The sequence below is a fragment of the Ptychodera flava genome, chromosome 2 (genome assembly GCF_041260155.1).
Source record: "Ptychodera flava strain L36383 chromosome 2, AS_Pfla_20210202, whole genome shotgun sequence".
NCBI lineage: Eukaryota > Metazoa > Hemichordata > Enteropneusta > Ptychoderidae > Ptychodera > Ptychodera flava.
Window position 1 is genome coordinate 7775787 of NC_091929.1, and position 121896 is coordinate 7897682.

The following is a 121896-nucleotide window of genomic DNA, read 5'->3' on the forward strand; positions in this document are numbered from 1 at the left end:
CAATGTAGATTATGACAGACATGTTTTTACTTTCATCTATCACCATCCTACCTTGGATACAGTGTTTACATTGGTCGTATGGGTCCCATACGACCTTTGAGCGCAGTTCCGACGACTGTATCCCTTAAATACTATTTAGTCTTCTTATTCTGGAAGCTCTTTTGTACCTCCACAAAATCCCTGAAACTTGAATGCATCGATCACTGCTGTTAAGAGTTTGCTTGTAATCTTGTTGACTTTCTTGTTTTTCTCAAATATTGTCGACTCACCTACATTATGTCATCATACAGTACGGATTCTAATTCATTTTAATCGTTGTGGATAGAGATTTTTGAAAAGTCTACATTTCCCTTTATTTGGTCACGATTGAATTATGCTCGGTAATTAAATGCAAACGGCTCATCAAATATTTAAAACTAATCCATCTTTTAGAGATTGAATCGCAGTTGTATGGGAGGGGAAGCTAAAGTGTTTAAAGCAGCGTGTTTTTGAAGAGTTTACATCATTTCCTACGTCAAGGTCATGGGACAACAAATCTCACGAGATGATGCATTTGTCGGAGACTCGTAACCGTATAAGAACACTGTGAACACGATTGGAACTCATTTGGGATAATTGGATAGTGAACTAATGTCGGTTTAATTTGCAAATGTAAGCTCATCAATGCACTTGTTTTTATGAGAAATTTGTAATGTTGCAACATTCAGGCTATAGGGCACCGAATAGGGACCCGAAATTTTGAGAAATTTGAAAAATATGAAGATTCAATTATCCCAAATTAGTTCCAATTGTGTTCAGGGTGAAGGTTTTCAAGATTTCGCATGCAAATATCAAGTGAAAAGAATAGTGGTTGATTATGCTCAGAAGCAGTGTAGTCCTTTCTGCATTTTCTTGTTGTAGGAGCCTTTCTTGTTGTTGAAACTAACTAGTAATGTTGATTAAAGTTGTTGCTGGTAGTTCAGCTTCCATTGCGAAAAAATGTACTTTGGTATTTTCCCATTTGTATTTTCCGAGAAACTCTCCCTTATAAACTTGAACGTGACTGCCCCTTCGATTCTGGTACGATAGCTCATACGTAGCTGTTTAGACGTTAGGTTTACGTCAGTTGAAATAAACGTTTCCTTCAAATACAGAGTAATAAAATGTGTCAATCAATATGTTTCCTACTTAAAATGATTTCGCCGCTGGGGGCGCGCTCTAGAAACGGGTTTATCAGATCGATGGGTATCCAAAGGTATCCTTGACATACACAGACTCTCCATATTTTTCACTATTTAATGGGAATTTCACCCTCCTACAACAAAGATATTTTGATGCCTCATTCGAAAAACACTATATAAAATACCCAGTTCGAGTAAAAAAACTAGTTTTCATAGAATGTGAACAGTATAGAAAGTATAATCAAACACATTATTTATATGATCGATATCGCCCACGTATAATGGAGTAAACATAACCATATTGAAAGCTTCCATAACATGTTTAGTGAAGCTTATTTCAACTAATGTATCCGGTGACAAGAAATCTGTCTGTGGGTTTTCATATTCAAAGTAATTCGAATAGGTAAATACGTGTCTATGAAGGAAGTGTTTGACATGAAAGAATTGCAAACGGCTTTAGTGAAAGGGTGCTACGAAATATTGCATTCCATTGAAAGTGCCAACAGAGAACCGTACGTTATTTTATCTATGCTGAATTACCAATGCGCTGGTGATATATTTGTCGATAATACGTATAAAGGTCATCAGGATTTTTTAAATAGAAAAGACACTTCCTAAAGAAGTTGAACGAGGTGACGCTGCCAAATTGTCGTCGATAGCTTCGTTCAATGTAAGGATCGATACAGTTTGTTTGGCCATGTGAAATCGACATATCTGTCGAACATATATTTGCTGTCGTAAAGTGCTTAACGGCGTTGTCGTGACCTTGTTTTAGGCAAGCAGACATGCTCTACGCAAATGTATAGATAGAATAGATAGATAGACAGACAGACAGACAGACAGACAGACAGACAGACAGACAGATAGATAGATAGATAGATAGATAGATAGATAGATAGATAGATAGATAGATAGACAGACAGACAGACAGACAGACAGATAGATAGATAGATAGATAGATAGATAGATAGATAGATAGATAGATAGATAGATAGATAGATAGGTTTTGCTATTTCATCATTTGAAGCTGTTCGTACTGTCGTGGATTTGTGGACGTTGAGGGCGATGTTTACACATAACTCGATTTGCTCGGAGTCCTCTCCATATCAGTGTTGATCAACCGACAAGACGTACATAAGCCGAAGCTTCTTATTTGAAAGAAAAATGTAACGACTGTAAAAAATAGAAAAGGTTCAAATAGAGAATGTTGATAAAAATGTGATTTTGTGATATAAAGATAATCCCTAAGGGGATGCGGTAACCAAGAAATTTAAAACAATGTCGCCTTTGTCCGTAATGCTCTGTAAGACGAGTTAGTTTTAATATTCGTCAGTACACATGATTGCACCTTGTTTGTAACTGCCTGCCATTTAGAAAATATAAATAGGCTACAGGGAAGGTATGAATTTATTGTATTAGGAATAAACAAAATATATTAAGTATCAAAAATCTCACTCAGTGAAAACGAACTGTTACAACTACCACATTTTTCTTACACCTGTTCACAACCTTTAAAAATCCCATCACTTATTTTAAAATCAGGTACTTGGGAATTTTTTAGTGTTTTTTCCGCAGTAACAGTTATTTTCTCCGTGTCTAATTCATCGGTCGATTATTTTTGTTTGAACGGGTTTTGCCCTACAGGAAAACATCATCTATGGTACAACGCAGTGATGGCCTTCGTTAATTTCTTGGATTGCAAATCAGGATACAACAACAGTCCCACCCAGGTCAGCAAATTGCACTAGCTTTCTGAATTCGTTTAGAAATTTGTGTTTATCATGTAAAATGTAATATGTAATATGAAAAATCAAAGATACACACAGAAGTACCATATATTTCACACATCTCATCTTCCTTCACTATCTATCTATCTGTCTGTCTGTCTCTCCTCTCTCTCTCTCTCTCTCCTCTCTCTCTTCTCTCTCTATCTCTCTCTCTCTCTCTCTCTCTCTCTCTCTCTCTCTCTCTCTCTCTCTCTCTCTCTCTCCAGGCGATACATACAATATTGAAGCTTCCTTCAATTCTATTAATATTTGCTTTTCTCAAAGGCATGATACCACAAACCGATCGCGTCATCGGCCAAACTGTAATTGCGTTCAAGATCTGGTGAACATGACGAACAAAGATGGTTTCCCTGGAGGTCATATCTTCACAAAAGAGCTGACGCATAGCATTACCGCCCTCTTTACAGCACTCTGCCGGGACAGAGCCGAGAGCTGAATTCTGATCACGCTGAGTGAAAATGAACAGTGTCCGTGATGAACGAATGGCATTTTACCAAACAGGCTTACTTTACTGGGGCAACCAAATCCGCATGTAGAGGTATAAATTACACCAAGCAGTCGCCATAAATAATTGAACACATGGGAACGGGAGATATTGAATGGAATGAACGGTTATATATGTTCGGATGCCTTTCAAAGGGCCTGTTTTATTTGTGGCGGTTTTAATGTACGATACACAAAGCAAACGCAACCAGGGTTTTGTGAGGTGCCCCATCCACGCACATACGTTCTCCACCCGGTGTTAAGGCCATTTGTTTGTCGACGGTCCGGTTGTCAGCGTCGAAACTGTACCTGTTCGCTGCGGCCTACTCCATTCGAAACTCGGGGTGAGTAGGTCTCTGTAGAGATCCGCATTAAAGTTAATATCAGAACTTGATTATTGGTATTGCGTTTCCATGGCGTGAATAGCTTAATGTTTGTTTGAACAGAGGTCGGTTTTAAAACGCTGTTCTACCCACAGGAATGTAAATGCGCAAACTGCTGGCACCTACTCTGTCTAAATAATGGAATATTCCAACCTATGTTTGCCTGATCACAGTAGACTAGGTATTTCTGTTTCTCATTCTCAGTAGCAAAACAGTAGACCGCAATTTGCCCGAAAGGCCGAGACAAGGTGTAACGACCCGTTCCATTGGCAACGAAATACGGAATGTTTCGACGACAGCCGTCAGGTAAGTTTGTGACCACAGATTGTTACAACGATGTATCGATTATCGAACTGATCGGTGATCAGTGCAAAGTAAACGTCCCGCATAATCGATATCTCGATATACCTTTGTTCGTCATAGGTGTTTGGAGTCTTCGGGCTACTTGTAGATTTGTCAGCAAGTATATGTGATCCGTAAGGGGAGCTACATTTTGCTTGAAGTTGGAAGCATTTCAGCGTCCCCACCTCGTAGAGTGGGGCGCCTGGCTACCACATTCCAACGACGTATGGCTGTATCCCGCTCTCACGAGTGCCATAATCGCTTGACCTTTAGCTGTAAAGCGAAGGACAACCGTTACATTACGGCTCAACAACGCCGACAATAACAACTGACTATGTAACGACAGAAAGTATGTTTCTTCTAGCTGTGTCTGTGTGTCTGTCCGTCTGCTTGCAAACCGAATATCCCAGCCTATATAGTCGTAGTAATGTCTGCTCAAGTGTTGGTACAAGACACATACTCCCCAAAACCAGATTCGTCAGTCTTTTACTTGTACACCTGGATCGTTAGCGCTATTGTGGGTCGTTGCTCGGCAAATTTAATTGTTGTTACACTTTGAGTTATTCAAGCGCGTCATGGCTGACGTGAGGTGAGCTGTTCTGCCCTGTTACAGTTAACCATTTGATATATTTCCATCTCATAAAATGTGAATTATAAACTTAGCCTCCGTTACATGCGCACTAGGGCGGACAATGTTTGAACATATACACTTAAATCGTAATTGAAGTGTATATCACGTAACTGGATTTCTTGTTTTAAAAATAGAAGGAAGGGTTGACGATTTTGAGATATGCCACATCCAAGCCCTAATCGAAATTACGAAGCTGGCAATTTAGTAACTAGCAACGACTTGACATAGACAATGGCACAAAAGCGTAGCATGGGGGGACTACTTGCCGTGTATTGGTGTTGAAATTAGAACCGACAAACACATTGATCGTGCGGTCAACATTTGACACCTGTTCAATTTGATGTTCGAAACTGGGCGTGCGCAGTACCGTCGTAATTTGTATTAAGCATCGATGATTTTACTGTTATTTCGCACATGATGAGCGTGTCACTGGCAATGCAGTCATAAACACATTAAATCCATGCGACCGGATTCTATAGTTAGGATTTTGAATAACATAGGAAATTTCATGCCATATTTCGCAAGACTCGAGCCGGACTGAGATTTAATGTTAACAAGTGTAAATGAACAAGGTGGGACTTGAATCAAATCTCTTCCCGAATGGAGACCGAAATACGACTTTAAGACTGGTGATAAACCTTTATTAAAATTTAAAGCTATAAATTATATATTTGGAATGGTCGTATTTTTAGTATGTTTAAAAATAATATTCTGTTCTACTCCTGAAATCATGTTTAAATTCCAAATGTTGAAATCGTCAACACAGCGTGTCTTTGTGTGTGATCCTATGTTGTTGTTGTCGTTGGTGAATGAATACCAGTCCGGATGTTGTACATACCAACAAGAACACGATTGGAAGTAATTTGGGATAATTGGATGTAACCTCATCTGCTTTTCTTTTTAAGTTACACTCTTGTTTTTATGAGTAATTTGTAATATCGCAACATTCAGCTATAAAGCACCTAACACTTTTTACAAATTTGAAAAATATTAAAATCCAATTATCCAAAATCAGTTCCAATCGTGTTCAAGGCTTATACGTATATATGAGTACATTAGAAGAAGGAAAGTGAGACAACGCATTTCTTTTATAGAAAATACGAAAGCCAGAGTTCCTTTGATAAAGCCAGGACCCAGACGACCCTTTGTGTTCCAGTAACTGATAGTGACAACCACAGTGATATCCAATGCCGTGCCATTTCTTTACATAACAACCAAAAATATTGAATGTTTTGCACGTTTCATGATTGAGATCTTAATTTGTTCGTCTGGGTTTTTTTCATTCCATTGTGAGGGCACGTCTTCGAGTCTGCGAACATCGAAGTAGGCAACTTGTCGTCCATTCTAAATTTCGATTCTAATAAATATTTGCTAGGAATAATCGAAATAAAATTGACGGCGCGTCGTTAACTTTAATCTCACGAGCGAACAATTGGCAATCTCGTTTGCTATGTTGTTTCGCTACAACCTGATCTTTAATTTATTCAAGGCGAAACAATCTTTCTAACGAACCGAGTTTCATTTAGATGACACAATAACATGTCCGCGATAATAGCTTGACCTCCAAAGACTGGCAGTTGGTGTATAAAAAAGAACAAACGAGAAAAGAACGATCCTTTTTTGATATACGATGAAACTTCGAGGCTTGCACACAATGACTTTAGTGACGCTATTCATTTGGGTGACAATTAATGTGCATTGTGGTCTGTCACAAGGTTTACTTAGTATCCGTGTAACAGTCAAAGGAATCTCCCAAAGCGAGAAGAGAGAATGGCGTCCATGCATAAACGTGTGAAGAGACTGTTTTCACAACAAAGGCAACTTTAATTCAAACAAACGTTCACTGAACTTAGAGACCATAATAAAATAACAACTCTCGATAATTCCCAATTCAAAATCCTCTTTTCAAAGCTAAATCAACTGGATAAGGAACAAAAAATTGAGTCATTGCATAAGAAGTTCTCCAACTAAACCCCTGACAATAAAATGGTGTAAAGGGCTTTGTTGATTAGATCTGCCTTAAATTAATTCTGCAGAGCCCGCTGACACCAGCCCATCAATAAAGCTATTTGATTATGTGCGTGATCACTTCAACGCTCGGTAACTAACCACGCTGAGAATTTGGCCGAGGAACCAAAGACGCGCGGAACAAGTTATCCTATTGGCCGTAATTCGAACCCTTAACGTAAAATAGCGTCATTAAGCCAATCACGTGTGGTCTTCAGCTTGTATGTCAAAAAGGTACAGGCGCATTGCTACGGGATAAGGCGTTCAGTTTATTCACACTGCCACAAAATAATGTAATTTCGGAATCGATTGAACATGGAACGGAAGCTGGTATGATGGCAAATAAAGCAACCACCCTGGTATTTTTATGATATTTATTTTGCCAGCGGACAACACTGGCGGACTGAGATTGCAGAAATTGACGAATCACCAACGCATTCATTCGATATTTTTGTGTACGTCATTCAAAGTCTTGTATACTTCCAAAATTTTAAGAAAGTCTGGCGCCAGTTTTAACAAACCCATCATTCGTATCAAAGAAGGGAGGCAACGTTTACGACTAGGAAATATTACTTTTCAGTGTACGAAAAAAAAGGGTGGCCGCATTATTAAAGATTCTGTTTTTTCTGAGTGCCCTTTGAAAACTACTCGTTTGTACAATAATCTGAGCAATTTAAATCTTGCTGTTGTAGCTCCCCTCCAAGTCAAGTCGATGTGAACACTGCAAATAAATATCTGTAATCATTATAGCTTGTGAGGAGGAATGGTCGCTCGAATAGGGAGAAAGGATTGAGTAAAAGCGCCAACTTTTACTGTACACTGGGAAATAGATGCAGGCCTGTTCACAAACGCGCATGCTCAGACGGATGTTTGAAAAAATCAACTTTTCCAGTCACTCATTCTCAAGGAACATACAAAACTCATTGACCGATGACTATCATGGTGTTTCTGTCATCATTTTTATATATTTTATTGTACAAAAATGGCATCTGAATGACCCGAAACAAAAACATTTTGCGGTAAACTCGTCAAGTTTGATTTTATGAGTCTACATACAGAATAATGACTTCTCGTGTCAGTAGATATCAATTATCTGTTCAGTTAAGTAATAGACTGTAAGTACAAGCTTATCATATTCATTTTATCTTTCTGGGGAACGTACCCTAACATAAATTTTCTATTGTAGTGAGATTGTAATATTTACTTTCCGGTTATTTAGGTATATTACAGCTTTTCTCAGTCTTTGTCAGTAGATACATTTCATGAAATTCGTGCGTTTCAAATGCTTGTTGTAATTCTATAACCACATCTTACTGTTCTGTTCAAATTTGATGCCTGTGTGGAAATAACACAGTTCACAAACGAACTCCATATATCTTGCAATGCTCATAAAATCTAGATAGTTTCGACGTCCCTGATATAGAACTGGTACATACCGGCGAATAAATAGGGTACCGTGTTTCCGATTATTTTTAATATTTGCCGTTAGCAAGTGATCTCGATTCAGTTTATTTCTGACTTAAACTCTATTGACGCTGTCGTCTGAATAATTCTGTTTCCACGCTCAACTGCTGGTAATATCAGAATGTCTTACACGATCTGTGACTCTGCATCAATATTGGTCGTTACCTTTCTCGACCAATCGTGAACATATTCCGTCGTGATAATTCGTGCACATTCGTGATAATTCGTGAACATTCGTGATAATTCGTGAACATTCGTGATAATTCGTGAACATTCGTGAACATTCATTTTCCTCTCCGCAAATTTTCTGATTGCGTGACACATTTTTGTTGCTTATCCTTCTATTTTCAAAAAGTAATATTACAAATACAAAATACGGCCATGTACAACAATATTGCGAAACCCTTTCTCTGCGCATTGTTTGATGGTGTCTTCAATTTCGCCATTTAGCGTGGCTTGGCTAGTGGATGTGAGCCAAAAATGCCAAATCGCAAAGTCTTTGTGACTAGTGGGTATCAATAATTGCTCAATGGGTTACATTCTTCTGTCAGAAAGTAAATGTGTACAGAAATTCTATCAACAATGATGTCATATACTTGCAGGGTAAGGGGTGTACAGCACACTATGCTATAGCTATAAACAGTGTGTAATTCAACGCTACCTTTCATTGAACCTACAAAGATGGGAGAGGTTTTTACAACACGCACAAAGCGAGTACACAAGATGACACATGATAGCTATTGGTTCAGTCGGTACCTGTCATAGAATTTAGAAAGGGTCGACGAAGGATACGAAGGAATCTTAACGGTCATTTCAAAGGAAATAAGGTTACGTCAATGGAGGTTAAAGTCATTCACAAGCACTGTTGACCATGGTATTAAACAAAGTACACAAATTATCGAACAACGCTAAAATAGCCCCTTGCTTTCAATAGCAACTGCTTCTGCTTGGACTGACCAGGGCATGCGTCTTCAAACTTCTCTTAATCTATGTTGTCCTTGCTGACGCTGCATTAATGCTTTCAACGTAGGCCAACAGTGTGTGTGGTGTGTGTGTGTGTGTGTGTATATCTATATATCTATATATATATATATATATATATATATATATATATATATATATATATATATATATATATATTAATATTAGAAATTCGATTTGAACGTATTTTGATCACATATTAGATGACATAAAACATCAAAATTATGGCGGCAAAATCTCTGCTTTAAAATGAGGCGGGCAAGAGCCATTGCGTCTTTACATACATACATACATACATACATACATACATACATACATACATACATCATACATACATACATACATACATACATACATACATACATACATACATACATACATACATACATACATACATACATGCATGCATGCATGCATGCATGCATGCATGCATGCATGTATGTATGTATATGTACGCACACACGCACGCACGCACGCCGCACACACACACACATACATACATACATACATACATACTACATACAACATACATACATACATACATACATACATACATACATACATACATACATACATACATACATACATACATACATAAATACATACATACATACATACATACATACATACATAGTTATGTGTATTGAGGGTGTTACTATAACTGTGGCACTGATATAGTATGAAATTATTGTTATTCCTTTCTTAATTTGTGTCGACTTGATATCGAATTTGACAACCTGCGATGTCAAGGATCTTCAAGTCCAATACGACTGTTCGTGTACGCGCTGGGAATTCGCGCATTTTTTGAAATGTATGCTACTCTAAACCCTGATATATACTATCTAATCACAAGCCACTTCAAACACACACAAGCCGATGTCATCATTTTAATCAACATGAAATGACAAATAAACTAAATTATTAATGTCTCTTTTTATGTTATCTAAAAACCTTGGTCTTGATTGCTATCGCTGTTGCCCAGTAATGTTAAAACTACAAACTTGTACGACAAGACAACTCTATAGATTTCGTTTGTTTAAGATTGTCATGAATGTATTCGTTGTCCTCTGTTTTATCTTTGTGACTTTGGCAAATCATAAGAATGGACATCATAATCAATCATGACCGAGGTATGAGCTGTGAGAACAATTCTTCCGTTCAGCAGTGGACAATAGCTGACCCAAATGTCCCTCCCATGAGAGTACATTTGCACACGCCTGTCGCGTTGTGGTGATAGCGTCAAGCACCGGCATATCGTCCAGACCGGTTAAGTCAAGTGGGTCGGTTTTAGCTCCAGCGCCTAGCAACGAGCGATACCTGGGTGGACGTGTTTGTAGAATCACAGTGACCACTTTTGACTGGTATTCTTGGAGACAATCACCACCCCCAGTATTTACCTTGACTCAATACGTTGAATTTGGTGAATATCTGTTGGCAGTGAAAAAGTGCAGTTAACTTAGAGGCATACAGTCGGCGACAAATACATTATTCCTTTGAACCTAATTGTACAGGATTACTCAAAGTATAAATACAGGTAGAATCACACAACCGTGACGAAAATTTTAGGGTATTGTGTTTCACTGCTTCGGTCAACACACGACAGACAATTACATGGGCTCATGTTACCGGCAGAAATGTAAAGTTGTTTCAAAAGTTTCATTCGGGTTATCTTACTGTAAATTCAACTATCCGCCTTGCCTGAACGCATGTCTGGTGGTCGCATGTGTATGAGAAGCTGAATTCTGCAAGTGTAACGTCCACACCAGTCATGCATGGAAAACAGAGTGAAATTTGACTCGATCTATAGGTCTTCAGACTTTGTTTTCCCGTGTGAATTTGGAAACTAAATGTGCTGAAGTTCTGCACACAGAGTCTTTTCCTTATGTGCAAATTTCTATCGCGTGGATTGGTAAAGTGCCTTACCCTGTTGAACCTGAAATCTGCTAAATTAAGTTACTTGCCAAACGAAGCTATCGATGATTACGCAAGTTGGACAGTTTTTTTTGTGAATGATTTAAGCTTTCGTTTACCTCAAGGATATTTCCTTGACCAGTTGTAACAAATGGCGCGTTGAGTCGTTCTTTGTCGTCTGTTGCTGAATATGACATTTTGTGCACCACATTGACTGCTGGGGCAGCAATTTGGACAAAAACTGTCTGTCATGCCAATGCAATTATTTTGTCAAAACACTGCGGTTGATTAATTCCATTTTGGTCAAACTATTTCAAGTAAATATATAAATTAATGTTTCACCCAACTTAGAAGAAACACGTGAATACATTTCTACCGTTACGGTATTTATGGTATTGTACTAGTTTTGCCGCTAGGGATAACTTGCTTTTGAAGTCATGCCACGTAGAAGAATGAAGCACAGGTATATCATACAAGCTTACAGCTTATAAGTTATTGACATCTGATAAAAAGTGAGGAGATATACAGGGAGGGGAAACAGCCCATAATGTGGATGTTCGGTCAACACGGCACACGTGCATCAATAATGAATGTTCGTTACCCGGCTTTCTAAATAATAAGTACAACTATGGTTCTTTAGACTTTTGGGGTCAGCGATGATCAATCTTTAAGTCTACTGTTTGTTTGGACATTAAACACTTTGTATTTATATAAAACAGACCGAGGGCACAAATTTATTCATTGATATTTATATATGGCATATATGGCAACAAAATCGAAAATTTTGGCATATGTACTGTCTGTAACATATTCTCGTGACGTAGCGAGTGAACAGCAAATAAGGCCAAATAAAATGTATTTTCGATAATCCAGATGTAAGCTTTATTAATATTTGTGGCAATAAAGATTGCAGTTTCCAAACCTTGCACTTTTATCGAGGTTATAAAACAAAAAGAAAAACATTGTCTTGGCGACAACCCATAGTGTAGGCATATTACCGCGAACATATAGGTTTTTAATTTGGCCCCATAACATGCATTTGTCCTTCTCTTGTGCAGTATGTATACATTTTTATTGGTTCAAAGGTTGTGTTTTACAAATACAAAACACTTGCTAATTTACATTGCCTTCGTAAATCTTTACGACACAGTCCTTATTCGAGTCCCCGACTATTATTGTGGATCTTATATAGATCTGTGACTCCTTAAACACATACGCATGACCGTCAATCCTAGTGGGCTTACGTCATAATGGAACATAATCCAATTTCTTAGATCTGTAAAGCTGACCGTTGCAGAGTCTGAAATGTTCGACATAAAGATTTCGAATAATTTTGTGATATTTCCCTTTCTTTAATGTCTTTAGTAGCTGCACTCAAGTGCATTGATTTGACAGCCTGGGTAAAATATTCTCCTTCTTATTTTCTTTCAAGTTGTTTTTCTTTCATACATTAACATTTTTTGTTTTGATAAATGCCATTTTAGCTTTATTTTTTTGTTTGTGTCATTTTTTGTTTTTGTGCCGGCCATCTCAACTTGGAATACAACTTTCTCTAAGATACTGCCAATGATGTAGTGCTTGCTGACATAGTCAGCATAGTCATTACATGGAGGTAGCATAACCTACAAGGTCACCAGAACTTGATGCTTAGCAAACAATTATCTCGAGTCTGTAAACCGTAGCTTTGTATACTATAGTAGATGTAAATGAAAGAAATACTCGTCGGGTTGGTAACTCAAACTCCGTACTAAACAAAAACATCATAAAACTTTCAAATTCATGCTTGGTCTACCCATGGAGGTTGGAAGGGACTCCGGTTCATACCGACATGGCCTACCTTTTGTTTAAATTTCCTTCTATTAAGCCTGTCATGGACCACCATATATACATGATGTGTACAGCTACGTTTAAGGTAGCTTTAAATGTTTCGCTAGCTTCTTCTCATTCTACACTGAGTTCGAACCGACCGTTGATGGCAAATGAGTGTACTTTTCCTGTCAAGATACAAAAATTAATACCCATCATTTTTCTTTGTGGATCGTCTTTTATAAAATGAACGCGAGAAATCATAAATATCGCCATACATCCTAGTCTAGTCTGGAAAAGAGGAAACGATAGGACTTTTATAGAAGGAGAGGATTGCCATCTTTAGATTTGTGTTTGATATTTTTTTTCTTTCAGATACTTTGCTTGTCGTTTTAGTGTAAAACTTCAAAGAGAAACACCATTATTTACTATCGGCGACCGTAACTGTCATTGCCAAGTACCGTATTGCGTACAGAAGTTTAATGGCGTAGTTTTGTTGTTGCAGGAAAAACAAGAAGCAAAATCGTACGATCAAATGGTGGTGATCGTGTCTATTTAGGCATTATTTCTGTCTATTCGGTATTATTTTCGATGTCAGTAATTGTCTGGCATCCTAAAATATGAAGGTTAAAACAATGTTCAGTCCCGCTTTCAGAAATAAAAATAAAAAAATAAAAAAATACAGCAGTAGAATTTCTTGTATCAGAGAGGAATATATAACAGCCTTTTCACAAACTAATGCATGGGATCGTATATGACATTCATCAAAAGAGGGATCCCTCAGGCTGCCGAGTCGATAGAAAGACCCAGTACCTGAACTTTGACCTTTCACCCCATAGTGAGGTGTCGTCTGCGCTTCTCCCAGCCAGACTGATATGCATACTTTACGAATTTTCAACGTCAGATTTTATTGTACGTTTACCCCCGGCAAGTTGAAAACTGTAAGATCCCCTATTTACCTGAACCACTCCCGTTTTCATAATAAAGTGCAATGTGTCTGGCCGTATGTGTTTGCGCTAACATTGTGTACCGTATCTCAGAATGTTGGTCTAGCTCCTGATATCACTCTCGATACACAATCTTCAGTGCATTGATTTGTGCAAGCATTGTCGCCGGAAGCCGTGATTACTCACCGAGTTCGTCGCTTACGTGTAAAAAACTTTACCTTTGTGTTGTCGGCAGACGTTTACAATACCTGCCGGATTGTCCACTCTTCGATTGTTCCGTTATATTCTTTGCTACCATTGTTAGAACTTATAGGAGGGCGGTTACAATCATTGAGGACACTCCCTTAAAAGACAGCATGAAACTTCGCCTTGCCTTCTATTTTAAAGTACAATGACATGTCTTCGAGGCGGGGTGCAGTCAATTCATTGTAAGAACTTTTGACCTCAGGTAGGCGCTGGTACACAAAGGCAATTGTTAAGCTTTGAGTTGGTCGTTCCAGCTAGATTTAACAAAATAATATACTTTGTAAATTTTACGCCAACCAACTTTTCGGTGGATTCTGCTCCCACGATATTTACGCCGTCAGTAATTACTTTTAATCTTTTGGATTACCTGTGGTGCGCCGCAAACGTTGTAAAATCATTGACGGCGCCATACCGAGACCAAGCGGCCGATAGCTCGATTCTGAATATAGAACATTATAGTATACGTAAGTATGAGGACATCCGGGTCATACAATCTCTAAACGATTACGTAAATAAGAGATATCATTCACCTTTTTTCAGTATTTTCTAACAGAATTTCTTTACTTTTTTGCAGTTCTGAAAAATTAAAACGGAATAGCCAGCCGATATACGTCGGGGTGACTTGGGATTTCAAAGATGTCTTCCATTGAAGAGATTAAAAACAGTCTTCAGGAGTCGCTGGCTGCCGGTTTGGACAAGTCCATTGACGAGGCCAACCTCAAAGCCGTGGACATCCTCTCGAAGACCGGAGACTACACCAACCCAAGGTATTGGTATCAGAGCGGCTATCACGGTCACATGATCCGTCTGATGACGACGAGATCATCGACCAACCACGCTACTGCTGCCAACGACGGCGACAAGAGCGACAGACCGGTGTTCACTGCAGACGAGCAGACTTTGCGGAATCTCAAAAACCTCGATGAACTGGACAGGGAGCTACGGAAGTCCTACCAGCAGAGTTCGCACTCGCAGAAACCCAGGGGCAGAGTTGGAAAGAAGAGTAAAAAAGGTAAACTGGCGTGGCGCAGAAGGCAAACATGGCCGCAGTCTTCCCAGACTACAGACAGTATGGCCAATGTTAGCGGCCCAGAAGTAACTGTTAGCGCTGAGAGTGAGTCAGTCGTCGATAGCGTGGAGCAAGAACCGTCCCAGACAACTCTCGCTGCCGGAGACCGTGTGAACATACCATCGCCTATATCCACAGAAATGGAACAGTACAGGTTGGCTAAAAGTCAGGCACCAATCAAAGATCAGGGCCTCGAGACGGAAGATGTTCTCGAGGCTTACAACAGAAAACCGACCACAAAAGTTGACACCCTACCGAACATTCACGCTCACTTTCTCCCGCGAGAGCAGCGCGCTAGCAATGGGAAGCAAAACGCGAACGGTTCGTCCGAGGAAAGAAACGGCGATGCTATACTCCCTGCTATCGAAATAGATGTGCGGAAATCTATCGAGTCCCAGGAACATGACGACAGATCAAGGACGAAGAAACGAGTTCGGCACCGCCCGGTACAGAGGGAGGAGTCGGAAAGAGTACAGCTGCCGATCATTGACGATCTCGTTCGAGTGCGCGAACTCAGGAAAATGGAGCCGTCGAACTTGTCCGAGGCAGACAGGAAAAACCGCGAGTACGTGAACGGGTGGATCCACAAACTGAACAAAGGAACATCGGGGAAAACAAGAGCAAAGAAGGAAAACTTTCAGAGCGAATTGAAAAAGAACCTCGACCCTGGAATGTACAAAACGGGGGATGAGAAAAAAGATAACCAAAACGATCCGAAACCGAACCACGTGTTAATGTTACCGGACAACCCATTGGCGCCCTTACCTAAAAAGTATCCCGAACTGACAAAGAACGGAAAACCGTTCGCAGGTATGTACTTTCATACGCTTCGGCAAAAGTCAGCATACCAACTCAAACTTAAACAAATGAACAAATATTTGAAACAAATTAAAAAGAAAGAAGTTCCTCGAAATTTGTCTTCGAGTAGCAGCAGTACTAGTGATTTCAACTCCAAATTTTCCAAAGTAGAGAATCGAATTGACGCTATAGGGACTGAAATCGGGAAACTTTACCATTCCACGGTATCTCTCCAAAAAATTGTCAATAGAGAACCGCTAAGGAGTAAAAGCGAAGCAACTTCAAATCACGACGACCTTTTTATAGACGCAACTCCGCTGTCTCCGGTCAAGAAAGAAGAATATGATGAACAAGACGAGCAGACGACAATATTTGATCAAGATGGCGGCGGCCGATATGAAACTGAAAACAACATGAATGGCAATAACTCTGTGGAAGAAAACAAAGTGGGATTGGCTGATGCAGAACATTCCGATGCTGCAAAGAAGAGAGCTCGAGATGATTGGTTAGTTAGAGATCCCGAAAATATGACAAATCAGGACATTGTGGAGGACAGTGCAGATGACGATGAGGACAGAACAATAACGAAATACGATTATGTCAACGACAAAATCGTTGCCAAGGAGACAACGAACAGCAGTAAACTCTCCGTTGTCACCTTAGAGATGGAGAAATCACAACCTCCCGGTGTTAACTCAAAGGATTACAATGACTCGGCGAAAAGTTCGGTATTTGCCATGGCAACAACGCACAATGAAACGGCGGATTTGAAAGAGGAAGAGGGGAGTGAAGAAGCGGTTAGCAGACTGCTTCCTATGACTAGGAAAGCCGCCCCCGGTTCTCCGATCAAAGAGCCAATGACCAAATTCAATAAGCTAGAGCCGTTTAATGAGAAGAATTTGAATTCAGAAAACGATAACAAGCCGCAGAGGAGTACTTTCAAGCAAACAACGGAGCATGGTGAAGCGTCACCAGAAAATACCGGGAACAACGAAGGCAGTGACGTCACCAACAACAGCGAAACACCTGAAACACGGCACGTCTCTGCAGTGGGTGGTACAAAGGAGGCTATTCGAACTAAAACAGGAGAGAAAGAGAACGCCGAAAACAGCGAAATGTCAATTAAAGACGACTCAGCGGCAGTTTCTTCTGACGATGCAAATGGAACTTCGACTAGAGAGATGGGTAACAATACCTCGGATGAACGAGAACAGTCGAATATCAATGGCGGTAAATCTGTTAAAATGGACGAAATCAGCCACAACGAAGGGCCGGAGGAAAAGGTTGACGACGGGGCAAGGAATATAAGAGACGCGAGTACTGGCGATGATGTCATCGTTGACGACAGACGTAGCAATGCTAATCTGCAGGAAACAAGTGTTTCTACTGATAACACAAGCGGGGTGAGCAGAAATGATCATATTGATAGCGGTGTGCTTGTCAACAAACAGGAGACAGAGGTAGAGAATAATCGTCATATAGCTGACGACAACCAGAAGAAAGCCGTCAGCAATGAGAATGTTATAGACAAAGATGGATCCGTCGTAAACGACGATAACAATGCAGAAAATGACAATATTACCGCTGAGAACAAACAAGAGAACAAAGATGAAGATGATGATGACAGTAACATAAAGCAAGCTGAGGATGCATAAAATGAACAAGATTATGTCAAGAGAGACAATGGTCAAGACCAAGAGAGCGGTGAGCGAGATGCGGGTGATGCACCTTAGAGTTAGAGGGCGCATTTCCACAACGGTACATAGGTGTCTTATGATAGTAAGGCGAACGAACTTGTCAATGGTGAGCAACTGCTCGCTGGACTGCCGCACCGAGCAAATTCCGAAGCCCGCCACCTAGTGGCCAAAACCACAACATTCCAGTCACATCATTGAATGCAAACCGCATTTTTAGTGACACAGTGGAACGGAGGAAGGCCGTTCTTAATCTCCATACTTCAATTTAAACTTTATGTTGAAGTAACATCCATATGATAACAGATCCATTGTTTGGGAAAATGTCAATTTTTTTTGAAAAAAAAAATAAACTGGAGTCGGGGCTCCTAGTGAGTAAACCCATTCATTTGGAAATCTACATCAGTCTTCAGCAATCTTAGATTTCATGTCTGGCATGTATTCCAACACAAAAACCAGGCATGCCACAAAAATTAACACAGTAACGTAGATACATACTTACGATATAAAGACAATTTTAACACCGAGGCATTCACAAAGATGAACTTCATAGGACAACTGATGGAAGCGATATTCATACAGACTTACCACTTGTGCTGCTAAATAAATATTTACTTTGCATCTCCTTCTGATTTACGCACAAGAAATAGACGTTTCGTTGACTAATTTTTTAAAGAAAGATTACATCTGTTAAACAACTCGTATGGCAGCTCTCGAAATACAAATTTTGTCGGATTTTGGTTTAACAGAAGATGAAACCGATGAAAGCATGGCGACTATTTTCAGTGATGTTTGAAATACAGTATTCTAGCGATTAAATCGCATTTTCTTTCCTTTATAGCAATTTACTTTTAATTACTTTTCTTCGCTCAAAGGTATAGTTGCGATGAAATCACTTGTTTCACGAGATTTTCTTGGATTAGAAATAGAACGTTCATTTGATGTACCTTGCTTTCAGTGAATAACTCAGCAAAGTTATATTAAGTCAAGCTTTAAATATTATTCTTGGAAGAGAATGGCGAATTTTCAACCGTCCAATTCTACGAGAAAGTATTATATAGATTTGAACATAGAATATATAGTACGTTAAAGAATAAAAATATATTTAATATCGCATTTTTATTGGACAAGTATCTTCAGTGTTGTGTGATTTAATATGGCGCAACATGATTTTATATTTCACAAAAAATGAATGATTCTGCCATCTGATGTTGAGGTGGAGTCTTGTATGATGTGTTGGCAGGTATACTTCAGTGACAGTGTCGTGGTGCATTTTGATGTAGCTTACTGTATATATGCGGTTAGAAACTTCTCTGTTCCCTGACTTGTCGTCCTGTGCCGTGTACCTGTGGCATTTTGTCCGGTACGCAGTGTATTTGTTCGGAGCTTTGCGATGCTCTGATATTACTCGTTTCAACCATCGTTTGCTTATCTTTGTGAAAACAAGAATATTTATGTATATAGATAGAACTATGTGTATGCATCGATTGATTTATTTTGTGTCAATGAATCTGGCCAGTAAGTCCGCTGTATGATTTTCGGCTGTAGTCGCTGAGTTTATCTTCACACTTATTTGCCACTAAACTTTAACTCTCTGTCTATGTGTGTCTCTGTCTTGTGTGCCTGTCCCTTTCTATCTTTTTCTGTCTGTCTGTCTTCTCTGCGTTTAATTTTCACATCGATTTCATTATGCTTCCATGCATATTGTATCTATAGACTGACTACATTTGTGTCTACAAAGCAGATCTGAGTCTTAATATCGTTCAGCCGTGACCTTACTATCCTTTTCACTACTTCAATGCCGAAGGCAACATCTTTCTTAAGAGTGGAATTTAATATACGTTCAATGGAACTTAATCGATCGATCACTCTATTCATGTGGACAGATCCTATAGTCATCACGATATGGCCCATAGCACAGTATTTTGGCCACAAAGTTCCACCAGTTGTTGTGTTTTACGCTTGCCTAACCATCTGTATCGTTGGCGATTGTTGAGTGTTCTTGCCGGTAAACAATTTGTATCTGACACTCTGCCCATAATGAAATGAAAAATGATCCCATTAAAACGTCAGCGTGTTGCGTTCTGACCCGTCTTCCCTAATCATTGTGCAACTGGCAGGGAAAGGTGCCTCGGACCTTCAAAGAGCGATAAAAATGCTTTTCCGAAGATAACCGGTAAGTGATTTCATTTCTTCTGCAGTCGCTTTGTATCGATAAAGGTCCGAGAACAGACTAGGAAAGACTCTATGTATTTTATTCACACACGGAGACATACTCACATACATCCTCAGGCACGTACGTACATGCACCAAAGTTCCTACGCGACGGTCAAACGGACCGTGCATATACAAACCTATGAACATTATGCAAACTTATCTTGAGTTATCTTGTCGTCAAACGAATACCTTTGCTTAATCGCAACAAAACATCTTTGGTTCCATTATAAGGTTTGATGCAAAAAATGATTTCGAAAATTCGATTGTTGGAGAACTTGAAATTTGAACAACACTATCAATTTTCCTGTCCAGTATACTCCTTCAGCAATATATCTGATCGTCAATCAGTACCAGAAATGACTAGGTGATTGAAACAAATGTTATAAGTTCATTGTCGATTTGACCATAAGCTAAACAATTAGTTGAAGGGGAATCTTACCAATATTGACGGTGAAAGAGTCATAAATCATTCCAATTATAAAAAGAAATGGCATATTCAGTCATGCGCGGTGGCGTCTTTTAGTCCATGCTATCAACCTTTTAATTCAAAGGTACGATTCCTCGGGCAGCATTTGTCAATTGGATATCCATGACCTTTTATGACCCCAGAGTAACACGTTATTATAGGCATTGTCCCTTTAAACCTAACTATCTTCACTTGCTGGATGGGTGAATTTCGATAATTTACCTTAAGGTAGAACGCGCCTCGGGGACAGATATTCAGACTCTAAAATTTCTACAACTCTTTTCTGATCTCTACACTTGTGGGGGTCATTTTTCTACGGTGGCCCCTACACGCCACGGAACTCTATTACTTTTGAATATAAACTCTAATTTTTCTTGACAATATCTTTAATATTTGTAAGAGATTTTATTTCTCCACCGCAAACTTTTAATTTTGTACGGACAACTTTATCTTAACATTATCTTAACTTTAACTTCTCGAAAGTAGTTTTAGTTTTAACCATAAACAAAATATGTTTCTCAAAAGTATTTTTTATTTTGTAAAACAAAAGTAACAATTTTTCAAGATAACAAACTCCCCTACACGTCATGGAAATTTATTACTTTTGAACATAAACATATTTCTTGGCAATATATTTAATATTTATAAGAAATTTTATTTCTCCACAGCAAACTTTTATTTCTGAACGGGGAAACTTTATTTTTGGGGTAAACTGTTTTTTTAAAACTTTTAACAAAAAAAACTTTAACTTTTAAAAAATGACTAACTTTCAACAAAATATTTGTTTCTCAAAAACGTTTTTTATTCGAAAAGAAGTAAAAATTGTTCACAGCAAGAGTTGAAGATTTTTGCTAAGCGCGAACTGAGTTACTTAAATGACATAACCTTATGTCTTTAGAGCAGAAAACTTAAATTCTTAAAGAAAAGTTTTATTTTTCCAAGAGTAAAATTAATTTCTTTATGGAAAAAAGATTTTCTCATAGCAGCAAATTGAAATACAGAGAATAAAACTTTTTTCTCAATGGCGAGAAATTATTTTCTGAAGACAACAAAACTAATTATTTCAAGATATATTTTCTACATATGAGTGTGGTTTAAGAATCTGGTAAAACTGAACTGAGAAAGAATGAAAAAGGAAGGATGAAAAAGTCAAACTTACTTTTCTTCAGAGCGAAATTTGTTTCTGAGAGGAGAAATATTTCATGTGAGGGCGCAATTACCTATAATGCATAGCAAACTCTTTCTAGCGAGAGTAAACATATTTGGGGAAGAGTAAACATTTTCCACTTATGGAGTTCGCGCGCACCCGGAGACTGTCATGTGGGAAAATTTTGACTGGTCACGCACATGCACTTCCGCATTGCGACGAAGGCCCTCTGTATGCTCCCTGTACCTACGTATTGTTTATAATCAAACCGGCGGGTGGCAATATATAGGAAATCATGGAAATCAGGCTATGTAAAATGTATATTTTGTTTAGAAACGAGCATTTAAACGTAGGGTGTGTGCGAGGTTGTCGGCGATTGAAATACGCAGTTGAAGAGTGTCGAGGAGTTCAATTTTTCGAGAGAGGGCCGCGTTAACGCCGGTTAGCCAGATCATGATCGACAAAACAGTGATGCAAAAATATTTTATATAGCGTTGTCCGAGCCCCCTTTTACTGCAAAATGTTACCATAGAAATGCGTGTGTTTCATATATATATATATATATATATATATATATATATATATATATATATATATATATATATATATATATATATATATATATATATATATATATATATATATATATATATATATATATATATAATAACACAAATTACTTCAAATACAAAGTAATTATATCTGTTACTTAAGTTTCATGCATACTTATTGCCATTAAGTTTATCTGATATCATTACTTTGTACTTGAAGTAATTTGTGTTATAATTTATAATGCTCTGCTTCAACATTGAGCACTGTAATTTCTAAAGAGTGTATGTATGTATGTATGTATGTATGTATGTATGTATGTATGTATGTATGTATGTATGTATGTATGTATGTATGTATGTATGTATGTGTTTATGTGTATATATGTGTGTTTAAAGTTGTGACCAAAGTTTTCTATGGTAGTCGTTCTAAAAGGCCGCTGCATAATGATGAAAATCGTGTATTGTAGGCCTGATTGTTGATGACCCAACCCATCGCTTGTATATGAAGAACCTCTTTAATGTAGCCGATATCTGTCTTTTACAGAGAGCTGGCTAGGCTCTTTCGTCATCATATTATTCAACTTGTAACTAAATTTGTAATGCGTTGACCAAGGCAAGTGATGATGTATTCAATTCAAGAAAACCAAAAGCACTATCATTCAATACCGGGTTGGAATGATGTTGTCAAAGAAGCATATACTGCAGCTTGTACAATGTTTCATCCTGGATGGCATCTCAGGGGGGATTCCCCCTTTACCAGAACATTTACAGGGGTGATTTCACCAGTTCATGTGTTCTACTTGTATCTCTAAGGTGTAACTAGCACCATTTCATGGGGAGGGCCTCGCTCCCCTGACAAATGCCAACATGTCAACAGAGGGGGAATCCCTCTATCTGGAGGAAACACTGCACGCCTTGCTTTACACTACATGGAGATCAGCTGGTAAATCAGGATTGGCCCGATTGTACAGCAAATGCGTAGTATGATATCTTTTACCCCTTCATCAGGAGTTAAAAGTCTGAGAAAGTTAGTATGTGGTCTTGCCCGTAAACTGTAATATACTGACAAAAGTTGTGCCTATTTTGTTACATCTATGTCTCATTGATGGACATCAGCCATATTTGTTTCACATTCTCATTTTATCTTACAAGGAATCATCCTCAATACTATTCGCTATTTATTTGATAATCTTACTCGTGTGTTACAGAAACCGACAGTTGGCAGTTCGATAGCTGATACACAAATATACTATTAATCGAATACTGATGGTAGTGATTTATCAATTGGTCAAATCACCCGAAAATGAATTACAGAATGTGAAAGAAGTCATAATCCTTTACGTATGATATCATGATTTATGTATGATTGACAAATAACACTGGAATTATGACAACACACAATATGATACCTTTTATAGATTTTATTATCATGAATAATGTAACAATACTCAATATATTTTTCACTCATACAAAATTGTAAGTTAAAAAGTTAACGTGGAACAAGCAGTGATAAAAAAGTTTTCACCTAATCAAAGCGAAATAAAATGTAAAGTTTCCATGCTTTCAATGGCAATTTAAAAGCACACATTCAGAATGCAACATACCACTTCACAATATATCACTTCTGATGCTCATGTCAGTTGAAATTGTATGCGAATAATCAATTGTCAATGACTTTCAGGACAAAATTACTATTTTAATGAACCTTATGGGAAGCTTCAACATTAAAATATTGTTTAGGACTTTCCATGAGTGTTATGGACCCTGCATAGTACCAATGTATTCTATTTGTCAAAATTGTGTGGCTGTATTCTTATAAAGTCTTACAAATATCCTACATTAAAAAAGGCGGGTAATTTCTGGTACTGATTGACTACTGCATGGTAAATTTGCATTCACTTGTAACATGATGTGCTTCAACTTCAATCACATACATTTTGTTCATAATGAGTTTAGCTTCCTGTTGTGCTACTCATACACTCAATCTTACTAATATTGATGGTTACAATAATAGTTACAATAAATCAAATCGTTAATTAAGAGAAAATGATTTTTTGAGCAAAAATGCAAAAAATTACCCCAAAAATACAAATATAAAAATTTTACCACAATTTGAACATATCTTACAAAGGCGAACCCCGGGATCACATGTACCAAGTTTAAAAGCAATTTGACGAACACTTTATGAGGAGAAGATTTTGACCCAAAAAAGGGAAAATTTATCGCAAAGACAATTTTCAAAACTTTAACCACAAGTTGAACAAATCACCAAAGAACCTGCATACAAAGTTTCAACAAAATCTGGTAGAGTTTTAGCAATTTGCTTGAGTTTCCCTTTTTAATCATTTACAGCCTAGACGATAATTACACTTGACATTGTTGGCAACTCCTCAATTACACAGCTTGCCTGTTTCCTGTTCTGCTAACAGTTCAGTGCAATCAATGCTCTTTCCACAAGTTTCATGAAGATCAATCACTTGTATCACTTGTTCTCTTTAGAACTGAACTTTGTGTTTCACATGTATGTCACTTCTTGTTTCTAATCGTGTTCCTATTTTGTAAATACATACTGTAGTGTTCTAGACGTAGCTATGTCAATCATGCATTGAAGCAGAGCAAATATGTAAGTACATGTGAAATACTTCATAGCTAAATATTTTGAGTCAGAGTGTACTACGTCTGAGCTATTTGAAAATACTGGACCACATAGGTAATACAACATGGTCATGGCTTACCATGCAGGAGTTTTCAGGTTGTATTCATTTTGTGTAAATACAGTGATGTACAAACAGACTAGAACTACCGTTACACAAGGAGAACAATGAAACATAGGGTCAAAGTCCCTGTAGCTACTTTAGGCATGGACAGTATAGAGGACGTACATAGCATAACACCAAATATATACTGAGTGCAGAGGTCCCTTGGCAATACAATGTATTGTTATGACAGAAGAATGTTTCATTACAGATCCATATTTACACAGACATTCATCAGTAGCAAGCATAGAAAACTGTCATTTATACCTACAGTGTCTTTGCAATCCGTCTCTGACACTAGGTGGACACTTATTCAGGCAGTTTGACAAAAATGCTATCAGATGAGTAACTTTTGCGAAACAAAGTTTTTGACAAAAAATGGTAAAACTTGTGTCAAAATACAAAATAGAAGATTTCATCACAATGTCAATATATCACACAAGGATGACCTATAGGAACCTGTATACCAAATATCAAAGCTATCAGACAAGCAGGTTTTTAGAAACACACTTTTTAACCAAAAATGGCAAATATTGCTCCAAAATTATAAAATTGTACATTTCATCATATTTGAATATATTACATGTTGAAACCTCTTTGAACCTGTATACTAAATATCAAAGCTATGACAATTATTGTTTTATGAAAGAGATTTTTGACCAAAAATGACAAAAATGCGTTAAAAACACAAATGCTTTTCAGCCAACTATTTCTTCATGTGGCGGAAGAGATGGATGTCTGAGGGTGCTAGGTCAGGAGAGTATGGTGGGCACGTAGAATGAGTTTGAAGCTGCAGTCATGCACTGTTGCCATGTCAATGACTGACTTGTGAGGTGGAGCATTGTCCGGATGGAACAAGACACCTTTTCTCAACTTTCCCTCGTCGTATTTTTGTCAGCCTCCCGAAACTCCCTCAACAGGTTAGAATAGTTCTCTCCATTGATAGTTTGTCCCTTTTCTAGGTTGTCATCTGAAGAGTTGAAATATATTCAAACCAAGCTTCATTGATCTGGCATTGCTCCTTCATAGTTAGGCTCAAAACTTTTCACCCAACCCTCATATGTGCAAAATCTCTATTACTATACAAAGCTAATGTCTGCATCTTCAGGCTTATGCCTTTCCTTCTTGACACAAGACAACTGCTTCTTTGCAAAGTACCTCGTCTACATAGTCAACTGCCAATCTGAGTACAAAAAAGAAAAACATAGCAAGACAACTTAATATACCTGTGTAGTGTTTTGCAACAATGAAAATCTGATGTTTTGACGGGGGATGGTAAGAGGTGTTAAAGTATATGATAAAATGCATTATTACTTTCTCAAATCAATGTCTCTTCAAAATACTCTTACAACACATCAGCTGTTCAGGAAATGTTTAGTGAGTGCATAATAGACTAAGTTACATCATCATTATTTCTTATTGCTCACAGAATTTAAAATTGACTGAATGTTAAATTCCCATTATCTTGCTATCTACATGATTGCTGTGAGTATTGTTACAAGCGATTCATGCACTGTTTGTGAAAGTTTTGGTATAAGTGGCAAGGATGATGGTCATTATGAGGTTTTATGTGGTATGAGAGAGACTCCATTCCCACGGTGACAGGTGTATGACTCCGACCCAGGGCAAAATAGCAATACAGATATAATTCCAATGTCATTGCTCAAACTAGTTTTGAATAGCTCATAAAAACATAAAATGAAGGAGAACATTGATGAGTTACAACATTATAGTGTTTGGAGAAGTGTTGAGAGTCTCCATTCCCATGTGACAGGTGTGTGACTCCGACAGCTCCAAATGTCAAGAGATAACTAAAATTCCAAAGTGATTATTGAAACTGGTTCAGAATAGCTCACAAAAACATAAATGTAGGAGATCAAGAATAAGTCACAGCATTATAGTGGCTGGAGATATGTTGAGACTCTCCATTCCCATATGACAGGTGTGTGACTCCGAAAGGTCTAAATTACAATGGTTACAACAAAATTCAAATGTAATGATTGAAAGGGGTTCAGAATAGGTCAGGAAAACTTAAAAGATAGGAGAAGATGTGTAAGACACAAAATATGGTGGTTGGAGCTGTGTTGAGAAACTCTCCATTCCCACGTGACAGGTGTGTGACTCCGAAAGGTCTAAATTACAATGGTTACAACAAAATTCCAATGTTATAATTTAAAGGGGTTCAGAATAGGTCAGGAAAACTTAAAAGATAGGAGAAGATGTGTAAGACACAAAATATGGTGGTTGGAGCTGTGTTGAGAAACTCTCCATTCCCATGTGACAGGTGTGTGACTTCGAAAGGTCTAAATTACAATGGTTACAACAAAATTCAAATGTAATAATTTGAAGGGGTTCAGAATAGGTCAGGAAAACTTAAAACTATAAAAGATGATGTATAAGAGACACAAATATGGTCGTTGGAGCGGTGATAATGTTGTGAGACTCTCCATTCCTACATGACAGGTGTGTGACTCCGAAAGGTCTAAATTACAATGGTTACAACAAAATTCAAATGTAATGATTTAAAGGGGTTCAGAATAGGTCAGGAAAACTTAAAAGATAGGAGAAGATTTGTAAGACACAAAATGGGGGGGTTGGAGCTGTGTTGAGAAACTCTCCATTCCCACGTGACAGGTGTTTGACTCCGAAAGGTCTAAATTACAATGGTTACAACAAAATTCAAATGTAATAATTAAAAGGGGTTCAGAATAGGTCAGGAAAACTTAAAAGATAGGAGAAGATTTGTAAGACACAAAATGGGAGGGGGGGGTTGGTTGGAGCTGTGTTGAGAAACTCTCCATTCCCATGTGACAGGTTTGTGACTCCGAAAGGTCTAAATTACAAGTGATTCAACAAAATTCAAATATAATAATCAAAAGGGGTTTAAAATAGGTCAGGAAAACGTAAAACTATCAAAGAAGGTGTATAAAAGACACAAATATTGTGGTTGGAGCTGTGTTAATGTTGTGAGACTCTCCATTCCCACATGACAGGTGTGTGACTCCGAAAGGTCAAAATTACAATGGTTATAACACAATTCAAATGTAATAATTTTCAGGGGTTCAGAATAGGTCAAGATAACTTAAAAGGTAGCAGTAGATGTGTACGACACAAAATATGGTGGTTGGAGCTGTGTTGAGAAACTCTCCATTCCCACGTGACAGGTATGTGACTCCGAAAGGTCTATATTACAATGAATACAACACAATTCAAATATAATAATTAAAAGGGGTTTAAAATAGGTCAGGAAAACTTAAAACTATCAAAGATGACGTATAAGAGACACAAATATGATGGTTGGAGCTGTGTTAATGTTGTGAGACTCTCCATTCCCACATGACAGGTGTGTGACTCCGAAAGGTCTACATTACAATGCTTACAACAAAATTCCAATGTAATAATTTAAAGGGGTTCAGAATAGGTCAGGAAAACTTAAAAGATAGGAGAAGATGTGTAAGACACAAAATATGATGGTTGGAGCTGTGTTGAGAAACTCTCCATTCCCACGTGACAGGTGTGTGACTCCGAAAGGTCTAAATTACAAGTGATACAACAAAATTCCATTGTAGTAATTAAAAGGGGTTTAGAATAGGTCAGGAAAACTTAAAACTGATTCAGAATATGTTATCAGGAAAGAAAATGAAGATCAACATTAATAGATAATGCCATGCTTATAATTGCTAGTGGTTGGAGATGTGTTGAGAGCCTCTTCATTCCCATGTGACAGGTGTGCAACTCCACATTTTCTAAATGTCAATGGATTTCATAAAATTTCAATGTCAGTGCTCAAACAGAATATGTCACCAAGGAATAACATAATGGAAAACATTGATAAGCAAAACCATTATAAAATATTATGAATAGAGATATGTTGCGAGTCTCTTCATTCCCACGTAAAATGAATGAGAATATGGATAAGTCACACCATTATAGTCATAGTGCTGCAAGAGTTGTTGCGTCTCATTCCCTTCTTCTGTTACAAGTCTATCACAAATGACTAATAAAAAATGATACTCACTTTGTGCTCATGTACTTTCTCTATTAACAAATACGGTGGTTTCAATCGGGTTCGAACTCACAACGTACGGTACCCAGTCACCTAGCGGAGAAGACTGTACAGTTGGATGCAATCTGATTAAAATCAGATGTAGAGTACGGCGACGTCTCTGTACTTGCGTGGTTTTCTCTTGCTGTTGCCTCTCACTACGACAGCAAGAGACTGCCTCTATCGATTGAGTTGGATGCAGCATTAGATGTACGAACAGTAATAGTTATTTGAGGGATGCGCTTGCGCAAAAGCCTGGCCTATGACCTTTGATCTCATATTCCGTGACTAAACGTGAACATTCCCACATGACACATTCCATTTCCCAGGTGACAGGCTCCCTGTCGCGCGCACTACCCCTATCAAATTTTTTCCGACGAGCAAAACTTTATTTTAACGGCGGCGGAAGTTAAAGTATCCCACCATGCAACACCCAAGTTTGATGACCCAGAGTCTCCGAGACAACCATTAACCATGACTGACTTCATCGGCGATACAGGCACGCTAGCCCGGCCCTAGCTGCAGTACAGTACCTCGAGGTTTTACCTGGGTATTTGGGTCGGACGGTTTGCCGTACTGTACTGCAGCTAGCCCGGCCCTACCCTGCCTGCGTACGATGCTGTGTGTTGGGGCCATATAACGCCGAGAACACACAGCATCGTACGCAGGGCTATGGGCACGGGCACGCAAACGAGTCAGTTTAACCGTTGCCACTTGTCTGAGTCCCTTAAGAAAGGTTTTGTGTTTGAGTGATTCGTCCTGACTGCAGACGTTGTGCGACGGGATGGACCGCATTGGGTTCCTTCATTAGCTCTGCATGGGCTGTGTGTTACCGGCGTTATACGGCCTCCCACCACATAACGCCGGTAACACACAGCCCTGCCATGCAGAGCTATTCCTTCATCAGTTGCTGTGTTGTTAATGTTATGTTGTGTGATAGTCATCTTTTCTATCAGCCAGATTCGTAATTGATAGAGTCTTCGACTGAAACTGAACCTGGCCCGCCAGATTTGACCACAGTCGAGTGTGGTTCAATACAGCAGTTGTGGGTCCACAGCTGTGGTGTGTTCGGACGGGATATTACGGTGGCCCAAAACTACCTGTTCTCCGCATTCAAAGTCTGCGTCGCAATCAAATGTTTTCTCTCACATATGTCTCTGCATTCAAAGTCTGCGTCGCAATCAATTGTTTTTCTCTCACATATGTCTCCGCATTCAAAGTCTGCGTCGCAATCAAATGTTTTTCTCTCACATATGTCTCTGCATTCAAAGTCTGCGTCGCAATCAATTGTTTTTCTCTCACATATGTCTCCGCATTCAAAGTCTGCGTCGCAATCAAATGTTTTCTCTCACATAAGCTTATGTCTCCGCATTCAAAGTCTGCGTCGCAATCAATTGTTTTTCTCTCACATATGTCTCCGCATTCAAAGTCTGCGTCGCAATCAAATGTTTTTCTCTCGCATATGTCTCCGCATTCAAAGTCTGCGTCGCAATCAAATGTTTTTCTCTCACATATGTCTCCGCATTCCAAGTCTGCGTCGCATTCAATTGTTTTTCTCTCACATATGTCTCCGAGGTATGCCTCAGTGTACGTTATTCCGCGAAGCATAATTTCTATCGAACAGCGCTCTCAGACGGTCGCTATTGACAACGACGAACATTGTATCAAGTTATTTTCAATAGATTATCGATCGAAAATTTGTTTGGACGGGCCGGGCGCTCGTGTGTTGAGGTCACGTCATAAACATTTCCACGAAACTCTCCGAACGCGCACTCCACGTAGTGCACTACGGCCCAAAGGCGCCCCATTTTGTACGGTATATAGCGTCCCGAATTTTTGCCACACATACGTGGAGTGCGCGTTCGGAGAGTCAATTTCACCTCCCGCGTCATGTTGAAAATTTGCCGTATTTCCTTGCTGCACATCTAAATATTAATGAAAGAGCAACAGGTCCTATTTCCCGTATATGCTGCCCTTACAATTATAATATTTTGGGAAGAATTTCACAAGGGAATTCCAAAAATACGTAAGCGATAAGAGACATATGCAAAATCAAGTAAAACACAGTCAACAGCAAAACGATCTTCAACTCGTCATTTCATAAAAAAAGAGGGAAACTAAAAAAATAAAACCATAGAGTTTTAGTTACCCTTCATGATATGTGTCATACCAAATATTATATAACAGCGAAATGAAAAAGTTAAACCAACGGTTTTTTTCAGATGTATTTTTCATTTTACGATGTGTCTACTCTGCTCGATTTCCCATAGAAAACAATTGCGTTTAATGTACTGAACAGACCGTACAACTATCGCTCGTTCAAATTTCTCAATTCTGAACCAATTATAGTGAAAAGTGGCACGGTGTTTCCTTGATATATACAAAATTGCTGTCGTTTTAGTTTTTTGAATTTCTCGACGAAACTTGTTTTAGTTGCATTTTATTTTTCCGATTGCTGAATTTTGCTCTTGCCCTCAATAAAATGGCGATCTTACAGCGTTTGCATATGCAGAATCAGGGTCTAATATTGACCCATTTTAATCGGTTAGCGTCTCTTAAATTATACAGACCAAATACCAGTCAGGTTGTTGTAATTTATACCAAATTTTGGCGAATATTAACTATGAAAATCCCAGTAAACTGCAAGAATAACACAGAACAGAGGCGAACGGCGTAGAGTCTCCACTGTAATCGTGCAGTGAACGTTATCGATCGATATCCTTTTGTCCGAAATTGATACATTGTTGTCTCGCTCACTCGCGTGAAGTCCCCCCCCCCCCCGTTCACAATGGCGCCAAACTACGCCGAGGTGCGCCAAAATGTGCCGAAACGTACTTAAAAGTATCACCAAAACTAAAAAAATTGTCGTCGATTTAATTTCAGTACAGGAAACCAACGGATACCTTCAATGTTGATATTTAAGTTCAATATATGGGTTATTGTGGAAATGTTTATGACGTGACCTCAACACACGAGCGCCCGGCCCGTCCAAACAAATTTTCGATCGATAATCTATTGAAAATAACTTGATACAATGTTCGTCGTTGTCAATAGCGCTGTTCGATAGAAATTATGCTTCGCGGAATAACGTACACTGAGGCATACCTCGGAGACATATGTGAGAGAAAAACAATTGAATGTGACGCAGACTTTGAATGCAGAGACATATGTGAGAGAAAAACATTTGATTGCGACGCAGACTTTGAATGCGGAGACATATGTGAGAGAAAAACATTTGATTGCGACGCAGACTTTGAATGCGGAGAACAGGTAGTTTTGGGCCACCGTAGGATATGCCTTTTACGGGCTGGTTGACTTTCACGTTTTTGACCCCGCAAACCACACGTGAAAGTCAAAACCAGTCCGCGACTGTGGTCAAATCTGGCGGGCTCGGTTCAGTTTCAGTTTCTATAAATTACGAATCTGGCTTCTCCTCTTAGAAAAGATGAATATCACTCACATTGGCTGTGTGTTACCGGTGTTACGTGGTGGGAGACTGTATAACGCCGGTAACACAGCCCTGCCATGCGTAGCCCTGCGTACAGGTCTGTGTGTTCCTGGCGTATTAAACACCGGGACGAACACACAGACCTGTACGCAGGGCTATGCCATACAGAGCTAAATGAAGAACCCCAATGCGGTCCCGTCGCACACCGTCTGCCGTCAGGATGAATTACTCAAACATAAAACCGTTCTTCGGGGACTCAGACAAGTGGCAACTGACCCGCGTGCCCGTAGCCCTGTGTACGATGTTGTGAGTTCCCGGCGTTATACGGCCCCAACACACAGCATCGTACGCAGGCAGGGTAGGGCCGGGCTGGCGTGCCCGTGTCGCCGATGAAGTCAGTCATGGTTGTCTCGGAGAGCAGATCGTCCATGTAGCCGACACGATACCGGCTACCAACTCGGAGACTCTGGGTCATCAAACTTGGGTGTTGCATGGTGGGATACTTTAACTTCCGCCGCCGTTAAAATAGTTTTGCTCGTCGAAAAAATGTTTTACTCTTCCCCAAAATATGTTTACTCTCGCTAGAAAGAGTTTGCTATGCATTATAGGTAATTGCGCCCTCACATGAAATATTTCTCCTCTCAGAAATAAATTTCGCTCTGAAGAAAAGTAAGTTTGACTTTTTCATCCCTTTTTCGTTCTTTCTCAGTTCAGTTTTACCAAATTCTTAAACCACACTCATATGTAGAAAATATATCTTGAAGGAATTAGTTTTGTTGTCTTCAGAAAATAATTTCTCTCCATTGAGAAAAAAGTTTTATTCTCTGTATTTCAATTTGCTGCTCTGAGAAAATCTTTTTTTCCTAAAGAATTAATTTTACTCTTGAAAAAAAAACTTTTCTTTAAGAATTTAAGTTTTCTGCTCTAAAAACATAAGGTTATGTCATTTAAGTGACTCAGTTCGCGCTCAGCAAAAATCTTCAACTCTTGCTGTGAACAATTTTTACTTCTTTTCGAAATAAAAAACGTTTTTGAGAAACAAATATTTTGTTGAAAGTTAAAGTTATTTTTTAAAAGGTAAAGTGTTTTTGTTAAAAGTTTTTAAAAATAGTTTACCCCAAAAATAAAGTTTCCCCGTTCAGAAATAAAGGTTTGCTATGGAGAATAAAATTTCTTATAAATATTAAATATATTGCCAAGAAATATGAGTTAATGTTCAAAAGTAATAAATTTCCATGACGTGTAGGGGAGTTTGTTATCTTGAAAAAATTTTACGTTTGTTTTACAAAATAAAAAATACTTTTGAGAAACATATTTTCTTTATTGTTAAAACTAAAACTACTTTCGAGAAGTTAAAGTTAAGATAATGTTAAGATAAAGTTGTCCGTACAAAATTAAAAGTTTGCGGTGGAGAAATAAAATCTCTTACAAATATTAAAGATATTGTCAAGAAAAATTAGAGTTTATATTCAAAAGTAGTAGAGTTCCGTGGCGTGTAGGGGCCACCGTATTTTTCAGCTCTCGGAGAAAAGAAAAAAATTCACCATCTTAGTTTTTTCGAAAATCCAAGTATTAATTTTTCCCATAGAGTTAACACAGGGATGGCGGCCATTTTGAATTTCAAATATCGCAAAATTTTAGGTAATTTGTCTATAGTTCCAAACTTTGCACTTTGTCACTTTATTAGCCCCGATTTTTACTGTTGAGTTGATAAGAGGATGATCGACGCTTTCATTAAAGTCTTTCACTTTCGCGAGATATATAATACGTTAAAGGAACTCAGCATAGTAAGGTAGGTTTTGCAAGTACCGGAGGCCGTTAACTTTCACAAGACTGTCTGTCTTTCGTTTGTCTTGTTTTGTCTTTCCTTTACCGTGATTTTGTGACTGGCTTGTTGACAAAATGATAGATTTCAACAATAAGTGTGATACCCCATATAGTCGCCATCATCATCATTATCATCATCATCATCATCATCATTATCATCATCATCACGTAACCAGCGTGCGGTTAACACTGTTTGGCTCCGTATCGTTGTTTACATCTCCAGCCCATGTACGATAAATGTTTATTGACGCCCTCAACGTATATGTGCGCAAGTCTATTCGTTTGACTTTTCCCAAGCAGAATCGTCTTTCACTTCTTTATGACAATAACAATCTAGTTTCTATGGTTACATAACATTTAATTATTCATAATATCTAATAAGTGTTTGTACTACCGTTATGTTTATTTTCCATTTATCCCTTCATAAGAAAGCAGGCCGTCGTTTGTGGCGTGAAGTGCTGAATAATCCCCAAGTTATAAGTCTTGCAACCAAGTGTTGAAAATAAATTAATGTATGCGAAATTAATTCTTAAGAAATCCTGAGTACAATAATTTTTAGAGACGAATTCAACTGTTTCCAACGATATTGACTCGGTGCTTACCGGTAAATACTCTCACAAAAGCGTCATTTCGGTTTAAACAACTTACGCAACAATTCAAGTATATCTTGGGTAAGTTATGTTTACGCGTGATTAGACTCAAGGCTGATCTCCCTGAGCCATTTCGTAACGGTTCCGGCGTTAATACTTAGTCAACATGACGTCATTTCGTAGACACCGAATATCAACTCGAGTCTCGAGTAGATTTTAACAAAAACCATAATTTTTATCGTAGTTTCAATTGTGCTTTTTTCTCCTTCCTTTATAATTGTATCAATTACATTGAATAGGCCAGTTGAAATTCTTTTTAAGCTCTGTGTCCTCGTCAATATTTCCAAAGTTAAGATTTTCACAGCACCATTGATGCATTTCGTCATGTTTGTTATTGCTGGAAAACAACAAAGTTCAAAGTTCATCTGATGGATTCTTTCAAATCGAGCAAAAAGAGCAACCAATGTTGAATCGTCACTCACAATTTTGGACCTTCGAGGGAAAAAAATTTAATAACGTATTAAATTATCATTATGCTGGTGCTTTGCTTACCCAGTGTATATGTTCTGAGATTTTAGAAATAGACATCTTGATATTTATTTAGAAGTAGACATCAGATCTAGCATTAATCGGATTTGAAAAATCTCCTAGTAGTGTATTGATTAGGTGGTGTGATGTGTTATGCTAATGAATAAATCTTTAGATGTTCGATGCAACAACACATACACTCCGGGTTTTTTCAAGCTTGCTGAAATTTTGTCGTTGTCCTATTTGGGCCTTCTCATGTTTTACATGTAAAGCGATTGTCTTCGGGTCGAGGAGAGAAAACGTCACAAAACATTCGATTTGTAAAGCGCTCATTTACAGTGACAAAGGAATGGCGCTAGCGAATAACTGAACAACACACTTACAGAGCATGAGAACAAACTATTATGCTCCATAGTGCATCCGTGTAAACAGAAGACTAGGCACAACTTAGCTTGGTCAAATCGCGTTTAGCCAGAGAGAGAGAGAGAGAGAGAGAGAGAGAGAGAGAGAGAGAGAGAGAGAGTAGTGCATGTTCATTTATTTTGGTTCATTCGTTTCTTGAGCAATATATTAGGAAACTGTAACAGATTAACGTATGACCAAAAATGCCAGACCTCAAGAAGGACAGAAAATTTTGTTAGTGAACTCAAATCAATAGTTTAGCAGATAGTACCAAAAAAATATCCATTAGTGTATTTCCTCGTTATTCCGTAGTTCGTATTTTGACGTGTTTTACCGCGTATCCTAAAAGTGACGTCATCACATAGCAACACGTATCTAGCCCGGGAGCATTTGCTCGGCTCGTATGTGTTGCCATAGCGATGAACCGGACGCCATGAAATGAAGCTACAAAAATCCGTCGCTGTAAGTAGTTTGTTTGCCGTCAATAGCCGAGTGGTAAACTAGGTATAGCAAGACAAAGGACAGCGCTTAGTCGGACAGACCAGTGGCAGCCTATCGGCCCCCGAGATTTGCTTACATATTCACAACCGCGCACTTTGATACGCCAGTGTGCACCGCGGTGTCCATGATGGCGGTAGCGTCGCTGCCTCAGCTACCACCAAAGCTGAGGATCCACTCCCGAAGGCAAACGAAATGTTTCCCGTGTCCAGCCTGTGGTTCTGGGTGAGTACCTAAAATCGACCCCCATCGCGGGTAACTTATAACCGACAAGCTTTAATCTTTCCGTCACCGTGCGTTGTTCCGTGACCATTCTAACTGACGCCTCGTTTCCTCGGTTGTATGATCAGGTACCAAACACTTCTTGCCAACAACTTCTTGTAGGATTAGTGATCATTATTAGGTAATATTATATTACTTTGCGCAACAGTACTTCAAAAGGCTCTATGGTTCTCCATTTGAGCTGTGTTTTGTGTTCATTATTTCGCATACTGCAAACTCCATAGCAGGTGCACGCCATGTCGTGACCCTTGACATGTTGGCTGGCTCAAATTTGACGCTGCAAACAAATATCTGTTTCGAAGCAAACCTATTTAGAAGTGGCTGATTTATTGCAAGTCTTTACCTCACACGGTTCTTGTAAACCCCGTTTAAGAAACAGCGTTGTACATTTCGTGAGGCATCGAAATTCCTCGAGAAGACGACAAGAAAACACTTGATAATTTTCTATCCCTCAACTGTGACACATCTGGCTGCCATTCTGTACAGTTAACCAAATGTAGAAGAAACTGATGTGAACTTCAAACAAATGACTTTTCTTCCAATAGACTCACTCCATGAGTACACACACTCAGTAATAAGCTGGCGATGAAATATGATTAAATCTAATACAGTCTCAATTTATAAATCAATACATCATTTTCTTTAGTTTACATATTCTACATGCTAAGTTTGTTTTCCTGGTTTTCAATCAAACATGACATCATCGGATTGTGATATCACAAGACGTTTTCAGCGAAGGTCGTCGGTACAGCAACGGCCGCTGAGTGTGTTCAGCCAAGACCTCAAACTGTATTCGCCGACACTGCGTGCGAAGAATTCCACGCTTCAGGTGTTATGAAAGTTGTTTTGTCTATTTACACGGAGTTGTCTTCCTTTGTGGTAATTTTCGTCGCTCGGCGTGTTTGTAGCGTGGAGTGGCTTCTGTTTACCCTTGGCCAATTTCGCTGTCCATTAACGGTCTCAAATATCGAGTGGACTTTTTCAGTCGTTAAGAGGCAAGTCAATAGCTGGAGGTAGCTTGTATGCAAGAACCTACTGAATTGAGTGGTTACTGCCAAAATAAATTGCTACCCCCGGACACTGTACGCTGTTTTGAAAGTCTTTTCAAAGACCCCTTTCTCTGTGCTACTTCGAGATGTTTTAGCAGTGTAATTGGCATCAAGCACGTCTTTCTCGAAGTTAAATCTCCATCGTCTATTTGAAGTCACCTTTATTCATTCCTGATGTACATTTTAGTGTCTTGCTTGCAAATGTTTGTAACAGTTATTGCAACCCACACCATGGCCTAAACATTATAACAAACTGTCAATGTGTTTACCGCTCGCCCTGCATTCTGGTGCATGTTATTGTGTGTGAGGCCTGTGTGCATGCGTTTGTGTGACATACAGATAGACAGACACATACAGACAATCAGACAGACAAATACAGACTGACTGACAGAGCGACGGAGGGAAAGTGACAGAGGGAGAGCAACAGATAGACAGACAGGCAGACAGACAGACAAAGGGGAGAGACAGACCATAGAGGCAAATGTAGCACCTCCAAGCACAGACAAGCCGACATATTAGAGAGAGAAAGATGACGACAGGTTGACGGAAAGGGAGGCACACACAAGGACAGGGAGAGAGACAAACACATTGTCAGACACACGGTATAGCGACCGATCAGAAGATAACAAGGTAGACAGTGACAAGCGGACAGAGAATGTAGAAAGAAGGAATGAACCCTCTCTAGAGAGACAATGTGATTACACCGGCTAACCATATTTTCAAAACGTGATGGACAGGAAATGTCGTGTTATAGTAGCGTCATTATTAAATCTGGTCCTTGCCACACACGTATGTTAAACACGAGTCCTTCACCACGAAATGTTAACTTCATGATTCTCAAATTATCTGCGATGGATATTTCTACTACAGACTCTCAGACTTCGTGCCATTTATAAAATCTGAAGGATAAGGGTGATTTATAAAATTAACCATGGTATATATTTGAAAGGATTTTACAGATGCCAAAGTCCATCGACTTACAGAGAGAATAGAGGTTCCTTTTGTTTGAGCTTGAGATTCGCAGTCAACTTCCATGTTTGTTGTCGTTCCAGTGTTAAAATGTGTGTACCGTGCATAATTCCCTGGTACAATATGCATACCAGAGTGGATAAGAGCCGTAGAAAACCCATTGCGATGAAAATAATGTCTGAATTTTCTAGAAAAGTGGGCAGATATTCCAATTTATCACGTGTAATTCGTGTGTCCTTTCCGACGATTTTTTTAGTTTTGCTCGCTTCTATCGTTGTTTTCGCTGTAATCTGATGAGAACTGTGAACATAGTCAGGTCTTGACGATGTGTGTTGCCAACCGGACAAAGTTCTTGAAGTTTCACGGGACTAGAGATGCTGAGATAAACCACTTGTTCGATTGTTTGTGATAAAAAGTTCGTTCTTTTCAAGTTGGCTCAGACACGCTACCTGCACTTTCAAATGTCCCCTTTAAAAGCACGATCAGCAGAGTATGACTTACACACGCAAATAGTGTATCAAATACCTTTACAATGTCGCTATTATTGTACATTTCTGGTAATCATGACAACGCCATGGTCCTTAAATCGCATATTCTATATCGCTAAGATGATAAGTATATCGGAGTCTTTTAAAGAGGGTGAAATAATTTGCAAGAACTGAAGTCGTTGATAGGTCAGAAAATTGCCGTTCATGACAATGCATGAATTTCATGTCTGCCACTTGAGTTTTAGAAAGAATTCAAATCAATTTGAGTGACAGACATCTGTGGAATCAGTTAGGCTGTCTTTAGCGAGTTCAGAACAAAAATGGCTCGGGCTGGTGTAATGCCGATCCGTGCTCTGTCGTACATTTTAAGGGTCTCACGATCGTTTAAAAATCGGTATTTGCTAAATACAGCCATGGCTTCAGTCCTACTTTTTACATTTACTCACGTCTTGTTTGAAGTTCTTTCACTCAGGATCGCCTTTGTATATTTTCATCTTTGCTTATATTAAATTGAGTCTGTTATGTAGAACCCCTTTATAATTCTCTGACATAGCCAATCACATATCTCAGTGAATTATGCTTATAACGATTTTTATCACTTTTTTGAATGTCAGTTTTTCAACACCTGCCATTTAAAAATGAGAACAGATAATGCAAAACAAAATTGCAGTTTTTCTACATATACTTTAGTTTCGAATTAGATATTTACTTACATAAAGTAGTATCAAGTTTTGACTTGAATTAATTTTTATCATTAATACCAAAATTTAGGTTGTTTACCTCAAATGTGTACCCGTCATCCTTCGAGTACATTATTGCTGCCATACTAAAATTCAATTTTCTGCTTTGCCAAGACAGAGAGAAACACATGTTTCTCTTTGTTTGTGTTTGAAATAAAAGTGTACTGGCTATATGCAACGCTGCCCTAAGTAAGAGCAGGTTGTGCAGTGTATCCCCGTGACTAGTATTTCTGAACAGTGCGACCTTCTAGAAAGAAATTCTTGAGAGCGTAAACTTTCATGAACGTGAAAGACTCATCCATGGACAACCCTCTAGACTTCTCGGTAAAGAGAACAACGCAAAGTGAATACGGTTTCCGGATGACCTGAAATTTAGGAGATATGCCATTGATTTTTTTCACAAACTTTGCAAGGGCTTTTATGCTGTGTGGATGCCATGTTGGACATACATAAATCAAACACGACTGATTGTTAAGTAAATAGACAAGTTCCTGAAGAAACAAAAAACGCATTTAAAAACGGTACAGCCATGACGTTTCGAATAGAGTGCCGTTTGGGGTTTCATTATCGAAAGTAACCCGAACACAATGCAGACAGAATGATTAATTGTGGTTCAGTTCATGAAAGTGCCACCTCTGTTTCTTCAAATTCAAATGTGAACATGGATGTATCATCCTCCTTAATTAAAGTTCAGTCAAGCTTTCAATGAATTCAATTTACTAGATCCTTTAGGCTTGTACGGCGTATGCTGGGAAATGCATGTTCAATCTTGTCACCCCGTGAATGGCATAGCAAGTCCGTTGAGCAAATGCGGCTCCCCGCACTGTTCTATTAATCCCGGTTTTGAACTCCTCAAGTTGAGGTGACGACTTTACTCTCTGCCGGTTCTCTTGTATTCAGATCTGGGTCTGACCCGTTTACTCTGTTTGAAAGCTGATACGATCGGGGAATTTAGTGTACTGTTGTCCGTCGCGAAAGATTAGCGTTCGGAGTAGCGCTCATTGTATACCCAACTCTACACCGTTTTAGACACATAATGCCCCGTTAAGTATTTCAACAAACCCAGCTTGCTCTTGCTCCAAGAATCTATGTACAACCTATAGAAATGCCATTGTATGTGCTGATGGCTTCAGGCGAAGATTTAAAGCATGTTAACGTTATAACACTGAAATAAACGTTAACAAATAAAAATGTTGTACTCGTGCAGTGGAAACATTTCCGAAAAGTGCCACGGTAATTGATAGTCGTTTTGACTTGAAGAGGTGAGTTTTTGCTTTTTCCGGGTATTGTCGTTTTATGAAATTCTGTAAGTTGACAAGTTTCCTGTCTGCTGTAAGTTTCCGGGGTCAGGTACCATTGTAAGGTCAGGGTACTTTGCGAAAATAATTTAAGCATCATGGCACATAGATCTATAGCTAATTTTTCCATGAACGAGCGTATAAACATTGCCGACTCATCATCTTACAGATGTAATCAACCAAAAAGGGAGTCATGGGCATATGGATGACAGACCTACTGTCGACGAACTGAGAGAGAGAGAGAGAGAGAGAGAGAGAGAGAGAGAGAGAGAGAGGGGAGAGAGAGATGTGCCCTTTTATGTCGATACACATATCGTGTAGACTGTGACAAGCACATATACTAAGCAGAGTTTCTGTGGAGTGCATGCAGCGACACCAGCAAGCTTCAACGCTGTCAGCAACTTTCGAATTGCGCTGTAGATGTCGGTAGTCACTTTAAACATACCATGCAGTCTGTTTGAGAACGGTCGTGACGTCAGTTATAGTGTTGGACTCAATGAAATTAAAAAGACGAACCATTTTCCACTTCTGTGACGCATAATAGATCGAAAGCTGTTGGGACGCCCACTTGTTTTAAAACACCATGGCTCTTTCAAAGCAGGATTCCAAATTATAGAGGTATTTCTGAATTGCGGCGTTTGAGTAGATGAGAACGAACAGATATCTTACCATACAACTTTATTCGAAGAAGGGAGTGCTTATCGAATGAAAAGAACATATTGTCGTCTGAAAACGACTGACGTAATTGAGCACTTCGAAAAAGGACAACATGGATTAAAACGTTTATTGTTATGTAGAAGTTGATGTTTCATAGTGACTCTGAGTGAGCATTCGCCTCGAAAGTTTGTCCCCGAGGCGCGTTCTGTACCTTAGAGCTATCTTTGAAGCTCGGTTCTGTAAAAGTTCGGTGTATGTATTTATGTATTCTGTTTTGTCTGCACAACACATTTTCTTCTGTTACTTACAAATTCATGTCGAAATGCGTCATGTCTAATTTAGCATATCAAAATGTCTCACGCCAGATTTTCTTGTGTCGTTCACAACGGGTGGAGTGTCACGTAGAGTATGGAATGCGATGAATCAGACGACATGTGGCTTGCTGAGGTTATCTTTTAAATCCGAATACGATAGCATATAATAAACCCTGACTATTGAGAATTTCTACAGCGGTGTTAGTGGGTTCACCTTTACAACCCGCATTTTTCATGTCAGGCACGCCTCCACATAACTACCATAGACAATGTCGCTTTTTGAAAACAAAATCGTCATGGTTTTAAAAGTGATAGCGCATAAGTTGGAGCCTTTAATCGTGGTAATCACAATTTACACTTTTTACAGCTGAAAGTTTCTATATTTTTTTAATCGAGCGAGCTTGTTACCAAGGCCGTTACGCCATAATATGTGTTTAATAAATCACTCAAAAATATTGATGCTGAAATTTTCATGATTAAAGGGGTTTGGATGATTTTCCGTGAAACACGAAACTTACATGAAGTGTCCAAATACGACGGACCCTTCTCAAAATAAAATTTTTGTCAAGCTCAAATAATTTAATTTACATAATTGACAGGCAAGGAATGTCGGAAGTCGTATATGGTATTCATTATAATTTAACACGATTAGAACTAATTTGGGATAATTGGATGGTGAAGTAATGTCAGTTTAATCTACAAATATAAGCTCATCTGCTTTTCTTGTTACGTTACACTTGTTTTATGAGTAATTTGTAATATTGCAACATTAAACTATAGGGCACCTAACACTTTTGAGAAATTTGAACAATATGAAGATCCAATTTTCCCAAATTAGTTCAGTCCAATCGCGTTAAATTTTTGAGCCGTCAACAGAACAAAATTTGTGAACGTCTGCAAGGCAGATTGTGATTGAATTATTTTCCTTCAAAGTTGCTTTTAAAAATGTTCATTCTCGTTAATTTTAGAACATGCGCGCCTGCATGAGAACAAACAGTCTGCTGTTAGTTAAGGAAATAAATAAACGAGACCTTTTTCACCCAAGTCTACATCTTGAAAGCAATGATCGATAGACTTAGCATTGTAGGTGTTGTACAGTTTAGTTCAGCTGTAGTTCAGCTGTTCAGTTTGTTTATTGGACACTGTTATTGGGGAAATTACAAAGACCAACTTCACACGCACAATTGTAAAGCAATTATGAACTGTTATTTTTCGTTGCTTAGCGACGAGTATTTGATCGGAAGGAAACGATTATTTAATTGAGAGACAAACAAATTATGGGAAAGAGCATGACGAAACCAAACATACGAACATGTGACGATGGGTCAGACTTAATTATGATAAAATGTACCGTACTCAGCGCGACTGGCACGTATGAATGATCAATATAGCTATGTTGGCAACGTTGAAATGAAAAGAACATGACATAAGGCCAGATGATTTTTAGCAAAGCTACAGAGAGGGCGAGTAAAGTTATTTTATTTTTAACTCTTTTAACGAATCAACAAAATCTCTGACCAGCTACAATATTACTGAGTCACTTGGATTCTAGTTTTACAAATTGCCCACAATAATAGAGGCGCTACATATACAGGCAGTGTTGATAGAATCAATTCTCATCATTTCCGACATGCTCCAAGCAGAAAACCAAAAAGTGTAAAAATATGCACAACAAAAATGCCCTAAAAGTAAAACAGTAGCAGTATTGTCTTTTTAACGGCCTCAAGGTGGGATCTCACATTTGCAGTTATCCATTTTACTTTGACCCTCTGTTTTAGCCTCTAAAACTGACTAGACACATTTTACACTATGGTCTTACAACTCTGTACAGCGGATTTTCAAAACAAGTCCAAATTTGTTACAGTAGAAACGGGAAATTCCGTTATACCATTTACCTATTTTTCCAGGCCTAATACAACCGCCGTTTTGTCGAAGTGTGTCTTCTCAGTAATATTTTTCCTTGTATTTGTCATCACTTTCACTAATAATCGGAAGTCGAAGTGCTGTGTGCAAATGACCATAATTAATCACAAAACTCCTTTCTATTGAGTAAAATCGGATACTAAGATTTGTCAGAAAGTGATCATTACCAGTCAACAAAATATTAAATTACAGACCAATTATAGCGTGTTGAAGTTCGTTTTAACATAATTTCGTTTAGAAGGCAAGGGGGTTGGCAAATAAATGAAAAGTACAAAATTCATATCGATCATTCAATGACTCGTGTAACGGAATGATGACGCGTTATCGTCGTTATCAAATTCCGTAACAGTAAAGTGATGTCACGCCAAGATAAATCAAGTTTTAGATGTTGCTGAAATATCTGTTAAGAAATTGACAAATAACTTCAAAGAATTCACCATTGACATGCCATTTGAAAATGGTGACATTGGTATACAAATCTTAACCTTAAACGAATCTATGATATTTGGATATTTTGAGTGATTTTGGTCCGCGTAATGTGTGCAGGTATGGCAGAGTATGAACACCCAGGACTACTGAAAAACGTATCGATTTTGGCCCAGACTCTGTCAACCTACACGTAGTAAATTTGTAAATTTTAACGGCTTCGGGTCAGGGGTTATCATGAAGTATCAATACAATAAATGGAGTTGTCACATACAGAGTAAAAAATCAATGGAAACACGTGAAGGTTAACTTTGTATTCTGATAGGGATATGACGGAGACAAGCGCCCTCAATTTGTAGACGCACACTCACGTGTGATATTTTGTCCAGGTTTAGTTTCAGGGCAAGAAATCAAGATGACGTCACTTCAGTAATATCCATTATTTTTCAATATGCAACTTTGCGTGCGCGTTATACGTAATCAAACGCTAAATTATACAATTAGCAGTTATTTGAGTATAAGACCTAACTTGTATCTGAAAACTAACATTAGTTCATACAAACGTGGCCCGGCTGACTGACTGGATCGGTGTACTTATTGTACATGTAAAATTATATTTGCAACAATTCCTACCTACATGAAAACAGCATAATAAATGACCAGCAATTGTTGTATTTAACTTCATCCACCGTGTGCTGACTTTTGATATGAAGTCAGTGAAAGCAACCATCACAATTATATTTCCGGTAGCAACCAGACATCATGTCATTACCATCTGTACTTTTTCTTCCCTTTAGTGTAGCAGCAGACATGTTTCATTGATCACTGCTCAAGGATGGTATAGGGTTATATCAAATGTAAATAACTCCTAAATTGATGCAAAACTCGGCAAAAATAATGCATAGAGAGTGACTGTATCCCTCTGAGACAACACAACATCACCAAGCGTCGCAAAAATACAGATCTGCTCTTGTAACAGATGTAGATGTTATTGTTAATGGTCACATGTCTGGTGAACTAACGCTAAATACGGGCGCCCCACAGGGCTGTGTTCTTTCTCCCGTTTTGTTTTCAATTTACACGAATGATGTCATGCTTTCAAATAATCTGTTAACTTTGATAAAATTCGCCGACGACATGGCGTTAGTTGCCAGACTGAAAAATGAAGCTTCACTGTCTACCTACTTTTCTGAAATAGAACACTTATGTTGTTGGTTTAAAGATAATTTCCTCACATTGAATATCACTAAAACGAAAGAGTTGGTTCTTGGTAATTGTAAATCAAATGAAATGACACCCATTCGTATTGACAGTCAAGATGTAGAAATTGTGACATCGTTCAAGTATTTGGGCTCACACTTAGATAAGGATCTCAGTTTCAGGTTAAACACCGATAACATCTACAAAAAAGCTCAGCAACGCATGTATCTTTTACGTAAACTTAAGAATTTCAATGTCAGCACCCATGTACTAGTTTCGGTTTATCGTTGTTGTATCGAGAGTGTGCTAACTTTTAATATTATCTCTTGGTTTGGCCATCTCTCCGTCAGAGATAAAACGAGATTATCAAGACTTGTTAATATCTGCAACAAACTAGTTGGGGTACGATTCAATGACCTGGAAAAAATGTACACACAGGCTCTTCGGAGGAAAAGCTTGTTGATTTTGAATGACAAATCTCACCCATTACATAGTCATTTCCAATATTTACCTTCGGGTCGCCGATTATTGGTGCCTAGAGCAAAGAAAAATGTTTTTAAGAAATCGTTCATCCCGTCTGCTGTTGCCATTTTAAATAAGAACATGTCAAAACTATCGTCAGGAAGCAGAGCTTCCATTTTTAACAGAGGATTTTAGGATTGGCTTATGTGTAGTTTGTCGTTTTGTGTAACTCTTCTTTATGTAGTTGAAGTGTTTTTGCTTTTTAACGCCTGGTGCCAAAGATAATTTTCCACTTAGATTGGACAATAAAGTATTATTATTATTATTATTATTATTATTATTATTATTATTATTAATTATTATTATTATTATCGACATGTGTTCAGAAAAATGTTTAATCTCTTCGCGGCGGTCAGCAACGTGGGCCCAAAGTTTTAACACGTGCGTGATGTTTTATATGCATATGTTTGTACATTAATGCGCCGTGCTGCTACAGTTTGGTTTTTATTTGTTATTCCATTAGCTTTGTTACCAATTTTTGATGATGTCAATTTTTTTGTTTTTTGACATTCAACTTTCAATGGGCCAAGATTACCTATAGCCTGTGAAACGATATCCACTCAATAATACCCTAGGTTGGCGTTTCTCAAAGCGAATGCGTGTAATTTGTTTTTCTATATAACAATGTTAATAGGTTATTTACCCCAGGTCGTAAAATCGCGTTGTTGATGTTTATGTACCAGACGAAAGTCGCTTGGGAGCCTCCAGGAGGCAGAGGGCGCTATTCAAAAAATCCTCGGCTTGTTAAACACGCAAAGGTGCAGTGCATGCAAACTCCTGTAACGACAAAAGCAGTGTTTTATAATGTGGCCAATTTGTCTTCTGTAGATGTGTATATCTGATGAAACTCATCGTTTAAAGAATCTATCCGTCTTCTGTACTATCACTTTATATCAATGACTCGTCCATTGTTGACAGCATTGGAAAGGCCCTACAAATGAAGCCTAAGCGAAAATGGAAGCAAGTGAAGTTCAAAGATCCTGTTCATCGTCTATCATCCGCGAACGTGCACGGTCTTTTTGCAAACATGTTTGGTTGATAAATATCATCCGTAAAGGTCACGGTCAACGGAAGATTCTGCATTCTTCTAAAATGGAAGGGCGTCTTTTGTTGCATTTCTTTGTATTGTACTCCGTTCTTTGTATCCCTTGAAAGTGACAATTTACTATTGTTACCAATCTCAGTCATAGCAAAGGTTTTACCTCATAACTGTCATCTTATCAACGGATACACCCTAACTGAAATATCTTATCTGTAATTGATCGAACAGCGACCCTTGCACGATCTCATTTTGATGACTCTTCTGTAACCTTATTATCGGCTTGAAATTCTCAAACTGGGAGGAGAAAACGACAAATATTGTCCGGAGCAATTCTACTAGTACTAAAGAACACGAAAAAGAGGCGTTGAAATCTACCAATGAGTTCTGGCGGGCTATCCTGTTGTATACAGCAAATCAAAATTTAAACTCTGCCATTTTCATTCTCCAACGTGTGATGGCGGGCTTTCCAGAAGCTGTACAAGCCGCTGCTCAACTTTAACTGCCCACCCTCTTACTGAGCAATAATGTGAAGTTATGTAAAACTTGATGAAGTATTAACCATTTTCTATTATGTTTTTCCGTTGTAAATTTACAGTTAATTATGCTAGCAGAAAGTTTCTTTTTTTAATTTTTTCAAATCATAAGGGAAAATTAGTACCCTTGGGGATTTTGCACTAGCAGAGCAAAGGTTGCTCTCATTACACAATACGCTGGAACGATCGATTGACGAATGACATCATGAATAATTCAACAACATTTCAGCTGAATATATCCTAAAATCAATAATGGTGTACTGGTAATTACAAGCGTTTCATCAAAAGAATTCCACGGTGAATTTCAATATCCGAGCAACGCTAATAAAATGCACCAGTGTTTATTTCAATCAAATTTGCTATTACGTCTCATTAATTTGAAAAATTAGCGCTCACAATAATACTGAAACACATAACGCTTTCACTTGATTAAACTTAACGATAAAGTTCGTTCATTATTTATGGCGATTTACATATTACAGTATCCCCACTTACAGCTGCCCTTTAACTCTGTGAAAATAATTCATGAGGAAACTTCGTGAAATTTTAACAGCCTGTCAAATATTTTTAGAATTGTTAAAACTTTTATGTGGTCGCACGCAAACCACTCCTTGGTGGAGAAAACCCTCCCGTTTCTTTGTGAGATGGTGTTGTTTCGTCCTGTTCCTGCGCTAGAGCAGGAATAAAAGACGTGTAGAAACGAAAACACTAACACAATCAGTAAAGATTCAAAGCGCTAGGATACAGTAAAGATTCAAAGCGCTAGGGATACCTATCAAAGGTATCCACCGCTTTTGATAAAGTTCTTTTTTTTGTTCTTGCTAACTATGGCGACGGTCGCACTATGGCGAACAACTCGGCTAGTCTGTGTGGTAATTAAGACCAGTACAGTATAAGCGGGAACTGATTTGCAGGCCTGTTCAGAAAAAAGGGCGAAATTTTATCTCAAAGCTTGCCCTTGTTTACCAACACTCTTCTGAAACTTCTTGGTTACACAGTTTGGGCTTTCATTCAGGTGAGTGCTAAGACCTTGTTACGTTTGGCAATAGCCATGTATTTTATAGTTACTGCTCTACTACGGCGGTTAGACTATTCTAAGACAGGTTTGAGCACTTGTAATTCCCACGAGAGTGGTAAAATTGCTCTATGTTGGTGCCTATTTAAACTGGCCCAGATTAATTCCAAATCTTTTGGCGAGACCTCGCGCGTGGCAGACGTACAATGATCACGGTTCAATTGTGAGACTCGGCTGCCTGCATTCGCTCCTTGCTGTTAGGTAATGAGCGTTGTAAACCTACAAGTCCCTTTGACAACTTGACTATTGACATCGCTCACAGAATGCAATGAGAATGACTTAGACAAAAAACCTTCCCCTCTTTTCAAGTCGATTAAAATGCTCCGTCGCTTTGCGTTCACTGCATTCGAGTGTCGGATGCCCTTTGGACAGAGATCTGGGTCCACCTTAATTCTCACACGTACATCTGCCAGGTTTATGTCAATTTCTTGCACGCAATTTGAGTACATGAGTACATTTCATTCTTGATTCGATGCAAGTTCAGTGTGATTGCATACAGTGGTATGGTACTGGGTTTGATACTAGGGTGTAATCCAATTAAGCTCGGCTTAGTCACGGTGAGCGTTGTTGGTAAGTGACCATGAACCCACAAATAAATCAATTTTCAGGGAATTGCAGGTCGGGATACCCTATGCTCCGTACCGATACCCATAGATTCCATACTTTCCTAAACAAGAGAAACAACGTTTTGTTTATGTCATGTCATTGAGGTGACTTAAATTTCACCGTCGGTAAGGCTGAAACCACAACAAATTTGAAATATCGATCAATCTGACTAAAATTAGATGTGGAGGTTAGGAAGGTCGCTTCCACCTTACATTGTTCTTTGTGTTCTACGAAGATTGCCCTCTTGCCTCCACGGCGCTGAGAGTTGAGAACAGAAGATGTGATTGTAGAGATCCAGCACATTGAAATACTAATGAATATTGATAAGTTGGTATTCAACAATAAATCAAGGTAACCTCTCGTTTACAACCGGGCACCCACGTGATGCATGTTAAACCGGACCATTGGACCCGGATAGTATCGATAGACTGAAATTTTTTGCTCGTACAATTTCTCCGTGGCGCACGCCCGTTCCAATACCCTACGAACTATGTTAAGGTGTGAGCAGTGATATGTGATATGCATGACAACATTTCATATTCAATACGTGGTGCATAGTGAGATATCTTTTTCAGGCTAACGCGTCCCTGGCATGGGACTCTGTTGTTTATTTTGTCAGTGCGGTCGACTTTACGCGTTCTTACCTGGAGGCTGTTTTCTCCTTCTTGAGTTGAAAACGGAATGGTTGGCCTGGGAGGTTTCGTTATGTAACCCTACAAAGGTGAAATCTTGTATGGTTGTATGGACAATAAAAAATGTCGTTATCAGACAACGCTGGAATACACAGCACTCAGGTTTAAAGGATGTTTACTCCTGGGATGCAGAGACCACATCCTATAGTCATGACAGACAGACAGACAGATAGATAGATAGATAGATAGATAGATAGATAGATAGATAGACAGACAGACAGACAGATAGATAGATAGATAGATAGATAGATAGATAGATAGATAGATAGATAGATAGATAGATAGATAGATAGATAGATAGATAGATAGATAGATAGATAGATAGATAGATAGATAGATAGATAGATAGATAGATAGATAGATAGATAGATCATAGCTGTATCGGAATATTTCAATGTCATGACTACATCCCTTCGTGTATTTAAGTTAAAGAGAACGTTAACTGTCAAAATATCTTATTTTACAAGAGTGGGTGAAAATCAAAGCAATAGTAAAATGTCTATGACCTTGTCAATCTTCTGCATTGTGGAAAAACACGATTTGGTTTTGGGAAGTTTAGTACCGGTGTCGTGTATTGCATTTGTCACCGTGCGTCGTTGCCATTGGCTACCAATGAAGCCGCAGCATACCGAACATTGATTGAATGAACCCGTTGAATGTTAATTAGATTATTGTTCTCCAAGGTGGGCTTGTTGAACAAAGCTAAGACTAATTAACGGAAGGCTTTCATGATTACAAAGACAATTACGCTCCAATGATATCATTGCTGTCTCGTGTAAGAAAGCCAAGGTCCATGTTTACCTTCCTCTTCGCTTGCCAAGGTCTCCGCTCCGGGCAGCTGGATGCTTCCCGAAATCAGACCTTGGCTGATAGACCCCCTAAATCGTGTTTTTTAAAGCGCCACCACACGACTGTATGTGACCAGTAAATAGCCAATCAGATAATCGGTTACTACGAATGTAGTAGTATAGGCCGGGAGTATAGGTCTTTCTCCACTTTTTTCTCGGTGTTACATTTACAAGTATTCGTGGTCACTGTTTACATTTCATGCTACTGAAATCTACTGCTGAAATCACTGATGTGTTCAGAACGTCAAAACAAAGGCCCAGCCGCCAGCGCGTCGTACCGCAAGATATTCCCAGCTGTCGCTGAACTTGTAAGGTGAAAACATCAACCCGCCAAACTCAAAAGATCGTGGCGCGAAATAGAAAAGTTCTACCCGCCGAAGTAAATCTGTTAAACCACTCCTCCAATTTTGACCTCAAAATTTCACGATAAACCCATTACTCAGACGTTGTTCAGACATTGTGGTCCTGTCAACTGGCGCGGCCGGCAGCTATTCTGTTGTTCATATCTTTGGAAAATTGTAAACATTGTGAGACGATGAACAGGATTTACCAGAACAGAACATCGACACGCCGCGGGAGAAACAACTAGAAGCATGGCTCGAAAACATGGACTAGGACTTTGTGAAATATGCTAGAACTGGAAATCAAAGAACTGGATTTTGTTTGGGTGTTGTTCAAAAAAATTGACCTATTCATCACAGCGAGCATATACTCATCGGTGAATTTTTCATTGATTACAAGCGTCAGCAAGCAATATTAGCTTACTCATCGGTGAATTTTTTATAGACTACATGCGTCAGTTTTTTCAAAGTCATCTTCTGCACTATCGCCATATTTATTCGTCGATTTTTTTTCTTTTGGAGATATCTAACGCTTCACACGATACAAAGCGTCGCCATACATTTCGTAACCCACGATCACTGAAACGGAACTTTTCGCCACCTCTCTGAATGACGAGAAAATCGCCCGTAACTTTATCCCCACCACGCAGTAAGATTTCCCCATGCATGACAATCAAATCCTGTATTATAAACTCGGGCAAGATTGCCTTCCCACTCCTAAATCTCCGTTTGAGCCATTAGGGTGTCACAGGACGAAGGTAAACCAGAGACTTTGTTCAAGTCGGTGAATTTTCGAAAAATAAAATGATTTGTAAAAGTTCCTCGTGTAAAATTTGGTAGCGATCGAACGCGTTTTATTTAGTCTGTGCAGCTATAGCAGTAGTGAGTTAGTTTGTGCCGGGTAAAACTCCCTGTCTCGCGTTCACCCCACTCAACGCGTTCACATAATCCTACTCACACATTTCACATGAAAACAGAACATATATCATTGCATTCCAGACGTTCACACAACTCACATGCTCACAATTACGCACTTGAACCAAGTCTAGTAAACCAGTAAGTAAATCGAGAGAAAAGCTGTGCACAAACAGTGCGGTGGTCGGCGTTTGGAAGGTAGGCGTGGTTTTCTCTTTGAGTGTAACGCGTGCTCTGATTGGTCCGCCTGATTTTCTAATTCCATCAAACTCCTTAACGCAAAATAGTGGGGGTATCCCGCACGGCGTGGTTAGTGGAAGACTCCTGTCTGGCTAACGAGCCGTGCGAGCGGACGATGATGTTTACCTTGCTCTTGAACTCGAGTAGAAGCCGATAAACTTGGATTCGTCTCGCCATGATTATGGCGCAAATCTTTGACTCGTTATATTGTTTCAGAGAGCAAGATAATAAAGCAAATACCAACAGTTCCGATTATTGTCGCTGTCCCTATAAGTGGAACACAGGCGCTAACATCTCCTTTGCGTGGATTTAAAACATACAAACTAACAATTATCGATATTTAAATAAGTTGCCGTCTTTTGGTAACTTTATTGCGGCTCATAAATTGTTATGTTTGGTTGAATAAAGGAAAGTTTGTTGTATCTACATTTATTATGTGAGCGGCAAAGTTTCAATGAACTTATTCATACCAAAGAGTAGATTGCTATCCCTTGGGCGGGGAAGAGAGAGAGAGAGAGAGAGAGAGAGAGAGAGAGAGAGAGAGAGAGAGAGAGAGAGAGAGGAAGAGAGAGAGAGACAGAGAGAGAGAGAGAGAGAGAGAGAGAGAGAGAGAGAGAGAGAGAGAGAGAGAGAGGAGAGAGAGAGAGAGAGAGAGAGAGAGAGAGAGAGAGAGCGAGTGAGTGAGTGAGTGAGTGAGTGAGTAAGAGGGAGAGACACAGAAGACAGACAGACAGGCAGACAGACAGACAGACAGACAGACAGACAGACAGACAGACAGACAGACATATAGACAGACGGACAGATAGATAGTTAATAGATAGATAGATAGATAGATAGATAGACAGACAGACAGACAGACAGACAGACAGACAGACAGACAGACAGACAGACAGACAGACAGACAGACAGACAGACAGATGGATGGATGGATGGATGGATGGATGGATGGATGGATGGATGGATGGATGGATGGATGGATGGATGGATGGATGGGTGGGTGGGTGGGTGGGTGGGTGGATGGATGGATAGATAGATAGATAGATAGATAGATAGATAGATAGATAGATAGATAGATAGATAGATAGATAGATAGATAGATAGATAGAGAGGAAGACAGACTGGCAGAGACAGAGAGACAGTCATTTGGTTTGTATAGCATCGATGTCTACGGAAAAGTTGGCTTTGTTCGTCAATTTACACAATCGAAACTGTACAAGGAGAGAAGTTGGCGTTGTGGCCATCGAACTGTGACTTTTCCAGTGTTTACAATTAAATGATGGACAGTATTGACAGGAAAAAAGAACAAACCTAAACAGATTTGGTTTACCTGACAGTAATTCTCTCTTCATAGGGTATGTGTTTCGTGCAGGAGCCCTTATTTTCACATAAGTAAACGTCTAAGGCTAGTTAAAATACATAGGTTGCGATATTCTCTTCATATCCTATGTTTACGATAGAAAAGGTCATTTCCGCTGACTAACAGTTTCTAAACTATTTAATATCACTGCCAAAACTTTAATTTACTTCAGAAGTGATGACAATTTCTGCATTTAATGAAATTCTTACTTCATTAAGCTACCGGGAGCTCTTAATATAACCGTCTGCTAGTCAGTTGCGGGAGTCAAAATTAACAGTATTAATAAAAATAATATTGGGAAGATTGACTTCAAATAAACACTATAATTGTGAATAGCTCCAGGTCGTGTTCAGCGAAACTAGTAGACGGTGCAATTGAAACACTCATACGCTGTTCAGTTTGAATGCCGCGAAGAATACCCTTCCGACGTGCCTGTATGTGAACTTACCGCCTCGAAGGAGAAACTGCTCCTGTTGCTTTACAGAATCATTGCGCTGAAAATCATCACATTTGATTCAGATTTTAGAAGTCACGTGATTTTAGTTCACATTCCTTCAACTAATCTTTAAAGCTGAGCCGTAGAAGCATTCATGTCACGGCAATGTCAAGAACAAATCATAAATATCAATTTTGTTGCGAGATCCCTGAATTTGATAAACACGTTTATCATTTTGCCAGACCCCCGCTTTTCCTTGTGTCTTCATTTGAGGACCGACGCGTTGTATGGAAACCTAGCTACTCAGCTTCGCGCGTTTTATTTAAATTAACATAGTTTGGCGTCTTGTGATTCGATAACCTAGCACAGGTATGTTCATTTCGAATAGGAAAATGGGTTGTTAGAAATTTACACTCTGAACCCTCTAGAGTTAGAAAATTCGGTCTTTTATGGTCAAAATTGAACTATTTTAGTTTACGATATGTGGAAATTTCTCATAACAGAAACAGAAACAGTAGTTTTGAGGAATTTTGCGATAATTGTGTTAACGGGACTACAGAGGTCAACGACTTGTAATTAGAGAATATTTACAGCGAGCCGCCCGAGGAATTTCATTATAATTCTTTGGAATGCAATAGTTGCAAATTGCATTTAAAATATTGACATGCCACAATTTCATCAGACCTTCACCTCAAATAACACGATGGAAACAGCAAACAGGTGGGTTTGCTTCTAATAGTTTCCTTCCATTTTTCCTGGGCGCAATTAATCAGGCGTGTTTGGCTGTTTTTCCCGTCGACTGTCACTTGAACGCTAGGGTATTTAAGAGCGAAGGCATGGACTAGGAAATCATACGTCAGATGTAACTGTGGTTTGTTGGTCATGTCTTAAAAGACTCGGCGTTTCTGTCTAATTGGTCCAGTACGCTCATTGCGTGGGGTATTTCTCCAGACACATTCTCTCATCACATTAACGTTTAAGGTATTTTATATTTTTTGTATTTTATATCAGTATTTGCGTAAAAGGTCGTTATTGCCCAAATAATAACGTTTCATATGTTGTTTGTGTCAGAGTATATTGCTGCAAGGCGATCAGTGCTCACATTTTGGTCCTTCGCGTTCAACACCGTCCGACTGTGGCTTTGTTCTCTCAGTTGAAATCTCTGCAAGCCTCAGTGTAATACGGTCGCAATGGATGTTTTGTACGTTCTGTAAACTTATGATATTCTGCTGTTGGTGTAATCAACGCTGCCAAGCATTTTATTTCTAAAAACTGTTGTTTGTGCTGGACACTAAACAAATGAGATTGAACACCGAACAGCATGCTGATATTCAGAATCTTTGCTTCGGTGGTAGGGATTCCGTGTATATAGGAGAATGTGCACTGACTTTTTTGAAACATGATGTAGTTGTATAATCAATGTTGAATATGTCGTCTACTTCCTCGAGGTACATAGGCAACTTGAAGATGTACAGCTCTAGAAATTGCCACTTTGCAATTAGCAATATGCTGTCATTGAGATTTTTGATGTCTTTTTGTTCAAGTCCCTGGATAAAATTCTTATTCCGAAGAGCAATGTTTTTGGAAAGAAGTCATACAATGTTCGCACGTACTTGTTGACTCGACAGGCATACTTCAAAACGGCACATTTGAGGTGACGGCACAGTTGGTGCCATATTGTAAATTGGAGCGGTACAATGCATTGATCACTATTCCCCTTTTCTGAGAGTAAAGTAAGATATTGATAAATAGTTTTGTGTTTCGTAGGCCGAAGTACGGTGTTCGCAGTTGCAGTGTAGCCTTGTAAAGTGCCTGGGCTTATACGTGAATGGCCAGGGATATCATGATTGGTGATTAGAGAAAAATCTAGAATACGCTGACACAATTAAAGAATTCTGTCGTATCCATGTTAGTATCGTTGTGATTCGCGAATTTCGTCGAGGTCAAAGGTCAAAACCGAAGTGAGATTAATATTGTTACACAGCAACGACAGAATCCATGGGATTGGTTGGAATTAACGGCATTTATTGTAATTGAGATAGGAACCGCCAAGCTACTTTATAATCGCTCCATACCTTTGTCTTCATCTTTGTCCTGTTGAACCCTGTGATCCCGTCGTCAAATATTATCAAATTAGAATGACCTGATTTATTTAGACCTGTCGCCATAGACTTCCAAGGAATGGGATACTGCGCATGCGTATGTATCGTTAGCCACGGGCTTCAGGTGATTACACACTGCACAATTGTTCAGGTGATTATGTAGTTGCAGAAATGACATAGAGGCGCGATATGAGAGGGAGACACAAGAGAGAGACAGAGACAGAGAGACTGAGACAGCGACAGAGAGACAGATACAGACATAAAGACAGAGACAGAGAAACAGAGACAGACAGACAGACAGAGAAAGAGACATGCAGAGACAGACAGACAGACAGGGACAGGTAGAGAAACAGAGACAGAGAGATGGAAGGGCAAATTTAGGGTGGCGCTGTTCTATATCCCGTTTTAGTAGCGAACAGAGCCGTTGAACGAGGTCAGACGTCATTTCAATCTCTGTCTGAAATATTCATGTTACTTTGACGCGTCGCGTTACATTAACCATGCATGTGTTGCTAGGGACGCCCTTTCCTAATACAATCACCAAAGTTCTTATGAAGATAACCACAATGTTAGATACCTGGCCCGCCAGGTAAAAAAGCGCCATGTTGATTAGCCGTCCAGGTGTACAGCAGATATTGAGTTCTTTGTTGACTCGAATTTTAATCGAACTTGAAGACAGACCAGTAACTTTAACGTCACTCCTACATCTTATTTTCAATTAAAACTTGCCCTGTTGTGAAAAACCACTACTTTACCCTCTAGCTTAAATCCGAAGTTACCGGAACTCAAGCAAATAAATTGTATATATAATTATCACAAATAGAAAAATCCTATAATTCACTTATACTACTATATGGTTTTGCAATGCTGGTGTTTGACAATGGCAAACCTGTTATTAATACAGTTGCGTGGCTTGAATCAATAGACTCAATTCTAAAGCTAACAAAAGTTATTGATAACTTTCGTTCTTAACTGATCGATTTGTGAGCTGTTTGCTTAAAGGTGATTTACCGCGTTTTAATAATTAATTAGTTAAGGGAGAGTTGAATTCGATCCTTAGCCCTGGTTACTACAGTTGTGTGGTAGACACTGCGATAGCTGGGTTGGTCTCTTGTGGTACGTTTGGCAGAAATGTAGCCCGACTATGCGCCGTGATTCGCGGCAGTTCGAGATTTTCGTCCAAGCTCAGGGCGGTCCGCAGAGTAAGATCGTGGCGGAGCCGAAAACGAGGTAACTCATGGAGGGCTTTTCACGGCCGGAGATGTTTTTGTTGCATTGTACCTGCATGGTCGTGTTATGCTGACAACACACACTCACACGCACACAGATGTAATGGGCCACAACACTATTTCACAACCTGTAGTACAAACCGCGTGTTCCTCGTTGTGAAGTGAAAAGTCATGTTTTACCAAGAATGGGACATATTTATTACATGACAATTCCTTGTACAGCTGACTGCTATAAGCATATCGAGTTTCTTGTAAATTCAAGTCCGAATCTAGGCGACTCGGGAGACATTTTTCGAAGGAAATTATTTTGTTAGTTTTTTGTCTTGTCTTATGTGTTGGTTTTCTTCGTTTTCCCGCGGTGTTCTCACAACAAACACATAAAAGTTTCTCTTCATTAACATGTAATTTTGCTTTTTGCTTCTTTTTTGACGCTAACAGCAAAATGGAGACACGGTAGGTTTCGTTTGGCTTTTGATGGAGCATTCTTTTGTATATTGTCTGATGATACTGGAGTGTGTTTTTTTTCTTTCAGAGGGCTCGGTGTATTGTTTTCTACTAAATACTTGTCATGTTCCTTGATGGTACTAACATTTACCGTACATGCTAATATACACGTCGTTATGTTTTATGGCTGTTTCAGCTCTAGGCTTTACGGTGCAATTGACCACATGTTTGTTTTGTAAATATTTTCACTGGTTTTTTTTTTTGTTTTTGTTTGTACAATTAAAACAAATACCTGTCTTTTATTTCCTTTAAGTATGTCGAAAAACAATATGTTAGCCTTTCCAGAACGACGATTGCGTCCGATATAATGTTATTCTTGAAAAATATATTCTAGTCCGGACGAAAATTCAGATGCCAACATAAACTTTGGACATTATACAAATACAGACTTTGTTGACATGCTGAATTATATGAATATTAAGCGTTTCTATATGATCGGAACGAGAAAATGTGTTTTCCAGGCAGGAGGAAAATACTATCAAGATACATTTAATGTCACAGCTGATGAAGCTTAAAACAATGTAAGAGTTTCATATTCTCAGACCACTGGCTTGTGTGATTTTCAAGCTTCGTACCAGCATCTGTTACTAACCACAGTACGGTTTGTGCATCTCTGCGATGCCGTGAAATGCCTGTGTAGCAGCTTGAGTGCGATTCACTTGCCTCGCAGACACTGAGACAACTGAGCAATGACAAGTCACGGTTTTCCGTCACGTTTTGATAAAGCCAGTGTATTTCCTTGTCAGTTTGCCTATCCCTCCGCATCCACAATGCTTCTCGTCTTCCTGGTCTCTCTTTTTACAGTTGCCTCGAACCCCCCCCCCTTTTCTCCCAGGTTATCTGTCTGCCGTGTATTACCAGTTGCACTTTTATACATATCCACTTCACCCTGAGATTTCTATTTTCTTTCACTTTACCCATCTTGCATTTATTTTACCCTTTTTTACCACTATTCAGTCAACATTATTCCCTTTGCCGATTCCCACAGTGTATTTCTTATTTTTCCGACCACATAGTCTTCTTGTGTCAAAATGTTCACCACACCCACTACCTACTTGTTGATGCAATATACCCCACATCAATCAAACATTTCACTGTCAGTTGCCAACGTGACTGAAATGTTATAATGTCTTTCCTCATCACGGCCATTTTCCGCTTCTAATTCAAGTCAGGACACCTCCATCCCGCCTCTTCTCTACTCTGGAACGTAGTTAGGGTTGGCTCACATAAAACATTAATGTGTGTTTATGGTACGCAACAATAGTTTCTGGAGAGAATATCGCGTCAGGATATTTAAAAATGGCCGTTCGGAATGACCAAGTCTACTGTTTCTTTTTAAGATTCTTACCAACTTCGAAGTATTTTGAATCTTATCTATTCCCTGCAGCAATTATCTTAAATCTCACATTTTATTATAAAGTTTGTATTTTGTTAGGTTCACGTGGACGCGCGGTATAAGTTTTAGGATTAAAAAGTTAAAATTGTGATGAAGTTTTATTTCTATTTTCTATAAATTGAGGTTTTAGAAAATCGCGCCTTTCTGAAATTTGTTTCTTTATAATTGCGTTGCAGACGAGACAACCTTGCGTACGAACAATGGCGGGAGAATCTGCATCGCCACTCATACGATATGGACTCCAGAAGTCTCCAAACTGGACTCTTTCTGCACCAGTTTACCAACAGTGTGAGTAGGGCGCTTCACAAAGACAACGACCAACAAAGCAAGAGGCTATCTGCGGAAGAACTTTACGCAAAGGCCAACCCAGCCATTTTTACGACAAATTTCAACGCCAGGAGCAAGGTGCCCACTGCGCAGGTTCACTTGCCGGCGATAAGTAAACTCGGGGTTGTCGGCGACCTGTTGAATCAGAACAACAATTCGCTAAAGTTCAGATTGATGAAAGAATCACGCGTCCCGGGAAAGTCGCGGAAGGCCCAAAGTTTGCAGCCTCACATTGTCGAAGATTACCACTTGCCGAGAATCATGGAAATCACCGACAAGGAAGGCAACAACTGGAAAATTCAACAACAACAAAAGTCGGCCAAATCATCCAATGACAAAGTCGAAGCTGAAAACGAACGCGTTCCCGCGCGAATCCCGCCAATAGAACCATTACTTGTGCACGACAGTGTGACGGCAAAACCATCCGCGGCAGAGTCGGTCGGATTCGGCAAGCGACCGAACAAAACACAAGACACACAACCTAAGTTGCCACAGATAAACAAGAATACACACTTGACCTGGGAGAAAAAGAAAGACAGTGAGACGGAGCTGGAGGCGTCGGATTTAGAAGACGAATCTCTCGATTTGAACACCCCTAGGAGAGGCCAGACGGACAAATTCAATCCTTTGTCAACTTACAAATCATACCAGAATAAAATGAGCTACTCATCGTATTTGAAACAGATGTCTCTTCCAGACGTGCACGACACAACCGCTGGCTTGAGTCCCGCCAACGTAAACGACGCTGGCAATTGTCTTCAGATCCGGGGCAAAAGCACAACTAATGAAGAAAGCGGCGACGTTAAATACAAATCGTTGGACGTTTACTGTCCTCGAAACGATCGCGAGTCGGAGGAATCGAGCAGCGAGAAAGATTCGCCGGCCGAAGAGGTGATGACCCCGCGTCGCCATGGAAACAAGGAAAATGCAACTCCCAGGAAGGACGCAGAAACTCACAAAGTCGAGGTCGGTAAACACATTCCGAAAAACTTCACCGAAAAGCAGCAACAGGAGCTGAGATCTCGTTATCCGATGTATGACTGGCAGTGGCCAACAGACAGCGGTCCCTTGGTAATTACAACGGGTACTCGGACGGCAGGACGCCGCGAAAAATGCCAAGTCTGGAGAGCCTGTCTTCGATATCCAGTCACGGCAGCTCCGTGCAGCGAATAAAAATGTTTCGAATGCCTTCGTCTCTTGATTATGATGCGCTTATGGCCAAAAAGTTCAAAAAGAAAAGCAAAAAAGCCAACAGCGATGAATTTGTGTGGCCCGACACTTTACCAACCAACTTGAAAACAGTCACATTCGGAAATGTTTACGAATATGATCAAGGTGGCGATGGGCGTGTGACGTCGGATGATATCATCGCCGAGTGGAGGGCTTCTATTGAACATGCGCAGTACAGGCATGACAAGGGACTGCTTTACACCGGTCAGCCCCCTCCTACACCCGTGGAAAGGAATGAATTGTGTAGCAGTGCAGGAAGTAACCGTCATCATAATGGACAGAAAGTGAGCGGAGAAAATGAAAAAGGAGACCCTGACGATACAAAGAAAGAAAAAGTCGAATCTCCAAACATGGATTTGGAGCGGGAAGGGCGGCCAGCAACACCGCACAGTGAGAAAGTCGTTGACAAGGCAGAGAAAGGCGGGAAAGCGAACGACACGGAAGTTGACTTTACAACCATGACGGAGAATGAGAAACGAACTGAACACTACAGCATTAAGGAAGAAAAATTCAGCACCGTCGTTGAAGTCTCGTCCGAACGATACTACGACGCTAATCCGGGTAACCATAGAAACAAAAAGATAGAGACCGACGCCCAGAGCGACAACTCAAAATCCACGTCCGAGCCAACCGACGACAAAAGCGAAAAGTCACAACCCGTAGCTCTAAGACCAGCGATAAAAATGCTTGAAATTCCGGGATTCGTCAAGTATCAGAATTCACAGGACACGACATCGATGACGTCATCGTCGCCTGTCACGACGTGGAAGAACAAAACGGAAAGCGTCAGTACCAGACCCAATCAAGAACGTCAAAGTCCAGTCAATGTCAGCACCAAGGATGTGGTGTTCATTTCGCCTGCGGCCTACATCAAAACATCGAATTCGAAAAACAGATAAAAACTGTCCTTTTTATATCTGTCAGTTTCTTTGTTAATTCCTCTAGGCTTTTTGAAGTCAGATGTACAAGCCAGCCAGGCCTTGTCGGCGTGCTGTATTTTGTGAATTTATGACAATATTTTAAACTTCAAAACAATATTTACAAAGCAAAGGTATCCGTCCTTTATGACTTCTGTGCCCCTCTTTTCATCATCATCATCATCATCATCATCATCATCATCATCATCATCATCAAATTCCAACCTCCATCTAAAATTCCAAATTGCTGATAATCAAACAAGTGTCGTTGTTCTCCATGTTTAAATTTATTCAATTTTCCTCACTTCTGTCCCTTTTCCCATTCTGACCGCTTTCCAAATGTTATCGTTAGATTTCAATATCCAGAAATTCCAAAACTGGAGAACACTGGGCCCGTTCTACAATTCTCTATGTAAAACCATTCAGGGCTTCCTAAGACAGAGACTGATTTATACCATAAGGCGAATTAGGTCAGTGTTCTCCATGGTGTGACGTAGCTGTTTGTCGCACGATACTGATCTGCCGGAAAGACACATTTGAATAGAATGCCGTACTTTCCTAGGCTTTTACGTTTATTAAACGTGTTTTCCAGGGCCAAAAACACACACTTTATTTTTGAAATGTTCGTTAAGTGATCTTTTAGTGTTTATTTCTCAAGAAGAGTCGTCAATAGTTAGATAAATCCTTTGTCCTACAATACTAGTGTATATTATACATGTATGTTTTAGTCGCCAGTGTATAGTCTACCGATTCTCAATGAAAGTGTTGTGCTTGTCAATCATCAGGAATATTTCAATTCAAAAAATAGTTACATGGTATATTTAACGTAACAAACAAAACTATGTGACTGTTACCTTGGTGAATTTTTGCCATTTGATCCACAATTTTGCAGTTGCTGTTATTCGCACATTTTGGCTGTTTTTTTCACAAGCTATAAGCAGCATAGCTTTTCATTTCAATCCGAAAATTTTATGTTCTGTGCGAGTAGCAATTTTTCACCGAATAATTTATTCGAGTTCGGGTTCGGTTCACATGCATGACCTATCGATCATAATTCTGTTCAAAATCCTTCACTTTTTTAATGTGAACACATTTTAATCACGTTCGCTTTGATTTTACACTTATAATGGCACAGCCCTGCGTGTTACATCATGACGTCATCACTGATTTGATATTTCAAGCATGATGGGAATTTATAGAAAATGAAAGCACATTCTTTACTCCAGTTATTGCCAGCATTACAATTCGATTGGGCCTACGACCGCGTCAGCCTGTCTGAACGAGAAAAGAAAACTATCTGCGAGTTAATAACGAAGTCGATTCGCAAATTCTCCAGAGTGTTATTTTGTTGATACTTGCCGAGTGCCAGGATGCACATCACGAACAACGTAACCCTGAAACAGAAGTAGTCATTTCGTTAACTTTGTAAAAACAATATTCAGTTCACTTTCCCATTATGGTTTTTGGAGCTTGCCAATGCCCTTTATTCACAGACAGTGTCAGTGTCTGCAGTGACGTGTAGACACAAGCTGAAATCCCACAATCGTAATTTCTTCAACATTTTTCTTCAATTTACACGAATGCCAAGCAAGCATATGCATTTTCACACTTTTTCACGAGGTTAATGGCATTAATAGATAGATATTTTTAGTTTGCTTTCAGGACAAAAATTCTCTTTTGCAAACAGTTTCTATGCATACCTACATCTGCGATTCCCGGGCTGCGATTTTAGTCTTCCTTGCATGAAGGTCACGTGATTTTCTCCATTCACTCATTATGCTGCACCACACCATGCTTCGCGTACAATTCACTTTGTAACACAGAATTGTACCTTTTTAATTTCACCCACAATATTTGAAAATATGTAAATAATGCTTTTATTGAGCGTAGCTGAAATGTTATTAAACAATGAGAATGAAAACAAGATCGTGTTATTGTGGACGTTTTTCTATCGGTCAAAGTTCATTATCTTCAATGATCATTTCAGTTTCTAAATGATCAAATGCACCGGGAGAATCTCTCTAGGAGTTATACACGTCTGAAGAAAATCAAACTAAGAAAATATTTAGTCATCATGTGCCAGTTGTGGGACAAGGGGTTTTGATTCGGTCCTTGGTGATTTTTTTTATTCTAAAACAATTCATCTTAATTCTGTAAATAGCTTGTTTCAGCTTGTTTCTATGAGTTAATGCTGCCCTACTATGCACTTTTAGCATGTAACCATAAACGCTAGAGGGGAGAAAGATGCCCTCTTGGAATTATTTACTGTTTACGATGTAGCACATTGATTTACGATTTTCTTTGGGTTCAAAGAGAGAGTAAAGTAACACAAATTAAACTAAAGAAATGGAGTAGGTCCCACCCGATCCGTTTTTCTTGAGCAACTGACAGTCAACTGGAATTGAATTCTTGATATTCGCAATGGCATGATTGCATGAACGGAAAGAACTGACACCACGTCCATTCTGAAAAGGTAAACATATTCTGCGAATACAATAATTCATTCAGAATTATCATAGGCGTTTCTGAGTTTGTTCAGGTTAATGATGACGGGGCTTATGTATAAATGACCTGAAACCATGGTAACATTTTTACTGTACATACGACTGCTTTGATAAAAAAGTGGGTGGCGCCCTCTAGAGATAGTCCTTTCAGTCGATTAAACCGGCCCACTGCCCTAAATGACGGAAAAGCCGCGTGTCTTACTAAACGATGTCGTCTCCGTTTACGCACATTTTCAGAGAGATAACAAATCATTAACCTCGATGATAACTGTTTCCATACCAGGCCATTTAGGGTGCACGATTCGATATACAAATCTTTAAACTGACCAATAACAGACGTGGCCAGTTTTAGGTGGTTCACCAAAATGTGACCAAAAGTGGCAAAATGTGTCAAATTCATTAAACTAATTCAACAATTTCAACCCTCTGCAGTTTGTTGGGAGTTTTCGAGCTGATTAGACCTTTCCCTGGAGAGTCAAATATGCCCATAGATATGATCCAATGTCCTCCCTGAGCAACTGACCACTCTCCATGCTCTCCGGCAACAACAAGTCCCATTATCCCTTTCCCATGGGACTGGCAAGCAATTTCCCTCGAAAAGCAGAACACTGGAAATTCGTTCACCAAGAGGCTACTGAAAAAATCAAGTATATATGGGCTGTTTCCAAGAATGCCCAGTTCATAACAACAAAGTAAGTTTGGGCTTCCAAAATTGTTTCCTGGCCTCAAATGCCAAACAAGGAGGCTGTTTTAACTTTCCTGTACGCCTCCTGAACCAATTGGCCAGTATAACACATACTGTATTGAGATCTCAATAATAGTTGATAAAGTTCGCATGCTTCACAAAATATTGTGGTGAACTCCCACATGGCACACAGCATGGAATTCCTGCATATGCGTACCCATATAGTAACATATTCACAACACTGCTGATCATATGGGAAATCTGATTAAAATCAGATGTAGAGTACGGCGACGTCTATACTAAAATACGCGGTTTTCTCTTGCTGTCGCCTCTCAAGAGAATACCGTGTAAGTATAGACGTCGCCGTACTCTACATCTGATTTTAATCAGATTGATTTTATGGGCAACTTGTGCAGCATGCTACGTACCTTGCTACCAATAACGATTAATATACATGTATTGACTAGAGTAACTGAAAATAAAACCACCTTGAAGCGCAAGCAGACATTAACACAGATGTCACTAAGTGATCAGGTGAGTAGACTTTATTACACATGATGTACAATCCATTGTCAATTTATTGCATTGCATATGAATGCATTTGGTGGTTGTCCATACAATGGATAATTGACCCATGTTTTTATGTAACTATCACTTTTGTTTGTGCCAAAGCCAGTGTTCAACAACCAAGGATGACGTTTTCCTCAACTTTAACTTCATACTCTTCTGCTAATTTCACATGAGACATTTTTCCACACAAAAAAAAGAAAATCACGAGCCTATGACAAAATCTTTATCTGCTTTGCTGAATATTATTGGTCCGAGGCTGCTGCTGGCTATGAACAGCGCCACCAGAGGTCACGACACTAAATTAAAATTACTTTGTTTTTCTCCTGGCTTGTTATCACTGGGTTCTGGCCAAATCCAGTCAGTGAGCAGTTTGCCATTCAACCTTTTGACAGAGGAGAAATATGCCGTGGGCTAGAGGGGGTCTACGTGCCCCCTCCCACAGGATAAACAACCTGTATTTTTCAGAAGCCTTGGGATCCCTAGAATACGAAATGGAATTTAACAGAAAAATATAGGGATGGAATAGCTGTTATGGTCATGTTTTGAAGGGTACCGCAAAATCACCATTTTGCAACCCAATTGCATTTTCGTCAAATCTGTCTTCTTGTAAGTCATCTGCTGAGCTTATTTTTTAACATAACCTCACTTGTTTGGTATCATTAGAAAGGCAATTTATTCTTCTTTAAGATGACATATTGCAACATGCAATATATTCTACAGTTTTTGTGAAATATGACCAAAACTTACCCCATACCCCAAAGTTTATTATCGCATATTATAATAAATCTAAAATTCTACCAATTTTTAGCTAGGCATAATAAAAATGCAATTCTTTGTATGAAATTGGTTTTATTTGGTACAGGGACATGTCAGAAATATGAAATAGACTTTTAACAGGAAAAATATTGGGTCTCTACAGCTGTAACAGTCATATTTTGAAGGATACCGCAATATTACAGTGTTGCAGATTTGCATGCATTTTGTTAAAGCTGTCTTCATATAAGTCACCTGCTGAGCTTGTTTTTGAATATAATCTAACTTGTTAGGTATCATTAGAAAGATAATTTACTAGTCTTCAAAATGACATATTGTTACATGCAATACCTTGTATTATATTCATGAAACATGACCAAACTTTACCCCATACCCCAAAGTTTACATTGAACATTGCAGTCATAGCTAAAATCAAATTCTACCAATTTTTTAGCTAGACACTAAAAATCTGCCCATTTTTGCTATTAAATCTGTTTTATTTGGTACAGGGATATGTCAGAAATATGAAATAGACTTTTAACAGAAAACATATTGGGTCTCTACAGCTTAAACAGTCATATTTTGGAGAGTACCGCAAAATCACAGTGTTGCAGATTTGCATGCATTTTGTTAAACCTGTCTTCCTAAAAGTCACCTGCTGAGCTTGTTTTTGAACATAATCTAACGTGTTAGGTATCATTAGAAAGATAATATACTAGTCTTTAAAATGACATATTGTAACATGGACTATCTTGTATAGTATTCATGAAATATGAACAATACTTACCCATACCCCAAAGTTTACATGAAATTGCAGTCATAGCTAAAATCAAATTCTACCAATTTTTAGCTTGACACGAAAAATCTGAACTTTTTGCTATTAAATCTGTTTCATTTGGTACAGAGATATGTCAGAAATATGAAATAGACTTTTAACAGAAAAATATTGGGACTTTACAGCTGTAACAGTCATATTTTGAAGGGTGTCGCAATATTACAGTGTTGCAGATTTGCATGCATTTTTGTTAAACCTGTCTTCCTATAAGTCATCTGCTGAGCTTGTTTTTTAACATAACTACACTTGTTAGGTATCATTAGAAAGATAATTTACTAGTCTTATAAATGACATATTGTAACATGGACTATCCTTGTATTATATTCATGAAATATGAACAATACTTACCCCATACCCCAAAGTTTACATTGAAAATTGCAGTCATAGCTAAAATCAAATTCTACCAATTTTTTAGCTAGACACAAAAAGTCTGGCCATTTTTGCTATTAAATCTGTTTTATTTGGTACAGGGATATGTCAGAAATATGAAATAGACTTTTAACAGAAAAAATATTGGGTCTCTACAGCTGTAACAGTCATATTTTGAAGGGTACCGCAATATCACAGTGTTGCAGATTTGCATGCATTTTTGTTAAACCTGTCTTCTTTAAGACATCTGCTGAGCTTGTTTTTGAATATAATCTAACTTGTTAGGTATCATTGAAAAGGTAATTTATTCTTCTTTACGATAACATATTGCAACATGCAATATCTTGTAGAGTATTCATGAAATATGACCAAAACTTACCCCATACCCCAAAGTTTACGTTGAAAATTACAAAGCAAATTACAGCGAATCTGAAACTCTACCATTTGTTTACAATTTATGAACTTTGTATACAAAGGGCAATGCCCGTATGCAACCTATGAAATCTGTGATGTTGTTAAAAAAGTATGTCACAAATATGAATTAACTTTTAACAGGAATATATATTATTTTGTAGCCTTTTGGATCATATTTGGAAGGGTACCCAGGTATCATGGCAAATTTGCCGAAACACATACATTTCCTATATAAGGGTTTCCCCCTCTAAAATGACCAAATGGCTACTAAATAGTATCTTCTTCCCGTTAAAAGTTTATTTCATACTTGTGACATACTTTTGTAACAAACAAATCAGATTTCATACAAGAATTGCCTTTTGTATTATGTGTAGCAAAAAATGGTAGAATTTAAGATAATTTGCGATTTGAACTTTCGGGGATTGGGGTAAAGTTTGACCATATTTCAGGAAAACTGTGAATGGCCATTACATTGTACAATATGTCATCTTGACGACGAATCAATTGCCCTACTAATGATACCCCACAAGCCAGGTTATGTTACAAAATAAGCTCGGCAGATTACTTACAAGAAGAATAATTTAACAAAAAAGGTGCCAGTTCTGCGGTACTGCAATTTTGCGTTACCCTTCAAAATATGGCTGTTACAACTATACAATCCAAATATTTGTTTTGTTAAAAGTCTATTTCACATTTTTGACATAACCAGTACCAAATACAACAGATTTAATACCAAAACAGTGCCTTTTTATCATGTCTAGCTAAAAATTTGCGGAATTTGATCACGTTAGCTATGACAGTACTTTCTATATAAACCATGGGGTATGGGGAAAGTTTTTGTCATATTTCATGAAAACTATACAAGATATTGCATATTACAATATGCCATTTAAAGCACTACTTAATTACCTTTCTAATGATACCAATCAAGCCAGGTTATAATCACTAACAAGCTCAGCAGACGACTTATAGGAAGACAGATTTAACAAAAACGCATGCGGATCAGTAATACTGAGATTTTGCTGTACCCTGAAAAATATGACTGTTACAGCTATAGAATCCCAATATTTTTTCTATTAAAAGTTCTATTTCATATTCTTAACATGTCCCCGTACCAAATAAAACAGATTTAATACAAAACATTGCCAATTTTTATGTCTGCGTAAAAAAATTGATAGAATTTGATTTTAGCTATGACTGCAATTTTAGATGTAAACTTTGGGGTATGGGATAAGTTTTGGTCATATTTCATACAAACTAAACAAGATATTGCATGTTACAGTACGTCATTTAAAGACTAACAAATTATCTTTTCAATGGTACCTAACAACTTACATTATATTCAATAAAAACCTCAGCAGATGACTTATAAGACGAGAGTTTCAACAAAATGCATGCAAGTCAGGAATACAGAGATTTTGCCATAGCTTTCAAAATCTGACTGTTACAACTACAGAATTCCAATATTTTTTCTGTTAAAAGTCTATTTCATATTTCTGACATATCCCTGTTCCAAATAAAACAGATTTAATAGCAAAAATGGGCAGATTTTTTGTGTCTAGCTAAAATTGGTAGAATTTGATTTTAGCTATGACTGCAATTGTCAATGTAAACTTTGGGGTATGGGGTAAGTTTTGGTCATATTTCATGAATACTATACAAGATATTGCATGTTACAATATGTCATTTTAAAGATTAGTAAATTATCTTTCTAATGGTACCTAACAAGTTGGTTATGTTCAAAAACAAGCTCAGCAGGTGACTTTTAGAAGACAGGTTTAACAAAAATGCATGCAAATGTGCAACACTGGATATTGCGGTACCCTTCAAAATATGACTGTTACAGTTGTAGAGTCAAAATGTTTTTTTTTCTGTTTAAAGTCTATTTCATATTTCTGACATGTCCCTGTACCAAATAAAACAGATTTAATAGAAAGCGCTGACTTTTTGTTATATCTAGCTAAAACATTGGTAGAATTTGATTTTAGCTATGACTGCAATTTCAATGTAAACTTTGGGGTATGGGGTAAATTTTGGTCATATTTCATGAAAACTATACAAGATATTGCATGTTACAATATGTCATTTTGAAGACTAGTAAATTATCTTTCTAATGATACCTAACAAGTTAGATTATATTCAAAAACAAGCTCAGCAGATGACTTATAGGAAGACAGCTTTAACAAAAATGCATGCAAATCTGCAACACTGTAATATTGCGGTACCCTCCAAAATATGACTGTTACAGCTGTAGAGTCCCAATATTTTTTCTGTTAAAAGTCTATTTCATATTTCTGACATGTCCTTGTACCAAATAAAACTAATTTCATACAAAGCATTGCATTTTTTATTATGCCTAGCTAAAAAATTGGTAGAATTTGAGATTTACTGTAATTTGCAATGTTAAACTTTGGGGTATGGGGTAAGTTTTGGTCATATTTCACAAAAACTGTAGAAGATATTGCATGTTGCAATATGTCATCTTAAAGAAGAATAAATTGCCTTTCTAATGATACCAAACAAGTGAGGTTATGTTAAAAAATAAGCTCAGCAGATGACTTACAAGAAGACAGATTTGACGAAAATGCAATTGGGTTGCAAAATGGTGATTTTGCGGTACCCTTCAAAACATGACCATAACAGCTATTGCGTCCCTATATTTTTTCTGTTAAAATTCCATTTCGTATTCTAGGGATCCCAAGGCTTCTGAAAAATACAGGTTTGTTATCCTGTGGGAGGGGTGCACGTAGACCCCCCCTACGCCACGGACTAATACAGCTTGCTCCCCATAAATAGTAATTCGAATTTCCACACTGTGCAATCATAATTAATATGTGGTCATCTTTATTACTTTCTCGTCTATCTCCATTACATCAATAACACAAAAAGTTGAACATACTCAATGTACAAAAATGACCCTAAAACCGACAAATAAAAGTGGTTAGTTATACAGATGACATTTTTTATCTCTTTGGCAGTAAAAATTTGAGCAGTACACTCCCTCTCACGATGAGATTGATAAATCTAAAATCAAATGTAATGTATTAATATGTTTGATTTTGCTTTCAATATTAGTGTAACATTTGTGCGTCAAGTGGTTTCAAACTTCAACAATGGTAGATTATTCACACGCGATATGTTGACTAGATATGCCATTCAAAGAAAAGACTAGGATTTTATGAGTAAAATGTGAGCTCTTTGCCATTCTTCTGACAATATACTATATTGAAGGTCTTACCCTCACACAATATGAAAACAAATCTGTTTGGTTGTTTACAACATGCTGCCAATTTACATACAAATTTATGTACACCTGGGTGAAAAGTCTTGATCAAAGCCACTGATTCTGATCATCTGCACATTACATCATGGTCAAGTTATTAAAAATAATAATTATTACTACATGTCTGAGATAAAAAATTCACCACACAAGAGACCATATCATGCCATACTCTGTTGGTACATGCCCTTTGTAATGCTACCGGTGGAACTGTGTTCCTAAGCGTTGGTTACACTTAGAAATTTCAGACAAATGCATAATTCAAAACATGTTTCATAAATTACAGTGTTCTCCCAAGACCCATTAAAGCACAGGGGAAAGTAAAAGAAACTCATTAACATAACAATGACTTTTATTGTCATGGAAAATTTACATAAAGAACACTGAATCACTACAGTGAACTCTCGATAAACTTGTTGAGCTTTCTCTTTGTTTTAAGTGGGACTTTGCTGGTGATGTCAAAGTCATGCTACTTGAGAAAACTGTCAAGAAAGATAAGAACAAAACTGGAAGAGACTTTCAAAAGTTGGTGGCAAGATGAGACAAAGGGGAGGTTATATAGGAATGAAAAAAATTATAATATCAAACGATCAAAATTAAATACATAGTAGAACTCATAAAAGTTGGCCATCGATTGGTCACCAATTTAAACCTGATTAAACCTTAACCAATCAGAAAGCAGTATCAAACCCATTGCGTTCTTGTATCCCCTAAACATTTCCAACCATAGGAAGTCTGGATGTGGTGTAACTTGCATCTTCATTTTAAGCCATGGCTAACTCATGAGATGCAGCGTAGTGTCCGGTCACAAAATGGAACAGCTGTCTTTCGATATCGCCCAATAAGCTGCTAGCTCCAATTCTGAACATCTGGGGAGTCAACCAATCATTTCCAAGCTCTTCCTTCATCAAGGCCAACCAGGAGCAAGCATCCTTTGCTGTGCGGATACCACCAGCAGGTTTGAAACCAACCTGAATTAAGAGAGACAACATTAATATCAGCGAAGAAATCTGATGTAATTCTAGCCATATGTGCTCATCTCAACAATCCTTACTACATGATTCTCGAATTATGCGAATTATAGATTTGTTTATCAATAGTTATCAGCCGTTTGGCCCCATCACCTACATCTGATATACAAGAACCATTTCTTTGCCACTTTTAATACAAAGATGATTGCTACATTCCTTATTTGTCAATCTGAGTATCTGGAAGCCTTAATTGGTCAATATGAGTATCCAGAACTCCTGATTGGTCAATCTGAGTATCTGAAAGCCCTGATTGGTTGATTTGAATTCCTAGTTACCTTGTACCCTGTTCTGTGGTAGTATTCCCTGATGGCTCTCACCATGGTCAAGGCTACTGGGAATGTTGCATTAACGCCTTCTTTTCCTGTGGAAGTTTTGATGAAATCAGACCCTGCAAAGAAACACATATACAATGAAACAATGTCAAGTTCACAAAACAAACATTTCTTAATTCTCTGAAGCAGGGGTTAAAGTTAACAATTAGATGTACCAGATTGGACTTCATTGAAAGTTTTGTCAATTTTTGATGATATTGCAAATTAAACCATCTTCAATGCAATCTGACAATGATAAGTAGTCTGTCAAATGCATTATAATAGTCTCTGTATGGATTTCTATTTTGAAATATCTAAATTACACATATACTACAGATATTAGTAATTGCTTTGAACTTCCCTCGTCTTGGCTGCTGTATCTTTACATGTTAACCTTTTCAACCCACTTCTCTGTGAGCAGGTCCACGATCACTGTCAACAACAATGGGTTTGGGCACAACCATTGCAGTGAAAGGGTTAAATCTAACATGAACCTGGATATTTTTACTGCAACTGACCTGCCATCATAGCCACTAAGCTGGCTTTTTGGACGTTGACAAGTGACCCTAAATCTCCCGTAGCTAAGATAGTCTTCATGTGAGCATTGCCGCAGGCTGCTTTGCAAGCTTTGACCTCTTCATATACACCTGGTGAACAAAACAAAAAGCAACGAGGTGTCAATTTGAATCATGAAATATTTTTTCTTTGAAGGCTAAAGCGATATTTTATTGGTTTCGTAAACTTTACAATCAAACAAAATATTTCATGAAAACATACATGTAACTTGATGTGAGAAAAGTATATGAGTTATTTTTGAATATGATGAAAGTAAGGTATTTATGGAATATCGTTAGCAACAAGTTTAACTGAGTAACCAAATTAGACTGCCTGTCATAATTTCATTGGTTGACAAGATCACAAATTTCAATTACCTGGCCAATAACAGAACGTGTCACAAATTGCTAGGGAATGTACTAGTATTACCGTCCGTACTCGTCCGAGTATAAGCCCCTGCTCGTGTATAAGCCCCCCTTCTGATTTCAGAGGATTTTAGAAAATGCATTACATCCGTGTACAAGCCCCTACCCTAGTATAACTCAAATACAGAAAGGTTAGGAGAGTATATTTGGTCATTTAACTTGGTAAAATTACTTTTAAATGATAAAGAAACTATTAAAAGATGTTAAAACAATGGGAAACTGGAGTTCCCTTGACAGCATCATAAGGAAAATGACACGTTTTCCCAGTACTATCTTGATTCTTTGACCCTGCTCACGCCCGTCGCCTAAATAGAATAGTCTTACTCACGTCCGCCATTATTTATTTTCATTCACGGCAACGATGTTTTTATGCTCGAAACATGCAGTTTCTTTTGTTTGAAGCAATTATCCTTTCATTTGAGAAGACTTTTCCTGGTGACTATTACAATTTTCACCGCTATGTTGTTGTTTTCACAAGATGTAGACAGTTACTGGAATGTTGAGTTGCCTTTCCGTGTAGGCAATGCATGCCAGTTCACATTACGATTACTGTTGATCAGTTGCATACACAACGTCTTTGTTTCAAGTTTGGGTTTTTTTCGACGCTGAAATTTCACCAAAATGTCACTTCTGTATTCAGAGATTGTACAATCAATTTCTTTGGATGTGTAAGTCGATTTTGAAAGCGATAGAAAGATCGAGTGGTGTTGAAAAAAATTGTGCATAAAATTAGCATAAATTAAGCGTCCATGGCAGATAACATGGGGTTGCTCGAGTATAAGCCCCTCCCCTAGTTTTACCGCTGTTCAGTGTTGCCGAACCGGGGACTTATACTCGGATGAGTACGGGGTATATATATTGACTGAGATTGAGTTAACCATGCTGATCAGGGAATTATCCAACTTTACGGTGTTTTTCAATCCACTTTGCTTGTCACAAACATTCTGTGGGTGAAACTCTACTTTGCCTGACCCAGGATTGTCAGGCACATTGAAGTGTCTAGAAATGGGGCTTTGTGTGCAAGAAGTCAGTCATCAATTATGATTTACCCTTCCAATTTCCAGCTAGTGCATACGCCCTGTTGATGACTATGTCAATTTCAGTGGCGCCATCAGAGACCGCTTGCTTGATTTCATCCAACCTCTGCTGGAGTGGTGTCTGACCAGCTGGAAATCCAGTAGCCACTAGAAAGAGGAATGGAGAAATAATCTAAGTACACATACATCATTGTCTATATCAGAGACACAGACATTACATTCTACATGTACACCTGTATTACCAGTGTTGGAAACTGGCCAAAATATTTGCCAGACATCAGGACTGGTAACTTTCAAAACTTGCCGGTCCTGCCAGAAAGTTGCCTGTCCTGAATTTTTGACAAATCCATTCATTCAAAAAACACAAAACCATTATGTACTTCAAACTGTAAACAACTTTATTTTCAACATGAGTATTAACTGTGATCTTACAAACAAACTGTTCTGAATTCCACTGTTTGAAATGAATTCTAATCCGGACTTGAATACAAAATTTCTATAAATAACAATGCTGATAACACTCTGATACATTGTGTTGATAACCGAGTACTGGACATTTCATCATGGATCTGTGCATGGTCTCCTTGATGAAATCAGTGCTGACATGAGTCAAGCACAGATTACATCAAGTCAGTGTCACTACCAACATCACTTTCCAGGAGATCAGAAAAGTCTGATTCATAATCAGAGTCCAGTCCCTGTCCTGCTACAAATGACTGCAGCATCTGCCCCCTATATATTTGGTTTTAACAATGGGGAAACTGAATTTTTTTTTAATTTGTCTCCATTTCATGCCACAACTTATCGTATAAAACCGAGATGCAATCTGTCATCGAATTGGTACTACAATCAACCAAACTGAAAAGATTGCTGAGCAATACAGAAAACATCATCTGGCAAAGAAAATCAAAATCTGAGAGAGCTGCCATATAAGTAATCATAGTTGGCGGCATGAATTAAATAAACCAATACTCTCCTCAGACCAAACCGATTTCAAAGGCCGTTTACAGAAAATATTGTTAACGAAACCATGAAACCTGGGAATGGCTAAACACAGAGAAACAAGATTTATTTCTCGAAACAGCCCTTCACAACATGCTTTTCAAACACCGGAAAGCAGGCACCAATATCGACCCGAAATCTATTACAAAGTCCATGAAAAATTGACACAAAACTAAAAGTTCGGATAATCGATTTAAATGCCTAAAACAAACTAATCGTTGACAGATTAGTACAACATTTACTGTTAACATAACGAGCCCCTCGAGGACGAAGATGACTTCATCACACAACCAAGCGGATGGATACAAACAAGCGAGCGACTGATGAAGGAACCCCATTTTTGGTTCCGAAACACCGTTAAGACGAATCACTCAATCAACAAACCGGTTTACCGGGGACCCAGATCACATGACTAGGGTCAAAGCACTATCGATTCACCGGTGTCTCGCCATGTATTCCACAAAAAATAAATGCAATGATCCTTTTATTCACCATATCTTAATACTAAACAATCTTGGTAGAGTCGATGTGTGGAGTTGCCCTCATTTTCCTTTATATTCCTCTATAAGCAGCTGATCGATGAGATTACTGGGTATGCCGTATGGCTACTATCGAGAGCCTGACATACGGACATGAAGTACAATTTTCCTCCCGTCCGACTGAAAAGTTACCCGTCTCGGACGGGAGGACGGGCGGTAGTTTCCAACGCTGGTATTACGAATCTGGTAGTGTTATCCATTGGCATTTTCATTGAAATGTACAAAATCCGGAAAAAATGGTCGCATAGAATTCATTTGCCACAATTCAACACTACTCTAGTTTATACTTTGGAAAGGTAAATAAAGTTGTTGGTAATCCAAGATTCTTGTCTCTAAAAGACTGAATGGACAAAAATGCACTGTGCACATCTTCTGAGCTAAAGACAGTGATGGGAATCAGAGCTATATAACTTACCTGATGCAATGGGGATACTCTCTCCACCTACTTCTTTCAGAGCCTTCACTGCATCAGGTACTCTTGAAGAATATACACACACAGCGCCACATGTTATGTCTGTGAAAAGAACAATCATTGAGAGGTAATAAGTAACGTCCTGATAAACAGAAATGGATATTTTCTTATTTATTTTTGCTATGATTTATGAATTTACACCGCTCTTATTTTCAAAATAAAATCACTGTCATTGTCAGTTTGAAGGCAGACTTTGAAATAAAGGAACATTTTGGCATTCTATATGAAGGAAGACTTTGAAACAAAGAAAAGTCCACTTGATTAAAGTAAATCAGTTTCATATTTTCAGGTTGTGTAAATCAGCACAAACGTTCGAGATCTGTCAATGAAACCAATGTAACTTTACGCAGGGTACAACAGACTCCCGTGAGAGAAAACCTTTAATTGGGGAGATTATCACTTTCAATGTATTGTCAGGGCTCGAAATTAACGTTTTCCCCTGGTAGTCCACTTGGGCTACCATTTTCTGAAGTTGGTAACCAAGTGACAATGGCTGGTAGTCCATGCATATTTTAGTCTAGGGATATTGTTTTTCATTAACCAGACAAGAAAAAGCAATTTTGCAAGATTCTGCCCGTGAAGTGAATTTCTAGTCATTTATCATTGGCTGCATAATACTTCCGTTTTCTGTTTAGCATTTTTGGACATGCAAACAGGGATATCAAGGATAGCTGCACTGATAAGTATGTAACACCCCCCCCCCCCCCCAAAAAAAAATGCCATGACATGCAGGTTCTGAAATGACACACGCGGTGACCAGTCTGACAGAAACGATCTTTATTTTTTTGGCCTAATGGACAACAGTGATACTCAAAAGCTTGCTGATCCATTCACAACTTGTTTCATTCTCAGAGTTTGTATGAAAATTTTGATAGTCATCATGACAACGACCAGATTTCAAGTTCTCAGCACGTCAAGACTAGATATACTGTAGCAGTGCTAAAATAGACAATGGGCTTTCTGTAGGGAAGAGGCATATTGTCTGTGATTGATAAATATGATCAAAATGCAAGGAAAATGCATTTTCATTGATCATAACTTCCAATGCCTGTCATTCAAGTAAGTCAGTTCAGATATTGGACATGCACGCAAAGTACTGACTGAATGTTATGTCCGGCCTTTGGTAGTCCGTATGGGCTACCATTTCATGGATTTTGGTAGCCCCAGAGAAAAGTTGGTAGTCTGTGGACGCGGGACTACCGCTAATTTCGAGCCCTGATTGTGTGTTGTTAATGCATGCATTTTCAATGATGAAAACAAAACTGGTATAAATTTTATGATGACCCTTTGCACCCTGCTTGGACGATCTTCTCTGTATGACATAGGTTAAATGGGAGAGGGGTCAGGGTTCAAAAGGTTAAGTAGAGAGTAGGTTATCAGGAAATCAAGGGATCAGGAAAGAATAGGTTATCAGGGGATTAGGGTTCAAAGAGCAAGCAATATGCCTCTTCAGCAATGTTTGTATTTTGGTTTGGTTTGTCCAATGAGAGGACAGCTCTTTACCTTTATCCTGCATATCCATGGACTTCAAGAGGTCTGATCTGATTGGATGTTTGGCCTTGTGACATAGTCGCTGTACATTGGTAAATGTATCATCTCCAGAAAGGGTCGTCAAATCTATGCATGTAACTGCTTTCAACAGCCAGGCAGCCTATCCATGACAATAACGAGAAAAAAGTTATAAATTCGGTGTTACAAAATAAGGTCGGTCAAGAGGAAAATACCATAGCAACAAGACAGTGAAATCCTGAAGATTAGAAACTACAAAAAGGTGGGAGGGTAAAAGTTATCATCCAATTTACAATTTGCCCCAATTTAACTTCAAAACAACTGCCTTGACCAAGATATGGTGACAAGCTGGTAGCATCCATTGCCTCTTGTTGGAGGACTCTCGGAGTTCTGCCATCATCATGGGTAAACTGTGTTTATACATAACATGTCTGCTGGCTAACATACTACTTTGGATTTATATACATTATCTTACCTGCCACTGGTTTTTCACAGTTCTCTTTGTCTTGATTTCATCGGCACGTTTCTTGACTGCTGGTAGGTTGACCTTCACACTCTGTACCCAGTCAAGATCTACAAATTACGATACAGTCAGCAAGGTTCTAAGTCATTTGCATAAAGTAACCCTTGGTTGTAACACTTCACTAAAAGAGTAGATTTAGTTTCTTTAAATTTTCATGACAGAGGTGTATTACATACATGTACGACATGCAATGACATCCATGGACCTCTTTCCAGCATCTATTATTATGCAGCAGTCAATATCAACACCCCCTCCCCCATCCGCCTCCGGACATAGAGGGGGATTTGGAAATTAGTCAAATGCCCATCCCCCTGGGGCAAGACAATCTGGAAAATCCCCATATTTCCCCAGAGTGGGACAATCATAAATTCTGCTCTGGTCCATGAAAGTGACGAGGGGCATTATTATGAGGCAATTATTGCCCCACCCCCTCAGGCAACACTTGTCCTGTATTGCCTGTGGTGGGGTCCCTTCATTATATATATATATATATATATATACAATATATAATATACAGGGTTTTACATGACGCGCATTTCTGCGTCCTTTACGCATAAAACCGGACCCAGGACCCCTCAAAAACTAAACTACGCGTCCCTTCGGACGCACAGATATCTGTTGCTGGTGTATATCTCGCGAAGCTGCTGAACACGTAAAACACATCCCAGTAAACCTTACCAACCCCATACTTAATAGAATGCTCCGTAGTGCATTGGCCTCCACTGTTTGATGACCAATGGTACCCGCGGAAACAAATTTTACTACCGTAAAAGTGACTTTCAAAATGTAAACTGATTCTTAATTGGTCGATTTCTTGTTTGCGGCGATCAATACATTATGCATTATGGCGGGTCGCGTCAAATACCCAAAACAAGCCGATCTGCGAAAGTTTTTCGACGGCCGCAGCAACCAGCACGATGTAGGTTCGGTCGAGGCCGAAACAGCAGCTACGCCATGCGATACTGATACATCAGATCCCCCGGCCAAGTCAGCAAAATTACGAACATTCAACAGAAGTTGGCTCGATAGATTTAAATGGCTTCGATATTCTAAAGAGCGAAACGTCATGGAATGCGATGTATGTTTGAAATCGAATGTTACATGCCCGTTCACGGAAGGTTGTTCTAATTTTCAACATTCAACTCGTCATCAGGACTCGAAAAGTCATCTCACAAGTGCTAAAATCCTAAGCTTGAGGTCACAATTTACTACTGCTCGCAAATCTGCAGAGGACCGGCAGGTACCTAGGTGCAGGGTATGAGTAACGAACTCGAGGCGTACGCTGCACAATTACGTACTGTTTACCTGATTGCTAAACGTGACCTTCCGTGCGATGTATTCACTAAAATCATGCATCTACAGAATCTGAACGGCTTAGACATTGAATATTACAAATGTCCTCAGATAGTTATGGAGTTTGAAGAGTGTATTCAACGTGTGATGGAGAAGTCCCTGATTGATAGCATACATGCAACTTGCAAGTGATTTCATCGGTATAATGTTGGATGAGACTTGTGACATAACCGTTCATAAGAAACTTGCCATATATGTTCGATATATTCAGAATGGCGAGGCGAATGTTTCTTTCCTCGGTAACCAGCAAATTGCCACTGCTGCAGGATCGAAAACGCCTTGATTGAATTTTTGACTAGGAAAGAATCTGTGACGCGGCCGTAGACAAAATATATGGACTGGGAACAGACGGGGCGGCCGTAATGACCGGTCGTTTGAACGGGTTGGGTGCAAAATTAAAAGCCAGAAATCCCAACCTTGTTCAAGTGCATTGTGTTGCACATCGATTGAATCTTGCTGCTTCTCAAGCAGGCAGAGAATGAGATATTGAATATTGCAAAGAATATCATAATATAATCCATTCATTGTATAAATACTTTAATGACTCTAGTGTGAGATATGACAAACTTAGAGAAATTCAAACTCTGTTGAATGGGAAGGCAAAACAAATAACTGAGCCTACATCTGTTCGCTGGTTGTCGGTTGAATCAGCTGTCAAGATGATTTTCATCAGTTTTGAGCCAATTGCCTTGGCACTTGCAAGTGACAAAAAAGGGGGAAAGGCTGATGGGCTGTTGAAATTTGTCTCCAATTCATTGTTTCTGCTATTCACTGCCTTATTGATTGATGTCCTTACTGTGATTGGAATTTTGAGCCTTACATTTCAGAAAGATTCTGTCAACCTATCCCATATCAAAAAAAGTGTTCAGTCTACTAGGGACACATTGAATACAATGACTAATGATTCACACACTGTCAGAGAAGTCTTTAATGCTTTGGGTGATGTTCCTGGCAATGGTCAGAAAAACACATACAAAAACTTCAAATCACTTACAATCAGCCACTCAGACAGAGCTTCTGTAGTGTACGAGAAAATTATATCAACAAACTACTGCAGAATGAGATCTTACGGACGCACTGAATTTTGATATGTATATCAAGCTGTTGCTAACTGATTTTACAGAGGAGTATCCTGATCTTGCCATTCTTGCTAAAATTGCTCTTGTCATACCAGTGTCCTCTGCCCCATGTGAAGGGGCTTTTCAGTACAAAATGCCATCAAACAGAGGGCACGAAATAGACTCAATCCTCAAAGGCTTAATAGACTAATGTTCATCAAACTGGTTGGCCCCATCACAGATGATTTTGACTTCATAAACAATGCTAGGTTATTTGCTGAAGGAGCTGCTGGCAGAGTGTGAACTCAACCTACTGGACTTCCTAGGTGAATACCATTTCAGAGTATGAAATTACCTTCTTGTCAATTTGACAAATTTGAATACTTGTTCAAATTTCACAACTTTGTGAACTTGTCATTAAAGTTATGAGATCATGTCAATTATGAATAGTGTTCTTTGAATTGATCAATGAGGGACCTCAGTATGAACTAGAATTTTCATGTAAGAATAATTTTAAGAAATGCGCAACCATTTGCCGTGTGTTATAACACTAATTGAACACAGTGAAGACCATGGCTTGGATAAACAATAAAATATTCTTTTGAAATAAATTGGGACCCCCATATTTTGATGTAGGACTCCCATTTTCTAACACCAGGGTCCCAGGGACTCTCAAAAGTAAAAAGTGATGTAAAACCCTGTATAATAATATATATATATATAAAATTATATATATATATATATAATATATATATATATATATATATATATATTATATATATATATATATATATATATATATATATATATATATATATATATATATATATATATATATTGACGTGCGATAGATGAGATTGTGTGATGCATTGTGTAGCGATGTGTCAAGTGCTCATGGCTAGGAACATCACCCTTACTTAGCTGTACCACGGCCCCAGGTGGAGGGACTGTGGCTGCACGCATACTACGTGCTCGAAAGACAACTTCAGCAAGTTATTGAAACAAACAGCCAGGTTGAGTGTTAGTGACGAAATGATGTACGTTGTTTGAACAAAAGTTTTCAGGTTTTAGAGCTTTCTACTAACGATCAGATAATTGCCATGATTCCCACTGATTGACAGTTTCCGGATCGCACAAAACTTCATCAATGCATCTTGATATCGCTTCTATCCATCGGAATCATATTCTTGTTGACCTCGCTACACCCACAGGTTATCGTAACGTTGCTTGGATAGTCGTTCCGAGGCGGGCGGCCGCAGTTCGCCGTTTACTTGTCCACGGCGACCTGCGGCCGCCCGCCTCGGAACGACTATCCATGGAGGTAGGAAGCAACGTTACGATAACCTGTGGCTACACCCATGGATGTAAAAATTTTTTACATCCTTGCTACACCGTACACGGATGAACTAGGTCACACAAAGTCGCGAAGTATGAGCCTATCTAATGTAAAACACGGTGGTTTAATGAAATGCAAGATTGCATTAAAAACTGAGACAGAGCCTTTCAACTGTAAGCGTGATTTAGTGCTAAAATGAAGCGAGTACTCACCAAGCTCGGTTCCAGGGTTTCCTCCCGCCATGCTGTCACTGTTGATCGACTGCAACGTTGCAGGTCAAAGGTCGCCACTTGACCTTGTGCTGAGCAGACCTGTACTTTGGTTTTGTGACAAGTTGATATTTTCCGGTTAGAATTTTTACATCAAGTCCAATTTTCAATCTCATATAGCATATAAAAATGTCTTGAGAGCGAAACTGGGGTCGTATTTACAAAAAAATTAAACTTCTCGCTAGTTCTCACCGTTTGTTTTGGTATTTTGCGAGATCTCTTGATTTTTGTATTTTGCGCATGCGTGAGCTCATATTTTCAATATGGCGGTCTCCAACAAATTTATTTGACACTTTGGAAATCGTATATTTGACACCGTTGTCACTGGACACAGCGAAGGAATGCGTTAAATTTGGAAAAGTCCGAGAGGTAATGTAAAACATTCAACGAATAACCTTGGTTAAAGTATTTAACCCATACACGACTGAAATTGTAATTTTGCACCGGGCGTTCAGTCGTAAACAAAATGAAATACCGTAGGATTCCATAGAAATGACAGGCAATCCTCGAACAGTTTATATTGTATGCATTTGTTCATACGATATAGTGAATAATTGCGCTCTTGTAACGTTTGATTTCAACTTCTCAAAATAATGTACAAATACACTCGGTATAAAGTTGACCAGTGGTGCGAAAATGGACACAATTATGCAATATAGTTCATTACAGACAGTCGCGTGGCAGTAGATACAAGGTGACGGACGGGACGAGCTGAGCGTCACGATTTTTCATTGAAACATGAAAATATCTTTGGTCGATACATGTATATGCTGTCCCAGTAAGACTTAAGACAATAATCCCCTAAAAACTGTAGTAAGACGAAGCACCGCAGCGCTCATTTAGTATGTAATGAAACCATGCTATCCCGGTTTGATTTACCATAAATAATGTTTCTGGCCTGAATGACCTCCAGAGAGATCGACTGTTTTAGCAACTAGCTAGAGACAGACTTTGGCTAGTATCATTATTGCTGTGAACAGACTCGCAACGTAACTCCTTTGTTATCAACCGCCACACCAACACATGCTCAAATTTCATAAGAATTCTCTCTTTCATTTCAAAAACAATAGGTTTTGTAGTTGTAGAAGTATTAAAATTGCCGAGGTATGGGAACATAGGTACATGATCCTTGGCAATGTGATTTGGGAAGCCCGGTACCAATTCTCTAATATCCCCTCATATGTTTGTATTGATATACTATGGGGGAACTCTGGTTATTACATGACTCAGGCATATGACATTGCCCTGGGGTAATCTGCTGAACAGAAATATGAATTGCATGTCACTGAAATGGCATAGCAGACTTATAATCCATGGTACAAAAAGGCCATGTAGTATGGTGTCTTGGTCATATCACAACCCTGGATAAATCTCAGCTATTTCGCCATCGACAAAACATGCCATCATTTAAGAGAGTTACTACAATATCACATACCTGGACATCACTTCTTATTGAAATTCTCTAACGGCTGTCCGCTATATTGAAACAAGCCCAAGGCTATGCTATCACTTTCAGTCCAACAATGTACACTGACAATAAATACGGATCATGATGAATGCTTGACCCAAAGCACATGCTGGAAGCTTCAAATTTTAACAGATCAGTTAACATCCGGTATTTTTTTTAAAACTTGATACTTGTTTTGATTTTCTCTGTCATAGGTTTACTATAATGCATGCGTGGTGTTCCTCGAATACATAGAATTACTGTTCTTTATTTCAGATAGTGTGACCCACAGGCTGTTGAAAGATAGAAGTGTCTGGGAATTTATCCTTTCACATTTGCACCGTTCAACATATCATGGTAGACACTACCTAGCCGACCAAGGCGTTGATATTACCTCTGTTGTGATTATTCGACCAGCCCAACACCACCATGCATGTCAGCAGCTACCGTCCAGTGCTCTATCTACAGCTGTTCATTCTCTTTGTTGATCTGTTTGTCAACTCATTCAGTGAACTGCTGAGAATAAGTAATGTCACAATACTAGTGTTGTACATGTGAGTATGCATTTCTTTTTTCAGTGAAGTTATTTTTTGTTCACTTTGTCTCTAGTCCTAGGGAGACTCATGTCACCATTTGTGCCCTTTCAAAGTCAAAATATTTTCTGTCAGGGAAAGTACGAGGATATGTCATTGAACTTGTAAGTACTCGTAGGCCTTGAAAATTCCTCTTGCTTAATGCCCATGACATGAGGAATTTTTGGAAGAGTGAACATTAGTCACACAATAACATTGTGTATTACTTACCCAGCGTGTTCTTTTTAGCCGGATGCCGGCCAAATTGACCGGCTACTTTCGTATTTTGGCCGGCTACTTTTCAGCACTGTTTCGCTCTAGCCCCAAAATTCTGGTTTGATAACATATTTTGATTTTTTGGTGGTCTTGCAAGCCGGAAATAATATTTCAGAAGAGCCGATATGGCTATATACGCGGTGAACTTGTTGCTATCACTGTAGTACCGCGATCAGCGAACGTGTTGTACTATACTGGGAATCGCTCTCGAGGTCAACCCTGCTTTCCCGATCACAGCCCGAATTATTCCGACGTTCACATCGGGTATAGCCGAACATTGGACAAACATACAAGTACGTAATGCCCGCGAATAGCCGACCATTTCCGAATGAAGCCGACGTTGTTTCGCTCAAACGCGGAAGAGAAAGTCGACGCTTGAGAGCTTTGGTTTTCTGCGTAAGAGTAGGGTATTGTCTGATGGGTTTGGTAGGTTTTTGATCAAATCTAAAGCGACCAAAAGTTACTGAGTCTCATTTTTCATATTTTGAAACGCCATGTCAATCCATCCATGGTCGATCACAATGTCAATATTCAACTCAAGTCGATCGACATCGCGTTTTGTTGAGGGGCCGTGGTTGTGTGCTTCGCGGAAGAGAAAGTCGACGCTTGAAAACTTTGATTTCTGTGTAAGAGTAGGTTTTGCGAGGTTTTAGATCAAATCTAAATGAACAAAAAATTACTTGGTCTCCCTTTTGTAACTTTGAAACGCTACGTCTATCACAGTGTCAAATTTCAGGTCGACCGATATCGCGTTGTGTGTACTGTATTACAATCGACTGCCGGTGCTTTGCACACATACGGTGTAGCACCGTCCCTCCGGACGGTGAGTGTAGTACAGGTTGGTGTTCGTATAGTTTCGGATTTTATCAAACATGAACACTGAAATTTAGCTCTCTTTCTTTTAATTATATTCAACATCACCAAAAAATCAATAATCAGCTCGCGGATTCGTTTTATTGTGAAATTAATAGTACAGTGAATTGAAATCACTGAAATTGTGTTCCTATAATTCATTGAATTGCATGAATAAACTGTTTGATTTTACTGTATCTTCAGTCAAGTTTATTTAAATCAGTAAAAAACTTTGTACAGCCAGACTGGTCAGGATTCTAGCGGATAGTTTTCTGGTTTGTGAAAACCACTATCTAAGATGTATTTCAAAATGTTCTTTTTTCCAGTCATGAGCTAAATATAATTCTACACAACAGTCTGGTGAAATTTTGCTATTATCCTTGCCAACTGAATGCAGTTATCCTAATGACAGGCCTGATTGATATCAAATTAATTTTTCTGAACTGAACTATCCCACGAAAACAGTTTGTAATTGATTGAGATAATGATTATTCTGTATGCTGAAATGGTTTTTCATACTGTACAAGAATGCATGAAATTACTCCAAAATGTCTTAAAATTTAAAAATTTCTTGCACACCCCCCCCCTGAAAGCCTTCACATGTGTGTATGTTGAAATAGCCTTTTATACACTGTATAAGAATGCATAAAATTGCTCAGAAATGTCTTCAAATTAAAAAAAAATCCTTATCACCTTAACACTCTTATGCTGAAATATTCTTTCATACAGTACAACAATGCATGCAATTAATCTAAGATGTCTTCAAATTTTAAAAATTCCTTGCACACAGGGAGGGGGACCCCCTCCCTGAAACCCTCCCCTGTGTGTGTAGGAAAAGCTTCTCACACACTGTTTAAGAATGCCTAAAATTGCCCAGAAATGTCTTCAAATTAAAAAAAAATACTTAATACCCCCCCCCCCCCCCCCCCGCCCAGGGAATTTGGTTGCATACAGAAGCTAACCGCCTACTTTTCTAAATTTTTCCGGCTACTTCAAAAATTTTTGAGAACCCTGCTTACCAGTGATGAATAGAATTGTTTAGGGAAAGGTGTAAAATGTAGCAAGAGGCACCCATGAACGCCTTTTTAGCTTTTAGCTCATATCTAAATGTATGTGTCAACCAATTTTCATTTAAGAAAATTATCTGCAGGGAAAATGGTTAAAATAATTCCGTCTGGGCTGCCAAAAACTATTTACAATGCAAATTATTTATTAACACTTGTTCAACTTAGAATTTAATATTTTTCTGCTCATTTACCAAAACTAAATTTGTAGTAAAGTATTGTATGTGAAGTGGAACTAGCTGTGGTACAGCTGGACAAATGGTGCTTAAATCAAATGTATCCAAAGATGTCTATTGTAGAGTGACTTGCCTCGCCACTTGTTAACTTTGCATTTTACATTGATCATACACCCACAAGAATAGAGGAAATGAAAATATGTGATCATCAGACCATGCAGAATGCTTTAAAAATTTGCCCCCAGGAGCTTTGCACAAGCTCTTCAAAGATGCCATCAACATTATTGTGAACAGTTGTGTATACATACCTTATATCAACAACCACAGTAATTCTAGTCAGATGGTGTTTTCTTTACAGAGCAACAATATGATGATCATAGGTAATACTGTATGCTACTAGCCCAGGGACATTTCCTCCAAATCAAATGTAAACAAAGAAAAAATGTCTTCTACTTGTAGCAATGTATGGCTGTTTCAAGGAATGCACTACGAAGTAGTTGCAAAATTCTTTTTCAAATGAGATCCTAGGGAACCTGCTCAAACTTGATGTTTGAATGCAGGGTTTCCACAAGGGGATTTTTTGAGGTGGGCCACACCTCTGTTTTATGGAGAATTCATTTTAATGACAAAAGAATATGTAAATTTTACATTGTTATGTAAATTGATCACCCCTCTGTTTTTGCAAAACAGCTAAGAATACTGGAAATTGAGGAATGTTTTAAATTCATTATTGAATATTTTTCTGGTATCTAACACCATTCTTTGATTTTTTCTCTAACAGAATTCAAGACATCTGTATCATATTTGCCGCCATAGTATTGTTTCTGATGTTCTTCAATACCTATGTATTCCAAGCTGGTCTTGTCGGTCTCTTAGTCGGTAAATTCAAGTACACAGTGCTCATTGTTTTTATTTATTTCATGCTGTGTATAGGCCTGCACATCTGGACAATGGTGAGTTTGACACAGTGTACTTCTTTAAGATAGTTTTCACCTCAAAATTGACATGAACACACTTACATAAAGGGTAAGAAAGTGTAGTCAGTATATAAAGTCCTAAATTTCAGAACCCAAGCATGTAGTGTTGTTCCAATTTACCCGTTGAAATTTCAGCAATAGAGACACAATGCCCCTTCCTTTGGCATCCTTGGTGAAACACCTGACATACAAAGTTAAAATGAGATAAATAAGTTTGAATGATGAAGCTGTCCAGCTTCACCCTGTTACCAAAATAGTTTGGCCCAAACCCATTGTTATCCATGGTGAATGTGGACCTGTCTACAGGAGATTGGGGTCGAAAAGGTTAAAGGAAGGCATTCCAAAATACCTCTTGATTCTAGTAAGGCTTGTTTCAACTTCTAATTGTCACATCTGTACTCTGTTTCCAGTCATTGCGATGGGAGGATGTGAATGCCTATATCTGGACACCGGGATATCAAACTTTATATGTATTCCAAAAAGTTGGTAAGTAAGACAGACGCAGTGCCCTCTCGTTGATGTACTCAGTCATATAACAGCATTCTTTTCCATGGTTTGTCAGCTATTCAGGTAGTACATGCCTCAAAATTGAAAGGTTTAAACTTTCGTTCAAACTTTCAACAAAACTGTCAATCAATCTCTTTTAGCAAAGCAAGAATAAAAATCACGGGTCACTGAACAAATTTTGGTCTTGGAGAAAAAATTACTAAACACTTATGGATATTGGAATTCAAAATGGTTGCCATCCCTGTGTTATCTCTGTTAGGAAAAATGAACTGTTTATTTCACAAATTTAAATAAAACTGTCAGTCAATCTCTTTAAACCAAGCAAGAATAAAAATCACGGGTCACTGAACAACTTTTGGTCCTAGAGAAACAAATTACCAAAACATTTACTGATATTGGAATGGCTGCCATCTCTGTGTTAACTCACTTTGGAAAAATAAATTGTTTATTGTCACAAAACTAAGACAGTGAAATCTTTGCTTACTCCAAGAGCTTCAAAATGAGCTCCCAAAAGTGGTAGACCCGAAATTTGTTTTAGAAATTTGAGTCTGAATATCTGTCCACTGTGGAGCATTCTGCCTTTAACAGTCTTGTATTTTAGAATTTCATTGCTGCAATAGCCATCATTCAGTGATCTCTTTCTACTTTTCACTTTTATTTGTTTGTAATTCTAATTTTTCTCAAGTACTCTACTTAATTCAACAAACACAGTAATTTGTTGTAATTTGATGAAAAATGAACTAACTTAGAAAATTTTTCCCTTTGTGAATCACATTACAGTTGCTGTATTTTATTACTACTTCTATAAGCGGACTTCTTACAGACTCGGTGATCCTCGCTTCTACCAAGACTCGGCATGGCTTCGAACTCAGTTTAATCGGAGACGGTAGCCATGACGACAGCTGCTGTCCACTTTCATCCAGTCCTTCAGTCCAATTCATCCTAAATTAATGTCAGGTGATATCAGGAGCCTAACAAACACATTAGAACATTGTGTGTATATCTTTGAGAGAAAGGAAGCATTAATTAGACAATAACTGTGACCTTTTATTATTTTTTCATTATTTTTGCTCTTAAAACAACTTTATGTGACATTGTCATCCCCCAAACTGTGTTGAAATACAAATTACTATGGTATAGAGCACAACACATCATATACCATGTGCAGTGTTTTTGGTGATTAATTAATTGAAGTTCAGATGGAAATTCATTAATCAGCAATAACACATTGTGTATTGTGTATCAATTCAGTGTTTTGGTGATCAGTGAGTTCAAGTTCAAACTAAAATTCATTTCAAACAATAACATTTGGCACAACACACATACAGATAGTGTTGACATGTTGAACACTAGGTAATCGTATTTAAGAATGAACTGGCAAAAATTACTGGAAAATGAAAACATCAAAGTGACAGCTTTTAGGGCCACAAATTGAAAGGGTATATGTTCTTTTGTATCATTTAGAATATTTCACAATAATGAATTCTCACCACCATGATCTAACCCACCTTCAGTCTTTTCTGTGTTGATAATGAAGCTGTACATGTGTAAAAAGAGGTGAAAGGTCAGATTTATACGGAGATAAAAGGAGTTGAAAGGTCAGAGTTGTACACAGGTGAAAGGTTAGAGTTGTACGTAGGTAAAAGGAAGTGAGAGGTCAAAATCTTAAAGTAATAAACTTATTAATACAGAAAGTATTAAACTTTTACTCAAGCGTTCCTCAAGAAAAATTGAAAACATTTTCTTTCATAGTTTTAAGGCTAAAAATCAGTGGTCACAGTCAAAGTTTGTGATCTGAAAAACAAATTACCACAAGTTTACCAATTTTTAAAATTCAAAATGGCCTCCATATACCTATGCTATCTTGTAATAGGGGAAAAATAAACTTTCGATTTTACATTAAAAAGGGGATGAAAACTTCTGTTACTCCCATTTACAGTAGCAGATCAGTGAAATATGGCAAAAATGTGAGTGGATGAAAAATCTCCAAGGCAGAATTTCCCATTTAGTAAGGCATGGCTGGGATAAAATATATATCTTTCTTAGTTCTGTAATTTTGACTTTCTGACAGTGAACGTCGGCTATATTTTTATCAGTGGTTGAATTTTTCACTTAGCCAGTGTACAGTACCCAACAAATGTCAATCAGAAGAATTATTCTATTTTTGTAAATACGTCCAAAAAGTGGAGGTTGACTGTTTTTTTTATATGAATTGAAAAAGAAAATTCTCAGAAATTACAGAGCTTGCCAATCCATTAATGCATTCATATAGCAAAAAAATAAACTTAAATTTATTCAATACACATAAGTTTACTTACTTTTGAATGCCTTGCTAATTTATTCTTTCAAATTTTGATACTTAGAACGTTTTTGCAGTTTTTAGCATATTTACTTAAAATGACCCAGACTCAGTATTTTGTCAGTGTGCTCTTTGGAAAAAAATTGCAGCTGGCTGATAGAATAGTTCTGAACAGCCTCAGAAAGGGAATAGGAATTTTCAGGTTAACCATTTCATATCATTGAGATTTCACTTGTGTTTTTGTTTTTTACCAGTCTTATAAAGACAATCTACCTTTCCTTTCTTAAAATTCTTATCATTTGATATTTATTACACTATATCTGGTTCATATTTTGTCATGTGCTATGATTAGGGCGCCCTCTAGAGGAGATGGCGTCTGTTTCTGTGACTAAGATTTTTGTACTGTCTTTTCATATTCCTTGCACTTTACACTTTCCCATTTAAAGGGGCAGTCCTCAATCCCTGGTTCTCGCATTTGTTGTTGTTGACATTGACTTTTTTTTGTGATTTTAGTCCTCTGATCTCCCTTTGAAAGTTGTGCACAGTTAGTCAATTTGCTTATATATAAAGCTAATAAAAAACCTGTCCCTTTAAATGAGATATATTCCAACTGTACTCTGGGTTGAAAAGACTACTCTCAAATATAAGCAGGAAATTGTACAGGACAAAGGTACAGTCAAGTGACTACAAGGACAATGGTATGTGCTCATCGTGTTCAGTAGGCAAGATAGACCTAAATAATGGGCATGGAGATAAATGGATTAACAAACCGTCCTATTTTTTTTAAACATGTTTCATTTTTAAGCAAAGCTTTTTCTCTCAAGGTAGTGAAAAACTGTGGTGAAACAGTTTTGTAAACCTCTCAGTGGAAATGCATGACATTCAAAGTTGTGATCACAAATATGTTCATACGTATCTACTTACTGTGTATTTAAAGAAACCGGACTTGGTACTTCATTGAGCTTTTTGTCTTTATCATCATGTACATATGAAACTTTGCTTTTAAGAGAGACCAGATCTTATTTCTTAGTTCACTTGTGTTTTGTAATGTAATCTTTTAACTTTACACATGATTGTATATGTATCATTTACTGAAAAGAATCACATCTTTGTTATTACTGGAACATAAATTGACAAATTATTGCAAGGTTCTTGTGAATGTAGTGTTGATTGACTGACCGAAGTCTTTGTTGTAGTCCACCAAACTACCCACAGTATCATGTATACGAGTCAAACATTGTGATTAGCAAAAAATGAAGAAATGAAAGTTTGTGACCCCTCCCCCCAAAATAGCATGGAAAAGATATTACCGTAGTTAAAGTGCATATTAGAAGCTCATTCGACCATAGACCTTTCTGGAGGGTCTATGATTTGACAGAACCTGTATCACCCATCCTTTCCACATCCTGGTCTTAAGGCTGGCGAAATCACAACAGGGACTGTGGAAAAACCATGGACGTAAAAAAAAAGACGTCCATGGATAAACTCTGACAACAATTTGGTAAGGTTGAATTCTTGGAGGTCAGAGGTCAGGTGCAGTCTGATTTCTGTAAGCATAACTTCCAGACCTGTGACCTAAAAACGGTGCACACAGGTTGTACCACAATGTTGTATAATGTTAGTATGGCAATTTAAAGAAAATTCTTTGTTTGCCGTCCTTGGATTTTTGAAAAATCTACTAGCCAGGGGAAAAGCCAAATAGACAAAAACACAAGTGTATTAACATTAACTCAATTTTTATTTGGTTTCTTTTGGAAAAATAATATATATTTTTATTTGTAATAGTGTTAACAATGTTTTTGTTTTCTTAATTTTCTATGAAACCTACCGGCACGCGGATGGCAAACAAAAATTTTTATTTAAAGCGCCTAACAGAAAACAGCTGCTCGGTGTGTCGGAATTGAACAAGTGCCTTTCAAAAATGACACCTATTGTCCCAGGGATTCTTGTGCATTAAAAAACGAACCACTTAAATATCAGCTCATCACTTCCCCTTCTCGAGCAAATATATTACCACGTCCTGTCGTTTCACAATTATCTTCCTAGAATGTTTCTTCATATTCGTTTATAATGAGGAAGAATAGACGATTTTCCGCTGATTGCGAGATCTCGCGAGATTTTATTACATGCCCGTAGAAACAGGTTTCCAGCTTAGTAATACAAGTCAAACTTAGTATGGAACTAGAAAAAGTGCAGAACTGAGCAAATGTTGCAACTTCATATATTTTATGCAGTGTTTAACGTAATTAGCGACTTGTCCTGTTTTACGCAGTTTGTCCTGTGTGCGAGAACGCGTCCACTGCGAACCACATATTCTCGCGATATCTCGGAATGTCACGCGCGGTTCGGAACATGGTCTATTGCAGGCGACAAACCATGGTCACCGCTGGCGGTGAAGTGGGTGTCTGGTTTTATAGCGCGATTGAGTGTTAGAGGGCGCTCGAGTTGCTGGTTCAAGCGGACCGGTGGTTAGAGACTTGCTTCTCATGTGTGTCACTCATGAGTGAGTGAACACAAATTGGAATGTTTGTTGGGTAAAGTAAAAGACGAAAACAACAATACGATGTCTTGAAATTATAGTTTTATTTACAATCCGTGACAGAGATATCCTTGACTTCTTGAATACGTAATCAGTCTTGCAGCTCATACACATCTGGGGAAAACATTTCTCTCGAGTGTCTTGATCAAACTAGCCACAAGGGGTACTGGGAAAATATAAATCAACGGTAAAAAAAGTAAAGCCATCGACGCCCTATCCGCTATTTAGTCATAGACCCTAGAAAAAAGAGGGGTGTAGTGTTCGGGACGATTGTCTGAAAGCGCTCGGGAGGCCATGCCTGAGACAGTTGCTTTGCCGAGACCTGTCGGTGTGATTAGCACGTGTCCAATCAGATATACCACAGGTCGATATCACTGAGGGTTGGGAACAACACTTAAAGGAAAACCGTCGTCGGAACTGCGCCTATATAAGTGTCTTGTTTACAAACAATGTATTTCGTGCACCATATCTAGATGCACCTCATCATCATAGCTGCAACATTTAAATTATACGATGTAGATTATGATAGACATATATTAACCTTCAATCACCATCGTACCTTGGATACAGTGTTAAAATTGGTCGTATGGGTTCCGTACGACCTTTGAGCGCAGTTCCGATGACTTTAAACCTTTAACCCTAAAGAACAGTATACAGAAAAGATGATGTATTCACAGAGCACAATGTAAATGTGAAGACCCATAAGAACACCGTACTGAAGACAACACGCATGAGTAAAACAGTAACAGTTGCTGTGTTAGACATTTTGCCTTATTGTGCAATTGTGGTGCTGCTCCCAAGGAAAAGCTGACCAACAAGGTAATCTGTTTTACTCCTAACACCGAATTTACTGTTCTACGAACTTTTCAAGCTAAATGATCATGGCACAAATTAATTGGCCTTAGGAGGGAAATTCACATTCAACTAGGTTTTATCTCCATTTGTAAAAAAAGGAAGCTTTATATTTTGGACCCTTCAAAAGGTTTAATCAGAGTCATTTATAACACTACTCAAAACCTAACGAAACCTTGAAATACGTTTTTGAATCAATGTTATCTACCGCAACATAATAAATATGCATGCCAGAGTCACAGGCGCTTGTAATGTTCAGTTTCTGCGTATACATCACATTGAAAACTCCAGGCGCCTGTGGTCCGAGTTAGATTAAAAGCATCCTTAGGTTTTCAGCGCCTCTTGTTGGACAAGAAGTTCTCTGTTTACTTATTAGACTGTCTTCCCTTGCACGTGATGACGCACAGTTGGCGAGAAACTGTGTCATCACCGAGGGACTTGAGTTTAACTTCGAAGACACGTAACTAGGCCATTTAAAGAAAATTCTTTGTTTGCCGTCATTTGATTTTGGAAAACCTACCAGCCAGCCAGGAAAAAAAAACAAACACAGACAAAAATACAAGTGTATTAACATAAGCTCAACTTTTATTTGGTTTCCTTTGGAAAAATAATATTTTTATTTGTAATAGTGTCAACTTTGTGTTTGTTTTCTTAAGAAAAACCTACCAGCACGCGGACGGCAAACAAAGAATTTTATTTAAAGTGCCCTAGCTATAAATCATGATACGTTAAGATACTACTACCAGTATTACACGCTTCGAATTCGAAAGACAAACCCTTACTCAAATTTTCCCAACGAAACAAAATCTTCGACAATTCTCTTACAAAATCATGAATGAAAACCAAAAGTCACAACAGCGCAAATTTTACAGGCATTTGAAATTCAAAATGGCCGTCATCACTGGCCCCATGTGTAAACTTTGTTGGGAAAATATTTTTGTTTTTCAAAAGCGATAAACTTGAAAAGTGTTGCAAAAATCTATCCCGGAGACGCAATCTATCCTCAGGTAACTATATAGTCGTCATTCAGAAGGGTTACTTCCACACACACAAAAAGGGAAATATCTCTTTGGTTTCTCTTTCGATTGCCCTTAGCCTACTGTCCAGACTATCAAATTATTATGACAAGTGAGCGTAAACGCAAGATATCGACGGCAACAACGGAAATATGTGTGTAACCGTGTGCGTGCCGTGTGTTTATGTGTCCTTGTGTGTGGGGTGGTGTGTAGGATGAGCATGTGCGTATTGCGGAGAGCTTTCTTGATCCGAACTTGTATTCTGTCAATGCATGATTGGATATAATTTTCACTGAAGGATGTGCTGGCTGCGTCGCTTGTGGTAATCTTTGACACGCGCCCGCAATTTAGTGGCCAGCTCTCTCGTAAACGGAATTTCTGGTTTGGTCATCTGCTGACACACTGTCTTATTTTCTGCCGAATGTTTTAACGTGTAACTTTGTACTTGCACTCCGCGTAGATGCCACACTCCTTCCCCGTTTTCAGTCGTTCCTTCAATGCACATATCCCAGTAAATTTGCACGCGCTCTCTGAGGGCCCACACTTCTTTTTCCATTCTCTCCTCGCCGAAGTCTCTAACCCTTTGCCAAAAAGACCGATTGAAATACTGGTATAACTGGACGTCGGCCGCGTTCCACTCTGAAATTCTACCCTCCATCCATGGTGTAAGTGTTTTCACAGAAGTCTGTTTGCGAGCATTGACGCTAAAATAGACCAGATCATCCATGTCCCAGCACATCAGATAGCGCAGAAGTATCAGCGACTGGTCAAAATATTCAGAAATTAAAACCAGGTCGAAGATGCTGTCGATTTTCTGGATGATTTCATCCGTGGTTTTATTCTTCTGTAATGGGGTGTATCCTAAATCATACATGAAGTTGTTTTTCAGGTACCGATTCATCATACTGGGCTTGTTGAATTTTTCAGGTTCGTTTAGGAAAACTCTAAGTGGATTTGGTCCGCGAATGTTTAGGTAGTTACCGAGTTTGTAGTAGTTGAACAAAGATTCAAACTGCGTCACTGGATCACGAAGGATAGTGGTGTACACCGTGTCATTGGCCATTACTTTCATAATCTCTGAAATATTAAGAGTAATCATGTTACAATATACGAAAAAAAATTAATTGTCAACAAGATGTGAAGCGGAAAATCTCAGATAGGCAGTTGGTTGAATGGCATGTGTTTCTTGTCCTGTAAATTTTTAAAACAATCTCTGTTCACTGGTTAACATTCCGTTTTTCCGGCCGCTTGCATGAACCGCAGTTCACACCTCTCTAATGATTGTGATTCGTGGAGCTACTGTGAGCTATCGCTATGACTACTACAGCTTCAGGTTTGTGAGCTCGAGATCCATGACCTCCACAGTGATGATGGACTATGATACTAGACGTATATGACATACATGACTGCAATCAGGACACATTATTCAGTTGAGTTGCGAGGGACAGTGGAGTGGTTGTGACAAGGAGATACGCCGTTTACACATGGTTTTGTTGTGGTCGGGCATTTTACTTTTAACGGTTGGGAAGGGGCGGCAGGGCGGTTTTTCATCATGATTTTCATCATAAGTATGAGGGGCCTACGCGTATTCTTTTCTCAGGGTGAAAAGTCTAGCGTACCAAGGATTCTGTTGTTTGACTACTTTTTGAGAATTGATGGGGGACAAATTCATCGTATCGAACGTAGAGGGCGTTTTGGTATTGCTGGTGGGCCCAAGGGATTTTTTTTTCTGGCAGGAAGAGGAGAGAGAAGGAAAAACGGGAGGGCGTAGTTTTCAAATCTTAGCGGCAGGATAAACTCACCGTCATTAATTTCATATTATTCAAAATGTTCTAAACTTTACGGTTTGCATATTGGGTCTGTAATATAATACGTACACCTCTTGAATTACTTATATTTTTCTTAAAATTGGTTCGTCTACTGCCCCTGGATTATGGGTTTAAGTTACAGAGCGGCGCTGTATTTCTGGTGGACTAACTAACAATCTCTTGTCAGTTTCATAAAATGCAAGGATTCAATGAATTAGCTATGACTTACCGGGTAAATTAAATCTTGTGTGATGGGTAAAGATATTGTATTCTTTCCATGGCACGGCGATTGCATTATTCCTGTTGAACTTGCTTGGGTAGTTGAGCTGGTGACCAGAAATGGGAAGAACAACGGTCAAATTGTGCTTATCTGCATAGCGTAGCAATATATTCTGTAGTGTGCTACTGCCACTCTTGTGCGTTTTCATCATTACCAGATTTTTCTTCGGCTTGCACGGTTCTGGAGACTCTGGCTCCTCTGTGACAGTTTCCAGCGTGGGCTGAGAGAGAGAGAGAGAGAGAGAGAGAGAGGAGAGAGAGAGGAGAGAGAGGAGAGAGAGAGAGAGAGAGAGAGAGAGAGAGAGAGAGGAGAGAGAGAGAGAGAGAGAGAGAGAGAGAGAGAGAGAGAGGGATTTGAACTGGCAAGTAATGATAATGATAATTTTTTTCACCCCTTTTGCTTTTGAATGTCATCCATCATTCCTTGTTCTACTCCCAAAGCATGTTGATATACACAGTCACAGTGTTCAGCTTGTCAACTCAGCCTGTAGGTATGTGAACTGCATTGTTATTTTTGAAAGTTGAATTCTGTTCCGGACTAGCATTAACATGTAAACAATAACACTGCATTTCACACATATAGACGCTGAGTTGACCAGCTAAATAGCGGGTGTTTCAACATTCTTCTAGGAGCAGAATAAGAAGTTGCAATTGACATACAAAGTAAAATTAATCTAAAACAATCATAAAAAGTTGGCGTTCACTGGCCCTTGAGGGATACAGTTGTCGGAGCTGCGCTCAAAGGTCGTATGGGACCCATACGACCAATGTACAGTGAAACCTGTCAATTGCGGACACCATTGGGAATGACTTTACTGTCCGTTGTTTGGAGGTGTCCGTAATTGTGAAACTCATTAATATTCATGAATGGACACACGTCTGTTTTCTTGCAGTTTCATGTTTACAAACACGGACACTCGTAATGCATGTACGACCAAACCTACCGCACACAGCACACAAAATACGAAGAACAAATAAAGTTACGTTTTACTTGAAAGTACATGTACGTGTACTGTAATTTATTTTACCAATAAAGACAGATAACACTCACGAAGATATACAGTACAATAAAAATGAAACATGTTTTCATTGAAAGGAAAGTTCATCGTATTGTTGACGTACTACGAAGCAGTGTTCAAGGAAAAAAAAAACTCATTGAAATTGCACAGATTTTCGGATTCTCTTGACATGATTTACACATTTAAAGATGAGTGTTCAAGTTGTTTGAAAGTTTGTTGACTACGGGGCGCTGAAAAACTTGTGGAGTGTTTGTTGTTTAGCTGCATGATGACGGTTGGCGATTGCTTTCTGTAGTTCTTCCTCGATGGTAACAAGACTGTCGATGGTATGTGGATGCTTGTCCAACGCGAATTGCTTGATGTTGCCGATCAACCTCAGAGCATCCGACGATGATTTCACTGGCTGCGGATCTTCATTTTCTTTGTCTCCTTGCGATCGTCGTCGCAGTCACTACCATCGTTTTCACCTCGTCGGTCACGGAGAAATTCCTCTTCCCAACCGTCGCCTACACCAGCATCGGTCGGGACTTCACTGTCGACATTGACAAAGTCCGAAGAACGTAGAAGTTGAGTGATACCAAGGCACGGCCAGTTGCTGTAACAAGACGGTCTAGCTCTGTGTCTTCATTCACTTCATCGGCTTCATTTGCAGCGTTGGTAGGAAACCCAGCTTTCCTGAAGCAGCTCGTAATAGTCTCTGCAGTCACTTCATTCCATGAACGACCAATCCAGTGACAGGCGTCAAGGACGTTGACGGTTCTTGCGATTTCATTTGCAGACAGCGATTCATCTTCTGCTTTTGACAAAACAGCGCGAAGAAGTCTCTTTCGGTAGGTTTTCTTCATGGCTGCAATGATACCCTGGTCGAGCGGTTGAAGTTTTGACGTTGTTTTCGGAGGGAAAAAAATCAGCTTCGTGTTTGTGAGACGGACGGCATTTGGAGGATGGGTTGGAGCGTTGTCGATAAACATCAGGACTTTGCGCTTCTGTTGCCGCATCTTCCTATCGAAATCTCGAAGCCAGTCGGTGAAAAGTTCTGTGGTCATCCATGCCTTTTTATTGTTTCGCCACAAAACTGGGAGAGAGTTCAGATTAACGTTGTTGAAGCACCTTGGTTTTGCTGCTTTCCCGATGACAATTGCTTTCAGTTTCTCAGTGCCGTTCATATTCGTACAAAGGACGGCTGTAATGCGATCTTTCGATTTCTTCCCACCCTTGCAATCTTCACCCTTCGCTGCATACGATTTGTCAGGAAGGGCGCGGTAAAAAACGCCGGTCTCGTCCATATTAAAAATGTCCCTGGGTGAATAACCTTCGATGAGATGGGGAAGTCGCGCTGTCCATGAGTCTACTGTTTCTTGGGGCACATCGGCACTTTCACCGCTCACTTTGTGAAATGATAGGTTGTTTCGCTTACTGAAGCTCTCGAGCCAACCGTTTGAAGCTTTGAACTCAGGCTTGTTCAGTTGCTCTGCATAGATGAGTGCTTGTTCTTGTATCATCGGGCCTGATAGCGGATTGACTGAGTTCTTTTCTTTTTGAACCACTCCCATACTAGTGCGTTCAACTCTTCGTATTCTGTGCGGACACAGAGTCTCTTTCGGCTGCCTTCTCGGTTGCATTCGTATTCTTGCAAAATCGTCTCTCTGTTTTGCAGAATAGTGCTGGCTTGAATTTTACCGATACTGAACTCAATAGCAATTTGTCGACAGCTGAGTTTTCTGGAGTCTGCAGCTCGGATAACTTCAACTTTACGGTCGAGGGTGAGTTCGATACGCTTACGCTTGATAGACATGTTGATGCTCGATGATTGCGATCTAGAATGTCGCCAACTTGCACTTTTGGTCGGATTTTATACGTTATTTCTCCAGATATCAAAGAGTCGCCGACATTAAAAACAATCACTTACAAGGTTGAACCTTCTTTGTCCATGCGGTTGAATTTATTATTGGTTTCAAAAGAACTTTGAATATATTAGCGCCATGAGACAAAAAAAAAGGACGACCAATGAAATCATTTGAATTTGAGTCAATCACGGCTCTGTCGGTTTATGCACAGTGAAGCCGGTCGTGTCACTCAACTTGATTGACGTTTAAAAGAAAATTTGTATCATGTTTATCATACAAAAAGACCCAAGTGCAAGTGTGGCGTAGCAAAGTCTGAGTAGCGGGAAAAAACTCCATGGAAACTGCATAAATTATGATAACGACTATCCGATTTCTGCTTACCGTACGTACCGTATCTGTTGATAGGCGCAAAAACAGACACTACACTGATCGGTACCGAGCTTAGTCGACGACACCGATCGCGATGTGGACGCTATCAAAACCAGCATTAGTATCTGATACATAACATTCAATGACGATGTAAATGAAAGAAATAAGTGAAATTTAATTCATTTTGTGTTTTATTATGATATATCCACAGTTGCGAGTGTAGTGATACGTACCGGCCGCCGCGTACTATGCCAATTATTCTATGCATAGTACGCGGCGGCCGGTATGTATCACTACACTCGCAACTGTGGATATATCCGAGTGTGGTTAGTGGCGAACCATGTCACCATACGCGATGTAGAAACGTGGACTATGCAACTTCGTGCAAATCTGTCAGTCATCGTCCCTGCTTTTCCACAGTGTAATTTACACCATGTGGTTCGACATCAGTTCAATCACCTTTGCTGTGCCTTGTCGGCAGTCAAAACAATACGAAGGTGTCATCCGCCAGCGTGTCCGTTTGCGTTAAAAACAGGCAGGACATTGTTTGTCCGTAATGGCTGTGACAAACTGGACAAACTAATCTTTGATCTTTTGATATATAGAAAAACGTGACAAGTTTCCACAACAAATAATGTCCGCAACAAATAATCTGTCCGTAATTGTCAGGTTCATAACAATAGGAAACACACGCTTTGTATCAAAGAGCTGTCCGCTGTCCACAATTCAAAGGTGTCCGCTTTTGTCAGGTTGCCGACCTATTGTTTGTAATAACAGCCGTTCGGGAATAAACACAGTGTCCGTAAATGAGAGGTGTCCGCATTTGTCAGGTGTCCGTAAGGACAGGTTTCACTGTACACTGTATCTAAGGTACGAGAGGTAATTGATGAAAGTAAAACATGTCTGTCCTACATCGTATAATTTAAATGTTGCAGCTATGATGATGAGGTTCATATAGATATCATACACAAAATACATAGTTTGTAAACAAGAAACTCGCACAGGCGTAGTTCCAACGGCTGTTTCCCTTTAAGGTTCCTGGTAAATTCCCCCTCGCTCATTTATCACCTCTTATTCCATAAAGAATTCCAGCCAATCATCCTTTGACTGGCTCAGTTGGATAATTCATCAAATGAAATATATATTCTTCGCTTTTGAAGCTACATCGGTGATACAGGCAAATCTTACAATATATGAGGCTACTTAATTTTGAATGAAGACAAATTATACCATAAACAATCAGGCATGTCACCCTGGGGTTCTAAAGCATGTAGCCATGGTGTAACCGAAAGAAGACAACACGATGTGATGCAAGATCATTAACGTCTTGTCGTGGTTAGTCTTACCTATATCCACGTGAAGGCCGGGCATATTCAAAATTTCGTGTGACGTCATATGTCTTACAGCGTTAACAAAACGTTGCCATTTGTTAGGGAGCCGTCATTATTTACGGCCTGGCACATCGAAAAAATTAAGAAATTCATATTTGCAATGGTGCAATCTGAGAAGTGTTTCAATTTATTTCGCACGAAAAATTGAGTAACCCCCTTCTTCCTTTCCGTATCTTGAGTAACCCCCCTGAAGTGTTCAATTTTTTGAGTGGACCCCTCATATTCCTCCAACCCCCAGGCCGTAAATAATGACGGTTCCCTCACGTGTTCACAATTATTCTAAAAAGCATGAATGAATAGAGTGAAGGAGTCAAAATTCATGACGTCAGTTTGAGTCTAACCTTTCATGAAACTTACAAGTAGTTCGAGTATGCCGTGAATGGTGTTTGATCGAGCACGGAGCACACACACTATAGGGTTACGTCAGTTTACAATACAGAATACACAACCTGACACCGCCGGGGGCAACAAAATGAAGTATTGACTCGATGCAAACAGAGTATTTAAAACCCTATCAACGTAAATATTTCCGACAAAAATATCGTACGTGGTATTGTTTTGCCACAATGATTAGATGTCAACGAAAGAATTTTCGTGACATTAGTTCCACGTCATGTAAATTGTTTTGCACTTACAAGACTTATTGGATTTATTTATCGTGAGAACAATGCCGTATATTTATCGAATTACACTCTCAGGCAAATACATACAGCTGTGATAAAACCTGACAACCATACCACACTGTGTGGACACGTAATTTTATCTTAGGGCGATTTTCTATTTTGGTGATTGTCAAGCTGTATTTCTAGTCATCTTCTCTTTACAAACATGGGAGCAACCACCGCATGCTACACTCCCCCTGACTCAGTAAGCAAAGTCACTTTCACACGCACAGGAGTTGAACAGCGTGAGAGACACGTTTACAAGACATTTGTGCCGGCTCTCTTCGTTTTATCCGATATCTAAATAAAGAGCACTAAGATTAAGCTTTATCCTGGCTACTTTTGTTTCGGTAGCAATCGTTGAAATGCCATCCACAATGAACAGCTTTTTTCATTGCAGATGTGTTTCTACTATCCTCTTTACGGAAAGTCTCGGCTCTATTAAATAGCTGTACTCGACAATACAATATCCCATTCTACTGCACTGCAGTACCCTTTCACATTAGAGGCATTGCTTATGACAGCGTAATGGTGGGTTTCTTACATGGAGGTTTTCTACATCATCCGAATGGGGGCGTACCTGAAGAATCGATTAGGTTATCTTTGGGACCTCCAAAGCTTCTAGTGTGAATCAACTTAGCCCCGTCCGACGATGTGAAAATTCATTCAGTGTAGACCTGCTGTTCTTCATTCTCGCCTTAAGGTAGAATGTACCTCGGGGACAGACATTCGGACTCCCAAACTTTTTCAATTCTTTTCTGATATATCACTTGTAGGGGTTCATTTTAAAGCTCTTGTAGTATGAAAACCTTTCCACCGGCTTAGTTTTTCGAAGTTCGAAAATTTTGTTTCTCTCCATAGAGTTAACACAGGGATGGCGGCCATTTTGAATTTCAAATATCTTGAGTTATTTGTTTCTCTAGTGCCAAAATTTGCACGGTGACCCCCGATTTTTATTCTTGATTTTGAAAGTAAATGGTTGAAAGATTCCTTGAGGAAAGTTTGAGCAAAAGTTTATGTCCTTTACTTTCGAGGCGCGAACTACCTTAATGCATATCATTACCTTAATGCATATCATTATGTGACCTGACCTCCTTGTCCAAATTTACCCCTATCGTATCGAACTGCTAACATCACACTTCTTCACAAGAAAGTACAAAAACTAAATACACGTAAGCTTATCTATGAATATGGATTCCAGATTATGCTTTTCTATTTATAGAAATTATTTCCACTATAGAAGGAACACGATTGGAACTACTATTGGGATAATTGGATCTTCATAATTTTCAAATTTCTCAAAAGTGTTAGGTGCCGTATAGCTGAATGTTGCAGTATTACAAATTACTCATAAAAAACAAGTGTGTAACTTAAAAAGAAAAGCAAATGAGATTGCATTTGCAGGTTAAAACGACCCTACTTCATCATCCAATTATCCCAAATTCGTTCCAATCGTGTTAAGGGTCCTTCTGTAAGGTAGGGCAATGTCTTTAATGTCGACGGAAAGGAACGGAAAATTTGAAAGTGAATAAATAATTCATTTCGAAATGGAACCGATAAAACTTTGAGAGGTTTCAATTTTGAAAGGCAGACCTGTCATGTCAAACGTCCTGTGTTCTGATACTTACCTGTTCTGTGATATCTGTGATCCACATTAGGACAGATTCCCGTAGTGAGGTACCCCTGTACAAGAAAATAAAAATTACAAAGTTTGTTTATCGTAATGTATTCACCCTTTTCCTCTGGGGTGCATTTATGTAACTTGCTATTAGCTGAGAAATACGATGGTATCAACCGGGACTCGAACCCACAACACACGGCACCCAATCACCTAGCGCAGAGGACAACAGACAAACCGCTCGACTAAATCCCCAATCTCAAAAAGATTGGTTCAATAACCGAGCTAAGGATATTACAATTCTGACTGGGCAGTGAGAATTGACAAGTTACTCATTACACGTACATAATATAAACATGATTTTCACTCATTTAAATATTTAATTCATTTGATATACAGTAGACATGTGACAGATACCTCTTATGTTGAGTGATTCATGACTGGTGAACTAACACACATTTTAAACTGTCTTTGTAACTTGCCATAGTTAATGGTTTACTGGGTGAATGGAAACGGGTGACAGGTATATATAGCTCAGTTACACTGTATTTCTCGATACCACTCACTTTTTACCTGGATAATCGCAAATTGCTTACATTCTTTTTCTGGTCTACCACTTGGGCCAAAGAAAAAAAAACTTGTGCTGTTCCGATAACCCGACATACCCTATTTTTTGCCTGATGACCCTAAACTTTTTAGAGCTAAGTAAATAGGGAAGTAAAAAAAAGGAAAAAACCCGTAAATTCACGTGTTCGTTACCTGGCATTTGATTGTTGCTTGAACGAGGACGTCTTTTATGTTTTTATTCCTGTATATGTATACGTTTTTCTGGAAATGTTGTGGCCAGCGTTTGATCGCCCTGAACCCCTGAAAAGTTGCATATTTAAAAATAAAAATATTTTGGAAAAAAAATCCCGGCCGACCTACCTACACTATTTTGAAAACCATGTTATCGGAACAGCACAATTTATTTCTTTTTTGGCCTTATGGGGACTCATTTTAAAGTTCATGGAAAAATTTGCACTTTCCTAGTTCGCTGAAAATCAAAAATTTTATTTTTCCCGATAGAGTAAACACAAAGATGGCGGCCATTTCGAATTTCAAATAAAGGAACATTTCTGGTAATTTTCTTCTCTTCCAAACTTTGCGCCGTAACCCCTGATTCTTATCCTTGGCTTGGCAAGACAACAGTTGAAAGTTTTATTGAGGAAAGTTTGAGTAAAACACTAAGTGTTTAAATTTATAGGTGCGAACTAACTTAATGATACGCAAAGTGTCCCAAAATTTGTTTTCTGTTGACTAACTTTGAGTATCTTCACAGATAACAATCAGAGAAACTCGGCACACACACACTCGCTCTATCTCTATCTCGTGCACTCGCTCAGAATGAGTCGTGGCATGTGAATGAATTATTTAATTTACAAGGTTCCATGGTTCTAACAAGTCTGCATATGCCTTATCAAAGAACGTTCACGATGAACTGATGACCGTTATGTCGTTATTTTCCGTCAGCAAATAAACAAAGTAGGCAACAGAGCGACAGCCTGTTGATTTAGGGATTTGTTCGGTGTGCACAGCGTGAATGTAATATCGATGACATTTCAGATAAGAACAGTTACCTCGCGTGAACTTTGTCCAATTATTTGTGGCGTAACCAGACTGGCCCACAGTCGCCTGGCTTTTATCGGTAGCTGAGGCGTTCACCTTACGATCTACAAACAGCCTATCATTAGGACTGATCTTTAGGCCTTCAATTTATTATGTTTTGACTTATATGCCCAGAGACTTGGAGAAATTCAGTGCGTAACCACAGTCGCCTGTTTACAAAAAAAATTCGTACAATAGACGTGTGTATTTTCTCAGGAGTGGAATTTCAGAAAACAGGCGACTGTGGGCGTAACATAACCAAGAATGCCTACAACTGAACAATTTTGCTCAAGAGACTGATGCAGTTCTAATTCTGATTCTGTTAATGATTACACAATATTAATGTTGTCATTAATGACAGAAATGCTATTTGAATCACGAAGAACTGTGTCCGAGTTCTACTTGAAGAATGAATGTTGACGCCTTCACTTTAACTTCCTCGTGGCAGCGATAGGGTAGAGACTGAGCCTGTATCACCGTCACACAAAAATCGTTGGTGTTTTTTGTAAGGTCCATTTCTGAATGTTTATATAAGTAGCTATTCGTACAATATTCTTATCCTCTTGGGACATGTCACGGCACTGCTGATAAGTGTATCGGAAAGCACATTTATTTTGCAGAGTGTCAGTCACCTGACGAGATGTCGATAAATTCCTCAATCGCCTATTAGCCATTTTTGTGACCTGAAACCGACCTTACGGCCTGCTTGCTTTGTTGACATCGCTGGACTTTGTATAAATCAAATAAATTTATGTGCAGTTAATCCTGTAATTGTATTGTGTTTTACATTCTGTAATATCCTATACTGCATATAACACAAATTACTTCAAGTTCAAAGTAAAATATCTGTTACTTAAGTTTCATGCATCCTGAAATCTTCAGACAGAAGAAGTGAAAGGAATCTTAGTTCAACACTCTCATATATATGATCGTTCTATTTGTGGATGGTGTTAAAATTTGATAAATAATATTTGTTTTGGTGGCGGCATTTAGAAACCAACTCATATATATTACAGACCTCCATGATTATGACTATAACGAATGTTTTCGAATTAAAATGAATTACAACGGTTGAAATGATGGAAATTGAATTCAATGCTACACAATTCATTTTGTTTACACGTTGACTGTTTATAGCCATATTGTTTCGCGATACGTTGCTGAGTTTTATTGGACGTTACAGTAACACCATTCCCATCGGGAAGTTGTTCAGCAAAGCTGATATTTGGACTAGCTTTAAAATCGAGCATGCAATCACTGTCGAAAGCAAATGGGCCTGCTTTTCGTGTGCTTCATTGGTTTTAAAAATAGCCGAGGGGGCACGTCCGTAATACGGCCCATTACGAGCACGTTGAGGTATATATTTGGTTGCCGTTTTCGAAACAGTCCCCCACGTCAGGTCCAGGCTGACCAGAGAAACTAAATAAGCTTTGCCTTATCTTTGCTTCAGTCTGCGCTGCTTTTCGACACTCTGCAACACAATTTCCTGTCACGGTTTCGATTCATTTACAGAAAGTTTCCGAAAGCGTATGACAGCGTAACTTTTTCGATCATTTGGTAGAGTATGAAATACAGTCCACGGAGGGAAGTATGCACGCCAACCTCCATGTCTCTCATGGTAACCACTACACCGCATATGAATGATCCGGTCTGTCGTTGGATTTGAACTCAATCATTACGTAAGGATATACCAACCTGTTTCTATCCATGTGACTCAACGCTGTAAACGACCTGTACACGAAAAATAATCCCAGGAATATGGTACCAGTCACCATTATCTTCAGAATCTGTCCCTTCTTCATGACTTGTCCCTGGTTAGCGGCTGTTTTATGTGCAAAGGTAGACGAAAGTCAAAGTCTCCCGACTAATCACTTCTAAGCAGCATGTGCCGTTCAACGTCAACGTACGTCTTCTGTCAAAACACTGACAAGCAAGTGACGTGTCCATTGAGTCAGCAAACATCACCGACTGTGGTGGCCAGCACCGCCGGGCCGCATTGACCGTTGGAACCGCAGGTAAACATTACTTATGTACATGCAAATTATCAATATGATCGGCGAAAAAATGTCACAGCGATAGGGAAGCCGCTTCTCTTTCGGAGAGGAGGTTGCGCTATCATAACACCATACCATGTACAAACGGACGATGAAGACAAAGCGTCAGGCGAACACTATAACACTCTGGAGTCGGGCTTGATCCAATTTTCTTTGCAGGTCGGCGTGATCTCTCCGACCATGCACAAACAGCCAATGCAATCGTTGATGGAAAAGGACTGCCGCGGCGACGGCAGAAAGCGCACGGAGATCGTCTTTGGGGACGACCGAAGCAAAATTAAACCACCACTCACAAAATGCAAAAGCCGTTTGTCGCATACACAATTAACTCTTGCCCAGAATGGTCCAATCTCAAGGATGTTACGTAATCTATGGCCGGCTCGAGGGATTAACCGTAGTCCTTACTACCTAGACAACCAAATATTGCCTGACGGGATGGTCACCTGTAGAATGACGTCATACTGGTTGGAACTACTGATTTCTGGAAATGGTTGAGGGACCGTATCCAATGGGATAACTACTCACCCACACCAACCCACTCATTCGTTTGTTATGGAACCGTTGACGTACAGCCTCAGACATTGATTTTTTCCGAGGAATTCAACAGTAAACATTTATGTACACACGTGTTTGCTCCGAGCTGACTTGCAGACTTTTCCAAAGCACTAAGGTAACTTACCCCCATGTGCAAAGCAAGGTCATGACGTGAATATGTTCAAACCTGACGGAAATTGAATCACAGGGGACAGTCCCTTGGGGTGGATGAGGGGAGGGGGGTTATACGAAAAGAAAATTGATTATTTTGTGGTGTATTATTACACAACATTTCAGCTTGGAAGTGTTATTCCGATACTCAAAGTTTCCGTGCATTGTCATTGTGTTGTCTGTATGACTGGATAGAGATGGTGTTCAGCGTTGCTCATTTGTTTGTCAGGTTTTCATAATAACTGTAATCACATGGTTTATCATTAGTTTAAGGTAGTATGCACCTCGAAAGTGAAAGACTTAAACTTTTGCTTAAACTTTCCTGAATAAAACTTTCAAGCACTCTCTTACCAAATTAACAATAAAAACCAGCGGTCACCGTGCAAAGTTTGGAACTAGCGAAACAAAATACCCAACATTTTGCGATATTTTAAATTCAAAATGGCCGCCATTCCTGTGTTAACTCTATGGGGGAAAAATAAAATTTTGGATTTTCGAAAAACTAAGCCGGTAAAAGTTTTTCTTACACAAAGAGCTTTAAAATGAGTCCCCACAAGTGGTAGAGCAGAAAACAATTGTATAAGTTTGAGAGTCCCACTCTCTGTCCCTGAGGCGCGTTCTACCTTAACGAAAGGTGAAAACGGACTACAAGTTGCTTTCTGTAGGCGACAATTTTTCCCGAACTGGTCCACTCGGACTACTATGATAAACGATATAAGTATACAATATTGTGACAAGTTCGTTAATTCATTCCTATGGATTTCATTGTACTGACTCATACATGCAGAACTCATTTATCAATGGCGATGCTGTATTGTATCCTCAAATCATTATTACATTTGGTGGAACTTCGCCCTGAAAGAAATCACTCAGACTGTCAAGGATGAAAACTGGAAGGTGGTGTTACAGAATTTTTTATAGTTGTGAAATCATGGCGAGGGAAAGGCATTGCTTAAAACCTCTAACATCTCAGGCTAATACCAGATTAATGAAATTAAATGAAAATCTGAAATCGACAGCGAATAAAAACTCTCAAAATAAATTGCACAAAGGAATTTAAAATTCTACAAGCTGTGACTTTAATACGTGGTAATTGTATGAAAGGGAGATAGGACTATGATCTTTTGGTGTTTTTCTGGTTTTCTTACAAAGAAGGTATATTTAAGAAGAGCACTTGAGTTTCATCAAGTACACTATCTCTGCAAGAGGTTGCAAGTATAAATCAAATCAGGATTAAAGCTTATCTTTATGTGGCTGTAGAAGAACCGCCAAACGATGCAAGGACGATGCAACTAGATCAGAGGACAAGCATAATCGATCAATTTTCAAACACACTATTAAGAAATCAATGTTGCAGTGAAGAAAGTTTATTCATTCCTTTCAAATTACTGTGCATTGTTGTTTGTTCAGGTGAACAATAGCGATGTCTCTGCAGTGAAAATTCTTTCAAGCATGCCTGGGTGCGTAATCGGCGAGTTTGCTTTCATTCATAAGAAGTCGGCCATTTCAATCCCTCATTGTTGCACGTATACAGCACAGGGGTGGAGAACTGCCATGAGCTTCCAATAAAACAATTCAGTTTTATTGCATGGCCAACACCAATTATATCGGTGACTAGTCTAGAAGCTTAATAACATTAAGCGGCACATTTGCGCAGATGCTCCACACACCGCAGTTTCATACCGGAAGTATCCAATACAGTTGATAACATTGTCCCTATTACAGTGCAGGGTTCTCATGTCTCTGGCATACACTGACCGACACAAAGTAGGCCAAGTATTATCGGATTATAAAAAAATATTACCACTATCGAGCCTACGTGTTACTTTTATTGTGATACGCCGTCCGCTTCAGCTACAATTATGACAAGAAAAAAACAACAACTCAGTTTATTTATTATTATTGCTGGGATGTAAAAGATTCAAATAAGTTCACTATCTCGACTTGCTACTCTTTTCACCTGTCCGTCTCTCACGGTCACAGTCCGACTGTCTTCAAATTTTAGAATATAGGAGGGCTTTTACAGTGTTACTGTCAATCACTTCTCACACCATAGGGCCCTCAGAGCGCCCACCATGGTCACGAAAACCAGGCACATCGAACAGTTAGCATCAACAGTCTTCGTTCACTGTCATAGTAAAAACAGGAAAAACATGAAAACTATCAATATCGGTCTGTGTATGTGTATTATGACATTGCTGCCCATGAAAGCACTCCTGCTAGTACCTCTATGCTGAACATAATCGGTGCACATAAAAAACAAACAAACAAAAGACACGGAAGCGACATACCATAGACCCTCCAAAAAACGAGGGTCTATGGACATACAGATTAGCTCGTTCCTACATTCTCCCACGACTACGGAATTCAAAACAAATCGGCGATACTGAATATCTTCGTACCTTAATATCGTCACATGATGATACTGAAATTTATCTGTGATTTATTTGTAATCCATCTATCAACCAATCAACGTATCTCTAAGTACAGTTCCTTCTGTACAGTGGCTGGCCTCTCCGAGTCCAGAGTGGTGTCCGGCTACCATAGCAATCTACGACCAAGCTTATCAAGACTGATAATGTAAACGAATTACCATGACTTCCCAGATCAATTTATATTTAACACGTTCCGCCTAGATCCACATTACAAAGGTCAAAATAGATTAGAAAAGTAGTACTTTGTGTGACTGTACGTTGAAATGTCAGTACCGACCACGTCAATGCAGAATCGAAAGTTAAATTGTTTTACAGGTAAACTTGAATGGTGACGTCACGATGTTTTAGGAAGATATGAACATCGATCCATACGACTGGTCTGTTGCTATGCACAACCCTTATTTATAAACACTGCCTCTTCCCATAAATTGGTGATAAATGTCGAGCAAATGTAAAACACTTAGCATTTGATGCAGGTTCATAGTTCACCACCTATGTAGCTTTCCAATTAATCATTGCAAGACTTTGATATGAAAGCGTCCCTTTGTTTATATGAAGCCGTTGTAGAGTCGGCCGTGGGGCACAGTAAGTGAGGCTACCCACAATTCCCCTTGATTTGTTCACTCAGACATTTTTTGCTAAAGGCTTTTTCAATTTTATCAGTTTCTTAAAAAATTTTAACTTACAATTTAAGTTCAGGATTATTGTTAAGACTATGTTCCAAAATTATTGATTATGTTTAAAATTCAGGAGTAAATTGAATGAGAAGTCGATGTTTGGAGGTGCTAAAAATTGCACACTTGTCAAGATAAAGTTATCAGCAACTAAGATGGTCTCATCATACCACCTGTCAGACATGCAAATTTCCTTTGTTACGAACATTAAAAAAATCAATACCCTTTCTTTTGCCAACACAGATGCAACTTATTCCCTTAGTTTCCTTGAAAATATTGTGTATGGCTGTCAAAAATCTATGTCGACAAAATTACAAAATTGCTATCTCCTCCGCGGAAAAGGGGTTGATCTTTTCATTATTCACAGTGAGAAATCAGAAAATTATGATGATCAGAACTATGTTGCCAGAATTTTGAAATATGGACCGAGTTGTTCTGTGTACAGAAGAAATTTGCTTCAGTTCAGTGAGTGATCTCCGTGTGTACAGATCATGGAGGATTGTGGGTAGCCTCACTTACTGTGTGGGGGCCACCTGTTTCAGAACAGCTACCATATAAAATTGTGAATAGACATCAAACAGCTGCAGACCGGAGGACCCCCTCTGCCTTTAACGCACACTTTTCTATCTATGTACTTTAACTAACATAAATACAAGTAATTTATACTCAGATACAGTAAAGCAGTGACATCGCGCGGTATGGTGCGGGTATCTTTAGAGCTGGATTCCACCAAAATAATTGTGTTGTATGGGGGTCATGAAACAAAATTAATGTATTGAGGGTGGTCAATTTTACATTTATATGCAGTTTACATCACAACGACACTCTCTCTGATGAAGGTAATCTTTGTTAAACCGAAGATGAAATGCGAAAAATACTGCGCGACAAGTTTTTTGCTCACGTGTGAACACGTGAGCATATGTCGCAGCGATGTCTGTCTGTCTGTCTGTCTTCTGTCTGTGTCTGTTGTCTGTCTGTCTGTCTGTCTGCTGTCTGTCTGTCTGTCTGTTGGTCCATTTCTCAAAAACGGCTGAACGCATTTCAGTCAAATTTGGTAGACATCTTCAGAATTCAAATGGCTAGAACTGAAAAGGTTTTGGTGGGCGTGGCTTGGATATTAATGAAGTTATGAAAGTTTTAATTTTTCTGTTACGCCGCGTATGACAAGTGAAAACAATCGACTGTTTGAGGGCGCTGTGAAATGTGCTTGTCCAGGTTGGCTACAGCTGGATAGCACTGGTTTCAACCACGGTCCCTCCGTGTTTCAACCTCGTATTGAACATTAAAAATATGATATTTTATTACTCATTCAACTCACTATTCAAGATAAAATATCGTTTAGCAAATTAGCTTTATCCTTGGTAATTGATTGTTTCCCTCGCTGTTCGATCGCCAGAAATGAGTACATACGTTCTCTACCTAGCCTCATGGCATGGAAGTGCTGATGAATAATAACTTTGGGTCAAAGGTATTGAAGTGTCCAATCAGGTTCGTGCACACAGTCCAAGGCCATGACCTACTTCATGTACTTCTGCACTGTTTTGAATTTGCTTCGCCAAGAAACGTGTTCGTCACTGTCCATAGAAGTATGTTTGCTCTCCTTTGAGGTTGTTTGTGAAACAAATTCCGGGATAGGCCTTGGAATGCATACGATCGGCATCGCGGCAGTGCATGTAGCTAGCCCTACGAGTATGACGAGAGTGTCCGGCTTTGGCTACGCCGCCTCCCACCTCTGGTAGGCGGCGTAGCCAAAGCCGGACACTGTCGCCATACTCGTAGGGCTATGCATGTAGCGTACCATGCTTGTGTAACTGCCGAGCTCAACGTGCATTCGCGGTTGATACTCGTGTACAATCATGATGTGTTCAATTCTGATGAAGATTCATAAGTCTTACTTTGGCAGTCTTTTTCCGTACGATAATCCCGACAATACGTGTTACTGTTAGACGAGGTGGCCATTTTATGATAAGTTTCAATACTGCACAGCTACATAGCGTCACTATCGTGTGATCGAGGTACAGCGTTGTTGAACGGGATACAGAAACTCTGCAGAGGGAGAAACGATCGTTGACATGAAATTCAGCACGTAGTCCGCAGATAGCGGATCGAGAAAATAAACGTGTCCCAGTAAATAACGGAATATTTATGTACATTAACTCGATATTAATCAAATTTCCAGCTCATCGCAAAAAAATGTATTGCAAAGATTAATTTGTCACTGACAAATACTGCACTGTATGGAAAAAACAACTTCAAGTGGTATTACCCGAGACAAACACTTGTGTTGTCAATTTGATTTCATTTCATAAACTTCATACTTCATCGAGTATCGTGTATTTCAGCCTTTGTGAAGCCATTTTATTGATATTTTCAATTTTTGTCTTGGCTTTGTTGTGGAACATGTTGAATCGTCTCCGTGGACATGTAGGCAAAAGTGTGACGGGGTCGAAGTGACTTGGGTACCTGGGGCCGACCAAAACCAGTGTGAATTACTGGGGTCAAAGCGGACAGCGGCCGGGATGACGTGTTCCCCAAGCGAGCTACCTTCAGAAGTCTGTTTCATCGCAAAAAACGTCAACTTTTAAAACCCGTCATTTATTTACTGATGTTATTCTCAGCATCACAAACATATACGCCTCTGCTATGTATATTTGAGCGCCCCGTAAATGGGATCCTCGTTTTTTTGCGAACCCGGAAGTGTGTCTTGCTCAATGCATTTCCTACCCACAGCGAGGGAAACTGCCCGCGTTCCCATGCTCCCATGCACCCTTTTTCAATGCCAGTGCAACGCCATCTGTGCAAAATTTGTGGTGGTATGCTCCCGTGTGATGGAAAACCTCTCTTATTCTAACAATGACGAAGTTGACTTTGGACTTCGATTTCGTAAATGTGATGTCCATGCAGTGAGTTTGGGTTGGCGCGCTTATAATGCAATCTTCGCCCGCCTGCGGTCCGATATCCCGCATTTATTAGCGATATTTATCTGTTTTGACTTGACCAAAGTTGGCAAAACTTGCTATGTACATTAAAGATACTATGATACAAGATTATTGAAGTCATTTGACATTTTTTTCAGCCAATTCCCAATATGCATATTTAATGAACCTTCCAAATAAGGGATATATACTGGCATTTACTTGATAAAATTTGGCGAAACATGCTGTGTACATTGATCATTATACCAGGTTATAACAGTATTGAAAGTCATTTTGCATTTTCATGTCAGCTAATTCATAATTTGCATAAATAGCTAACAAGCTTTCACGGTTTGGCATATAGAGCTTGAAGGACTTGACCAAAGGTAATTACACATGCTATATTGTGATACAATGACAGTACTCAAAGAAATTAGTTATTTTTATTTCAGCTAATTACATATTTGAATACTTAATGACCTTTAGAATTGATCTGTGGTGAAATTCATTGTGTTGATCATAACACTTTAAATGTAGCAAAGCATGTAGCAAAGGTTCAAACTTGCACATAAATGCAATATATAATGAAACACGTGAGCATTTTCAGTTCATATCTGGTAATATAGCAGGGGCTCGAAATTAACTTTTTTCCCTGATAGACCACTTGGACTACCACTTTCTGAAGTTTGTAGCCCAGTGACAATGGCTGGTAGCCCATGCATATTTTTAGTTCAGGGATATCTTTTTCGTTACCCAGACGATAGACAGTCGCTGCCCAGACAAGAAAAGGCTATTTTTCTAGAGTCTGCACATAAAGTGAATTTTCTAGTCATTTGATGTGAATATTGCACACCTTTACTACCCAAGGAAACAGGTGTAATGGACGACAGTGATACTCGAAAGTTTGGTGACCTATTGACAACCCTTTACTCTCATAGTTGTATGCAAATTTTGATAGTCATGACAACGACACGACCTTCTCAGCACTGAGACATACTGTAGTAGGGCTAAAAGTAGACCATGGGCCTTTCTGTAGGGAGGAGGCATAATTTCCGTGTAATTGTGATTGATACATCATGGTGAAAATGCAAAGAAAATGCGTTTTCATTGGCCATCATTTCCTGTGCCTGTCATTCAAGTACTTCAGTTCAGATATTGAAACGTTGTTGCGAAGTTCCACCGCACAACCGGTCGTCTTAGTAATTTGTATAACAAAGTCATAGCCTGGCCTTTCTGAGTCTAGCTAGCTGGGTTTGACCATGGATGTACAAAAAGACATCCCATGGTTTGCCTGCATTCCAGAGTGACCGACCTGGCATGGCGTGCCAAGTACTGACTGAATTTCAGGTCTCGGGCTTTGGTAGTCCGTGTTGGCTACCATTTCATGGATTTTGGTAGTCCCAGAGTCTGTGGACGCGGGACTACCGCTAATTTCGAGCCCTGTGTAATGTCAATCAACTACCCTCCTCAAGGTTTGAAATCTTCCCCTCCGAGTCCAACTCACGATGTTCTCCTCCCCTCTCCCGATTACCCACAAAACTCCCCAGTGTCCTTCTCCCAGCACAGGGAGTTCCCAATGTCATCTTCCTGAAACAAAAGTTCCCATCTGTTCTCTTATGAACACACGATTTTTTCTTCCTGCGAAATTGCACTTTATAAAAAAAGCAACAATTTTCTCCGCAAACTGTTATGAACGAGATATCCTCTGCTCACTGATAGAATAACGCCCTCTCGTCAACGAACCACTTGCGAACACCTTTTTTACACGAACAGCTTCATAGACTGCCCTGGTTTACGCCTTTATCATAAAAAGGTCATTTACCGTGCACTATTTTAGGTATTTAGTGAAATAAAATGAAATCACCCTTCTCCAATAGGAAAAAAGTTTGCCCAAACAGCCAATACACCATCGTCGTAAACCACTCGCCTCTTTACGGCCGGCAACAGCTTAATTTTTATTAGCACTGTCCGCTATTGATTTTTGCGTAGGTCAGTGGAGCCTAGCGGAAATTTAATGCTCTGGCTCGCGAGAATGCCAATACACAAACTTAACTTTTCGATAAGACTCATTCTTGACGAGCGCCATCATCGAGTTTTTTCAACGGTGAGTAAAGAAATTACGAACAAACCATACGCGTGCCTTTAGTTCTTCCGGTATTTCAACACACGTGAGTTTCGGTAGATGTTACAGTGAATTACTAGTAGTAGTTCATCACCTACTGGGATATTATTGGTATATTACAACTGTGTAATGGGACGACAGAAGAGAAAAAAGTACCACAGAGGGGATACATTCATCCAGAAAAAATTCAGGACGAGGCGGAGAACCAAAGACTTGGACCAGATTGACGATGACATGAAACCTGACAATGCCGAAAAATTATTGAACCAAGACATCGATCACGATTTACCAGGCGCTGGTCAGAATTATTGTCTTCATTGTGCGTAAGTACTGTTCGCCATGTCGTCTTTTACATGCTGTTCAAATACTGCAAATCTGCTTCTTTTAGTTTTAGTTGATGCATCGCAAACGGGTCATTGGGTCTCTGTGTTGTGTACATTGTCACATGATTGTGCTATGAAAGCACTCGCCCCCTGTACGTCCGTTCATGTTCACAATGGATGCAATTGCGCACTGTAGTCTATACGATAGCATAGGTAGGTAGTGCTTTCCCGATGTTCCTATTATAGTATAACTGGTCCTGGAAAAATGCAAATGAATCTAGAGCAACACATGAGAAAATTCACTTCCAAGATTATCCTGTAAAAATATGAGAAGAGCACCACTATTAACAGTAACAGATATGGCTGCATTCACAAACACCAGGAATCAGGATGGTGTAACTGTTCTCCAATTTTTCAAATTACCACCCTAATAAACAATTTCACAATGTGTTCAAGTCCCTCCCCCCCATCTGACTTGCTATAATTTTGAAGTCCCCCTCAAAGGAAGGCAAAATGTGGCCGATATATTACCCATCCAAAATTATCAACTGATAATACATGGGAGTCTAATGGTCAAACTATTCACATTTTCCACATAAGAACAAGCTATGTCCCTACATTTATATGTGTGTGATAATTCATGGAAATGTACTTTGCTTGAAGTGGCAGGTAAAAAAGTGCATATGTGTGCAGAAAATTTGATTTTGGAATTTAACTGAAAACGTTGATTCACTATGCATCATAGTCTATGAGGAAACTACGAATAACGCATAGGTTATCAGCTCCCAAATTTTTATTCAAAGGTTGTTTGACCCGAAGCTTCCAGTTGTTATTGATGACACTTTGCACTATTCTAAATAGTTTGTATTATGTCAAAAGTCCTCAAAAAATAAAAATGTACGTACAGCGGCATGAATGTTTGACATTTACCCCAATGTCAATGGGAGAATGTTATCAAATAAGTTATCTCCCAAATTGTTATTGAAAGGTTAAGTTGAAACTTTTAGTCATAATAGAGGACAGTTTTGCACAACAGAGGGGTTGGGTAAGTAGCAATCATGACAACCTAAATCTTTTACCTCAAGATGACTGCTTGGATCATCACTAAATTGTTTTATATTACCTAAAACTTGCGCCAGAAGAGCATAATGGAAATGGCAGGAAATGAAAGTGCCGGAAGGTGATTGAAAAGGAATTTGATATCAATGAATTTTCACATTTGCTGCCCTATCTTTGCAATGTCAATTTTTTTCAGAGATCCCCCTGGCATGCTGTAAATTTTTTCAAGGCTCCCCCAAATCCCCCACCCCCAGAGGTGTTTGTGAATGCAGCCTATACTAGACCATTTAATTTAGTGAATTATATATCAGATTATCCCTCTTTCTCCCAGGAGTGAATTAGTTGTAAGCCACCATGAACTCACCAAGCAGTATCTACATCTAGCTAAAACTGAGCATTAATTGCCCAGGCACGAGGTACTTTTATAACCCAAGTCCTTTTTAGTAGTAACCCAATACTATAAAATGCTATCAAACACCGTAAACAGTGCAGGAGACATCTACTTTGCTTACTATGTCAAGCATACCAACTGTGCAACCCATGACATGTTGCAACTAAGTCAGACTTGGCAACCTATAGTAGACTGTCATCGGGAGGAAGAGGATTAAAAAAATCCAAAATATTAGTAATACTAGATGAGGAAAATGGTTCTATGTTATTTACAAAACAAGACTGCAAAATAAATAATTTCAGGATATTGTTCTGATTTAGTGTTGCGTTTTCTTTCTATGTTCTGCAGAAAACATTTTGTTGACTTGCGAGCATTGAAAGAACATTTCAAAGGAAGACCACACAAGAGAAGGTGAGATGTCGTTGATTATAGTTTGAACTTTCTGTACTTCTCAAACTCTTCGTCCTTAGAACAACAGAGTGTGCTTGTTTGTAGCTCCAAACCTGTAGCTCTGCGGTGAGGCGGTCGGTGATTTTTGGGTTTTGCGACCCGCCCACCAGTAGTGCTACAACGCTGAAGGCCCTACACATTGGAAATAAGCGCGATGTCAGTGTAGTGCACTCAAGGTATCAAATATATTGTTCTACTGTGTATCATGGCACTTATCTATTAAAAAAGAACACTTCAGAATCGTCTACACTAACCTTGTCATTTTGGGGGTTAAACATATCTTGGGACACACCAATCACACAAAGGTCATCGACAAATTGGAATTGTGTGTTCCTTTTGCGTTTAACACATCTTGCATTTGCATATTGTACGAATGGGTGCGCTACACTGATGTAGGGCGTATTTTCCAGTCTATAGAGCCTTTGGCATTGTAGCGCTACAGGTGAGCAAGGTTGCAAAACCAAAAAATCACCGACCGCTCACCCTAGAGCTACAAGTTTGCAGCTAGCTTGTTTACTGTCATATACCCCGTTCACATAGACAAAGTTGCACTGCCTCTACACCGTCTGAACTTTTACATCAGTTGTACAAAAGCTCTCTGAATGCTCGATGTAGGCCTACAGTAGCACCAGATCAAGAATTTTGACCCAATCAGAAGGAGATCTGCATGTAGGGCCAATGTAAAATCAGAGTTGGTCCAAATTTCTGTGTGTGGATGCATTTACGCTGGGCCCTGGCCAAATTTGCCTGTGTGAACGAGGTAATTGCCTAAACACAAAGCATCTGAAATTGATGGGCTTTTGGAAACTAAAATCACAACTTGACAAGTATTTTAGATTCGAATAGCATAATCAGTTGCAACTGTATGGTAAAAATATGTCAGTACAATTGAGAAAGAATGGTTGATGGTGGATTGGATTTTACACAGCAGTAGATGAGGACAAATCTTTTGTTCCTTTATGCAAAGGGTTGAACTATTAGGTCTTTACAAAATATTGTATGTGAGAGAGATGGACATTTGTTTGCCTTTCAATTATTTATGCATAAAATACATTTTGCAAATACCAATGTTTCCACAGTCCAGTCATATGACTGTTTGTGAAAAATGTAGCAGATCTCATTCTTTTGATTTCAGCATGATTCTGAGGTATTTGGTATAATAAAGAAATCTCCTGATATTTTGAATCCTAAATTGCAGGTTGAGGGCGCTCAAGGACCAACCTTACACTCAGAAAGAAGCTGAGGCAGCTGCTGGCATGGGAAGTTACTATGCACCACAGAAAAGGACAGTAGAAACACAGAAAGTCATAGAAAAAGAAATGGACCAATCAGAAAATTAACCCTTGTACCTCCCTATGTTCCTGTAAATGGAATCACCTATCCTATTGAAAACAATGTGACTGTACCAACATCCAGTTCTGACAGGGTGGAAGGACATGTACTGACATACATAGTATATGTATCAAACTTTTCCCTGTTGACTGACCACGTAAGAAGCCCGTCGCATTGGCATTTGAGACTGAAATTTTTATCAAAATGTCAAAATACATGTAAACAATCTTGACCATGCTGTTGAAGATCATACTCAAGACACCTTCAGCTGTAGCAGTATGCTCATTGATTTCACACAGTCTCCCAACATTCTTCCTAGAGACTTGCAAGAGATACCACGTACTCTGTGGCGTTGCTGTTTCAATAATAAAATTATTGATTATATAGAAAGATTTACCGATGTTTTGTTCCCTATTTTTGAAATCCAATCGGATAATATGAGATAGTGTTAATCTGATCAACGGATCAGATTTCACAAGAGTTGTGTTGAATGCACTTGATTGGATGCACAGTTTTCATTGATACTGCAATCAAAACAGTATTGCACCTGCCAATGTTTTCCACCATGGAGGGGGAATTGTCGGGCTATGTCATAAAAACTGCCCACAGAGTACAAATATATGCCAAATGCCCAAGTGTAGGGGGTGGGGGAAATACCTCGTCTTTTCCATATAGATACTGGTACATGTAATTTAGGACCTATGTCAATTAAAATTCTACACATGGTGTGCATCTTGACAATCAAAGACCCCCTGTCCTGGGATATGATTTGTGATTTATTTCCCGGGTTTTTTCCCGCACTTACCACCCCCCTCCCCCCTCCCACCCCTTGTGGATCACATAGATGCATCTTCAATAAATTATTTAGACTTTATAACATCAATTTCATCTCTCTCTCTCTCGCCTCTCTCCCTTTCTCTCTCCTTCTCTCTCTCTCTCTCTCTCTCTCTCTCTCTCTCTCTCTCTCTCTCAGTTTGTCGGTGCATGTTTCTGGTGTATGCATGTATGTATATAGGACTTTGGGAAATATCAAAACCACACGGACTGTTGTTTGTTGTGGAATGTTGAAGACGGATGTCACAGGCATGCAACAGACATTCAACAATGAGAAACTTAATGACAAGTATTAACTGGTGTCAGATGTTTGGTTTTGGTGTCAGTACAATAGTTTACTATTGAAGCATTCCTGTGAGTCATTGCATAAATTACTTAAAATTATTCCCTGGCAAGGTTTTAAAAAAACTGCAATATCTAAACCGCTGATAGAATTTCACCTTATCTCTCTGATACAACGTAAATGGTATTTTCGGAGGTCAGTGCTGCAGGTGCCAAATTCAAATTGAATTTGTTTAGTGTCTGTTTCCTACAATGATGTTATAAAGTAATTCTAAGATCGACAAGATGAACTGTACGCCCGCCTACAGATAAAAAAGAATATAAAAACCGGAATCTCTGTAAAGTGAATATTGCACTAAAAGTCCACATACCTTGAGCAAACAAAAAAAAAACAAAAACAAATGAAAACCAGTGTGACAACGTTTTGTTGT

At 38.9% G+C, this 121896-nt stretch overlaps 7 protein-coding genes across 10 annotated transcripts; 4 read left to right on the forward strand and 3 right to left on the reverse strand.

Annotated features, from left to right (window-relative positions):
• The first annotated feature begins 3999 nt into the window (after positions 1 to 3999).
• On the forward strand, positions 4000 to 18825 carry LOC139152596 (enolase-phosphatase E1-like). The gene is made up of 2 exons (XM_070725837.1): positions 4000 to 4119; positions 14723 to 18825. The coding sequence occupies exon 2, from the start codon at positions 14785 to 14787 to the stop codon at positions 17668 to 17670; it is 2886 nt and encodes a 961-aa protein (XP_070581938.1). The 5' UTR covers positions 4000 to 4119; positions 14723 to 14784; the 3' UTR covers positions 17671 to 18825.
• Positions 18826 to 36171: 17346 nt separating this feature from the next.
• On the forward strand, positions 36172 to 63766 carry LOC139152605 (uncharacterized). 4 transcript variants are annotated; one of them, XM_070725846.1, is made up of 3 exons: positions 36172 to 36409; positions 57907 to 57921; positions 59545 to 63766. In XM_070725846.1, the coding sequence occupies exons 1-3, from the start codon at positions 36312 to 36314 to the stop codon at positions 60866 to 60868; spliced, it is 1437 nt and encodes a 478-aa protein (XP_070581947.1). In that variant the 5' UTR covers positions 36172 to 36311; the 3' UTR covers positions 60869 to 63766. The 4 variants fall into 4 exon arrangements, with proteins under 4 accessions (XP_070581947.1, XP_070581963.1, XP_070581970.1 ...); XM_070725869.1 differs by lacking the exon at positions 36172 to 36409 and adding an exon at positions 48430 to 48642; XM_070725854.1 differs by lacking the exon at positions 36172 to 36409 and adding an exon at positions 57291 to 57469.
• A 7027-nt stretch (positions 63767 to 70793) lies between these two features.
• LOC139152646 (deoxyribose-phosphate aldolase-like) lies at positions 70794 to 82855 on the reverse strand. The gene is made up of 8 exons (XM_070725907.1): positions 82616 to 82855; positions 78609 to 78706; positions 78128 to 78275; positions 76568 to 76666; positions 74624 to 74758; positions 73113 to 73241; positions 72559 to 72671; positions 70794 to 72223 (listed from the first exon to the last, which is right to left on the reverse strand). Exons 1-8 carry the CDS (start codon positions 82644 to 82646, stop codon positions 72017 to 72019), a joined length of 960 nt encoding a protein of 319 aa, XP_070582008.1. The 5' UTR covers positions 82647 to 82855; the 3' UTR covers positions 70794 to 72016.
• Positions 82856 to 82910: 55 nt separating this feature from the next.
• On the forward strand, positions 82911 to 91993 carry LOC139152652 (transmembrane protein 138-like). Its single transcript, XM_070725920.1, has 5 exons — positions 82911 to 83041; positions 84396 to 84673; positions 87841 to 88012; positions 88447 to 88522; positions 89324 to 91993. Exons 2-5 carry the CDS (start codon positions 84549 to 84551, stop codon positions 89431 to 89433), a joined length of 483 nt encoding a protein of 160 aa, XP_070582021.1. The 5' UTR covers positions 82911 to 83041; positions 84396 to 84548; the 3' UTR covers positions 89434 to 91993.
• Positions 91994 to 94792: 2799 nt separating this feature from the next.
• On the reverse strand, positions 94793 to 107925 carry LOC139152638 (galactose-3-O-sulfotransferase 2-like). Its single transcript, XM_070725894.1, has 4 exons — positions 107585 to 107925; positions 104253 to 104307; positions 97287 to 97557; positions 94793 to 96326 (listed from the first exon to the last, which is right to left on the reverse strand). Exons 1-4 carry the CDS (start codon positions 107689 to 107691, stop codon positions 95539 to 95541), a joined length of 1221 nt encoding a protein of 406 aa, XP_070581995.1. The 5' UTR covers positions 107692 to 107925; the 3' UTR covers positions 94793 to 95538.
• On the reverse strand, positions 98326 to 100322 carry LOC139152631 (tigger transposable element-derived protein 4-like). The gene has a single exon (XM_070725882.1). The coding sequence runs from the start codon at positions 99975 to 99977 to the stop codon at positions 98862 to 98864; it is 1116 nt and encodes a 371-aa protein (XP_070581983.1). The 5' UTR covers positions 99978 to 100322; the 3' UTR covers positions 98326 to 98861.
• Positions 107926 to 116811: 8886 nt separating the features above from the next.
• On the forward strand, positions 116812 to 120739 carry LOC139152656 (zinc finger protein 593-like). Its single transcript, XM_070725935.1, has 3 exons — positions 116812 to 117117; positions 118916 to 118978; positions 120216 to 120739. The coding sequence occupies exons 1-3, from the start codon at positions 116924 to 116926 to the stop codon at positions 120355 to 120357; spliced, it is 399 nt and encodes a 132-aa protein (XP_070582036.1). The 5' UTR covers positions 116812 to 116923; the 3' UTR covers positions 120358 to 120739.
• The last annotated feature ends 1157 nt before the right edge of the window (positions 120740 to 121896 follow it).

Excerpts from the sequence above, each read along its gene's own strand:
- LOC139152596 (XM_070725837.1), top strand. The coding sequence starts at position 14,785 with ATGTCTTCCATTGAAGAGATTAAAAACAGTCTTCAGGAGTCGCTGGCT.
- LOC139152605 (XM_070725846.1), top strand. The coding sequence starts at position 36,312 with ATGATGGCGGTAGCGTCGCTGCCTCAGCTACCACCAAAGCTGAGGATC.
- LOC139152646 (XM_070725907.1), bottom strand. The coding sequence starts at position 82,646 with ATGGCGGGAGGAAACCCTGGAACCGAGCTTG. Across the intron at positions 78,707-82,615 it reads AAACCCTGGAACCGAGCTTG|ATCTTGACTGGGTACAGAGT; the intron begins GTGAGTACTCGC and ends CGTAATTTGTAG. Across the intron at positions 78,276-78,608 it reads CTGTGAAAAACCAGTGGCAG|GCTGCCTGGCTGTTGAAAGC; the intron begins GTAAGATAATGT and ends TGTCATGGATAG.
- LOC139152652 (XM_070725920.1), top strand. The coding sequence starts at position 84,549 with ATGCATGTCAGCAGCTACCGTCCAGTGCTCTATCTACAGCTGTTCATT. Across the intron at positions 84,674-87,840 it reads ACAATACTAGTGTTGTACAT|AATTCAAGACATCTGTATCA; the intron begins GTGAGTATGCAT and ends TTTCTCTAACAG. Across the intron at positions 88,013-88,446 it reads GCCTGCACATCTGGACAATG|TCATTGCGATGGGAGGATGT; the intron begins GTGAGTTTGACA and ends CTCTGTTTCCAG.
- LOC139152631 (XM_070725882.1), bottom strand. The coding sequence starts at position 99,977 with ATGCAACCGAGAAGGCAGCCGAAAGAGACTCTGTGTCCGCACAGAATA.
- LOC139152638 (XM_070725894.1), bottom strand. The coding sequence starts at position 107,691 with ATGAAGAAGGGACAGATTCTGAAGATAATGGTGACTGGTACCATATTC. Across the intron at positions 97,558-104,252 it reads TCACAGATATCACAGAACAG|CCCACGCTGGAAACTGTCAC; the intron begins GTAAGTATCAGA and ends TCTCTCTCTCAG. Across the intron at positions 96,327-97,286 it reads CACAAGATTTAATTTACCCG|AGATTATGAAAGTAATGGCC; the intron begins GTAAGTCATAGC and ends TTAATATTTCAG.
- LOC139152656 (XM_070725935.1), top strand. The coding sequence starts at position 116,924 with ATGGGACGACAGAAGAGAAAAAAGTACCACAGAGGGGATACATTCATC. Across the intron at positions 117,118-118,915 it reads AATTATTGTCTTCATTGTGC|AAAACATTTTGTTGACTTGC; the intron begins GTAAGTACTGTT and ends TATGTTCTGCAG. Across the intron at positions 118,979-120,215 it reads GGAAGACCACACAAGAGAAG|GTTGAGGGCGCTCAAGGACC; the intron begins GTGAGATGTCGT and ends CCTAAATTGCAG.